This window comes from Melanaphis sacchari, unplaced genomic scaffold, assembly GCF_002803265.2.
Source record: "Melanaphis sacchari strain LSU unplaced genomic scaffold, SCAv2.0 Contig73_pilon_pilon, whole genome shotgun sequence".
NCBI lineage: Eukaryota > Metazoa > Arthropoda > Insecta > Hemiptera > Aphididae > Melanaphis > Melanaphis sacchari.
In genome coordinates this window covers 3632329-3757752 of record NW_020271525.1, presented here as the reverse complement: position 1 = coordinate 3757752, position 125424 = coordinate 3632329, and the positions used below count along the sequence as shown (strand labels likewise).

Here is a 125424-nt window from a genome sequence, read left to right as displayed (position 1 = left end):
AAACAATCGACATACCTAATTATTTAACGTTATTTATTAACTTGATAGTATTCGGTGATATTCTAAGGTAAAAACGCATAACTTATTGCTTTTATATATTTTGAATAAAACAAAATATTTAATAATCAAACTTATAATAGCCTTCAAGTTTTTTGTATCATTAAATAAAATAAAAGTAAACAAGTGGATATATTTCTGCTGTACAGTAGATGTAGTGTAGATTGATTCTCAAATTTGCATCAAATGTTGAAATGTTTATACTAAAATTTAAAATTTTATATACATAATTTATAAGCATAAGATATGTTCGATTTTTTTTATTAATTATTATCAATAAAAGTTTTTTCTTTCAGTCAAATAGCTTACAAATGTAATACTAAATCTCATATAAGATTTTTACAGTTGTTTTAAAATATTAAAATTACATAAACTCAATATTTTATAAACGTTTGAAGTTAAAATTTTGATAAAATTATATATTTAAACAAATGGTGTTAGTTATTTTGTTGTATTTAAAAAAACATTACTTGTAGTGATGGTATTGGTGATAAAGGTACTTAACATTTTTACCTACATTATCAACTTTGGAAGTGCCTTCACTTGTTGTTTCTTCCATCAAGTGAATCAAACCTACTTTATATAAAACATCAATTATTAAACTGACTGAAAAATTTTTATGTACTTACAGTTTGTATAATATGCTAAATTAAAAAAAATAAATATATTAGGTATAAATTTTATCGCAGGTACGCAATAATCTTTTCGAAATATGTAGATTAGTTTTAAATTATTAATTATATATGTACGTCATGAACCTATATCACACTGTTTTCGGTAAGGTCGTATTGTTTTAAAAGTTCGTAATAATATTTTGGTATGGTACAAATATCTATTTCTGTGATTAGTTAATAAATATTAATAATATAATAAATATTATAATATCCTTCAAAAGTTAAATCAGTCTGCCGTAGTTACAAGTAATAAAATAAATTACTTTAATAGCTATATAAAAAATATAATACTTGTATATATGAAATATACCTAAATACTGATTTAAGCTGGCAGGCAATCTCCACTCAGAAACGTTTTTTGTATTTGTGCAATCTTGTTATATTGTTGGATTGCAATTTAAGAAATCCATTGCAGTGACCTACTTGACGCCCACTATACAGTCGAGTTGAATCTATTTTCTAACATTTTTATAACCTACTTTTTTAATAAATATAAAGGCTCAGTTCTTTTAGATATTTCTTTAATCAATGTCAGAGTAATCTGATATGGTGCATATCGTACCTTTTATCTTACTTGATATTTTTTTCTTAGACTAACTTACTTTTGAAGACAGTTTGGTAAGTGATTACGCCAACACAATAAAGATATTATTTCAATTCACAAAAATCCAGTTACAATTTCAATTAACTTACAATCCTATTTTAATTCAATTGCCGACTGGTACCTTCTGTGTATGGAAAGTTAATAAAATGAATTACTTTAAATTATTCCATGTACTATACTTTCACACGAAAAAACTGTTACTGTCTGACCCTTTCTTGGGAGTTAAATATAGGCAATTTTCTAAGTGCGTGTAGTATAAAAGCAGTGTTAAAGAAAATTTATTAGAGCTTTCTCGTACGCACAGTGCACATGCATGCTGCACGTTACATTAATAACGCTATGCGCAGTGTACACCGTAAATATTAATTAATTTAATATTTTTTTTTAAAAAGTAAAAATATCAAGTTTTTTCCAACTGTATTAACCAACTTAGTTACATTATACAACTTTTGAGAGCATTAAAATTCATCATAAAGTGTAAGTGAAATCGATTTTTTACATTTTTAAATTTATTTTTTAGTACAAAATTATAAAAAATAATAATTTTGAAAGGTTTATGATTTAAATTTAAAAAGTGAAAAAGTAATTTTCAAATAAATCTTATGATGAATTCAAATATGTTTTCAGAAGTTTTATCCAATTACTAGAATCGTATGTACAATAGGTATATGATTAAAATGCTCGTTTATGAATACTCAAATCCCTTATTTTCAATTTAAATTTCACAAACTTCTATAAATTTTCATAATATTAACAAGTCATTCATCAAATTTATTTTGATATAAGAACTACAACTTTTGAGTTCGGGCGTGGTGTGGTGAAATAATCTTATCTTAATGCAATTCAAGTATTTTAAATATTTCAATCCACAAACAAAATTATTAATTTTTTCACTTTTACTGTTAACTTTGAAAACATTACTCTCCAGTTAATTTTCTAACTTTTAATCTTAGTTTTGAAAACGTTACTTTTACGTAACAAATAATAGGACCTAATTTTATATTATATTATATAATATTATAATGCACCTTAGTTGCAAAAAAAAAAAAGCAATTATAATAATAATTGATAAATTCAATCTATATTTATTAGTTATTGCATACATGAATTAGTAAAAATCTTTGTGGAATAAAATTCATATGTTACACCGATTAATAAACACATTACATATGTATACAAGGACGCAAAAGACTCGGCGTTTATACTACTCTCCTATGTATATCTATAAATACTGGTAGATTTAAATGGAAGTCACATCAATAAATTTCTTTTAAATCTTGGTGTCGGGTGTCTTAAGTTTTTTTTTTAACCCTTATAAGTGTTTATAGAGTGGTTAATTTATAAATATCGTTTTGGTTCACAAAAATCAAAAAATTTAAGATAGTAGTTTGAACCACGTTTAATAATATATCAAGTGCTGTTTTATTCGAATTAGTTCACAAAGCGTGGTACATTGTTACTGGTTTTTCCGTTAACTGAGATACCTACACTAAAATCGTAATACATCAATATAGCTCCGTATTTTTGTTTGTCTATTTTTTCCCAAGAGATTTTAAATGGTCACGGATTCACCTCTTCTTAAATTACGTTAAATATAAACTCTACACAGATTTTCAATACACATATTCGAGTTGTATTGACCTAATATAAAATACAAGTCTAAAATTTGGTATGTAAATTTAAAGTAAACAACAAGAATTGTTTTTTTGTTCTCAATGATCTATCATTGAATTCAAATTTAACACATACCTATATTATATAGTGAATGGATTACTCTTCAATGTAGAGGTACGTATATACTCATATAATACAGTTAAGTAAGTTACTCATAATTTTCCAGCTCTATTTTTAATTTAAATTTTTTATACAATTTACTATTATATGTATTAATTAAACGTATGTGGGTTAAATAATAAAATTCTATTACAATTTTTGTAATCCAAAATAAATTATTTTATTAATTTTATATATTATACATTTATGTTGTACAATCTACTTAATTTATCATCATTTCTTGCTAGTATTTTTTTTAAATTAAAAATAAAACTAATTATCAATTCAAAAACAATAAAAATATTGTCGCCATGAAAATGGTTAACTATTATTCTATTATTTAAATATATTTATTAATTTTTGTTTCACAATTATTTCAGCTTTTTTTTTTTAACAAATATATTTATTGAAAATAAATCATTGTAGTCAATAAAAATGATAGATAAGTAATAACGTACGTTGTATACATAAGTATAAAGTATTAACGTGGTATTATCAATTAAGTAAAATACTGGTCCACTGACGAAGGTATTTACTTTAATACCTGATATTCCAATTATGTCTGGAGTCTCGACCACATTGCGCGTCTGCCTGGGTGGTTTCAATCTAACTAAAAAGCTAAATCAACCACGGTGTGACAAATAATCATTTTGCTAATCGTTAAAAATACTTTACAATTCAAACATAGCAATTGTTATGTCTGAATCTGAGATTCAATGGTTCCAACCGAGTCAAAATGACTGACATAACTTGACGCGGCAACTAATAACGATGTTGCTCGATGAAAAAATATCACACTTCAATGTCGAATACCACTGGTAAGACATTTGGAGCTGAGATAAAAAAACCAGGTAGTCTGGTTTGTTTTAATTATACCAAATTTTCCGAACAAACATCAAATTACAAGCAGTATCGACATTAATGGTCACACTTCGAACACTATTACAGTTTCTGATCATACAACGATGATATGATGCGTAGAATCAAGTTCAAGACACTGTTTACCTCGACGGTTTAATTAGTGGAATCACAAGACCTGAAAACTGTAGCTAACTATGTTGTTTAATAATGACTCTACATTTACGAAAAATAAATTGACACCGAATTTTATAGTTCGGAGATATTCTGTTATAGCTGGTAATCATCAACGCTGATCAGTATCGAACTAAGCAATTTGTTAAGCGCATATTTCGTGCGTATAGTCCAAGCGTGTTTTGTTGTGTACATAGTCGTAAAGTTTATCATGAACACCACGCATAAAATTGACAAAAATAATATGATAATAGGTATAACAATTTCAAATTATCATTGAAAATAATGGTATGTAGTAAAATAAGTTATATATTTTATACATATAATATAATATATATGTTGGCTAATATAGATTATATTGGCTATCACAAATAAATGTTTTTGTTAAGTAATTTCATCGGAGTTTTATTTCATTTAAAATTAATGAATTCCAAAACAATATTGTAAATTTAATTTATGATGTATGAATATTGTGACTTCTTATGTATTACCAGGTTTTTTTGTTACTAAAATTAATTTTTACCTGATGTATAAAAAAACTTCTTGAAACTTTGTATTGAATTATCAAGTTTTTTGACTAAGAAACAAAAATTGATCGAGTATAAACTAAAATAAAACAGGGTACTCGCTCTGCCGTTTAGTAAATGTTGAGTATACCTTGTCATTGATAATGGATGGATTCAATTTTAATTTGTTAAATTCTACATAGAGACTATCTGTCAACTTTAAAATTCATAATAATACGTTTATTATGATGTGAGTAATTGATTTTTCGATTAGTTAGGACCTATAGTTACCTAAAACGATAAATACGTTTATATTAGTTGATTCTTGCTAAAAAAAATCTTATTACTATAATATTGTTCTTAATAATACTGTATATTTATTAATTATATAATTAAAAAATGTGAAAATTTTTTTTTAAATATTATTTGATGATAAATACGCACTATTTTTAGTCTATACATACTTTTTATACATTCCAACATCAATTTAAATTAACACAAAAAAATCAAAATATATAGAAAAACTAAACAATGAATTAATTACATTTTCAAAATATATTTTTAATTATTTTGTGTTTTTTTGATCAATCCATTTTTTATAATAATAACAATTATTTTTTATCTAGTAGTTATTCGATTTTAATGCTTATGAAATACAATCTAATCTTAGTATTTTAGAACCTAAATTCCTTGAAAAAATGTTATAGATATAGTCAATTTGTTTTTTATAATATGTTTTTCATAAAAGTTTACCAAAATCTAATAGCTGAAATTGTTGTGGTGGAAAATGGAAATATATATTAATATGTTATTATATATTTATATATTGTATTTTATAACTGGCGCTAAATATACTTTACGGTAAACGAAAAGGTCGATTTTGGTGGAAAATTGGAACATCTGTGTACATTTACACATCTCAGGTATTTATACTCCTTTATTTGAATAAATAATCAATAATTAAATTTGTATATTAAATTAATGAGGAATTGCATGTAGTACTTGTTCATGTGTTACCAAAGTTAATTACTATTTACTTAATTTCTTAAAATAAATGCTATGACTCTATTATCAAGTTCGGACCCAATTTGTTTTAAGCGTTTTATGCTGGGTTACATAATCAACCACATACAATTTTACATTATATAAATTGATAGTAAAATATAACAAATGGTTTAATAGACACGATTTAGCAGCCCATGTTTGATTCATTAAATTTTAGTTAGACTATTGAATTAATTTATTTTTAATATAACTCGGTATTAGTGTTTGTAAATCATGATTAATAATATTTTAAAAGATGATTATTGTTAAAATATCAATCAAAATTTCAATCGCTACCATAAAAATGTTTTTTAACACTTATTTACTATTTTTCTCACGTTTACTAAAACTTGTACAGAAAAAATCATATAATCACGAATAAATAAAATGTTTTGAAACAAAGGCTAGACCAAATTTCTTATAGTTAGTTGGTGCAAAATGAAAATTTTATTTTATTAAGTAATAATATATACCGTGGAAAAAAGTTCTAAGTCTCATTGAATAATATTTTAGCTAGCTCCCACTGAAGTTCATTTATAAATAATGTATACATCTCATCCCTTCCGAAAAATCTTAGACATAGAAAAGATAAGACGGTGTGAACATGTATAGTGACCTCTTTTAGAATTTTTAGGCCATATTAGATTTACTTATTGTAAAAGATATAGATTTTTTGTTTATTTGAACTAACAACTCGAGTAAAAATAAAGTTTAGTAAAAAAGTTGGAAACAAATGAAATTTACTTCTATGCGAATTTTGATTTTCTTTTTTAGTAGTGTGCTTCTTTTGTTTATGTTTGTACCTATTTGATTTTTTTTAAAAATATTATTTGAAAGAAGTACTATAATTTATAAACTTGTATTTGTTAAAAAGTCATGGTTTTCAGATAATAATTTGCAGTAATGATTTGTTTCAGATTTTGGACTTTTGTCTATATACATTTTTTCGTTTCATGAATTCGTTTTTCGGTGCTATCAAAATATATCATTCGATTTGCAATTAAAAACTAGGGTTAAGCATTGCTTACGAGTAGAATCATATCTGGGCTGAAATTTCTGTTATGTACATGGAATATATCAAAAAAATGTTGTATTACTATTTTATTATGATTAAAATTTTTGTTAATTAATGACAAATCTAAATAGATAATTTAATTTGATTTAATGTGTATAAAATAATAGCAAAATTTTAAGTATTGAATTAAAAAAATTTTTTCTGCGGTATTTTTAAGTATAGTTTAAACTTAAAATTAACTTGTATCATAAAATATAGTTTCAAAAAAAAATTTTATTTTTATCTTCTCTATTTATTTTTTTGAGAAAATCCAGTACCTGTAATTTCCTAGAGATTTGTTGGAACGTTTCAGTTTATAGTAAGGAATGTTCACTGAAACTCCAGGGAGTCTCAATTTTAGAAAAAAAACCATGAAAAAATAAAAAATGAAATAAAAGAGGTTTTATAAAAAAATAAATGAAGTTTTTTTAAAACCTATTGTTAAAAATTTCCGAAAAAATTCAAAAAATTTTTAATTTAGAAAGAAGCTGGTATTTTATAAAAATTGTTGTCCACGAATCACATGATCAAAAATATAATATTATATATAATATAGGATCAAACTACTGCTAGGCTAGGAAATTATAGATATCGACCTCATTTGAGAATACGGAACGATTAGAATCCTGGCTTTAGTAAAATTTTACTGATATAGGTAAACTAACATTAGTCATATGATTTTGAATATCACAGAGGTCACTTTGTCTTTCTAGAGATCCTCAAAATACTATATCCTAGTTATTCGATGAGTTGTAGACTTCAAGTGATTAAATATCAATTAAAAAAATTATATTGTGTATGATGAATAATCGTCACTTATTGGAAGTTTAAACGATTTATAGAATTTCTGTAAATTATAAATAATAACTTAAAATAATAAATTAAAATATTTTTTTCTATGGTATGTAAATCAAGTTTTTTACCTGTACAAAATTTATAAAATAAAGATATCCAAAAATATTTTAAGCTACAGTGAGATGTATATTAGTGACATATCAACTATATTATACTTAAAACTTGTATATATCTTTATAATAATAAATATTATACATTTAAATTTGTTATTTAATTTTTCTTTAAAAATATTGTATTAAATTACTATTTATTATTATTTCGTATATTTTATGGAAGTTGAGTTTTTCCTTTGATAGTTCGAGACATAATGATTTTATGCAATTTGTTTTGTTTCTGTAGCTATTATATTATTGTTAACCCTAAGGAACTGTGGTTCATAATAACAACTAGAAATTGTATTCAAGTAAATGTAAATATTTAAAACAACAACAACTTCCTTATAAGTTCTTTTACATACATTATACATTTATACATCTTCAAATTAATGTTTCTTTTGGTAAATTTTAAAGATATAATCACAGAGAGTGGCTTTATAAATAAACCCATAGAAATATACAGAGAAATTCTATTATGACGTTTGTTAAAAGGAACTACACATAAAACTAATTTAAACATAAAATTAAAAAAAAAAAAAAATGTTCTTAAAAAAAATTGCACTTACAGTTTTTATAATATAATTTAAAATTTAAAATATCAGAAGTCGGTGTTTCTATAATAGTCATAAGACCATATATGGTTTAATGGAGTAAGGCCGTATTATTGGGTGATAATAATGATTAGATAAAATATAAATAACTTTATATAATATTATTACAATATACATGAATTATATGAATGGTTTTAAAAATAAAAATAAATTAAATTGTATGTATAATTTAGGAATATTATGGGTATGAATAGATATTGTTTGACATTTTATTTCTGAAATCTCATTCATACTGTAATATAATATATATATAGGTACATAGTACCTACCTACCTATAGAAAAAAATCCTATCTACCATGGTTATATTAGAAAATGTAGTTAAAGTTGTCTACGCTACATTTTTTATGTAACACTTTTTTACTTTATAAAATTGTATTTACTTTTAATTTAAATATGAATAAGTAAATAAATTTTATTTTGGTCGACATTCTGTCGAGTTATGTAATTCGATTCAAAATGTTGGATGTTCATAGAATTGTTAGACAATTTCCCAAAGGTTTCTTGTTGTTTTTATTGTTTTCTTGTCTATATATATTCTTTATATAATACTATATGTATGTATATAAATGTATTACTGTATTAGATAGGTGTGCGTTGAAGATATTTGAGTGAAACGATTCGAGTATAAAAAAAACTAATAGTTTGTGAACGAGCAAAAATATTCGTATATGCAGAATGTGTTTTGAAATGAAATGTTATCTATGTTAAAAGTTTAAAAAAAATGAAATAAAACCTTAGAACATTTATTTTTATGGTGGATACAATGACCGCAACGCCAAAACAGAAAATGTTCTTTGACATCTTACTAAGGAATACAAAAATGTTTACCTATATAATGCCAGAGTACTTATGAACAAATACAGTATAACTATGTTATCTTTTCATTAACTGTATGAATTAGGAATGAATTGTCAATTAACATTCGTATGTATTTAAGATTTTAATTAAGAATATATGTGCCACTATGTTGCTATTATCAATTAATATATAACGATGGTTTTGTAAATTGTATAAATTAATTATGAATGTAAGCATATAGAACTCGAAAAAAATATCATATACAAACATTTTCAACTATAGGTATTATCATGTATACAGTTTAAAGTATTAATCTAAAATAATACAAGTTAAATTTTATTTTATATAAAATTAGATGAATACAATTTTAAAATGCTTAAACTATAATCTATAATATATTATAATATTTGTTTAATACTTATATCATTACCTATACCTTAGACATTTAACATAACGCAATAATGCATACATTTTTTTTTATCTGAAACTGATATTAACAAGTTCAAATACCTATTGCACGATTTAGGTAGTGCTGGTCGCAAGGAGCTAACAGTCTAAAAATGTTTTTGAATTTAAAGTAACGTTAGGTAATCGATACGTTATTGATTTTATTATGATTAATTTTATTAATTTTTATTTATATTTAAATTATGTTGTTCTTATATTTTTATTATATTATAAAATGCTTACTCTATAGAATGTTATTTTTAACTATTTTTTTTTTTTTTTATTAATTAACATTATAAAATCTTAAAAATGTAATTTAAATTTATTTTGTTTACAGCATGTAATGTTTTTCAATAAACCTTCCAATAGGTAATTACTAATTTGTTTAAAAAACCCCTTAATCCTTAAGATATATATTATGAATGTGTATAGTTAAATTATTTAATTACAAATTATTATATTAATTCATAAAATCATTATTTATAGTACTATATAAGTAGGTAATGTATACAAATTGCGAACTTAAAATGTAATTAATTTAATTGATGTTTATGTTATATGTTTTTGTTAATTTTTCTTCGACAATGCAATCGATAATATTAATATGCGTGTTTTTAGCATCACAACATTATATAGGATTTTCAAAATCATATTATACATAGTGTGTGATTATCAAATAACATACGCATTAAAGAAACAGCAAAATATTGATCATTAATTATTAAAGTATAATGTTATACTTGAATTTAAAATATCTTGTTGCGATTTATATTATAATGTTGATCTCTCGGTTTAGTAATCACATACATAAAATTTAGATATCTTATTTATATATTGGAGATTGCCGTTTAATATTAAATATCAACAGTAATGGGGTTTTAGTGGTTTTTTTCGTGTTCGAATGAACATATGTGCATTAACGAAAATAAAAATATTATACACTTTAAAGAAACGCATATCGTTGAAAAATAGAAAATAAAATTATATAAAATAAACTAATAGTTATTTAAAAACATTCTATTTGGACGAGTATTTTTTATACAGTTCCATAAGTGATATAATAAGTTGAAGAATGCGATATTATGTCCTGCACTTCTGTAGTAGTGATATGTAGTCCATCTGTGGTCGGAATTCGACCATGACTTTGATAAATAAATAAATCTGGGTAGACTTGCAACAAATTGAACCCATCGTAATTAGCTGGTCCCTCTGGCACCCACCAACCCCTTAACCATCGTATCACCACTCCGTCGCGACCGAAAACGGTAGATCTAGTGGGGATTGCGTAAGCGTGTCGTAATTACTGTATAGAGAACGGTAAATGACATGTCGACGTCCTCAGGTAGTATAAAATACTATGCTTGTAGCGTGTAGTTGTATTCGAAGCTTGGTAAGCATCAAAAAACCACTCAATTATCGAATGTTTGATCTCGTAAAATTAATTTCTAAAAGCATTTATAATTGTTCAATACAACGTTTCCAATTGATGCATAATACCGTGGTCTTCCCACCTTACCGCGCCCGTACATGATTACTGTATAATACTACGAGTCGGGTAATGGAAATCTCGAGTGTTTTTGTCAATACACTGCATACCCAATAATAACATAAAACATTTTTTCTCTAGTTTTTACTGTAATATAATACAGATAATGGAGTATGTTATATCCAAAAAAAGAAAAAAAAACCTATATTCTTAAATGATATACTGCCAATCGACATGACATAAACTAAATGAACTTCGTTTTGTTCCTTGTTAAGCGGGCGTGCGGCGATTGCTTCGCCTGCCCTGACCGAACACCACCGATACCAATTACCAGCGATACCGTCGTGTACCGAATACGTGTGCATCGCGTGGCTATATACGTGACACTACATGCCGTGACATGTCAAAGTCTTGTTCTTTGCTTTTTCGGGGCTCGGCCAGAGCTTGGTACACATATTGGTAATCGAAAAAGGCGAACGTACGTGACTTGATCGAAAGACGACGATGGACTACAACGAGGGGCGCTTCGGTGCAGAGGGTCGGGCGATTAGACGTCGTGGACATAGTGCGGAAAAAAAATTGCTAGGAAATACGTTAATAAATGTACGTACACAGTGTGTGTGTGTGACAGAGATAGACCGAGTAAGTGAGAGTGAGACAGATAGCAAAGCTTCGTGTATATACATATACGTAAGTCACGCGGGGCTTTAATGATATCGATCGAACGGCGTTCGTCGCGGGGTGGGTTGACTGGTGGGGTCGCTCCCCCCGCGCACCTGTTGCCCGTTTGCTGACGGACGGTCGGCTCCGGTGGGAGGGAGCACGGCGGCGCGCCTCCCACTTCGTTTGACCTCTGTGTGTGTGTGCAGCTTCTTCGGGGCGGTGCGCGTACACATACACACATACACTTATGCGCGCCCGAATACTACAACACCTAAACACACACGAACAAAGGCTATTTAATTGTGTGCCGCAGATAATTTATCAAGAAGAAAACGCATTGCCGAAAATCCGTCTGCACCCTTGCGGTTATAATTTCATTTCGCGTCGTGTAGGTTTTTATTTTTCCTCCGTCGTCGTTATTAATATTTATTATTATTATTATTGTTCGTGAGTCATAACCGGAGTAGTGGGGAATGATGACGAACTCTCACCGCGTTGGCGGGCCACCTTCCCTGTACACATACGAGTATATTATAATATATTTTATGGGTACCTGGTACATGATACCTACATATGACATATTATAATACCTGTCGCGTAAACCACCAACGTCGCGTTGCAACATCATTACGCCAATGATTAATGTCACGTTTTTGTTGAAGGATTATATAATACGAGTCTGCCGCCGCTCCGTCGACGTGTATTCACTCGTGTAAATATTACCGCATTATTATAATGTGTTAAACAAGATAATAGTGTTATAACTTATAAGTTATAATACGGAGACAAGTTTAAACGATCTCGCGCGATATATTGTGTAATTTAATTGTGGTCGTTTTTAGTGAGCCACAAGTGTTGAGCCCGACTGTACCGTACTTATCGGTCCTTATGGAATAATGGTATATTATATATGTAAGAAGATTATACGGACTATCACTATTGTACCTATACTCATATGGCTATATGGATATGTACATATAATACATGATATCTTGTCTTTATATCCGATGCAGTAGATAATCTGAAAATTTGTTACTACAAATATAGGCGTCACAAGTAAGAATAATTTAATAGATTATACGAATGTGTATGTGTACGTACACTGATTTTATGTATCCAGAATCTAAAAAGTTGCAGGATAGCTAAGAAAATACAAAATATAATAACTGCTTTATTATAAAAATAAAAATAATAACTGAATAGAATATAGAAATCAATAATCAGGCGTTAAGTAATCTTCTCGTTTCGCTAACTTAGGTAATGTAAAATTAGCAGATAGTAGATACCAAAGATACACTAGGCGATATTAAATTTAAATTCAATAATAAAGCGAAGTAGGTACTCAAAAACTGATTCTAAGCTCTGCTAAAAGCTTAGAACCATTCTGTTGTCTGAATTTTTTAACAATATTTTACGTATGTTGACAGTATTTTCATATGATTTAAAATTTAAAACTGATCTCGTATCATGTTAGACAGCCAGAATTTTTTATCGTTAAAGGTGTTATATGAAACTTTCATAATATTTAATATTTTGTATTACCTTAGATTCAAATTATCATGAATCATTTTATTTTATATTATTAATAAATTAATTTATTTTAATACATTTTTTTGTTGAACATGTGTTAAAGGTCATATTTATACTTGTAAAACTTCTGTTATGAAAATAAATATGTATTATTTAAATTACTAATAAATTGCAGAATGTATTGGTATTTTAAACATTTTATTGAAAAGAAGTTGTAAATAATAATTAAAAAAAATAATTATAATTTTCAATATATAATCCAATTAAGATTACACGGCGTTTTATATAGGCTATTTAGCTACATTACTTGTGAACAATCATTTTTTTGTCATTTCATAATAATTGTGGTTTTTTAAAATATATATATATATATATATATTATACAGATTGATGTTTTTTGTAGTAAGCACTCATTATCTTGAAATGTGTTTACACTTTTGAAAATACTATTTTTTAATCTTATTTTTAGTCATTTTAAATGAAGTTTTCCTGATACCCATAGTTGACATTGTACTTATTAACTTTTAAGACTAATAAAAATAACATTATCACATATATCTTACCTTTATAAACACACACACACACACACACATATGAATTCATGCAACTAAAATTACGTGGTATTGTTATTTTTTATGAATTAATTACGCATGCTAAACTCATAACGTTACTTTCATAATACATTAATCATACTTTTTTAGTAACTTAATACTTTATATAAACAGTTAAGAATTAATTCGCTAGGGAAATTATTTTATTCATAGCATGAGCTATGAATCATTAAAAAATAAATCATATACTCTTAATACTAAAATAGTAAAATGTACGTTCTTATTCTTGACACGTAAATACGTAATGAACGCCACATTGATGGGTTTGTTGAGTTTGTTGTTTTTTTTTTATAATCAAATGAAAATACATATTATTTATATATTTATACAATCGATTTAGTATAAGGTAATTTTTGCAGTATTTAATAGATTTTTTATAAAACTTAAATTTATTTTTAAAATTAAAAATTTTATATTTATTTAAACTATGAAGTTTTAAACTAAATTTTAAATATAGAAAAACATAAATTTTCAATTAAAATCTCTACATAGTCACATCGTATACAAGAAAATAACCAACAAAGTGTCTTTAATGGAAGGCTTCTTTAATCTGGCTTTTATTCAAGTCTTCAAGTCATAAATTCTTCCAACTATTTTATTTATTGCACTAACTAGTAAAATATTATAAATTATATTGTAATAATAATAATAAAAAAAAATATGTAGACACAAATGGTGACTCATAATTTTAATTTTATTTGATTATTTCTTCGATACAGTATGGTTATTAGTTATTACGTAATAAACAAAATAAGATTATTTAAGTTAGATTAAAATTATTAATTTTGATTAAATTATAAAATATTATTTTTAAAAAAAAATTAACTTACTGATTTGTGATTTAAAGAATATAAATATAAAGAGTATATATATAATTGGAAAATTATATTAAAGACATGGTCTAAAATATAAAATATTTTTATACAAAACTTACAAAATGTTTTTTTTTATTAATATGTTTTAAAAACACTATATAATTGTTTAGAAGTGTTTATAAGATGTATTCTAAAAAATTCGAATTAATTTTGACTTAAGAGCTGTTCAAGAAATATTAATTGAATTGGTAATAAAATATATTTTCTAATATTAAATGTAAATTTATTAATAAAATGTTTTCATATATTTTATGTATTGATATAACAAAAATAATATAATATAATAATAATATAATACATTTTGTTAATTTTAAATTTAGAAGAATTATTCTAAAAAGACTATTTTTAAGTTAATTTCTAAAATTACTTTGTTAGTAATTTATATTATTTTACTATATTTTTTTTTATGACTTATACATATTTATTAATTTTTAAAATAACAGATAGTTACTCCATTTTACAGGTTCTGATATCTATGTATAACAGATATATTATCTAAATTATATATATACAATTGAAATAAAAACTAAATAACTTAAATATTTTTTTTTACACAATTAAATTAATAAAATAAAAATAAAAATAAAAATAAACGTACAATGAGTATACATTTATCATTTAAAAATTTTTATATTATTTTTGGCGTATAATATATATATCTTCTTAATATATATAAATCTCATGTCACAATGTTTGTCCTCAATGGACTCCTAAACCACTTAACCGATTCTGATGAAATTTTTACACCGCGTGTAATTTGGTCCAACTTAAAAGACAGGATATAGGGTATGGACCTAACTCCTGTGAGTTAGAGATTTAGAGACAAAAACCGAGTTACACCGGTGGCACCCTCTAGTATATATATATATATATATTTATATTATTAAACATTACCAGACAATGAATATAATTTAGCAATTAATTTTTTGTAAAAAAATATAGAATAGATTAATCTTTGATTATAATATTAAAGGTTTTACTAGACTAACTATTGAATAAATATTAAATTTTTGACTGATGTTTTAAATTATATTTTAATTTTATTATAGGTAAGTACTTGTATATTATCTTAGATTGAAAAACATAAAAAATAAGTTTAAAAACTATTCTCAATTTAAAATTTACATTATAAACCTTTTATTTATAAAAGCACTTTTACATTTGTTCAAAATCAACTTGTTATAATTATTTAATTTAAATAATATTAAATAAAAAAAAGGGGAATAAATATACAACTTTAAATCAGAAAGTTTTTATAGACTTTTTGACAAAGTAATTTAAATGGTAGTTTTAGTTTATTTAGTGTAGTTAAATAATTTCAACTGAAAATATAATAATAAAACGAAAATACTAAATTAAAATATAAGTTTGATACTATGTATTATAAAATTCGATAAATTAATAAGAGACATTAAAAAAAAAGTACATATTGTAAAGATCTAAATTAAATCATGATTTTTTTGTTTTTTATAAAAAATATATTATAGACTTGCTCTTAATCTTTCTTATAAATGATTATTTATAACAGTAATTTTATTGTTAGGTATAAAGTTATCAAATATCATAAAAAAAAAATGGATATCAACATCAAAAACTTAAAGAGTACAGAAATCTAAAAAAATATTTAGAACAAAATAAGTAGTATTATTTTATTTAATCATATCTGGAAGTACATAACATGATAAGTTATAATACGAAGCTTGAACACCCTTTTACGTACAGATTTATTTATAAGAATGATTTTTAAAGTGTATTGGTGGCTTGAAATATATGTATATCTAATAATATGTTCACGTATGTATAACAACTTAAAAATAATAAATAAATAATGTTCAGGTTTTCCTGCGCAGATAACGACAATCCTAATGTAAATCTTTTCTACTGATAAAAAGAACGATTCACATTGTAAAGTCACATAGAAACTGACATATATTTGAGACACTGAAATGAAATACGTATTTTCTAATATACAACCAGAGACAAGGGATGGCCGAATAAGGATCTCTGCCGTTAAGGAGGATATAAGTTTCTTGGAAACGTAATGGGCTTTGATAAAGCCGTTAACCACTTTCAGATTTGATATAACCATTTACTATTTTTTACCAATGTATGCGCACTATTCATGTTAGCAACAACACCTTTAAATACCGGATTTTGCGAACGACAACTGGATCTTTCTTTTTAACAAGCTAAATCAATGTTGTATTTATTTGGAGCCGTGTGTTTAGAGTTTTTAATTTGTGTCACTTTAATATACTAAAGCATAGGTGGCCAACTTCGGCTTGCGAGCCACATGTGGTTCTTGTCATTGTCAGATGCGGCTCGCGTCTTATTTACAAAATCAAAATTTACTTAATATTATTATGAATTTTAATTTTTAGGTATTAGCTTATAAAATATTAACAAGTTATATAAACATAATTGTTCTTGGCATCATTGTTTTTATCTATGTGGTCCGCAAACCTATTCATGTTGGCCACCCCTGTACTAGAGCATAATATACATAAACACAGCTGCGAATCAGGTTTGTTGTATATTTATAATTAGGATTAAGATTTATATGTAATAAAAGAATGTAAAATACATATTTGGTTTATTAAAAATATGCAATTAATATAAAAAACCCCCCAAAAATATGAAATATACACACAAAAAAGTAAAAAATAATCATACATTTTAAAATTAATAAAATAATGTTTTTCACTATTCATATTATTCAAATATATTGCACAATAAAATTACATGGTTTTTAATTTTTCAAAACTGAACGAGCTTCTGTTATACTTTAATATGTTCTTATGTAGGTATTTCCGAACAGCATCAATATATACTGTCACATGATAAAAACGTCTAGAAACGAAAAATGTCATAAAAACATGCATTTTTTGCGTTTTTATAGTCGAAATATGTAGTAATATTAATTTTATTCAAAAAATATAAAAATGTGAATTTTTTTCAAAATATGAAAAAATATGCGAAATAAAAACACTGCTGTTTATTTCATAATGAGGTTATTCGAGAACATTACTGACAAACATGATAATCAGAAGTTGCAAAAAAACATTTTGTTGCATATAAATCCTAGTCCTAGCTAATTATTAAATATTTCACATTGATATTTTGATTTATATTCAAATTTTATTTTACAGTACATTTGATAAAATTTTTGAATACATGACCAAGAAAACCCTCTGAAGATCAGGAGAAGGGTGATGATGTAAATTTAACAATTTTTTCTGGTTGGTGGATAATTATATATTATTCAACACTTATAAGTTATAAGTTATAAGTGTAAGGAAAAATCTCCCAGACCTTTGATCCAATTATTCCAGTTTTAGCTATCTTTGGTTATTTCAACCTAATTTTTCTTATTCTTTTGTTTATACGTATATTTAATTAAATCATCGAGATTTTTACGATATTTTTTTTTCTATAAAGTAAATAGAAATTATTTGATTAGATTATTTAAAAAACAATTAACATTTTTACATGATATAATAAGTTTTGAGTACATATATTAATTATATTATCGTTAGAAATTTTATATTGTTTTTAACAGTAGTTTAAAATAAATTAAAGTTACTCTCTTAAATAGAGAATATAATGTTTGCTTTCTAGTAAAATAGGAAAATCTTATTTCAAGAATAAATTAGATGTCGACTATCTATAAATCTAATTTTAAGACATTTTTTGTTTTAGTTTAATTTTGATCATGATGGAAATTTTATGAAACACTTATCATAATCATATATATTGACTAAATTCATTTTTATATTTATTAAGTTCTAAGACATTGGTTAATTTAATACTGAATTGTTTTTATTCATAATAATGGCAAGTATTTAATAAAAGAATAAGTTGTTACTACGTTTAAGGGGCTTTTTTATAATAATTTATGAGTTATATTTTCGTTTCTTTCATCTTTTGTACCTCTTTTACACATTTCTTTGGTAATTTAATATTTGCTCATTTGTTTTTATTATTTTGTACTTCTATATTTTAGTATACTTGCGTTATATTTTTTCATTGGATTATAAAAAATTTGTTTTTGATGATTGTATTTAATCATCTGTATATTTTGTATAAATAAACATAATAAATTTGTGACAAATATTATTATTCTTAAATTTATTGTTAATATTTATTATAATAATAATTTTTATTTATAATATTTATTTATTTCATATTTAAAATTTTAATATAAAAAAAAAAAAAAAATAGTAGATTTAGTAATGTGTGCGCTTTTTATTCTTAACTATTAATAAAACATTTGTAAATAATATTTATAATTTCTTAAAAATGTTAGGTTAATTATGAATAACTAAGAATCATTAAGTAAAAACATTGTTTTTTAGATTTTTAGATATTTAAAAAGTATCTTTCATTTTAAATTTGTTAATTTATTTTAAGTTATAGAAACTGAATTAGTTAACTTATTATCTATGTATTCAATATTCATATTTATAATTTTTTTTATCAAAATTTAAATAATTATACGTGTTTAAAATATAGAATCGAATAAATGCAGAGCTTTACTTTTAAACTGTATAGATTCTACGTTGGAAAAATATACTAAAATTTACACAATTTTTCTTTTTTATTTCAAGTCTTTTATTTATTTATATACTCGTATGTATATTTTTTTTTTGTGAACATATATAGTATATGTAGTCAAATGGATTTACTGCTCAACTGATCTACAAAAATATCAATGCACGTAGTAAAAAAATAAAAAGTAATACACTTTTAAATATTGAATATATTTGAATTAATATTCATTAATTTTATTCGAGTAATCAAATTAATCGAAAAAAATATTAAAATAGTAGAATATTAGAGCAAATGGTGATTAAAGAAAATTAATTTAACTTAATTCTAAGGTGATTTCTAATTTAAATTAATAATATTGTGCACAAAAAGTAATTTTAAATTTAAATGTTAAAATAAATCTTATTTTTATCACATTTCTGTAATAGACATGATTAATTAATTCATTACATTTTTAATTAATAATGATAATTAATATTAAAAATATATTTACATTCATACGATGATCAATAATATTGTGTATGACAAATGGATTATTAATTTTGGACTTAGAAGTTTTTAATAACTGTTTTATTATTACCATTTTTTTTTTTTTTTTTTTTTTTAATATCAATTGTAATATCAGTAGCTCTTTTGTCGACTTTAAAATATAAAATACTTATTTACTACATTTTCATAAATTTATGTTAATATTTTAGTGCATTCATATTCACTTCGTTGAATAGTAATGAGTAATAACCTACTATTTGACATAGAGTTTACAAATTTAGCTTTGTTAAGCTTTAAAACATTTAAATAAAATAAAATTTAAATATTAATTATAAAAATAATATAAAAAATATAATCAAGCAGTACCATTCACAAATTCAATAATAATTTAGAAATTTTTATTAAAACTCATAACAGTGGTAAAGAAAGAAATTAATAACTAATAACTTGAATACAATAAATACAATTTGAGAACACCCATCTTATTTCTTTAATTTATCTGTTATAATATTAATTGTATTAATTATTATAATAATTTTAAAAGCAATAAAAATAATAAATTATCATTGGAATATTTTTAAAAATTACTCGCTAATTAAGAATTTAATTTTTAGATCACAAGTTTACCTTTTAAAAAATAAATCGATTTTTTTATTTTATTTTTCTGTATAAATGTATAATATATTTTTTTACATTGTTATTTCTTAGACAAAAAAATCTAAAAAAAATACTAAATAAATTTTCAAAATTACTAAAAAAGAGCATTATTTTTCAAAAGAGCGCATATTATTAAATGGTTCTAATATTAAATAAATAATTAAGTGTTTTGTTACGTTATTAAGTTAAACTTGTGCATGAGCTTCTAATGCTCAAGATTTATGTATTAGTGTACCTATCGAGATTTATCTTTTATTTTATTTATTGCGGTATAAAAATTGATTATGGATATTATGTTAAAATCTGTATATACTTATAACTAATACACAAAAACAACTACAAGTAATAGATTTTAGCAGTTAGTTAGTATATAAGCATTACATATAATTACATAAATTATATATATTCTAAAAAAAATACCTCAGAAAATAAAACCCATGGGCATACTGACCCTTCAACAGGAAATTTGCATAAAATATTTATAATCCTTACGCAAAGCTGAGAGTTGAATTAATCAGACTAGTTATTAGTTTTACCCAAGTTGAAATGAACCAGGTTCCAATAGATGTATGTATTATGAGCCTTGTAGGTTATATTATTTGAAAGACTAATTAATCTAATTAAGCTGATTGACGTAAATCACGAACGCATGCAAGTCATATTTTGTGCCAACAACTTATATGTAATGCATTGTATACAGTTTAGTTAGTAAAACCCAACAAAAGTAAAATGAGTAGTTTTCATTTATTAGATCTAGAATTCAAAAATAAGTAAATACAATTGATTTTCAAAATATTTTTAAAACATGTAATATATTTATGTTTATCTGTGTACATTTTTGGTTGATAGAACACTTTTTAACTTTAATATAGCCATATCGAATGGAAATTAAGGTAATTCACAAAAAGTAATTTCTAAAGTAAATTGTCAGGAAATAATGAATAACAATTGAAAAAACATAGAATTCATGATCAATCAATTTTGATAAAAATCTATTTAATCATTTGGTTAAATAATTTAGAAAAAAATTGTTTCATATGCAATAATGGTTTTGAATTTTGACCAGTTATTATATGTAAGGATTTAATCTTATCAGTTTATAATTTATATCAAACTAATTATAGGACATTTTGTTTTTATATTACTATTAATTTAATACTATCAATAATAACAATAAATGTTAATTTATAAAATATTTTAACTTTGGATTTTTTTTAGTTTTTAATTAGAATGGAAAGTATTAATTTTATTTAATTTTGTGATATATTTATATTATAAGCAAAGTTTTTTTATAATCATTTGAATTTCAAATGTTTACGAAATTTTATATTTAAACAAATATAAAAAATTTTCTTTAATAATCTTAGTTATTTGGTTGCTATTTAAAAAATTAAAAATTGTAGTGATTTAAAACGTAATTAATATAGATTATTTAAAAAATATATATATATTTATATATATATTAATTCATTTAATTTTTGAATGTAGTAGGTACTATGAAGAAATTTGGTTAGATGAATGTTAATTTTTATATGAAAACATTTTTAATATTTATTCTTTTTTTTTTAAAAATTTACAATTTGATTATACAAGTTATGGAGTTTTATAGTTTTAATACAACTTCATATTTAAATTAATAAAAATCAAAATGTTTATTGTCTGAGAATTTGAATACATGTTTTTGTGCTTTAATTTTGTAATTCATCGAATTAATGTTGAATTAATTTCAATAATATTTTCGAAATAATGCTATGTACGAAAAAAAACTTTTATATTATCTGTATTAAGGACTAAGGTTACTAATCAATTAACTGATCTCATTTTTCTAGAAAAAAAATATTATTGCACTTGCACTGTTTTTTTATTTAAGCCAAGAATTTTATAGAGTTTGGCATGAAGTATTTAATTTTAAAACCGAAAAAATTCCTTTTCCCCACTTTATTTATACAACTCAAATATTATTTAAAGAATCACCACTTTCAAATCAGTTTGGATCCTTAATATCAAAAACAAATTAACTTTCACTGGTGTTCCCTACAGTGGAATTTTTTCTTTACTTCTATTTAATACTTACTCATCAGTTTAATTTATTTAATAAAATACTGTTGTAGCTGATTTGACCGATGAAACAATCATTATATGAATAGACAAAAAAATCGTTTTTAGTTGCTGTGAACCTCTAAATTCATCTCACCTTAATATTTGAATGGTACACAAAATGGCACATTAAACCTGATCTAAATTAGTCAGTACACACATCATCAAATTATTCGCCGAACGTTACTCCTTTTACTTAAGTGTCTACCTACATAATAATATTCTTTTTGCAATATCTAACATAGTTAGATATTTAGGATTTAACACTTGGCTCTATATATTACGTACCTTATTTATAAAAATTAAATATTCAAAATGAAGGGTTTGAGTTTTTGTGCACAAGACATAACTTAACCCATTATTGATCTATGGTTTCCAATTTTGGGGTACTGAGAAAGTTTTTAATACTTAAAAAATCCAAAAGTTCTAATATACTGCACGAATATTCATCGTGGAATAAAAACGTATCTGTGCGATAGACCAAAACATGTTTACCGCAAGTATTTCGGCGTTGATTAAGTCGTAAAAACGAAAAAATTGGTCAATGATACTCAACTATAACAAGGTTGCGGTAAGGATCAGGTCCACAGCTTGCGTGACGAGATACGTTCTTATTCTGCAGCGAATATTTTATATTTTATATTTAAAATTTTAAAATTATCACACATTACAAATTACAAAAAGATCTTTCAATAAAACTCTTAAAAAAGAATCTGTGTGATTCTACAGAAGTTTTCACAATCGTTTTTATAATCTACTCATAATGTATTTTTTCTACTCAAACTATTCCTGAAACCCCAAATGCCGTTTAAAAAGAATCCATATCTTGTAAATATTTACATATATATATAATATATGTATATATAGGAAATAGATAACTAAACAGTTCCCAGAAAAAAAAAACTCTCAAATAATGTATATATATAAGTTGCCTTCGTTCATCACATAAATTATGCTAAAAGGTATAGATTGTAAATATCTTTGTGTAAAATATATATATAAAAAAAAAATATTTTTTCTCTGCCAAATTTTTTTCTTCTTCTTTTTTCTTTTTTACCTCTCAAGCTAAGAGTTACTATTGGGTGACTCTTAACTACATGATCTATGTTATTCGTCACTCTTTTCACCTACACTTATTGTGCTATTCTGTATTGATTGTACATTTTCCCTTAACGAAAAAATAAAATGGTAAATATTTTCTCTTCGTTTAAATATCCATGATATTTATAAACAGCAAATGTACATTCAAAATATTTTTTTTCCATAATAAGAATATGTTAGTTATTTTTCTAATTAATGATAAAATATTTGTAGCTGTTGAAAATGATAGCTCGGCTCAAATTATTATTTATTCGAAATAGATCAAAAAATCGATTGACTTTATATTGTTCTATTTCAAAAGGTCGCTTCACGGAAATAAAAATGCTATGAAACAATAAAATAAGTCATTTAAAAGAGGGAAAGAGTATTCATTTGTTAAAACCTAGGTTTTAAAATAGTTTTGGGAAGGCTGCCATGTCCGCATTATGCCCCAATATCGTCCTTTGGGGGAGGAGAGCATTCGTTTCCCCTGACTAATTTAAAAAAAATTTCGATGGGATAGTGTCTAGTTATTGCTGTTTAAACATTGTTACCATTATTTGGTGAAAAACATGTTTATTTTTAAAAAATTTCATCGAAAATTTTTATTATGTATTGGGAATGAAAAATTATAGTCATAACGATGAACTAGTATTATTACATATTATTTATTAATTGTCAATAGTTGGATTATTGAAATGTAATAATATATATATTTATTTGATCCAGTAAAAAAATATGACGCAGCTGGATGAATATTGCGTATCCCTGTGCAACACCCTCCCGTCGATTACAATAAACATTATGGCAGAATGTCACATAGAGATATGCAGAATTGCCGTTTTCTGTGTTCTCTTGCTAGCAGAGTATAGAATAAAGACGCCCGAGAAAGTGGATGTAAGTAGGTGTGTGTTATGTTAAATAAAAAGAACATTATATTATCATATGTTTGCAACAATAATATTAGTTATTTTAAGTATTACTTTTTAGTTATCATTTGTAACCATCATATAATTGTTTTTCTGTGCAATGAATATATTTAAAAAAAATAAAAATAATAAACATTCACTAATAGCTTAAAAATGTTTTTGTTATTTAATGGTAAGTTATTGATTAAAATTAAATACAAAACATCTGCTACTCTATATTTATAAATTGTGTTATGATATTTAAAAAAATATTTTGTTATAACTATTGGAGAAAAAATATCTAACTTATAAAATACGTAAAATGGCAAGACTCAACAAAAGTAATATTATAAAAATTTATGTACAAACGTGGTTGCGAGCGATTTTTTTTAAGTTACATATTTGAACCGGTCAAAAATATTGCCCTCTTCTAATGAAAATTGAAATTACGCCATTGAGGTCATTGTTATAGATGTATACATCATTTTTATCGATCATTAATAAAATTTAACTTCAATGACTGAACAATAGAATTGCATAATATTATGATGTTAAAGTAATACGATATTTTTGATATTAAATAATAACAATTTGAGTATATTAACATATTTATTATAAAATTTTTAATTCGTAAATGCATTATATTTCAATGATCCTAAATATTAACGTAACATATTATTGTAATCTTCATAAAAGTTAATAAAGGTATCTTAAACATATATTTTTTCAATATCATTGATTAAGTTTTCGAACTCAAATTTTATTCATTGTATATAATTGGAGATTATATAAATTTTCTTCTATTATACTCGTATAGCGAGTTGAAGTAATAAAATTAAATTTAGTTCATTTGTTGTATTTTCTCGACTATATCAAACAATAATTTTATCATTTTACATTTTAAGAATTTAATTTTTTTTTTTTTTTTTTTTATTTATAAATTATAAATAACAATTTTTTAGTCGTATTTACGAGTGATAATATAACTGTAATTGATTTTTTTCTAACACATACTGCTTTACAGAGGCGCCAAAAGTTGGTTTTGCCCATAAAATTTATCATAGACAAATAATAGTGGATGAGTGAGTGGGTATAATGTGAAAAAAATAGGGAACTGAGTTTTACTGGTTACATATTTTACTACATTATGTCATAAGTAAAATGTATTCATGTTGCTGCGGGCTAAGTACTAGGTATTCATTAGTCATTCATTACTCTATGCTATAAACTAATGTATAATACACATTAGTACACTACTGTATTTAATATTTATATTTTATTATAAAACATACAATGATTAAATTATAATATCATCAACTTTGCGTCAACGTTTGGTGATTATGGCCCATGTAAAATGAAAATTTATTTATATTTACACATCATGTAAGACTTGATTAAGAAGATAATATGTTTAGGTATCATTAAATATTTAAAATATTAAACCTTTAAATGGTATATAATATATGCAGTAGGGTCTCTGCTCTTTCAAATGTACTTGTTGTGTATAGTTGAGGAATTTCTGCACTATATTGTTTTAAAGAGGAATATTTTTGCTAATGATTGGGTGAGTGTGGGTGTATTGACTAAAAATAAAATTGTCATAGGTGTTTCATAATACATCAGCACCTCTACTGCATTATATTTATCTACTTACCTATTTAAAATATTATGTGTTATCATTATTATATTTATTACAAATCTTTAATAGTTCATTTTACCATCATAGTTATTAAGCTGAATATTATTAAACATGATATGATTGGTATAAATAATTAAAAATATATAATAGTTTTTTATTCCTATTTTTTAAAAACTAATTTATTTTATTAATTATTTTTGAATGAGAGATAACTGAAGATAAGTATTTTCTTCGGTTATTTATAATGATAATTATATTTACATTTAAAGAAATATTTTGTTAAAAAATAATAAATTATTTTCATGTAATAAATAAATATTCAGTATTGACTGCCAACCACCGTTGCTTTGACAGTCCAAGATTGTTAATATTATCTTATAACCGTAACTAATATACTGACAACAATAATTTATTATTTAAATGGTACTATTTCAGTGATATTGAGTATTCAAAAGTACCGATATTATAATGTGTCATATTAACGAAACAAGTGAAATATATAAATGTAATTTATTATCATATTTATCATCGACTTAACTTGGTGAAAATAAAAGAATATTTTTTACTTTACTTAATTGTTTTTCTTATTTCTTATATTTGGATGCTCAAATAGAAAATTACTAAAATTTATGAAATTAGGCTTATTATACATGTATTTTAAACTCTCCCAAAACAAGGATTCCTTTAATGTTGTATTAAATATTGTTACATCAAATATGTTTACAGGTATTCCTAAAGAGTTCAAACTAAGGCATATTTGCCTCTTTGGTCGTTAATAATTTAAGAATAAATTAAAAGCAAATGAAACCAAAGACAGTACTTTACCGATCTCTTACATTTCTAATAATTCGTCTCAATTTATTTCAGACTTAAATTTTAAAAGTAGTTTGCTATTTTTTTTTCTACATGTATACAATATCACCTTAATTCTTGCTCAAGAATTTGATTAGTCCACAGTTATAGTCCGTTTATTGGGTTTAATATTTTGTTCTAATTTTATTATTATTATTATTATTATTAATTAATTACATAATTTTAAACATTATAATTTTTTGTAACTACCTTATATTATGTAATATGACATTTTTTAAGCCTTTTTTTTATAATTTTCGATATAAATAGCATAGATACGTGTTGGTATTTCAATAAAAAAAATTAATAAAAAAAAAGTATATTAATATAAAAAATAAAAACAAAATCTGTTTAACAATTTAAATCACAGTGATTATTTTTAAAAATAATAAAAAACTTGTTAATGTTAATTTAAAGTTCAGTTATTAATTTGTACAAATAATATAAAATTAAATGGTTGTGAAATAATGAGCGTGTAAGATTAAATGTTTAGTAGTTATTAAAATATATTTTTAAATACTGTTTAATTTTAATTTAGGTTTACTTTAAGTCTACAAGTTGAAATTTTATGCCATGAATAAAGATATTAAATACAAATATATAATTAGGTTCATCAGCAGAACTAGAAAAAAATATTGATAGATCTCAAACAGTGCTTTGATTAATATTATAAACCATATGTTTTAGATATTTATTATTATTATTATTATTATTCTCATTTAAAGTGACATTTAAAAGCAGTGGTTATTGGAAATAATTTACAGATATTATTAGTTAATTAAAAACATAATAATACAACGCTAAAAAATGACGAAAATACCATGATAAAATTGACTAAATGATCGTGTAAGAGACTCAAATGTTTAACGATTTTGCCATTAAGATTTACAGTAATCATGATTTTGGTAGTTGTAGAGATAAAGTTGGTGTACTGATTGAGTGATTGAGTTAATTTATTACTCCGAAAACTTGTTTCAAGTATTTTAATTAAGTATTGGTATTGTATAAACTCTAAGCAGTAGTTATTATGATCTATAATAAAAAATAATAAACTTTTAATTTTAAGTGTAATCTACTCTTATTTATACTTAAGTAAAATGTGTTATCATAACTATTTTGAAATGTTACAAAATATCTAAATTTATATTATTATATATATTTATATATTATAATTTTTTTAGTTTATTGGTTTGTGAAGTGATATGATGTTCTAACAACTTTTATCCAAACAATCTATATTTATTTAAATGGAAATTGACTATCAACAGCTAAGTATACAAGGATATAAGAATAGTATTCACTATTCATTTAATATATACATATCAGATATTACAGAAAAACCTATTTATAATTACCCTTCAAAAAAGGGAAAAATATTTTCTAACCTTAAATAATACAAAAAAAAAAAAAAAACCTTAAAAAAGTAGACTTTATAAATTACGTTCATACCACTTACGATTTGTAGAAATTTCATTTCTTTCTTTTATGGGTTGTATGATAAAATTAGTGATTTGCGAAATTAACATTTCAGAGTAAGTACAGTAAAGAAAATGTATTTTGTTATAATTAGTTTTGAAATATTTTATCAGTTATATTATATAAAACTATCTACAGGTTATAGCGTAAACTTATCTAAGACTGGATATTATCTTCTTTCATCATAATTCTACTTTTAACTTTTTATGAAAAATTATTTAGCTAAAATTACAGTAGTTAATTAGGTTAATCTCCTTGAGACCAATAAGTAAATAATTGTAATATGAATAGTATAAATACTGTATATTTTATATATACAGAGTGATTTACCAAGTTCATCATGGCTCACCCCAAGTAGTTAAACCTTTCAGAATTATGATTTTCAAAAAAAAAAGAGAATAGCATTGCCACAAACTTTTCTCTTTACTTCACAAGTTTTTAACAATTAATTTAGAATTCCTAGATAATGTTTTTTAATATGTTTAGTACCACCTGCGTAGAATTTCTAATTTGTATAGTAGATTTACGAGACCTTTTTTAGTCAAAATAATGTATTATCCAATTTATTTTAAACCAATAGAAAATAAATTATTTGATAATAATGTACTTATACGTAAAAGTATGTTGTTTTTATTTTTATGTATATTATATTATTTATGTATGTATGTATACATATATGTGTATATATATATATATATATATATATATGTAACTATATATATACACATATATAGTTTATGAAAGAAAACTAATTTTTTTTTTTTTTTTAATTTAGTTTTAGAAAATATACAAGAAGCGTATGTGATAGTGATGGAAGTAATGTTCACTACCTAAATATATGAGAAAAAAGTCTTTAATTTGTTGCATTTAATACAGTAGATTTTCGTTTTGTTGAATTTCAAAGGGAACAGGAAAAATTTCGAGATATTAAGTTTTATTAAAAAAATTTAAAATTATAATATATGAATAATAAATAATACGAATGCTTAAAATAAATAATTTGAATACTTAAAGTACTGAAACAGTTGAAATTACTGAATTCATAACTGAATAAATTAATTTTTTTAATGTGTCATTAGTTTGCTTAATATTACTTTTATCTGCTATAACGTCTTCCAGATTAGATAATACAGGAAAAGCCTTATCTTGTATACCTGTAGTAGTTTCAACAAAATTTCTTAATGTTTTTAAAGTATGTTTAGCTTGTTGAATTGTAACTTCAAAAGTGACTTTCTCCTCATATTGTGGTTGGTCTTCATTCTCGTTGGGATTTTCAGTAGTTTCTGATAAAATTTCGTTATCTGTCAATGTTCCACATAGGTACATGTATATTGTCATTCATTTCAAAGCGTAGAAAACTAAAACTTTATGTAAAATTAGATATTTTATTTCCTTATTATTTAATAAGGTTTAATCAAATATTCATTGTTGATAATTCAACTTTAACTTTATAATAACGGCCAATATATTTTTATCTCAAATAAATAAATGTTGAAAATATTTTATGATAGGTAGTTATATCATTATTTTAGAACATAAAATTATTGAGATTTTAAAAAAAATAGATATAAGTAAAGATGAATATTGAAAATATTATCTATTATTTAACTTGAAATCTTCTATATAACTGAAAAATAAAACATTAAGCAAATATTACATTAAATTAAATAAATTAGTAAAAACAAAAATTAATTATATTTTCGGAAGTTTGTACTAATCTTATAGTATTCTTCGATATGATTTTAAAATTATTAAAATAACTGTTATTATAATTGTATGTTTTAAATTGGATTGTTTTAAATAATAAAATACCACAATATTTATTTTGGAATCGTGACAGATAGTCAAAATGTAACTTAAACACAGTATATACATCATATTATATTGTATTCGCATTGTAATTCAACTCATGATTTGACCTTTTTGTTAGAAATCTAATCCGATGACTAGTCCATGGGTGAAAAATGTCGGTCTCTGTTGTCATATTTGATGATGGGATTTTCATTATATCTACGAGGTAAATTGGTATATGGTTGTAAACCAACTCAACAATATAGGTATGTAATCCAAAGACTTTTTTTCCTTTTAAACAGTATCATTAAAGCGAAACGCAATTGTATATATTAAAAAAAAAGGGACAGATTTGTAATATCACAGTAGGAACAACACGTAAAGAAAAAATATTTTTAGACTTAAGTATACTTTTTCACAGAAACACACTTTAAGTTGATGTAAAGGTTTTTAGACCTTTTTTTTTTTTAAGTATTATGAATATATTACAAGAAAATCTAACTTGGTTTTTACGCCGCTTATATAAATAATACAACAATATATTTAAATTAATGTAAAACACAATTTAAAATAATAATATTTATTTTTTAAATACTAGAGAATTATTTTTAAAGGACAACTAACTCACCAACTATCGTAAATATAGATTTACTAGACTATAGATACGGTGTTATGTGATTAGAAATTTAAAAAAAACTGTTATTATTTAAACGATACTTAATATGTTCCTTTAAATTTAATTTAAAAACATTTCTTATATACGGAAATAAAAAGGTTATAATTAGTTTATTGTGGTAAAGATTAAATTTTAGTAGGAAATTGTTGGTGACACTTCTTTAGTAAGTATAATATCTGCGATTAATTAAAATATGTACTACAAAAATCAAACATTTAAAATATTAATTTTCAAGTTCAATACAATATTGATTCAAGATTTGAAAATTTATAATTTTTATTAATTTAAAACATACATTTAGTGAACTATGTAATTTTACAAATGCTTTAATTTAAACATTATATGTAGATAAAAAAGATTCTTTTTTAATGAAACTATATTATCTGATTAGATTATCAACTAAGCAAAAGGTCTTTAATCTATTTTCTAAGAAATATTAGGGTTTTAGTAAAATTAGTTTTACTAATAATATAAGAATGTTTTAAAGTTATTTTATATAGTTCATTATTAAACATAAAAATATTAATTGTAAAATTATAAGTATCACGTATTTTAATTCATTTTAGTATTAAAGTTAAAATTTTTTATTATATCATTAATTAATTCCAACACAAAAATCATGTATAAAAATTGGGTTAAATGAGTCAGTATTTTTAATTTAGCTCTTAATTTCTTACTATATAAACCTTTTACATAAAACACATAATATATAAATGTATAAATCTTAAAGCAAATTAATTTTTAGTATTTTTAAAAACTCCATTCAAATATTATAATGATGATTTAACTTATACGTAAGTATAAACTAATAAAGAGTATATTCTCAAGGAAATTTTTATTTTTTTAAAAATTAAAAAAAACACAGTTACTTATTTTTAAACTATTTTTACTGTGAAACTCTTAGTTTTTATTTAATTCAATTAAAAATCAGAGAGAATTTTTTAATTAAATTTCTATTTTTTATTTTCATTAATTTTATGACATTAGTGAGTTTAGTTGTTTATATAGATCAATATTGTTTTATTAAATTGTTTATTTCAAATATATATTTATTTTTTTTTTTTGAAGTTTACAGTTTATTATCTCGAATATAAAGCAAAATTATCACTGAATTGCGAAGTAAAACTGAAATGTATGGCGAAAATTTTATACTTAAACAACTATACGAATATGCTTGTTTGATTATCATTTAGAAATAATAATGACAGGATCTTAATATTTTAGAAAATGTTTAATAGAGTATCATGTCTGATGACATATAAATACATAAATATGAAATGTTTGGTTAAATAACCATCATTGTTTATTTCGTTTTTCTAATATTGAAATATTAAAAAAAAAAAAAAATACAAGTACTGTAATTTATATAAAAAAATAGTCAAAAATTGGAATTATTAAAAATTGATAATCACTATTATTTTCAGCTTAATTTTATAATCAATAAATTTTAAATCATAATAAGTCTTAATTATTTTTTATCACTTAAAATAATGAGAGCTATACTGTATGGGTTTTATTAAATAATACATATTTTTAATTTTAATTTATTAGTATCTTAAAATATATTTGTTAATACCATTTAATGTTTTGAATATTAAAACACGATATTTTAATTTAACTTAACTCGAGTAACCTTGTAACGTAGTAAAAACACTGTGTATAAAAACTTTTTATTGAATTTTTAAAAGCCATGTGATTATGTGATTGCTATTTGTCCGTTTAAAATACACGAAAAATGATATTATCATTTTTTTTTTTTTTTTGGTCTTTGCAGGTAGGTACTGGTTTAATTACTTATAATATTATGTAAATGTATATATATATATGACATATAATATTTCTATATATAAAATGAAAAACTGAATAGTCTGGACTCTTCATAAATTGGTATAAAAATACTGTAAAAAAAAAATAAAAAAATATGCAATAAATATAAATAATAATTAATATTGATTAAAAATACAAATACAGAATTTATATTTTTATATTAGAAAATAATAAATTTAAAAATATATAAGCATAAAAACTTATAAAAAAAATGAATAGTCTATGTAAAAAATTAAAAAAAATTATACATTAATATTTTTAATAATTTCAATTTGGCTTAGGAATATTAATTGATACTTACAGTTTACGACATGATCATTATGGTAAAATGCTTTTAAAAATGTTGTGTTTCTTTAATTTTGAAAGAAATAGTAAATTATCTGTACGTATACTACAAATATAACTGAATTTCTGATAAATAAAATGTTTTAAATATTTATTATATACGTTTATGATTATTTAGAGTATAATTATTTAACTTAAGCTGATACTATTGTTATTAATTTATATTTCAAAAATAAATAATCGAATACGATATTTTATTAAAACAAAGAATGAATAAAAAAAAAACTACTTTCAATAATAACGTGCTGTCAAAATTATTATTTTTTTTTCATTAAATTTATATTAAACGGTTTTCCTTATGCAAATAATATAACAAAATATATGAATTACCATATAAAAAATACAATATATTTGTTAAAACATATCAAATTGGTTTTAATATGAACTGTATAGTAAAGATACTTGATTAAAAATTAAAACACTATTAATATAAAAAGTAATGATTCTTATATGATTCAAATTTTAGCTACATTATTAGTGATTGATTAATTATTAAAATCCTATTTTGAAATAGTCTACTGTTTTCTAATGATGTATAGTGTTATTAAAATGTATTATTATATTCTATTTAAGTATTTTAACACACGTCATATATTATTTAAAATATAAATAAAATATTTTAATTGAGTATATTGTTAGTAATTATAGGTATATATCTGAATGATTTAAGAATTAAGTATACTCTTAAACTAATGTAGTTTTTATTTTTAAGCTAATTATAACTTTAGTTTGCTAAACCATTTGTTATTATTACTGAAAGACTTTTAAATAATCGTTATCAGTCCATTAGAACTCAAATAAATATATTATCTTATAATTTCTTTAGTGTGTATACAATATTTGGCGCATCAATACACCACTTAAGTATAAAATTCTAGTCTTAGTAGTTCATTTATGCGTGAAATAATTACATAGCAAAAAAAATGTATTTTTTATATGGAACGTGGAACGTATTAATAAATATTTATTAAGTGTTTCATACGTTTTTTTTTTTTTTTTCTGATTAGTACCTAATAGAATAATAGTTATTATAGTTTCTTTGATTTGATTTAAAAATATTCATTAATTAAATATAGAATTTTATTAATAATATTTATTTATTTTATCCATATGAAATTATTATTTAAAATTAATCTAAAAAATAAATTTAATACATTTTTCGCAAAATAAATTAAATATTTAACAGCTTAAGATTTTTAAAATAAAATCTTGTCACACTTAAGTATGCTTAAAATTTTTTTTCTTATAAATAAATTATAAAAATTATATTAGACGATTTTATAACTTAAAAATAAATTTTTTTTAAAACATTTGACATTAAAATTCCACTCTAAAACGTTTTTAATGAGAAAGAACCACTCAAACTACAGTACTAATTAAAATACTATAAATAAACAAAATTTAGAAAATAATATTTTTATATAGTCATGATAATATTGTATATTAGATATTATTTTATTTTTAAATGTAATATATTCTAACAGAATTAGATCGAAACAAAAAACTTATCGAACTCTACCATTTTAAATGCATGTTCAAAAAATACAATGGTCAATAAATAAGTTTATGCTTCAGAAATGTAATTATTTTACTATAAAAAACGAATGCATATTCATATAAAAAAATAATGAACATATTCAATTGTTCACAGTTTAAAAACAAATATTTTAAACTACCTTTAATTTAAAAACTGCAATAATATTTGTACACAAGCTACTCAATCCTTACATACATGGTATAATGTAGTATGCATTTATAATGAAATAAATACATTTTTATGAATTGTGAGTAACCATTATAAAATAATGAATGTATTTATGTTTACATAAAAATAGGTACGTATACAATTTAATATTTATATAGTATTTTATTGACTTTTTTGATTTTTTTTTCTAAACACGCGATTTTATTTATTTCATGTTTAGATAAGTTACATTTTATAGTACAATACTATAATAATACACACTTGAGTGGTAGTTATAGAAGTAATAACGGTAGTGAGTGGTGAAGCCTGGCGCCTCCAACAGTTGGTCGCTTTTATGTTGCTGTTGTTATTATTTTAACACCGTCTTTCAATATTTAAATCGTTTTAAAAATATTATGAACAACATGAATATTATATAATGAAATTGCGTTATGCGCGCCAACTATAACAATAAACGTATGGGGGCTAGTGTAAACAGTAGGACTAGATAAAACAAATTTGATACAATATATCTACTTGTATACACGTTTGGTTTATACATTGTACGTGAATAGTTCGGAACTTGACGGTAAAAACAAAAACTTTATCATATAGATTTGGATCTATACCATGTTTTTAATGGTACTTCTTCACAATTTATGCTCCAGTACAGACATGTAGTTTACATTTATATATATTGTAGTATGCAATATCGGGTGTACATAATCCGCATATACATTCGTTTATACAGAAAATAATTTAACTTGGTGACGTGTGGGATGGCATGATTTATAATAAATAAAACCTCAGGGAACCAATGATAATATCAAATATGTCGTGGCGAGCGTGAAAATAAATTTATTTTAGTTTTTGTTTCATAGCAAAACGCGTAGGTTAACCGACATGGTAGCGGCGTTTCTTCATTACATTATGGTGGGCGGTGGACAGGGAAAATGTCCGATAATCCGCGTACTACTCGCAAACTCTTACCCTCTTCTCCATCGTCTACCTCAATCACTCCGGCCCTCCTACCACCATGCCACCACCATCCGACCACTTTCATGGGTCTGGCTGTGCCGCTGTTGACGCCAAAACCCCTCCAGCGTGGAGCTGCTCGGGCTATATAGTTGTGCAACAACTATAACGGCGCTGCCTACCTGTTACCGTATGGACTACAACACACTAAAAACTATGACGGGCGGTAACGGCAGTGGTGGCTAGATATATAGAACTTTACAGGAATAGAGAAAAGAGAAATTGGTGAATGAGTAGAGGAGAAAAAGGACGATGGAAAGAGTAGGACGAGAAGGAGTAGAAGCAGGACGTGTAGAAGCAGGACGAGGAGGAACAGGAACAGGAGGCGGTGACGACTAAATATACGTCGACTGTTTGCGGTGCCCGGCGCCGGCGCCCTATCATTGCTTGGGTGTTGGCCGTCGCCGTCACGGGAAACTCGCGACCGACACGACGCTCACACGCAAGCATACACACTCAGTGTCACACCGTCCGAGCCAACAGACGATATCATGGCGAGGCAGCAGCAATTCATCTTGATCGCCGCGATGATCTTGTGCTGCTGTGGTGGCAGCTTTATCGTTTCCGCACTCGATCTCAACAAACTGTATGGGCACATACACGCGAAAAGGAACATAGGTACGTAACAATTTTCTTCTTTTTACTATAATATTAAAATAATAAACGCTCGTCATGGCTGATATGACAAATATATTTGTGGGTATACGTCCCTGGGGGGTTTGTCACACGTCTGTATAATATGCATAATAATTACCTATTATTCTGTTTTCCATTTATCTCCGACCACTTCAGTCAGATAAGCTTTCATCGACTTATGAATATCACATAATTACATACAATATAAAATTATCGTAATAATTTAATCCAAGAACTGGCCATAGAACTCATCATTCTGCTATATATAATACTGTAATAATATTGTAAACACGAAAAATCAAAAGTTATGCAAAAATGTGTTTAAATGATTATACATTATGGTTATTTAATTCACCAATAAAATATAGTTTATGATACTTAAATCTGAATTTAAAATAGAGTACAAAATTATACTATTTACGATACTGCACAAAACTTTACAATATACTATAAATATTTAGATTTTTAATTTTAAAGTTTAGTTATAATATCGTATGTTTTAATTTTAAAATATTAGATTTATTATAAAATTGGTAATCTAAATGCACAAAAATATTTTTTAAACACTTCACGTTACTGTAATTAAGTTTAAAAAGTTTTGAACACGAGGAATTCCAAATAAATTTCAAATAGCTTCTTTTTTTTATCTATAGTTAAATTAAAAAATCTAGTGAACCTTGATTTTATTTAACTGTTCATTTTTTTTTTTTTTATAAAATAGGTTATATAAGTATGTAGAAAAAAAAGAAAAAGTATAATTGTAAGGAAAAATTGAGTGTTGTATTGTTTGGTTTCTGTATGGGATATTGGAAAATCATGAATATAATGTGTAGTTAGCTCAAGACATCACCATTAATAAATAATTTTTTTTATTGCTATTTTTAAATTAATATGAAAAAACTATATTATAATATCATTAGATCAGTCAAATTTTTTGTTTAAATATAAATAATAATTCATTTAAAACAAAATTATTTTTATTGTTATTATTTAATTTAGAAATGTATACGTAAATTAATGTAATAGTATTATTTCTAAAATTATTTTGTATAAATATAAATCTATTATTTTTTAGTATCATATATTTTATAATACGCATTAATTTTGAGTTAATATAATTTTATTTAATTTGTTGTGAGTAGTAGTTTTACTGATAATCAGTATCAATAGTTACGAAGTTTTAATTGTTTTAATTATTTTCAACTTAATTATAAAAAATGTATGCATGTTAATTTTTCAGTTAATAAGACTCTTGATAAAAACATGATTTAAAACTCTTGGATATTATATAACTGTTAAGGAAGTCACTTTTACACTCAATTTTAACAATGATACCATTGACGGGGTGTTGAATATGCAATTTCACTACACCGGTGTGTAGGATTACAAACAACAATGATTCTAATCGTCTTACTCATATTCGTGTACGTCATAAACATTCTGTTGACAGATACGATGAATAATAAACTAATGGTTAGTTTTTAATTTAAAGACAAGTACCAACCATGAATAATAAACAACACAATATACTGATATACTTAATATTTCGCACAAAAATTAATGTGTTTACTTAGGTATTGAATAGTCCTTAAGGTCTGGTGTGTGAATATAATAAAAAACATATAAAACTTCCCATGATATTGCATGGAAAACTTATAGAAATACTACATTTAATATTATAACCACTCACTTTAACAAATACCAATAAAAATTAATATATAATTCCAATTATATTAAATTTGTATATAGGTACGCTTCATTTTACTTTTATTTAAGTAGGTAAATTCAATCAATAACAATATATAGGTTTATTCTGAGACTATCGAATATAAGTTTCATTATGTATGAATTCATTATTAAGATACTTGTTTTGAATTATAACTAAGAAATAAAAAATAATTATAATATAATATTTTTACAAAACTTTTTAGATTAGATAAATTTATCTTAACTAACCTAACATTATTTTACAAAGTATCACAATATTCTATTAAATCTTATAACTTCATTTAAAATGTCACAAATCTACGTTTTTATTTATTTTAATATTTATACAAGTTTCTTAGTTAATTCTAAAAAAAATATGCTGTATAAATTACATTTAAAAATAGGTGTGGTTAACATACTTGTTACATGACCCGTAGGAATTCACACGCAATCGATTAATTCATTTTTATATTCTATCATACATCAGTATTTTTTTTTAATTCAGCTTAACCAAAATATTTTTTTAACAAAACCAATAATAATTTAAAAATAATTTATAAATACAGTTATTTACTTAAAATTTTTATGGTGAATATATAAATAAAATAAACTTAATATAGCATTTAGTAAAAGTCATTAATTGACCAAAACACGTAATCACGTCTAAATAAATTTGTTGGTATTCTTTTTTAATAAGAACTTAATTTATATACCCTAACTTAAGTTGTGTAAACTAATGTTTTCTAACCTATTTAGCGCAACCCAGTTTTGTTTGATGGATCACGCACATATTATAACTTTAAATTATATAATTACATCAGAAATAATAATAGTGTAACAATAAGACTAGAATTTATTTTTACGATTCTCTTGGAAAAAGAAGGGTCTAATACTAATTAATTTGAATTATTTAATGATAATGATCATGTTAATGATTGCATTATTTATAAAATACAATTAAAAGAAAATTTTCTTTGGGTGTAATACAATTTATTCTTTATAGAATAATTTTTCCATAGTTTTTATTACTCATTTTTTCTTAATAATGTAAAATAATATACAATTAAAAGTATGTTCAAATAACCTTACGGTTGTGTCTTGTGTAATGATCTATTAAAAAATATTACATTTATTTTAATTTAAACTTATAAGTAAATCTTTGTTTGGAGTAAAACGATGTTTTGCCTTATTCATTATTCTGCAAGTACCACTTAGTTTCAGTCAGTAAGTGTTCTCGACAATACATCACAATAACAATTTGCACACAATTTTGGTACAAACTATAAAAATAAATAATACTTTCAAGTAGGTATATTATATGTATACTGCGTACATCATTTATTGAATAGTAAAATACAACGTCTCATTAAATACTTGTATTATTAATTTATAATAGAATTAATTCAAATATACTAAAATAAAACAAATAAAAATAATTTTACTTCATATTAATTGATAGTATATAGTTTAACATTTTCGAAATTATTTTTAACATCTTTTAATTAATTTTAATTTAAAGTTCAAGGTCTTATGATTGTCCAAAAACAACTAGACTAGGTATATGTGGAATTAGGTTAAAGATCAAAATCGAAATGTTTAAACACGTCCAAATGGAAAATATTGGAAAGATAAACATAATTATTTATATATTTTGGTTAGTACAGTTTAGACACTTAAAAGTTAATTTTAGTAGAGTTATTAACCTTCAAAAACCAACAAATTTAAAAAGTTTGGAAACTGATAAACTAAATTAACCTTAATTTACAATTTAAGCTAATGAAACATGTGACAAAAAGTTTTTCATTATAATTTTATACAGGAAACATAAGTTTTTCTATCAATAAACTTGTTAAATTTATAATATAGTATTAACCATAGCTTAAAATTATTAAAAATAATAATTATGTCACTTTCAGTAAATAAACTTTATATATTAATTATGTAAAAAAAAATAACTTATTTTGTTTATATTATCTACTATAATATTTAACTTTAATATTATAATTTAGTCAAAACATAGACTTGTAAATAAACATATTACAAATTAACTGAATTTTAAATGTATATTTATTGTAATTTATTATATTGATACAAATGAAATTATTTACCGTAAAAAAAGTATACATCCTTAGCTAAAAATATTAAACGATCCTATAAAATATGTATTATTGTAGAAAAAAACAAAATAAAAATTACTTGATAACTAATATATTAAATATTATTACTTACTAGACTAACCTTTATAATTCATTAACATTTAATTTTTTTTTTTTTTTTTTACAACTTGAAATTAAACTTTTTATTTTAGTATACATTTCATAACTAGTGAAAATGATCTTTTATGAATAATAATTATTTATTACTTACAAATAGTATTCATAAAAAACCTTTAGGTGTTCCCGTGAGATCTGAAGGATTTTATGCTCTTTGTTTGATTTTAACAAAAACATTTTTTCTTTCATCGTAAAAAATATTTCTCAGCACTATTTTTACTTGAAAATTAAAAATTATTATGATTATTTTATCCCAAAAATTATAATTATGAAATACTATTAAGTGTTTTTTTGCATAATAGATTCTTTTATAATGTGTCTTATATAAGAATAATTAATAAATTTATGCTTTTCAAGTTATTTATATAAATATTTAAAAATAATAAAAAGAATTTTAAACATACATGTAAAGGGAATGACATAACGTGAATTATAATAAAAGATAAAAATGTTCATTTTTGTTTTTGAATTTTGAATTTAAACTACATATTTAATATAAAGTTCGATTTATTTACAGGTATTCAATTATATAGCTAATAAAATATTCTTTACTCAAATATTTAAAGTAGATAATAATAATATTATTTAAAAAAATTAAATGGAATTTGTATCAGCTTATCCAGTGCTTTAAATAGATTAATAATATTAAACAAAATCCATTTTTTTTAAATATAACACTATTACTCGTAATTGAATACTAAAAAATTATACAAATCAGAATTTGAACAAATGTGTTATAGAAGGATTAAAATGGGAGTTAGCGCATACTTACTAGATCGTATATGATATATATATATATATATTTATATATATATATATATGCTATATTGACGTTGTGTTTTTAATTTATTTATCCATTTTTATTAAGCTTGTAGTTGTTAACTCAAACCTAGTAATTGTATTATACACGAGTGCTGATTTCAATAATAATTACAACATTGAATCTCTGGTAAAAAAAAAAAATGTTCATGTATAATTAAAATACATTTTCTACGCCAATTTTATACTGTCCAACAAAATATTTAATTAGCACATATTGCAATATATAATTTGTATATGAATTTTGCTTATGGTATAGCCGGTAGGTATACACTATATGCAGGCACAAAGATGATTTTTGAATGGCATAAACAACCGTGTTCTGTTCTACTCACAGATAGCAACAGTAACAAATGTTTATGATGATTTAATAGTTATTTATTTATTTTCTCTCTCTCTTTCTCTTTCTGCTTTTCTTACTCTCACACACGTACATATGAACATGTTAACACACATACACATGCAAATAATGTATACGCACTGGCAATATTACAGTCTTATCTGTCGTCATGATAATATAGTCAAATTATCATAATGTTTAGTTGTCTCTTATACACGTAACATGTGGTGCGAATAAAAGCTACTTTATATATATATAATATTATACGCTCCGGTGGTGGTTGCATTGTTCGCTAGTATATTTTGCGTATGGTCGGCAGCGAAGTAAAGACACTACACCAACTACTGTTGTATTATACCATAATAATATCATAAATAAACATAAAATGGAAAAAGGTTTTTCGGGTGAATACGTTAAACAGTGATATTGGCTATAGCTACTTGCATTGAAAACTATTGCTGCGGGATACAAAAACACATGGATGAAAATCAAGAAGCGCTTGTATGCGTCAAATGCGAGTGTCCCCGGAATTTTGAACATACCATAATTGTGTAGATAAATAAATATGTTTTGTTTAAGTAAAACAAATAAAACATATTTTCATTATTATTTTTGTGTATACTCACTGTATGTTTACTATACCGGTTCGCGTCAATATACGTATAGACACCCGAAAAGTATATTATCATCATGATGACAACTGGGAATTCATATTCCTCTGATGATTTCACGTTTTAGATTAAAAGAAAATATGACATATACGTGCGTCATAGCATGTACGCGCACAGGATCTTAGTATTACAAATATACTTTTTATTTATTATTTTTTTATTAATATTGTTATTATTACCAACTGTTTGATAGAAATTTGACACCGATATCAAAAAACAACCATCTATGACATCCACGAAACCTTTTTCAACGAAAACAAACTTAAATTGGATTTAATAAAATAAAAACAAAATTCAAATAGTTCAAATGTGTATCTCATTTCTATGATTATTATTTACTTCGACGATGGAAAATAAAAAAAATTAAAAACCCATTTGTTTGCTCCTTCATCATATTATAATTGAATTTATAAACCAAAATATTAATTCTTACCGAAAAAATAGTAATTTAGAGTTCAAACTAATTTTACTTCAATTACATTTCATGCAATGCAGTCGTTTTTGTTAAAGATTTTAATAAATGTGTTTGGTATTTTTAATTATTATTTATGAAGGTTATTATTTATTTGATCATACTGAACGATTTTTTTTAAAATTGCAGAATAATAACAATATTATACTTCAGATCATAAAATATGATATGAGAATTAAAATTGTTACTTAAGATTTATTTTTAATTTCAAATTAACAAAAGTTCGTATTGCTCAACTATTTTAATATATGATATATGGTAGTATAATATCAAAAATATTAATTTTTGTTTTTATTTTAAAATAATTTTTGTTTCTTTAAACTTCCTAAAAATATAATTTCTATTAAATATTATCTTAAATAAATAAATATTTTAACTATATTTTGGGTAGTTTATAATAAATTTACTATAATAATTGGCACGTCACTATTGTCAGCTCAAAAATTACAGAAACAGAATACGTATTTATTATATTATAACAAAATATGGTGACGTATAATATATTGATTTCAATAACAAAACAGTTTTTTTTTACAGCACTATTAGATAGGGTGGAAAAGGTCATAAATGAAAAGTACTTCTAATACTTAATATGATATACAACTATTCTGATGGACTGAATATTATTTAATTAACATAACTCACAATATAATAATGTTTGTCAAATTCAATTCACTTAATTATTTATTTTCTTTTTCTTTTTTATTTAATTTCTTTAATAATAAAAAAAAATAATATTTAACAATTTAAGTGAAATGAATTTATAAAATAACTTTGTAGTAAAATGTGTTTACATATTGACATGAGCACATACACATTATTATGGTAAAAGTTTAGTTATAAACTGTGTCTGAGCTTTAAATTGTAATTTTCATTTGAATGTAAGTTTTAGCAGGTATATAACTCTTATATGGTGTTTGTCAAAAATTAGAATAATACATGTATTTACAATAATATAGTTTTAAAGTTATTTTTAATTTTTGTTAATTTAATATTAAAATACATTATTTAATTAACAAAGTAATAAAATGACATAAATATCTGATCATTGAATATAATTTAAGATTCTTTTACATGTAGTATTAATGCGTTATTAATAAATGTTAAATAAATTCATAAATAAATATATGTTATTTTATATTTAAATTTTACATATTTAAAATATATTTAAAAATAATTTTGTACAAATAATAATTGATATTAAATACCTAACAAGTGTTAAAATATTTACATCAAATGTTCAATTATACTTTAAATAACACTCGATATGAATAAACCCATTTTAATAATAAAAATGTTGATATGTTTAAACTTTTACTAAAAATAATATTTAAGTAAGTACTGTTAATGATTATGCTAACTATTGTAAAGGTATCGCAATTTTGTATATTTAAACGTTTGAACAAAAAACAATTATCAAACTATTTTTTACACTTATATTTTAATTTTAATTTAAATGGCCAGTCGAAAAGCTTTTATCAAAACCACTACTCGTATAAGCTTAAATAATAAAATATTTTGTTGAAATAAGTTTTAGTACTACTATAAAGAAATAAAATGTATTTATATTAACATTGAACCTTTAATTATTATGTTTTTAATAATACTATATTACATAAATGTAAAATTATGCACTATGTAGGTACTTAAACTTTTGATGAAATAAATTCAACATGGTTATACAATCTAAACATAAAATTAAAAAAATTACTTATTTTTTTTATACACGATAGACGATACGTATAATATAAATACAACATACTAAAAATTAAAAATCTAATTTAATTACATGAATTTATTTTTTAAAACATAAGTATATTTTTTTTTTATTTAATGAACGATTTTATTTGTATTGCTATATAGATAATATTTTTAATAATATTTATGTATTTACATTTAATATTACTGAGTATTTGTTAACAAGATTAAATACAACAATACCAAAGGACTTAAATCTTTATTATACTAGGAAGATGGGAGATTTTGGCTCCATACTTTATATTATACCTTATAAAGCTACGGTATTAAAGTATTGGTATACAAGTAATAAATATGTATGTATATTGTTTATTTAATAAATTTATAGGTATAACCGTAAACTAGATCTATAAATAACATGATTTACAAAAATTTAATAATGAACTAATATTTTCTTTGTTTTAATTATACAATAATATAGTGATATACACCATGTATATATATTATATATGATACTAAATTATTAGAAAAATATAATGTCTTATTTGATCATAAATAATACGTGTTATTATCTTTAGTAACGGAAAATAAATTATTATTTTTAAAATATTTCTGTGATCCTGATTCAAAAATTCAACTACCTTTAAGTTAAGTTATTGAAATTTTTGAAATTGTATTTTTTTATTAAATATAATATTTTATCAAATTATGAACAAACTGTTTATTTGACATTTTAACAATCATTGATTAAAAGATTATTAAATATATAACCAATAATAACTAAAATAATTAAAATATTAAAATTCAAATAAATAATTTAGTAAATTATAATTATCTAAAAATATTATTTACATTTTTATAATTAATACAGAGGATTTAAATCATTTACTTAGTTTACAGTTTTTAAATAGTCAAAAGTTCAGTATTACGCATATTAATTTAATAGTTTTACAACCATAATATAAAAATTCATAAAAAATTTTAATAGTTATTCTTATTTGCACAGAAACGTGATTTAGGTTATAAAATACCGATAATTTATAGTCTATGCTGTTGAAAACTGATCAAAATATTTTGACATGGTTACGAGAACAAATATATAAAAACTGTCAACAGAAATTTAATTTATCATAATTTAGCTTGCTTTAAGAGTTTAAAATGTATTTTATTAAATCTCCTAAACTTTAAACTACACAATAATCAATTTTAATGTAAATACAGAGCTACTATTTTAATATGACCGGATGTACCATAGTGGATATTATACACGAAAATACTAAATTTCTATTGTATAATAATTTATTAATTTGTCGATTAAATTAATTAGGTGTACCTACCTCTCCATAAAATGGTTTGTAAAAGCAGTCTAGAATCTCAACAACTATTAATTATTCATAACAAGCATTGAGGAATGTGGCAAACCAGTATTACCCAAGTTCATAATAGAATCTATACCCCCTCTGTTTCAATGTTTGCACTGTATTCGTTTATTTTTGGCTATAGGTCAGCGACACTCGAGTTTAATTTTGTAGTTATGGTGACTAATTAATACAAAAGCCACCACCAACACCTTCGTTGAATACCTCGTTTCTAGTTAATACCCGTTATTAAATTACAACATAATATCATACTTTTAAAACGGTAGACGTTATTATTGCAAAATTAAAATTACGAATATGATACTAAATAATATGTGCACCCAACCCTACACCTTCCACCTTCCAATTGGAATGCCAATTATCATAACTGCTTTGTATAAGATCTGTGTTAAAACAATTAGTTTAAAGGGCGTTTTATTTTTTCCAAAGCAGACAGTTCTCTAGTATTTTCTAAAATATCAAATTAATAATTTATACAAAATAGGATGTATCACATCATTCACATCGAGTTGTGGTTTGTAGTTAATATTTAATATGATAGCGGTATTGGTCACGCTTAAATATTTATAACTCCAACAGTATGATTATAAAATACTAAAAGATATTCTTGTCTCTAACAAGGTGAAAAAATATGTATTTTTATAAATTATTAAGTCTAGTCGGGATAAATTCTAAATAACGTGTCACTTCAAAAGTTTTATTGAGTATTGCTTTATTCCATATGGTTTCGAACGAAAAACTTTTTAATTAGGTATTCAAGAATTTTACGCTAAAAATTGGTGTGCGAAAACCTCTATATATGAAACCTCATAACGGACCAACAAACTATACATCATAATAATAAATGATTAAGTACAATAATGGAATTTACAAAATAATGTTGTTATACCAATAACAGGTAACAATTTTAAATAACCTTACGCAATCATTGTGGTATTCATTGGTTTAAAATATGGTGTGAGCTATTAACGGGTTCAAGCAAAATGTTAATTTTGATTTGACATATTGTTAGACAAGGTAATATTAGGACAATGCTGCACATAGGAGTAACTTGTACACATCATTATATTGTAGTTTAAAAATAAGAAATCGAACCTTAGGTAAGCAATCAATAAAACCAATGACAGCAAGTGACGGATGTGAGTTTTTAAATTTAAAATTGTCTCTAAGATAAACTGCAACTATTTTTGTATAGTGGTCGGTGGCGATATCCGAAGTATAAGCGAATATATTTTACATATTATAATATTATGTCTAATACACAATAAGTAGCAAAAAATTAGTACCACATATAAATAGGTATATAACCAATATCAAAAAAATATATTTTTGTGAGCCAAATATATTAAGTGAAAAAATTTCAACCTTTATAAAAATACGAGTATCTACTTAGAAAATAAATTAAATTGTTTTTCATGAAATTTACATTAATTTCTATGTGTAATGCGTTTCATATGAACATCATTTTTTCAAGAGACAATATGCAGGTAGACTTTAGAAAGAAGAAAAAAATTATCATTTTAAACTTTGATGAATAAAGATAATTAATTCATAATATACACATAAAAACTAATTGATAGAAATCACTTAATAAGAATATAATTTTTACTAAGTACATAAGACATAGGTACTATACTTATTATTTCAAACAGTTAAAAAATAAATTCAAAATTATTGGTTACATAATATCATACAAAGTTTTATTAATAACAAACGTTCAAATTCATTTTAGGAGAACCATGCCACCCATATGAACCATTCAAATGTCCTGGAAACGGCGCTTGTATTTCTATTCAATATTTATGTGACGGAGCACCCGATTGTCCAGATGGTTATGATGAAGATGCCAGACTCTGCACTGCGGGTATAATTGCTGTATATTTATCTAATGTATATTTTAAAATCTAAATTCTAGTATTCAAATTTTATTTTGAAGCACAATAAAAAAATTTGGTCATTGATCCTCTATTTACATTTTCTTTTATCGTTTAATATATTAAATTATTTTTAAGTACATATGTAATAATTGTTGAAACATAAATAATACCTGATTATTATTATTATATACTAACGTATTTCAAAAAATAATAAACAATAACTACAAAGTTTCTTAATCTTTTAATGAATAGAAATTTACTTAATTATATAATCTCCTGTAACATGCTTGATAATTACTGCAAGTATTAATATGACAAAATAGTTTATGATACAAAAATACACTTAAATTCCATTTTAAACTTGTTTTAATATAAACTTTAATACACTAATTACACATTAACTTGCAATTGGTTTTATTTTTTGATTAATTTAAGCATAATTAACTTTCTATTTTAATGAAGTCAATAAAGACTATGAAATACGTGCATGTATATAATGGTCAATATCAACTAATTTACTGAAACGTCCACTAATTAATTTGAATTACCCAACTGTAATTATGTATGCTTAATTTACTACTTTATATTGTTATTTGTTACCTTAATAAATAATTCTAAATTCCATTTTGAATAAACTTAATTTTAAATTCAGAAATCTGGACTATATAAGAAAAACTATTTTTCTTATAAATCACAATTATCGAAAGATTTTCTCTATAACTATAAAGTTCAAAAAGTTTATTAGATTATAAATTATAAATTATACTTAAATATATTTCATTTAAGTGTGCATGACTTAGCAAGTATTAACATAAATTAGTTAATATTATGGGAAATTAATGCATAGGTATTTAAGAGAACTTAGTATCTATAGAAATATTACTGATAAAGCGATAAAATTTAATAGGCATAATTTTTTTAAAAATAATAAATTAATAATGTGAAACCTCCAAGTTCCAAAAATGATTAACAATGTCTTAAAAATCATACTGTTAAATTACATACTTTTAGAATTACTTTTAAAGTTATTTAATACTTATTTAACTATATTCATTTCCGTCGAATCCCAAACGTCTCCCATCTATTGTTTGCTTATTTCCAAATGGCTCTCGTCGAAAAAAGTGTACAAACAGGTATAATTGTATGATTGCAAACGTTAAATAATTTTTAGACATATGCACGCCTATCTGATCGAAAGAAAAAAACAAGTGGTCGTTAAAAAAATCATTTACTAGTTTTCATCAAATAAAATAGCACGCATAGACTATATAAAAAAATTTTGCCCAACAAATTTACCCGATATATGATTTTTTTAATATTTTTATTTATACAAACATTTTTTACATAATTTATATTTTTTAAAGTTAAAAATTTAAAATTTCATATTATACTATAAGCTTTTTTTATAATTTTAATAATTTACTTAACGTACACCAAGACATTTTTAACCATACCTCTTTTGAGACAGTCCTAAGTCTGTATAAAGTGGGAAGAAATTCGTGTTTTAAAAAACCTGAGCAATTTAGGAATTTATCTGATCGTTAGATCTTTTTAGACGAGAGCCGTTTGGAAATTGACTTTTTGTAAAACGGGAGCTGATTAGAGAAACGAGGCCAAATGGGCTATGATCTTCATTTCATGACAAAATATAAATTTACATAATTCAGTGCTTGTTTTTATATAATTAACGATTACATTTTGCAACTCTACCTAATATTCTTAGTCATATAGTATGTAATCATTGGTACAAAGCAGTTTCTTGATAGAATTCATAATTTAGATTAAATATTTTTTAAGTCTCAATAATTATAATTATGTAATAATTGATAACGATATAAATCAAAAAACATTAATACATTATAGTCAATTTGTATAACTAAAAAATAAAATAAATAAACTATAAATTTACAGTTCACAAAATTTTAATATTTTTTATCATATTTGATAAAAAAAAATCATTATTGTTCAACATTAGGATTTTTACATAGTCAAATTTAAAAATTAGAATTATTTAAACATAATATAAAGTAATACAATTTTTAGTTGATTACTTAAATATGATAATTTATATTACTTGGATATCATGATGATATGATTTTATATAATTTTCAGCTAAGCGACCACCGGTTGAAGAAACGGCAAGTTTTTTACAGTCACTTTTAGCTAGTCATGGACCAAACTACTTGGAAAAATTATTTGGCAGTAAAGCAAGGGATGCATTGGAGCCATTAGGAGGCGTCGAAAAAGTTGCAATCACTCTTTCTGGTATGTAAAAAGATAGATTACAATCTTAAGTCAAATCAGTTCAATAAAATATCGATTAAGTCGAATTAAATTTTTAAATTATGAATAAATAAAAATATATATTATATTTATGATTAACTAGTGCTGGGAAATATTTTTAAAACTTATAGTAACTATGCTTATTCTTATACTTAATATTATATATATTTAGAAATATTATCTTAGAAATTCGAGTGGCATTGTTTTATTCTTTGATATTTTTGTAACACTGATGATCAATATGTTTCCTTTTTGTAATTTCGTATTTATATTTTTTATTAAAATCTTAATGATGATTATCACTAATCGAATTATTATTTATATTAATTATAAAACTATTTTATTTACAATCTTAGTACTCAACTGATTTAATACAAATAATTTTAAATATAATTAAAATAATTTGGTGCCTAATTTAAACCCGTATATCAAAATAATTGCCAACACTAATACATACAGTTTATGCGTAACGAATCTAAATTAATATAAATAAACTTTATTATCAATACTCTAAAATTCTGAAATTATTTATAACATCAAAAACATTGGTAATTAACAAATAGAAATAGATACTTGATACCAAGCAATACGATTTTTGCTTTACTCATATTAACGTATCTACGTAATCCAGTGCCATATTTACTATTGGTTACGGATTAGTGTATTACTATATATTTTAATACAATAAGAAACCATTACAAGTTTAATATAAGCTAATAACAAAAAAAATTGTTAGATGTTTATTTATTCATTTTTGAACTAAAAATTGTAAAAAAAGATATTTGCGCTGTCTGTCTGCAATCGATCCATGTATTCCAATCTTAATAGGTCACAACTCCCAATACAGTTTTTTACATTTTCATGAAATATTTATGAGGAATTATTTTTATAAAATAATCTATTTTGCCTGCGATTAATCTGCCATAAGTCGAGATTCAATCAATAATTCTTTTACTAACTGAAAAAGTTTATGCAAATAATAAAATATATTGAACAATTCTTCACTTCGCTACATTGAATAATGTATAAAATACAAGTTTATGAAGGTAGATATGATCGACTGTTATATAAAAATTAAAATGAATTTTCGGATCATGGTTTTTAAAGAATAAAATAATTCAACAAATATCCTTCACATCTATCAATGATATCATTGAGCACATAAATTAGGTAGGTACTTTATATAAGGTATATAATATATAATAGAGAACTTTATTCCAGTTCAACTCGTGATTTGAACTTCTTAGTGGTTAATGATTTACTCACTATTATAAGGAAATAGAACCAATATTTTTTTTTAATTATTCATTTTGAATGTTTTTTATAGACTAAGTTTTGTTTATAACTGTTTTTAGTATGAAATTCCATCCCCGTTTTTACACGATTTCAATAGTATAAATATGTAGGTGCCCATCATACCAATACTTAGATATTATCACTTATCAATCTATGGTAATTTTTGAACAGTTATATTAAATAAGAATTTAAGAATATAACATTTACGTAAGTACACTAGTAATCAAACCAATAAATAGTATTATAGTCTGACATTTTTAGCAAACATTTTTTCTATCTAGTATTATTGAATGTCGTGTTTTAGTTCTTGAATTTTTTTTTATAATACTTTATATTTTTAGAAAAATTGAAGAATAAGTAAGTCCTTTCGTACGAAGTTCACCAAACAGTTAACTGTAAAACATAATATTTTAATTTATTGTAATGCCACATTAATTAAAATTTCAAAACAAAATGCAATTTTACGGACCAAATATTATCAGCTTCCAACTTTCATCCTAAATCGATTAAAATTTAAAAAAGAATCAAATATATTTGATAATTTTTTTTTATTTTCTGATAGTTTATAAATTCTGAATTATAATAAAAAAAACCTGTTTTCAGAATAGGTATATACAAATACACATTAGATAGCTGTAGAAAGTATATATATTATAATTTATAACATATCACCATTAAAAAACAATTAAATATCAAAATTTTTAATTATTAGACATTCACGTGTAAGGATTTCTGGTCAGGCGAAACGCAAATATTTTTTTAGTCTCACTAAACGCTAGTAGTCAAACTAGCTCTACATATAATAAATAATTTTATGCAAAAAATAATACATAGTTTTGCAGTGTATTGTATAAACTTTGTTACAATACTAAAATTATATATATTTTTTTTTTTTTTTACTTTTATCTATTACAAACATTTTTAAAATACAATTATTGCATGCACCATGTAGGTACTATATTAGAGATATACATTAGAGATAACCAAATGTGGTCTGTCTATAACAGACTTAATTTTATACTTGAATTTGAAATATATCTACCAATTAAATCACTATTAAATAAAATATTCAAAACTTTAAATGATAGCAATTAACAGAATAGATTAAACTATTACAATGAATTATAATAACTTAAACTATTTTATGGTATAATTGCTATAAAATTAAATTATTAGCCCCATAATTCCAATATAGTTTAAATTATCTTCTTGTAGACTAAAAATAAACAATAAATTCAATAAATATTTTGAAATATTCGTATACTGTTCAAAATTGCAAGACATAGATACCACCTATATCTAGAGCTGTCACCTTTATTGGTGGATAGATGTCAGATATAATTATTAATTACTTATGTTTATTATTTACTTAAAAAATCATGTTTGACATTTTTTGTTGAACATTTCAATCGTTTTTTTTTTCAAAAAAAGCAAAAAATTCTTTACAGTTTACTTTATAATATAAAGTTGTAAATTTTGTAAATTTCTTACAATTTTTTTTTTTTTTTTTTGACGGAAAGTAAATTTTCTACTATTAAAAATGTTGACATGTCTGATAATTTTTATTGAACAATTGAATACGGTATTTAGTGCTGATCCAGACAAATATTAACAATCAATTTAAAAGTGTATCATATAAAAAGCTTGTTAACCTAGGAAATTACCTAAGTCGTTTTCATTGTCTATAATTTTTAATTAATGAAGAAGTCAAAGTTGTGTTTTTAAAGTTAATGGACTAAAATAGAAAAAAATAAATAGAATTACTGAAATAATAAAAATAAAAATTTTAAAATAAATTTATTAAAATATTTAGAATAAGTTGGCTAAAGATTCAAGAATTTACATGTTTATAAAATTAACTTATTACGACTTATTTTTCATAAAATTATAATTACTATAAATTATAATTAATAACTACCTATGACTTTGAATATTTTTATGGCACGTTCTATCTATAAATATATTATAACTTATTTTAACAATATTTATTACTATTATTATTTAAAGTGTTAGTTTAGAAAAATGTAATGTGGTGTAAATCTTTTGATTGCCAATTATACTCGTAAGTGATATAAAATCTATATGAGTAAATTCATTCTAAATCATATAATTTTTTTTTTCGGTATAAGCAATGAGTTATTTGTAAATTTTCTGTGTTTTCAATCGTTTGGACAAAATTATGCAAAGTTCTTTTGCCAGCTGATTTTACCTTTATAACTGGGGAATTCGCGGGTGATACTCCAGATTATACTATACATGATAGGTTATTCTGATAGAGTTTAGATTAGATATTACATGATAGAACTATAAATACTATTTTGGAATAATAATATAACTAGCATAAATAATATATAATAAATTGAATAATTTTTTTTTCAAATCAAAATAAAAATATTAACTAAACAAAACAGTGGTATTTCATTTATACATAAATGTATAATGTGTATTTTATGTTTATAGAATCACAAACAATCGAAGACTTTGGCGCTGCTCTCCATCTAATGAGATCTGACTTAGAGCATTTACGTTCAGTGTTTATCGCCGTCGAGAATGGTGATATTGGCATGTTAAAAAGCCTGGGCATCAAAGACTCCGAACTAGGCGATGTGAAGTTTTTCCTCGAAAAGCTAGTCAACACCGGTTTTCTAGATTAATTTACTAATAAAATATCGGATTTGTATACAATTATAATATCCTCTGTAATTTTCTATTCCTATTTATATAATTACCTTTATAGGTACGAATATCCATCCAAAATTTAAAAAAAAAACCATTTATTATTTCGTCCACTCCCATCGTCACGAATTCCATTCCCAAACATAATTACCACAATTATTTTCAGTCAATTAAAACGAACTATAATACTTTACTATTTTAATCGTATACATTCGGTTTTGATTCACAATACATATCAAACATAAAGCTAACACAAAACATATCATATAATGTATAACTTTAAACATATCTTTTTAATATCAGACGTTTATTATTATTATTATTATTATTATTATTATTATTACTATTAATATTATCTAGTTATACAAAATGTATTACATTAAAAATATATCATTATAAATATGTGTTGAATATATCATTTGTCTTAACAACGCGTGCCCGATGAGCCATTATACATGTTTATTACGTTTGGTTTTTTTTTTTTTTAATAACGCAATTTTATACCCGGATTTGCTTGTTTATTATTGTACAACTTTTTTCATAATAATTATTATTAAATTTTAATCTCAACTTCTAAATAACGTTTTACGGCCAGACTCCAAATTTTAATTACGGATAAAAATATATTCATAATATCTGTCCAACGTAAATACGTGATGTATTGGTAATAACCGACATGCCAAGTATTTTACAGCGCCTAAAGCGCCTGTACTTTTAAATTGTTTATATCATAGGTATCAGTGTTTTCTTTAAAACTTAATTATTATAAAATTTTTAATATTTATTCTTACATTGTTTAAGGTACATCGCAGTAGTAATAATTACATTTTTATATTCCCGTTTCATAACTTATAATAACTGGTATATAATTCACAGGGTGTTTCAGCTATATAATGTAATAAAAGTGTACATTTTACGTGGACGTTAAAAAAAATAATATTTATGTGTTTGGTGCGAAATTCGCTGAATATCACAAAGAAGAAAGAAAAACTGCAAATATTATTTTGAATTATAGACAAGAACTTAGTATATTTTATGGACAGTATATAAATATTATTTTATTTTCTCTAAACATATGAATGTTTTTGACATAAGATTAGATTTATACTAGTAAAATATTTGCGATAAAAAAAAAAATTGGCTTCCATATTTACAAACGAATACAACCTCTGAAACACGCTGTAAACGATTCCAATGTACTACCATGTTCTATATATAGGTACTTTTATCGTCTACTAGCACTACTTTTTGAATGTAATTTCTTTTTATAATGCTCATTTGGCACATCATTTTCAGTAGAACACCAAAAAAAAAAAAAAAAAAAATCATAGTGTTATAAATTATTTATAATCATGATGAACTTTGATACATTCACCATCTAAATGTAATAATTATAGGATAATTTATTGAGTGAAGTAAAAAGTGTATATTTTCATGTATAAAACAACGATAACGACCTTAAACTGACACGACACACATATCATTTGAATATAATATATTTTTTACTAACTCAATAAAAATCATAATTATTTATTTTTCTTCTTCTTTTTTTCTATACGATTTATACTATTTATTCTATAAAATATTATAACTTTTGTTTATATCCGATACAAAACGGTATTTATAAAATAAATTACCGCATAAGGAATCTATTATATTATTATATAATCCATTAAAATTTAAATTATTATGTACATTGTGTTATTATTTTTTAATTAATATTACTGTTATAAATTTCCAAGTTATATTTTTTTATTTTTCAGATAATGTACGTTTTGTTTATATGATATGCATAGGGTAATATAAGTTATTTTTCAAAAGGAAATATAACATAGAATCATAAATGTACGAATTACCTATTTACATAGAAGTTGAGTAGGTGTATATTTATGTTCATAGACTATTCTTGTTAAAGCAATAATTAAAACTCGTACTATAACATTACCATACAATGGAAATAAAACACAGGTAATAAATATTACAAGTAGGTGGTATGTTAATTTTAATTAGGCTTCATACCGAGGTAATTTAATAAAAATGACAAAATTAAATTAAATTTACCATTATTTTTTTAATTTGAACAGAGTTATGAATGTATATAATATAGGTATATATTATATTGTAGGTTTTATTTTGTTTTATTTGTTTAGTGTCATCTTGATAGGAACATCAAAAAAGCTTTGACGGTGATTTGTAATAACTTTGAATTGATTTAGTATTTCTTTTGAGAGGTCAAAAGTGAAAAATTCTATTTACTTTTCAAAATAATTGAGAAAAATTTAAAATAAATTCCAATTTTTGACATAAATTTTGTTTTAATTAATAAACGACTAATTTATAACTGTTCACATAACATATAATGATGCTATATAAATGCTCCTAAGTTACTCTAATATCTACATATTATTATTGTATATTTAATAAATAAAATATTTGTAAGTAGAAGTTAAGACTACACAACTTAGTTTTGAATACAACTTCCTAGGAAAATATCATACAAAAAATGTTTTTAAAATGTCTCCAACCAAAATTGAGCACTTCTGCCTCTATTAGTCGATTCTATTTTTTCCCCAGAAAACATTAAAGTACACATAATAACTCCACACGAAAGTCAATGAGCTAAAGTAATTTTTTTATTTATATTCCATCATGAACATAGTCTATTGAATGTTTAAATTTATACAGAGCCCAACTAGAGGGGAGGGGCTGTAACCTCGGACCCCTGTTGATAATTAGGCTGCATCCGAATTGGTTCCCATACCTGAAAATTGACATCCGAATTGGTTCCCGACATTCCATGGAACACACATCCGAATTGGTTCCCGATATTCCACGGAACACACATCCGAATTGGTTCCCGATATTCTAGGTAGACAAGAAACTTTTTTTTTCGATCATGTTTTAAAAATCATATCAACAAAATTGCTTTTTTGATTTTTTGAATTTTTGAATTTTGCTTTAATATGAACTTATATAGCAAGTTCAACAGTTGTTTCTATTCCGCAAATCCGAACATTTTTCAATTTATTGATGTGTTGAAAGAAGTTCAAATTGAAACGTATGTTAAATTGCGAAGTACAAACAAATTACAGAATTTGAAGTCCAAAAATAAGGAAACATTTATAAAAATAGAAATGGACAAATACAAAAGTAATGAAATTACTAAATTAGAATTTATAAACAATGTTTGTTGCAAATTTTTACCTTAGTAATACATTAATATATACCTAATTATTATACTTAAAAAAAAAAAAAAAATTGACGAGTTGAAAAACTGTATTATTATTATTATATTATGTATTATTTTTCATTTTTTTTAATGACATTCGTGACAAAAGCCACAATTTTTTAACCATTTCCTGGGAACCAATTCGGAACAACCCGGGAACCAATTCGGATATACCCTTCGTAACAACCCGGGAACCAATTCGGATACACCGGATAATTAAATATTACAGTGGTACTGTGAAATTTTATGATATTATTTCTTTTATTAGACATTTACAAAACAAATTAGTCAATTTCGTATTATAATTTAAGATTACTATTTAATAAATAAAATAAGATATTAAAACAAATGTACTTAATCATTTGTTTAACCCACCTTGTCACCTAATCATCAACGTATTAGTCGAGTTTAAACTTTAAACACATGTGTGATCACACTAGCTATGTAACAGTTGTAAGCCGCACATTATCTAGAAATATTAGGAAACAAGAAAATCATTATGAGGCCAATGAAAAATAAAATGATAAAATTTAAAACTTCTTTTATAGTAGTTATGTGGAGTGAAATTTTATTGCAGTTTTACAGTGTTAGTAAATACCTTCAAAAACCGGAAATAGATTTGTTTATATCTGTACATTTATTAATACAATTAAAACTGATGTTAGTTCATTAAGAGAGAAGCTTATATATTTTGAAAACAAAGTATAGGAATTATCAGAAAATATTTGGCCCTGTGGAAAAAAAAAGTACTAAAGAAAAAAATTCCCGGATTGATCAATTGAAGGAAATTTAAACTGCGAGATAAGAAAGTTAGAGGTTAATACTTTTTACGTTATTATTAATCGTTTAGTTACTGAACTTGATAAAATATTAAACACATATTATAATGTACTCATAAGTAATATTTTTGGTCTAATGACAAAATTCAGTTCAGAATTATTATCAGAGATTTTTGCTGACATATTCATTAACACATTTAAAGATGATATCAATATGATTTATATAAAACAAAAAATTGTGTAATATTCTAGTTATTCTATGTAGTTAAATTTACCAATGATTTCTCCTCAAAATATTTTCTTGTATTTACATGAAAATAAAAGAAGATTTTTTAAATGTGTGTAATATACTGTATATTTCTTTACAGATTTATTTAACTTTGCTAATTTTGAATTGTAAAATAGAAAGAACAAATTCAAAATTAGAACTAATTTAAAACGCCTACAAAACGTCTCTTCAACAAGAAAAATTAAACTAACTTGTTCGTCTATTCTCTGAAAGGAAAATAATAAACACACTTGATTTTTCAGATCTAATTCAGAAGCTTAGTAATCAAAAATCTCGAGGAAAAACTATTGGCTTAAATTCCATTTTTATAGAATGTAATTGTTTTTATTATATAATATATATTGACAATATTTAAAATGCATTACCATTTAATGTACGATGTAAATGATGTATACAAATAAACATTAATTAATATTTTTCATTTGTACTAATATTATTATAACTATCCATTAGATAGTTAATAATTATATTTAAATATTATTCAAGTATAAAATATTAATTAATGTTCTGTAAATAAAAATTGTATTCACTGATGCAATATGTTATTTGAATGTTCACTGTCTTTTTTAACCTTTATAACTACGCGCGCTATTGTATTCTGTACACCAATATTTTTATCTTATTCTATTTTGGTTTATATTTGTTTTCAGTTATTTTCCTAATCTAACCTTTCTTTATGCAATATATATTAGATATTTAGATATTAGTCCATTTCAATCGTCATTCGATGTTTTTAGCAGCATAAACAAACTCCGTATTAATTTTTTTTTTTTTGTATCGATGAATGAAATAAGCAAAAAATAAAGTGCAATAATGCAATGTTATTCATTTCAGAAGTTAACATGTAAGGAGCACGTAAAAACTGTTGTCAGATAAAATGTGAGATAAATAATAAGTCAGGATAGTGAAGATAAGATTAAATTTAATGTAGTAACAATTTAGCTGACAGTAAGATATTTTTACTTTTATCAATTATAATATATAGCAATAACAACATTTTTTTTCTTTCATATACTATTATAATTAAATTTAAAACAATATTAAGTAAAATATAAAATAAAATCAAATATACATACAATACGACATTGATTTCTATGTAAATCAAATTGGTGTATAAAATATACCGTGCATGTAATTATTGAAAAAAAATTGAACAAATATTAAAGACCCTTAAAATTATATCGATGCATCCGAAAAGCATGCCAAAAAAATAAACATAAATTGGAATATCCAAACTGCATGCTAACTCTTAAAGGGGTCTGTCCGATTTACATGCCGTGTACCCACAAGTTTACTTTTTATTTATCATACACAACTTAAACTTTATTTTTTATTTTTTTATTTTTTTATTTTTTTTTTAAACATGAATAGAAACTAATTATTTTCAAAATTGAAATATTACCTGAATAAACATTTTACCAAATTGGAAAAGATAACACTGTAAATATTAAACAAAACGATTATAGTATAAGGTAATCAATAGTGAACGTATATTTTACATTTTTACATGGCATTTCAAATAAATAATAATATTATGAAATTTGATAGAGCTTTTTTTAATAAAATTATCTACTACCTACGTATTATAATCTACGAATATATCCATAAAAAATATAAATGACAATTGTTATTTAGCTAACTTCTACAATTTTACTTTAGCTATAGTTCTCGTAAACCATACATAGTTATTAATGTTATTATCTAAAAGATAAAACCATGAACTAACTATTGCCTATTACGAGGATTTTACTTTATAGAACCGTAATTATTTTTAGCCACAAAATGTTATATTAATGTATCGAAGAAAAAGTAAGACCGTTAATAAAACAAAGCTTGACTTTATTAAATGCTTACTATAACAATCATATTATTCAAACCTTTATAACATAAATCATGAAAATTCTATAATATTGAAATTGCTATATCCTATACCTTATGTATTATATATCGGTAATATTAAATCTGGGATAGCATTCGAAATACATTATAAACATACTATTTCATTATTTTGTCTTACCAAGTTAAGGTAATCATTAGGTAATGATTGATTACTAGGGTTTTATTTATTTTGACTGTTTAATTGTGTAACAATCGTTTTTATCAGTTTTTATAATATAGTGATAGAATCACTAATAATAATGTTAAAAAGTTTATAAATTTATACTTGTGCTTTGTTTTCATTTTTCTTTATAAGCTTACAAAATAATTAACAATACAAATATACACTATACATAATGCACACAAGTATGTTTACTATAACATTATAATATTGGTATAAATTATATGTTGAGATTATGATTAATGTTGATTGATTAATATTTTACATCTAAGCTATTTAATAAAATTATACATTTAAAAAAATAATTTAATTCATGAAATTGATTTTTTTTTATTTTAGTCAACAAGATGCATATATTTATGTATTTAGTATTGTAGTTTTTATACTGTTATCTTTATTTATATGGTTTGTTATCTGAGATTTTAAATAATAAATAACACTACATTAGTAATAGTTATTTTAAACATGAAATATATTTTTTTTAATTTTTATTTGTATTAATTTTATTTTAGTTTACAGTTATAAAAAGAGAGCTTCTAAGAGTATTTATGTGTAATTTACTTACAATAAAATGTGTTTAAATTACCATCAAAAAGTAATTTTGGTTCAGTAATTTGTCTATATTTTCCATTTAATTTTACACAAAAATGAATTCTTTCAAAATGTTGATATTTAAAATTGTTTGTTTATAAAAATGTCTTATTGTGCGACAATGTTTCAAAAATATTCAGTATTATGCTTTTAACAAATTCAAAACAAACATTTTATGCAGATCGTCATGAAAACAATTTAGTCTATTACGTCTGTTGTCTGATCTTTTGTTATTTTCCAGGAAAACCCTTCATAACTCATAATTATTAAGCAAGATTTTTTTAAATTGTTTGATAATACAATAATTACACAGAAATATCTAAATCTAAAAATTCCGAAAATAAAATTAACAAAATTGAAATGGGATTTTTTTATACTTGGATATTAGTAGATCTGCATTTTTTATCGGTCGACGATATCATTAGTTTTTTTCAGGAGATTAAATTTAGTTGTAATCATTGCCGCTAAACTAACCTACTTAACTCACGATTAAATGTAGTATATTATTTTATCATTGTTATCTACAACCGTGCCCAGTCTCTACCATAAAATACCTAAGTTAATTTGTGGGCCCTACCTAGACACCTAGTCTTAATCAACAAAATGTATTATTCACTCACTAAGAATAAATGGGTTTGTGAATTAGTGGTGAGGATAGTCATCAAATATTTTTTTCCCACTATTTCACACAATTTAGCTTAAGTACAAGGCGCTATCTATACTCTATTCCAATTGAGAATGGAAGTCGATGATAATTACTATAAAAATATAATATAAATATAATACATGGTAATTGCTATAATTCATGGATGGCGTTGATTGTAGTGTACCGATCTCGGAAATCTTTTCGTTTTTATCGATAATACCGACGTTATTACATTAGTTACGAACTTGGATTAAAAAGGTTTCTTAGTTGGTGATTGTCATTTGCCAGTCCGTTCCTCAATAATTCCTTCTAATCCTGCTTAATTTACGATCCGTAGTATTATCTCATTACGATAGTGTCAAAGATTTAATATTAGGTACCTACCTATAATATTTAAGTTTAATTTTATTCTTAATACCTTCTTGTCCTTCTTACATAATTTAGGTAAACATATGAATAAGCTATTTAATATACTATAGATAAAATCAATTTTACAAAATAATGTAACGATAAAATAAGCGATTTATGCATTTTATTTAATAAAGAAAAGTATAGATTTCCATGATTATATAATATATTATTATGTAATAATAACGATTTTGAAATACTTATATATAACATATTGATATTGATGAAAATTATATTTCTTGTCGAGTAATTAAGTTGTAAGTAATAAATGATAATGAATTACATAACAGTAGAAATTATGGACGAAGAATGGATGGACCTTGGATTTTTTTAGACTCAAAAATGGTTATAGGTTATAATAGTCAATATTATTATGCATTTCAAAGAGACAAAAATACATAACTTACAATTATTCAACGAGAGTATAAACTGGCTCTGTTATTTATTCAGATGAGTGGGTGGTTTATAGATGTTTGAATAGTTATGATTTATGAATATGCTCGTCAAATAGTTAACCATTAATAAAATTACATTGATTCTTTGATAAAGGCTTAGACTCGAAGCATAAAAAGACCATGAATGAATGCCTAGACAAAAGTTATAAAAACAATGAGAGGTATACCTCAATACCTTTTAATTGTTTCAAATGAATCTCGACCATTATTGTTGCAAATATGTTAGAAGAAAAGAACCTGACTTATTTGTTACATATTTGAAAAATATTAAAACAGTTGATTATAAAAAGGAGGCCCATATGAGTTGTTTTGTTCTTATACATTTGCAACAGGGAAAATTTTCATCCAGTACAACCAATTTTTTTTCACTTAAATATTAGAGTGAAATTTCGTATCATCATAGGCATTGTTAGGGGAGGTTGGAGGGCTTAACCCGCTCCAGCTCGGAAGATATCCACTCCCAAAACAAAATTGACTATTCTACGCCTATGCAGCTATTATTAAAATTAAAGGAAAGAACATTATCGGTATTCTCTTATCAGTCATCGGGGTTTTCTCTCCGGAAGCTAGGCTTGTAATAAAGACAAGGCTTCTTATAATATCTACTTACACTAAAACTAAACAAAAAATATTGAAATCGACCACACTGTATTCAGTGATTTTTATCATGCAATCAAACAATTTTTAAATAATTTAAAATTACAGAATGAAACTTCAATACAATTATAGACTATAGTTTATAATATAAAATATGAAATCTATATTAAACTAATGTCTAAATATATTTAATTATATTTTCATCTTAATTCCATCATTAGTTTTGTTTTTAAATTTTGTTCTATATAATATAGGAATTAAATAAATACTTATCAGTTTGTTTCGCTCTTGTTCGATGGTCATATTTAAATTTAATAAATTATATTCTCTATATAATAATACATAGTTCATTCTGTTTTTTTTTTTATGATATTTTAATAAAAGAATTTATATTTCACTTTGTTTAAGTAAATTATACATAATTTGTTCTACTGAACGAAAATTTTCCATGTTATAATATGTTTCTAAGACGAAGACAACATATGCAGATGTAGCGTCCCCTTATATTTAAGGTTTTAATATTATTACATGCATGTAATATTTTTTAAATTTATTTAATTATTTTAATAAATAATTATAAAACATGGCGCATTATACTATGTGGTCTATACAATAGTATGTAGAATGTAGACAACATATTCAAGCAGCACTCTAAAAGTTACAGGATATAATTTTTTTTTCTATTATATTATATTTATATAATTTTTTATCTAAAATAGTTTTATTAGTAGGATTTTAATGGTAGATAGTGCAAAATGACAAAACTGAAATAGATAACATTTTATTGTAGTAAAATTATAATTTTTTGTTTAGACATTTACACTTTACAGTACCTAAACACATATTTTCATTTATCGAAATAAATAAGTCTTTATACTAAAGATATATTCACATTATTTGAACACATTCAGATATTATCACAAAACTTTAGCTGTATCGTTGATTTAAGAATAGACTTATAAATTATAATAATAGACAGCATTGCATGTGAAAAATGAAGAATAAGTCTCAACATGAGCTTTTTACTGAGCCCTCGCCCTGTTCACTGCAGCTCTCGATGATTTTTCAAATTATATAAATGATATCATAATCAAATTTCTTATATAAAAAAGAAACTTCCATACGAATAATATAATATAGGTATATTAAAGAATCTTGTGGATGCTTTAGTTCGCAAAAAATATAGGTACGTTCATCACACATCAACCTCTATACCTACATGACCCCATTGGGTAGAAATTCGATAAAAAATAAAGTGATCTTAGAATTCCACATTTTATCATTTTTAGCCAAATAATACAACAAAATATTTTATTACATGTTCGAATTTACCACTGTTAAAAATCATGTGGATTACTGCGCTTTAAAGATCATTCATCTCATTTGGTCATCCCTCCCTAGTCCCCACAACTTGGTACGACTCTGTGTACCAGTAACATCTGTATAGAATGAATACAGATAACATGGAAATGGTATAGCATGCGTTTTAAATTTAAATGCAAACCGTGCTCTGTCAGACGGTCCGGCGCCGTAACAAGGCCACCGCAGTCGCGCGCGCCAGTCCCCATGCTAGGGCGCAGTGTCAACTCGAGAGCGTCATGGAAACAGCCGCGCCCGCATCGTATTTCTTCCATGAACTCTGTCTAAACGCACCCTCAATCGAACCGCAAACATGGCCGAAACTTTCATCAGGTCAAAATGTTCGCTCTTGAAATACCATAGACATACATCGGAAAAGAAATAGTCGTGTTTTTACCATCAGTTCTGGTTCGTTTCTCATCAAACGGTGCGCAGAGTGCACGCGCTATGCCCACAGTCGCGTCTTGGAGTCGCCCGTTGAACTTGTCAATTGTCAGACGCCGCCGCCCCATCGTCATGCCTGTGTCAATCGCCCGCGTAAATTCCTGAAAACAGATATCGCGCGGGTGTCCCCACCATCGCCGATTCATCAAACGTTCGTTTAGCGTTCAACATTCCTTTTACCCAAGTAAGTAAGCATTTTTATAGATAAGAAGACAAAAGAAGGAATCGGAGATTAAAAAATGGAAGAACTTATTTTTGCCACTGTATCGCCTGTATCCCATTTTTGAGATGATGATAAGGCTGCCTTAATCTTTATTTTTTTCTCGGATGTCGATTTCGTGCTATCTTGTAGTGCTCTTGTGGTGGGGAAGGGGATGTCCCAAACGTTGCACGTTGTGGGATCTCATCAATACATTTGTATATATATACTTTTCTGTGCACGTCTCGGCACGTCGTCGTTGACTTGCCCTCGTATCACACAACAACAACGCCCATCGCAGACAGAGGCAAAATAAAAATTACAAAACACTATATTATAGTACCTCGGAATTATATAGTAATTTTCGTTGTCAATATTAATACTATCGTCTTTGTACGCCATGCTCTCTCGGGCTAACCGTGATAAAACTGTTTCGATTGATAATACGTAACGTCACGATTTCTCGAGCTTCTAAAATCGATCGCTACCGTGCTCTATTCGAATAGAACATTAGAACGCCGATTCCGATGAAACCTAGTGTGATCGTTCAATGTTTTTTGGCCATTAACGTCGAATCTGCGTTATTTGCGCTATTGTTCGGTCTGATATCGCTAATTAAAGTTAATCGATTATAGAAATTCATATTGACAGTGTCGTGCCGTATCTATAACCATCTAACAATAGTGTTCGACGTCATGCTCGTTTTTCATTTCAGAATAGCGAAGATTCGATGAAATGGCCTTCAGTGTATAGTTCATATATAACGTAACAGTGAATTAAAAATATCGACAAAATGTGGAACATGATGTGTGACGTTATGCCGACCATCACTGAAGACAATATTGGTGGTCAGCGACATCAGTTTTCTGGCGAAGACGTTCACATAAATGAGTTTATGGACACTGTGGTTGAGGAACGTAACAAATTACTGGATACATTGAGCAAAAGTCAAATTAGGCTCGATGAGACTGAAAAACAATTGACCGAAGTAGAAAGTGAAAGAAATGCTCTACAAAGACAAATTGATGCCACATTTCCAAAGGTAAAATTCAATTTTAGTTAATTTAGTAAACTATTTAATTATTTGCTTTTAAATTTTAACATGGATAGATAAATAAATATATAAATAAATTACTGAATTTATCAATATAATAGTTTGTGGCATCCAGTAAATTTAATAAAATTTTTATTCTTCTATCTATGTTTATAATAAATTACTAAAATGTTACAATTTAATACGCAAGAAATTATTATTGAAATTGTCAAATCATGGTTTTAGAGGAATTTAAGAAACTATTGAAGTATATAATCATAAATTTCCTAAAAATAATTTTTAATGACCTAATTTTCAACAGATAATGTTAGCACATTATGTATGATAAAATGAGTTATGAGTACATTAGGGTATTTTTTCATTAATATACTTCTAAATCTTCTATTGTACTCTAAGTATAATTGATGAAATACTCCTTTATCAAAATATAATATAATATTATGTTTACTTAAATTACTTATGTTGATAAACACTCTATGTCTAAACTCTAATTTTTTTTTTTTTTAAACGGTTTAGCTGATAAATATGTAATCATGACATCCTACATTCCTACTAGTATAAAACAACCACCACAACAATTAGTGTAGATTTACCATAATATGACAGTTATTTATTATTAGTTGAATTCAAATTCCTAATGAACATAAGGTTTAGTCTGTAAGATTACTTTTTAATGCATCTGTTTAATTATTCTCACTAAATTAAATTTACTAAAATCCACAAATCCATTAAATAATTGTACAGCATTAGTATAAATTCAATAACTTAAATAATTTAACTTAATAATTATAAATCAAATTATTTTAAGTTCAATTAATTATAAAATTGATGAATATATTTCAGATACATTCAAAAAATATAAAATATTAGACTAGCATAAAAGTGGTATAACTTTTGTATTATAATATTGACTCTTTGAGCTGCCTCCTCATAATTCCGTTTTTTATGTTAGCAATCAAGATAAAAATTACTTTCGTCCTTGGCTTACCAAATTTCCCATGTCTTAATACTGTGTTATTTGGTTGATGTTAATATTAGATATTATTACATGTAAATATATTTTTTGATTAATATTATATGATTTTGTGAAATTTTTCATCTATGATTACTATCTTGTTAGTGGTTTGTGTTATGTAATATCTCACCATTTACCAATGGCATCAGTATTCTGTAGTTTAGTATTCTGTTTGAGGTATGGGTTAAATCAATCCTTTTTATGTAATGAATTTTATGTCTTATACATCCCTTTCATTTTTAAAGTAACACCTATAGAATAAATTATCTTTCACATTTAAGTATAGCTAAGTCTGTAACAAATAAAAAAAACTATAATAATACATAATTTAACAGTCTATTAGCTCAACCATAATATTGAAAATAACTTGTATTCTGTTAGATACTTTCATTACTTTAATAAGCAAATTATTTCACATATTATTAAATTATAAGGTGAGGAAGATAAATACAAGGATAAAATAAATAAGTCCTGATATTGTAGGTATACCTACTATTGTAATTATGATTAACATCTGTTAATCTAATTTTCTAATTTGCTCTAAGAACAACTCATTTCATAAAACATATATCATAAAGTAATCTAAATATATTTTACTTACTTAATAATTTACTTTGAATAGTTGTTTTTGATAAATTTATTTCTATTATATATATTAGTAGTAATTGGGATGCTGTTAATTTTTTTTTTTAGTGTAATACACTATTATTAATGCTATTGTTTAAGTGTGACGTGTTACTTTTTCCCTACTGTGACTAATACATCTTTAAATTAATTTGTATTAAAATTGAGAATAGTAAGAATTAGTGTATAATTTGAAATTTATTTAAATATCTTGAAACAATGTTTAAATTACCATAAACTATTTAATTTTTGAGTTATTATCTTAAGTACTTGTTTATTGTTTAAATCACTTTAGATTCTAAGCAGAGTAATACTATTTTTATTATGACCAGTATTTTTCAACTTATTGAATCATTTATGTATTACATTTACAATTTATAAACACTACATTTATAATTAAAAAACTACACATAAATCATATTTCTGAAAAATTATTAATCAAACTTTTGTTAAGTTTTCAAGAAAATAGTGAAAAACATTTTAACAAATGTTGAATACTCAAAAATTGTTTTAATTATGTGATTATTATAGCATTTAAATATGAAATAATATTTCACTATCTTGCTTTAAAGTGAGCAAAGTAAAACAAGTGTTCCATACCATTTATCTTTATCCTGTTTCAACTGTTATCTAGGTGCTTACTTATTTTAATATAATATATTTTAATCTGTCATTAATCTAAAATTTTAAGTAATTGGTATTATAGATGTTATAAGATAAAGGACTCACTATATGTATTACTGTCATAGACCCTATAGAGTATATTAAGGTCTATGATTACTGTGTACAAAAATATAACCTTGAAATAAGTGAACTTACCTTGAATAAGTAAAATGTTCTAAGTTTTAAGATATACGATAGTTTTAAATTTGTTTCATATTACATGACTAAAATGCACAACATTTAACTTGTATTGTTTTACTGATTTTGTAGTGCATACTTCCTCATTTTAGATTCTGAGCCAAACAATGAATGTATTGATTTTACAATGATGTACTTTCATTTTGTGTCTGTATACATAATACATTAATACATAGTCGAAAAATTTAACTCAAGAGTGGTTTTGTATAACAAATAGAATCTAGTTTGTACTTTAGAAAGATCAAAATAATAAATTATCAATATTTTTATGTAATTGGAAAGCCCAACAAAAATTTAAGAAAAAACAAAACTCCCGTGTTTGATATTTGACTTTGTTTTTTTTTTTTTTATTGTAATTCCATCAATCTACAATAACACTTAAAGGTAGTAAAATTAATTACTTTGATAGAATTTTCGAGAAATCTGCCTTCCTGATAATATTTCAACATTGTGATATTATTTTTTTTTTTCAATGTATTTTTATAGTCTTTAAAATGATTTATTCTTTTTTAAATATAAATTAATATTAAATCAAATACGCAAATATTTGTATATTTAATATTCTAGTCAAGTACGTTTTACATTTCTCATCATAGTCTATCATAATAATATTTCTCTGCATTAATTCTAAAATTAAAATATTTAAAGAAATACCTATATTTAAAAATTTCTCATTATTTTATTGAAGTTTAATCAGATTATAACACAACACACGTGGTACATTATTATTTTAGCGTCTTGAAAAGTAGTGCATCATCCATTGCCCTTTTTCCACTCTATTGTAGAACGCACCCTTATTGGATCGATAGGCCTGGTAGTTGACCTGGTGCCCTACTTCTGGCTTATTCAACACTTCTTTAACTTCATTTTTAGGATTTTTCACGTTGTATTTTTTAATGAATGGGGTTATGTTATTATTAATATTTATTCTCAAACTTGAAACTCAGGTATTATCAATTATATTTTATAAGTATTCATTAAACCAAATAATATTAAATGTTTATTACATTTATAAATCTACAAGTTACAACTATATTTTTAATAAATGATTCTTTTAAAAATGAAAATTAATTTCGTAAAAAATAATCGCTAATACGTGTAATAAATAATAGAATTAGTATACTAAATGTTTAATAGTTAATATTTCTACTTTATAAACTAAATATCTTTAATCCATTTGTTTTTTAGGTGAATAATAATTGATAGAAAATTTCAAAAATTCGCCCGCTCTTTAATTACTCGTTGAAAACGGTAAAACTTAACACTTTTTTATCATAATATAAGCCATGTTTGCTGTACAATGTATTTACACTCAACTGTTTCGGGTATCAACAAAACTATGAATTTACTATTTGTATAGATATATGATATTGTGTTTTATACGTATTTGTAGGTATTATGTATAAAATATATATCACACGTTTTGGAACAGTAAAATTTCTTCGGTGTAGTTCGATTTATATTGATATAATTGTTTTCACTATTAACGCGTTGACCGCCAAGAAATTTTTTTGAAATTTATTGTATGAAAAGATTTTGAAAAAAAAAATTCTCAAAATGACTTGATATTTATACATATTAGATATTAGATACTGTACTGTTAATTATTTAAAATAAATCCAAAATCAAATTTTATGGCCATATAGAGACATTTACTAAATAATTATTTTTATTATTCTAATCTTGAGACCCAGATTTTAGTGACAAGCCACTAGGTCGAATAATACAGTTTAAAAAAGAAATTTGCTTCAGGGCCGCATTTTCACGTATTCATATAGTATTATTTATGAAATATATGTTGTTTTAATAGCTCTTTATTGATAAACGATAAAAAATAAATATTTCTCTAGGGGAACTTTGATTCTTAATCCGGCTCTAGGTATAAGCATAGGGAATAATTAATGGTATTACTTTAACTGGAAATTTTACGAAAGGTTCATACTAGGACTTCGAGTTATGAGATCAAAGCTAGTAAGCGTAGACAGCGGCTACTTGTCATACTTAACTGGTTAAGTCTACATGAAGGGTAGATATGCACTTGTTAGATTACTTATCTACCCTAACGATAGGTATTCCTCTCTCTCTCTCTCTCTCTGGTGTATTATTTTTACCCCCAGGCTATTTTGCGTCTGAATCTCCCCAACGAGAAGTACTAAGGATCTCAAATTTTAATTGCTTATATTATTTTTACTAGAAATGTTACAATAGTTCATTCTTAACTTGATAAAATATAATAATTTAAAAAAAAAACTAGAGCGTTGCATGCATACAACGATAAAACACTAATGATTTCTGTATCATTGTTCTATCTGAAAAACATATTTTGAAAGAAAAAAAAATCAAAAAATACCCGTGGCAACAAAATAAAATTTGTTTCAGTTTTTCTAACAGTTATCAAAATAATTATCCACAAATCAAAAATATTTATGATTTTGAAGTATTTAGATAAATAAACGTATACTTAATTAAAGTAATGTTTTTTCTCCAACGAATTGGGTTGTTTGGCTATATTGAAAAAATTATATTAATTTTGTAAATTTTAACTTCTCCTTATGTTTATATTATTAATATTTCTATACATTATAAATTTTTCAAAATATTTAGACTTATCTTAAGTTATTTATACTACATCACCACAAGCCTATTTATATAATTTTATAGTACGTTTCCACACCAGTATTATTTCAGTATTATACGACGAATTACGATATAATAGGTGTTATAATATTAATAACACTGGTGCGCCATTTGAAATAGGCGCACCAGTGACCATTGTATTCGCTCACAATTATTTTTCGGATATTATGATCAGATACACTTAAAATCCAGTTACTGTAAATCGAGCTTCCTGATATTTTTTGTAATTTTATTTAATTATTCGTCGAACCTCTGGAGCCATTTTCTTACTTGCGTTTTACTATTATTTATAATAATTGTAATATTGGACCATCAATTATCTCTCAATCATTGTGATATTTTTTGCAGTATATTATATACTTACACCTAAGTTTTTCTCGTTGTTTAAATGTTGATTTTATAATATATATTATAACTCACTTATAAATGATTTAATCAAAACTTTCTAATTATATCAAACGTATACTATACATTTTATACATTTATTATGTACAATGTACCATCAAATACTCATTTAAGTCTCATGTTTAATAACTATTTATTATGTACTCTGAAGTTGGAGCTACACTCAAATTAACTTTCAATTTTATACTTTTTGATTTTTATTTATATATAATATAAATAAATATATTATTTATATAATACATTAAAATATCATATAAAAAACACTACTTCAGATTACTGTATGTATGGTAAGATTCATCCAAACTCAGTTATACTCTAACACTAATGGTGACTATTAAATAGATGATTAAAGTTAGGTATCTATTTTAGGCGTAATCTCGGTCTAAAAGTACTTCAGACAAAAGTTTGTAATATGTACGCCAGATATTGTTCTATAATCAACTTAGAGAAACCTCTTACAATAATTTTAATATTATATTATATTAGTGTATTTTTATGTATAGTACACATTATGTCGTTAAATTAAGTAATTTAGTAATCATCATCATTTATTTAACTTTTTAGTTATTTATATACATTTTTATGTAAAATTTTACTTATGTATTGGTTATTAATAATAAAAAATAAAAAAATTAATGCATTTAAACCAATCATTTATTGTTTCTAGCAATCAAAAAATCAATTTATTTACAATTTTAGTTTTTAAAAATTAGTTAATCAAGTACATACATCATTCTAAAAGTAGTTTTAAATTAAGCAATTACTAACAAAATTAGGTATCTGTACTCCATTTTCGTTAAGAAGAACCAAGACGGTTGACTTAGCCCCCCCCCCCCCCACTCAAAAAAAAAACAACTCGAAAGCCCTCAAAATTATTGAACAATTTTCAAAGTATTAAATAGATACCTGTTTTGCAATAATGCAAAGAAAGATTTAAGCCTCCTACCTAAAATTCAATCAAATATGCGCCTATGGGTTTGAGTTCACTACACACCAGGCAATTAATGGTAGAGATACAGCCGAATTCCTTAACGTAAATGTAAAATAGTATATATAGATTTTATTGTAAAGTTTGTTTATAGCTTATAAAAAAATAATTATACTCATTATAAAAATATATTTTTATATCAATTAATATTTTTTTTTGCCAATAACATTAAAAATTATAAGCTATATAAATCTATTTTGGTAATGTCATTTTTAATTCTAAAATTTGTTTGAAATAGTGTAAACCCATTAGCCATTTGTGGATGCTTATTTTTTTATATGTTTATATTTCATCATTTCGTGTACATATACTTATCCAATTGTCACGAATAATTTCAAAAAAAATACGTGTTATTAATTTGGTTAGGCATAATTTATCAAAATGTATCAAAGTTAATACTTTACTAATATACGCCAATTCATTATCTCTATTCTTTTGCATGCATTATTATCGATACTTAACCTTTCGCTGAATAAAGTCAGTAGGTTCAGAGTTAAAATTATAGTAAGTTGACTAATTATTATCAATGTTTTGATAATGCATTTTTAATTTTAAAATGTTTAAATCAACTTACTTTTAAATCGATATAAAATGATTTAAGTACCTATTACTTATTTTGAATACTCATGCTTACTTTTGATCGTTTATTAATTTGTTGGTAAATAAAAACTTTTTATAAATCAATGACATTAATCGTTAAAAAAAATTATGTATTAAATAATTAAGTCTAAGAAAAAATGATTTAAATTTTTTTTTTTTATTATATATATATATATTATTATTAATTATGCATTTATGATTATCACTTATATAATTATTTAGTAAAAATTATTGTTCGTAAAAACTAATAAGTAATTTTATCTATTTGTAAACAAAATCTAAAAATCTAAATTTTGTGTTTTCGGTAAATGGGTTGACATTTGAGATGTAGTGATAAAAACATCCTTATATGTATTTCTAAATCAAATCCAATTAATTCACGAGTAGTCTGGATAGTAGCTTACTCAAAGTCAATATGTAATACCTACTTTCAAATCCGGAAAAAATTACATTCAGCACATTTCTTGTATAAAGTACTAAACACTTTTTTGTAAGTAAGTACTATTCTTTGGAGTATATATTAAATAGCGATGACAAATACGTTTTTTTTTTTTTTACTTTTATGGCATAAATGTAAAAAAATGTAGGTTTTAAAGAAAACACGTAGGTACATGGCAATACCGTAAATTTACATAAAATTGTATAAATAATATTAGTTAGTTTATTATATTCCCTTACATTTTTCTCGTAATTTTTTCCTAAACTTGTTTACCTTTCATAAAATAAATTACGAATGCCTATAATTTAAACCTAAATAAAATAAATATCGATTTTATTAAAAAAAAAGGATATTTATGAAATACTCTATGAAAATCACTTTACTGAAGTATGTAAATATTAAAATTTTAATAAAAAAAAAAGATCATTACTCATTGGTATATAACCTAAGTCTTATCATTTCAAGTACCACAAAGATTAGACTACTATTAATGAATGGTAATATTTAGATTTGACTTAGTCTTCTATGAATTTTAGATGAATTATTCGATTTTAATTATTACTTTTAGATAACATCAAGGTTATATTTATTATTCTTATTATATTATATTATTTTCTTTATATTTTTGTATGATTTATTATTACATTATTTAAATAGTATTGTTTAGTATTTAAAAATAACACACGTAATGAGTTCCTTTGTAATATTTGTATTAGTATTTTTATTCATAGGCATTTTTTAGCGTTATTCACTACGACAATCTAAAAATAATTTATCTTTGTCCCTTACTCCCTTGGGAAAAATAAAATATTTAGTATAGTAAACAATTACTATAAAAAATAATCATAGGCTAATCGTAATAAATTTCTAAATTCACAATAATACATTAATACATATTATCTGTACAGTGTATAATAATATTCTCCATTATACATTGTATTGTTGCACTTTTTCGTGTAGATACAAAATTCGTTATCTCAAAAGCAAAAAGAAGATAAATGGGTAGGTACACTGACATACTGTTACAGCAAAAATATGTAATTTAGTTTCAATTTTTTATATCTTTTTCTCTTCTATTAGTTATAATTGTTTAATAGTTAATCAATTATTAATTACTAAGGCTAGGGAGTTATAGGAACTAAAACAGACAAAATATACATTTTTAATTTTCTATTTTTTAACTTACCATCATAGAGTTCAAATTTCTAGCTCAGTCTGCTATATATCTAAAATATATAGAACAAAATGTAACTCTTACAACTTATGAGCCCAACTAATTACCAATATTTGACTAATTTATTATAAATGGAATTTACCTAATTGCAATTTAAAACAAATTATTATTTATTTTGTTGTATGAAAATGAATCCAATTTTAAATGTTTTAATTTTTTTTATTAAAATGTGTTTTCAAAGAAATTTAATAGGGTGTCATACTTACATGTGTTGTCTCCATCTTCTCCATCTTAGTAATGCATAACACAATAATATTTAGGTTTAGCGTTTTTTGTTATTTATTTTTACCTTAAATATTAGAATTTATTGATCTATTATTGAACTTTAAGACAAGAATATTATCTTGATATTTGTGATATTGATTTTTTACAATACTTTAACTTTTAAGCATATGATGTTCTCTTAATTTTTAATTTATTTATATTTTGCATTTGAATATTGATAAAATATTAAATTTCCATTTATTTAAAACCTACAAATTGGTTTAAAAGATTTTGTTATATTTTAAGTAAAATAAAATTAAGATTCAATTAATATGAATCTTAAGATTCATACATTGTAGATTTTACTGTTTTTATTTTTACTTTTTGCTTTTTTTCATTTTTCTCTTGAATTTCTTGAAATCAGAAAATGTTGTTTCTCTATAAAATGAGTTACATTGAATGTTTGAGTAATAAACCCTTTGGATATTCAAATTTTATCTAAAAAAGCAGATGTAATATGTGCTGCTCTGTGATTATTAGGGGAGTGTTCATAATAAAATATAAGCTTTTTCTACTAATGTCAATATGTTAGCTTTAAATAAATATCCTTTTCCTTTTTTTTTTACTTTCTATTTCAATAGGGTATTTCAAAGGAGTATATATTTTTTCTCTTAGTATGAATTGCATAGCCCTTAAGTTAAGTATGAATTCTGTATGTCATGGCATTTCTATTTCATTCTGTATTTTTTGCATAATTTATTGTGTAATATTTAATTATTTTTTTTTGTATTATTTTGTATAAAAATTAACTATGAACAATATAAACATACTATATCGTTCAAAATTCTCTGATACACTTTCATCATTATTAAATGATGCTGCAACTATAGTTCATGAAACTTGTGATAATTCACAATATAAATTAAACCGTATAGCAAATATTAATAACAATGTCAACACGTGTTCTTGTATGTTACACCTAGTTTTGCTTCAGGTAAACACATTTCATTGTTTTTTTTTTTTTTTAAATTCTGTTTAATATATTTATTTATAATATTAAGCCATAGATTTAGATAAGTAATTATTAATTTATAATGTAGTTGTATCTTGTATACTTAAATGTGACGTATTATATATATTATATACTTACTCAATAATAGTTATTTTGATATTACTTAATGGTATAATAATTTATTTTTATTAAAATACTTATATTATACATTTATTATAAAGTTTAAAATACCATCATAATAATTATATTGCAGTACTGTTTTAAAATTAAAAATATAAAATTATAGGTAAATAATTCATATTAAATTACGGTTGAGACTTTGAGAATAAGATTGTAATATATAATTTACTTACTTAGTAACAGTTGATATTCTCTTTTATCATTTAGGAAATTGCTGCATTAAGAAAAGAATTAAGTCAAACACGTGACCAATTAGCTGCAAGAGATGAAGAAATTGCCGAATTAAAAGCTGAGAGAAGCAATACAAGAGTATGTATTTAATAATTATTATCATTTATAATGCTGTACATATTTTAACTATTTTAATTTTAGTTGCTGTTAGAACATTTGGAAAGTTTAGTATCTAGACATGAAAGGTCAATACGATCAACTGTCATTAAGAGGCAGACAAATCAAAATCCACAAGCCTATTCAGGCGTTTCCAGTGAGGTAGAAGTTCTGAAAGCACTTAAAAGTCTTTTTGAACATCATAAAGCTCTTGATGAAAAAGTAAGTTAAAAAAAAATTGTATTACACAATGTGTTATTGATTACTAAAATCTACTTAAATTGTATTTTGAGTTTATTTGTTAATATTATTTTATTTTTATTAACAGGTAAGAGATAGATTAAGGTATGCTCTAGAAGCCAATGCTAAACTTGAAGAAAAACTAGAAAGCACTATGCAAGAGGTATTATTAATTAGATTATCAACTTTAATTAAACTAATATTTTCAACAAATTTTATAATCATATTTATAGCTTGATGTATTAAAATCTGGTGGTAAAACGGAAGATGATTCCATTATCCAAGAAAATGGAGGTTCTGATAATGTAGATGGTTCATGCTCTCAACCACAAACTATAAAAGTAATTTTCGTTTCATTATTAATTGACATTTATCTAGTGGTTGCCAAATTATTATTTTACATTTATTTTTAAAATATAAAATTGTAGATTATAGATGTGCACTTTTTTATGAGAATAATTTTTGTTTACAATCACATGACTATAATAAGTTAATAGATGTATTTTTAAATTAGTCAATTTTAGATGAAATACAGTATAATATAATATTTAGAAAGGGTAGTACTAATTTAATTTTAACATTTCATTTATATAAGGTATGAAATGTTAATTCTTTGTATATGAGTAAACTTAAAAGGCATGGATATTGTTTTTATTAGATTCAAAAGTAATTATTATTGTTTTTAAAAATAAATATCTTTATGTGTGTTAGTTAAATATTTATTTGTACTGAATACTATACTTTAACTTAATAGTTAAAATTAAGATCTTTGAATTTAAAATTGTATCAAATAAATCAAAAAAAGAATGTAGTTTTTGACACTTTCTCGTTTTTTAAAATATTTTAGAAATTTATGAAACGTTTGTAATTTTTTTTTTAATTTATTCTAATTTATTTTCCCAATATTTTTTATTTTTTGATCTATTTTAAAATATTTAATTTTTTAGTTTATGATTAATTTTGTTTATTAATGAGTATTATGATTTATTAACTATTGATGTATAATCATCATATTGTGAACCTCAATTTAAAATATGATTAAAATTTTAATCAGCTACAAAATAGAGCAATGTATTATTGTTGATCTATGCCTACAATCGCATGATATATGTTTTAAAATAATCATACATTTTTAGATTCTGAGCAGATTAAGAATTTTTTTATAATGATTTAATTTTTTTTTTTTTGTAATCACATTCTAGTATAACAAATTAGATCCAATCTTCAACATTGAAGAAGGTTTCTGATAGATAATTTTATTTAATTAGTACTTTTGAGGAATATTAATAAGAAATTCTCATTACTTAATTTAATTATAATAAAAGACATACTATAAATATAATTATTTACACAACATCAGTTTTGGGCAATATTGATTTTATATTTTTGTAGTTATTATGAAAAGAATAATACATCATAAAGACTTGATATTTTTACCAAATAATCTATATAATTTTCCATATACTTTGTCTTGTTTTAAACTATTTATAGACATGACATTTTTTATTTTTCAATTTATGTTATAACATAATTGTTTCTTCATTAAAAACATTGAGTACAAAATTCCTTTACTCAAGTTGTTCTTGTAACAGTTCCAACTCAAAATGTGTTCTCAATACCTTAACAAATACTTACAAATCCAGTAGTGTAGATAACATATCCACTTAGTATTGGTATAATTGTTGATCTGTAATACAATTTACAATTTAACTGTTATGAGCTCATTAAATATAAGTATTTTCCTTAGTATCTGAAAAATAAATTTCATAACTATGGTGTTAGAATTTAAACACTTATTATAAATGTTTTAAATTACAAGCCCATATCAATCTACCACATCCTGATAAATTATGTTATAATACTTGAGTAGCACAATTTTAGAACTGGTAAGTTGATCATTAATAGTTTGGTTTGATTAATAGCAATCATAATATCTTTTATTTATTAAGCAATATTTATTTTTTCATTTAACTTTCTTTTCTTTGTGTATACATATATCATATAGTTATTTGCTATTAATTAATACAGTTTATTGTTTATCTTTAAAATTACTATTTGATAGTAATAGTAAAAACTATCCATTATAGTAATCTACTCATTGAAGTAAAATCTAAAATACAGCAGAATGAGTTGTCTGGTTTTTTTTTTATTTATTTGTAAGTGATTATATAAATATGTCCTACCACAAAATATAGTACGTATCAAAATACTTTAATGTTTAATTTTATTCTAGTTGGTTTTTACTTTAGCATTTTTTTTTTTTTTTTTTTTTTTATATATATATTAATATATTATGACTTGATAAATATATTAATTAGATATATATTTAAAAACATTTTGTGGTAAATTAGTTAATTGATTTTAATAAGATGCTAGCATGAGTATTTTTAAGCATTTTGTGTAAAGTGATTGATTTGCATGTCAGAATAGAACACTGAATGGTCACATTGATGAAACTTCTAAATATGCACAAGATGAAAAGCTAGTCAACACACATGTGGACAATTGTGTTAATAATAGTATTGATCAAGAGGTTTGTCAATATAAAAAAATTACATTGCTTAATGTACAAATTTGAATAAATGAACTTAAAAAAAAATATATATAATGTTTAACTTAGAATTCTGAGTACGGAACATGGAAAATGAATGAATTGTCCAGTCGGGTTTCTGAATTAGAGGATTCACTTTCAAAAACACAGCGAGAACTTCATAAGTCCCAAGAAAATAGTAATAATTTACATCATGAACTAAGAGAAAATATTTCTATCAAAGAAGAACAGGTATATTGAAATTATTTTCCATGTAGTAGTATTTAATGTTAATTATACATTTTACATTCTATAGGAAGAACGGATAAGTTCTTTGGAAAAAAAATACATGAATTTACAACGTGAATCTACCTCATTACATGATTTAAATGATAAATTAGAGCAAGAACTTAGGCATAAAGAAGCTCAGTTAAAAGTATGTGTATTGTTCCTATTAATATTTATAATTTTCAATTTTGCAATTACATTTTTTCAGTTACAAGAAGAAAAGACACGTGCCACTCATGAGAAGTTAGAATTATGTGAACAAAAATTGGCACAATTTGCAACTCTACCTGAAATAGAACAAGAACTAAAACAGCGAATGGAAGCCCTTACCCAGGTAAGGGCTCAGGTACGAGATTCGTTCAACAGATCAAATTTTTTCTCAATTTTATTCTTTTTGTTTTTCTCACCCAACCTGTTGTCGAACTCGTATTATTTATTAGCTTAGACCTAGTCATAGTATGGTACTTTTAATATTCAATTTTTTTATAGTCTTGAACCCCTTTTTACTTCTATTTATGCTTTAAGCACGATTTCCTGCTATTTTTACAACTAAATATATTCTTTACTTCATGCGTATTTTGAAGTATTAACTGAGTGTACATATGCGGGATAGTTTATCGCCGTGTTTTATTATTTTTCTACCTACTATAATAATGAAAAACACTTTAGATTTATTATGCTAATATTTCAAAATTATTTTAATAGAGAACCCATATTTGTATTTAAAACTTCAAGTTAAAATATTATTTAAAAGTAAAATTATACTACTTGTACATTTGTTACCAAACTACAGGCATGTATACAAAATACAATTTTGGTGGGGGGGGGGGGGGGTACAAAATATAGTAATACAAATTGTACTGCAACATAATAAAACAATTTTTTCTTCATTACTCATTATTTTTTAATATGACAATAATTTTGCTAAGTATCCAAGTTTTATGTATGTCATTTGTTCAGAAGTAAGTTTATAAGAACAATTATAATAATAATAAATAAAACTTTAAATGTTATGAACAGAACTGACATTTATTTTATTAGTACCTATGCACATTAAATTACCTAAGTGTATTATACTATTAAGTACCTAGATAGAAGAAAAAAAATCAAACAATTTATTTATAATACATTAAAAAATTACAAATTAAACTATAAAATCCCATTTTCATGATAACTTAGCAAATCTATCGATAATTTCTACCGCATTTAAATCAAAATTTCAGTATATGTTTAGTAGTGTCAATCCAGTAAGTCTAATTTCTCTTATATTGTTTCATAAGTATGTTTTAAATCTTCGTAGAGTTGAGAATGACCGTTTGCAGTAACAGTTGTAACAGATAATGTGGTCAAAATGTACCGTACAGTATTGATTTAATAATACGTAAATTAGCAATTTAATACAAATTTTTGGTCATCGATTGAGATATAAGAAAAGATTATTGACAAAATGTGAGTTTTCTAGGTATATAAAGGCCTTATATCGCAATGTTCAGTTCTCACACATGCGTAATTCTCAGTAATCAGTTATCACTTCATTTGATTATAATACTAGATTATAAACTTGTATTTCATACCTGACTAATATAAACAAAAGAAAACTAACCAATAGCTAGTAATAAAAATATTTTATAATAATAGGTATATAATTTGACTTAATTTTCAAATAAATTATTTCGGGGGGACCTCCCCCCCTGTATATGTGCCTGCCAAACTATATTGTTGCTATGTTATTCCAACATATAATTATATCTAAGTAATAACTTATAATTAATCCTAATTTAAAAATCGATTCATCCAATTCCAGAATAATGTTAATACAATATTTTGGATTTTTTAAACAAAATGCAAAAATTCAATTCAATCTAAAATTTAATCGCTAAAAATGGTTTTAATGTATCAAAGCTTTTGATTGTAGTTTTCTATTTATCGTCATTGAATAATCAATTGAAATTATTCAATTAGATATCTTTAAACCATATACATTTTACTTTATTTATACAAACATTTATTACATTTATTACATTTATTCTTCTATACTCTTTTTGCCAAAAGATAATGATTTCACACTAACCAAAACACATCATACTCCATCACAACAATTCGCTTGGTAAACAGAGTATACTCTATCGCATTATTTCTGTTATTCACAGATTCATTTAAAATAAATTTGAAATATAAGAAAAAGTAAAAAGGATTTAAAATCTTATATACCTACTTTTAACATCTTAAAAATTATGTACACAAAGTTTTGATATCAAATATATCTATAGAGTATAGATTAAATAATTAATATAAATTAACTTTTAAGTATGGTTAAAACTTAAAAATGGAAGAATTAATTCAGTTGTCATAAAATTCTAAATTTTTAAAATTTAAAACTTAATAAATGGTTTACATTTTAATTATTTCTAGATAATATTGGTTTGAAAAAAATATAATTAATTGAATGTATGAATATTTATTCATTTTTATTGTCATGCTCACTCTATATGTTACTTATCACATATTGAAATAAATTAATAAAATTAATGTAAAATTATTTTAGGCTCAAGAAAGACATGGTACAGCTGAAGATCGTATCCAAAGGTTAGAATCACAGGTAGAAGAGAAAAATGCTGAAGTTATGAGAGTCAATCAAAGACTAAAAATGAATGAAGAACATAATACAAGACTTTCAGCTACCGTTGACAAATTATTATCAGGTTATTATATACATTATTATTATTATTATTATTTCTTTAATTTTATATTTTTGTAAATGTTTTAGAATCTAATGAACGACTTCAAGTACATTTGAAGGAGCGCATGCATGCTTTAGAAGAGAAAAACATGCTGACACAAGAACTAGAAAAATGTCGTAAACTAGTCGAAGAAATTCAAACAGAAAAGGTTTATTTGTTAATTATAATATTAACATAAATTTAAATTAAAAATGTTATAAATCAATTTTAGACTGAATTATTAAAAGAACTTGGAAAAGCACGTGTGGAAATTGATAACATTAAAAGGCAAATGCTGCAACAAGAGATTGCTTTTAATATTCAACAGACTGATGCATTAACGAGGTTAGTAGATAATTACATTTGCTTTGTTTAATATATGTATATACATATAACAAATACAATTTTTAGGAGTTTGTCTCCTGGTGGTCCCGATCAAGGGAGTTTTGTTCAAAGTTCTAGTCAACATTCAAACTTTGATACTCATTCATTATCACGTAGATCAATGAAATCCAGAATGTCTCCGATGGAATCAAACCATGCAAAGGTACTTAAGTATATCATATTTTTTTAAAATAATTTTCCAAAAAATGTCTAATTTTAAAATAATCATATTTATATATTCAATATAGTGAAACCTATAAGTATTAAACATACTTGTTCACTGACATTTTGTTAACTATTTGTAGATACCCACTATTAAAGGTATCCCATAGAGGTGGTTTATATTACATTCTACAATTGAGAGAGATTTAATTTAATTTAATTTAATTTAATTTTGTATTTCGATAGAGTATTAAGAGTTTTCAATATAATCTACCAATATAGATATTTTATAATATGTAACTTTTTTAGGAATGGGAAAAATTACAACAAGCACATGTCTTAGCCAATGTACAGCAAGCATTTGATGCTTCTAGTGATGTAGATATGGATGGTGGTGATGATGATCTTGATGATGAGCCAGGCATGTACTGTGATACAGGAGAACCACTGTCTCCCTCGGCAGCAGATGCTCAGACATTAGCTCTAATGTTGCAAGAACAACTAGATGCAATTAATACAGAGATCAGACTAATTCAAGCTGAAAAGCAAAATACAGAAGCCCGAGCAGAAGAGCTTGAATCTAGAGTTGGTAGCATGGAACATGTTAATCTATTATCTAGAAATCGTAACTATGATCGGCAGTCACCTCCTGCTAGTGGCCGGTCTACTCCTCAGAGAGAGTATTTACATAAATATCATTCTGTAAGTAAAATAATTTTGTGTAGTATAAATAAAACACAAATAATCAATTCATGCATTTTTATATTACTTCAATTCTAAATGATGTAGAAATATTAATATTGGTTTATTTTACTATAATATTTTCTGTTAATTTTTGAGTAGAGTAATCCAAAACTTTTTTACTTAATGAGTTTATTCAAATTACTAATTTTTTATTGTTTAGTATACTTAAGTATAATAATTCTTAAATGGTTTTTCAAAAATATTAAGTAGGTGTAGTATGAGATCTTGTATTAATTATACTTGGACATTTTTACAAATTATAAAATGTTGATGTTGATTAAATTTTAAAATCATCATAACTCTATTATTATAGACCTATCATTCTTAGTATACAAAATTTAATAACTTAAAAACTACTCATTAAAATTTAAATTCAATTTAGTAAAAAGTATTTAAAAAATCGAGAGTATCTACACTACATACAAATACATTGGTACATGTATATGTCTTGTTTCTACTTAATATAATTGACATAAGAATGTCAATGTTAATTTGGTATTAGATACAAGGAGACGAGGATTATAAACTGTAGGTAACTTTTTTAACCCGTGTAAAAAATAAACAAGTTTCAAAGACAGGAATTATTTATTTTTCAAAGACAGCAATTATTTATAGAGTATACATTTTTCTAAATTTTTAATTTTTAAACTATAAAATCGTCATTTACAATACTTTTAGTGATAGATAATAAAGGACGGTGTTTACTGAAATATGAAATGTACTCACGAGTTTCAAGCTTCTCGATGTGTCGATAAAATAGTTAATAAAAAAATAAATAGTTGAAAATAGTTATTTTTATCGTCAATACATTTATTATACAACAAGCTATACCTAATGTTACTAATAAATCACAAGCCACTGCGATTCCGATAACATTCGTATAATCGCTAATTTCCAGAAACCAGTCCCTGCCAGTCGACGCACACGTGAATGCACCAATGACGTCATGGTAACATTCTCGGTGTTGGAAAAATTAACAGAATGACCCCCAGTCATAAGATATGCACATGTCAAAAAAAAAATTATCTGGTTAACAATTAACAAAAAAAAAAATAATTGGTATCATTATAAGACATTTCTTAAATCTGGAGTGTTCAACCTTTTATAAAGATTGGGCCACATCCTTTTTAATAATAATACATACATTATTTTATTTTTATTTGTTAATAAATGACAGGGTCAATGTTGTGGACATATCTCTAATAATACAATATTTTATAAAAAATCGGCTCGAGTTGATCGACTGATCATTTGTATGATTAATGTGTGCCTATATTATTTCTGTCAAACACAATCAAGATAAAACACTATTAAAGTTTATTTTATATTTAATAGTTTTATATTCTTAAAATAAATTTTTTCTCATAATGATATATTATAAACAATTAATGGTTTTTAAATTGAAGCGAGGGCCATGTAAATATCTATCACTAGCTGCATGAAAGATGCAAGTTGGACACCCTTACCTTAAATGGTACAAAAATATCTAAAGATTTTTTAATATGAACCTCAAATATATTAAAAGTTCCAAAATTCAGCATTTGACTTAAAACCCAGTTTTAAACTTGACCTTAGTTCTATATTATATGTACTGTGAGGCTTTTAAAAATCTTGATTTTGTTGAATCCCCATGTTGGAAATTTAAAGCAGTTTAAAAGAGTTGAGCCAAAGTTTTTGTGTTTTACTAGTTATTTATTTAAAATTCCCTCCGTCTACATGATTATGTCCCGGTTATTAATATAGTTGACCCAGTTTCTTTGGTTAAGCATAGGTGTACTGTGTATACTAAGTATTAAGTTATTTTATCAGGTTTTTAATGAAAAAATTGGATTATCTGCCCTTTTATTGTTGATATATTTTAACTTTAAAGATACAACTTTATTTTATTGGTCTACTATTCATTTATGTTCCAAATGCTATCACTAATATAATATTTGTCCCCCTAAAACTGGTGATGGCAAATGCCAATGCAGATTCTACTTTTAATTTTTTTTTTTTATGTATTTTGATTAATTATAATTTAGTTATACAATATATATTATTAACTTAAATTATTTTTCATACTTCATGTTCAAAAGTTTTAGCCTGCGTATATTAATAAAACAACAATATATGTTACATTAATGTTTAGCTTCAGCTTAATGAGGAAGATGATATGGGTATTTCATCGACACAAGATAATAATGGAGCTGCAAGTCCATTAACAGCACGTTCAATGAGATTAGAACGAGTGGCTCAAGCTTTAGCTCACAGTCAAGAAGAACTCCGCAGGTTAGTATAACAATTTGTGAATAGTTAAAAAATAATAATAAATGATATACTAAATTTATAATTTGTTTGTTAAAGACGTGCTGGCATCAATACTGTTCCATCAACATTAAATATGATAAACTATAACTCTTCATCATTAAGGTATGTATTGCAGTAATTTAAATTTACTTATTTGATTAGACATTAAAAATATGGTTTAAATCTGTGTAGTACTAGGCACATTATTTCATATGTATCATATATTGTACATACATTTACAACCCATACTTTATTATTTTATAAGAATTATATATTTTATTTAATGTACAGACACGCAAGCCAAATATAAACACAGTATTTATATTTTGAGGTTAAACCTTTTTATCATAATTTTAATAAATCATTCACGTTAAATCAATTAATGTAATCTTCATTTAATGAATTGATAAATCATTTCCTTGTATATACAATAAAATCATTAAATGTTGGCTGTATATGCCCTCCTTAGTGCTTTTTAGTTATTTGTAGTAGCTGTTGGTTTGGGTTTGTAATATAGGGGTGCCAGTGGGTTTTCTACGCCTCCATCACCGTTGTCCTCTCGTCACAGCAGTCAAGATTCTTTGCATCATGGTCCAACATTGATGGGTCAAACTGGCACTAGTCTATCGAGTATATCAAGTGCATTCAGTGTCTCTCAAATGCAATCACACCATCATACATTACCATCATCTGCATCTGTAGCAGCGCAAAAAAAAAAAGGAATAAAGTCATCTCTTGGCCGATTCTTTAGCAAAAAAGAAAAGGTATATTGTATCTACTTATTGTAATCATATTTATATTTATGAATATATATTTATAGCAGGGAAAAGGTAAAGATGGAATGAGTGGTATGTTAAGTCACATGTCTTCTTCTGATATGTCACTGGCTAGTTCCTATGCTGGAGATGATACGTCCAGTTTATGTAGTGCAAGTTTAGGACAGAAAGGTGATTTTGACAGAAGAAAAAAGAAAAAGTAAGGATTGTTAAATTTACCATCTATTTAATAGTTTATCACTTATTTAATACTTCTATTTTGTAGGCATGAATTACTCGAAGAAGCAATGAAAGCTGGAACTCCATTTGCTTTATGGAATGGACCAACTATTGTGGCTTGGTTAGAATTATGGGTTGGAATGCCAGCATGGTATGTGGCAGCTTGTAGAGCCAATGTTAAGTCTGGAGCTATAATGAGTGCTTTATCGGATACTGAAATACAACGAGAGATTGGAATAAGCAATCCATTACACCGTCTAAAGCTTAGGTTAGCCATTCAGGAGATGGTATCTTTGACAAGCCCATCAGCTCCAGCAAAATCTCTTCGTTCGACTTTAGCTTTCGGTGATATGAATCATGAATGGGTTGGAAACTATTGGTTACCATCATTGGGATTACCACAATATCGATCTACATTTATGGAATGTCTTGTAGATGCTAGAATGCTTGATCATCTGACAAAACGTGATTTTAGATCACAGTTAAAAATGCTGGATGGTTTCCATCGGTAAGCTTAGATAATATTTTTATTAGTATAATGTATTTTTAATTAATCTTACACTGTTATTTAGAACAAGCTTACAATTTGGTATAACATGTTTAAAACGAGTTAATTTTGATCGAAGTCAACTAGAAGATAGACGTCGCATTGCTGAACATGAAACCGTAGATATTTTAGTGTGGTCTAATGAAAGAGTAATTAAATGGATTACTAGTATTGGTTTAAAGGTTTGTATATTGATATTAATTAAAAAACTTAAATATAATGATCGACCATATGTGTATTTGAAATTCAAAATTTAGGAATATGCTAACAATTTAATTGAATCCGGTGTACATGGTGCTATAATTGCGCTTGACAAGAATTTTGATTCTAACACACTTGCCATGGCACTTCAAATACCTCCACAAAACGCACAAGTACGTTGACAATTTAATGGATTAATAATAATTATTATTATTTTTATAAAAAAGTTATGTCACTATTTTATTTTTATTTAAAATGATATATTAATAGGCTCGCCAAGTATTAGACACAGAGTTCAATAAACTATTGACCATATCAACAGAACGGAGATTAGACAGTAGTTGTAGTGATCTTGGAGCCTCCTGATATTACCCATCCGCCTCTCAAGATTAAAATGAGAGGTGCCGACGGTATTGACTGTTTTAACTGTGCCGCATCAGCACTTCTTCAAGTTGTTAAAGCGGCATAGATAGTTATTGCATTTTTAAAAAGCAACATTTTGTTTTTTTTTTTTTTATCCTTTTAGTATTCTAAGTGGCGTTTTTAAGTTCAAAAATAATTTTGAAACAATTGTTTTTTTCTGATTGTTGTTAAGTTAAAAAAAAAAGATTGTTAATGACTCATGGGAAAAATTACCATTTAACTTATTCATTAATTTTTGACCTTTGTTCAAATATTTTTTCTTTAATACGTTTTTTTTTAACGTCTGTTATATGTATAAATTTATTTATAAATTTAAAAAAAATATATATATATCTGAATTAGTTGTCTGTAATAGTTCCCCTAGATGAGAAGGATATAATAATGACCGAATGTGCACAATTTCCATGAGATTACATACCAAAGTATTATTTTAAAAAGTACCATGTGTATACTATTAGTGTTAAGAAATGTTTACATAACCATGTTGTACTAATTAGTGAAATAAATATGTAAAAAATTGTTCTAACAAAACCTTTACATGTAATTGCAATGCACAATGTAAATGTATTTATCTCTTCCTTCGCTGTTTTTATTCAGTTTGTTTTAAAACTGAAATACCTAAAAAATTGTATAAGTTAACAGTTTAAATGTTTTTTTTTTATACATATTATTTTTCTTTTCTTTTTTGTTAGTGGCCAGTGTTGTTCATGTATTTTAAATTATTATCCTATTCTGTTGTAGTAAGTAATATTTTAAATATATAATATTATTGTATATATATTTATTATATATATGTACCTACTATTTATAAAAAATATACATAATATAAATTATAATGGTATACACTGTATGAACTGTTTATAATAAAAAATAAGTTTTTTCAGTATATAATAATTTATTTCTATAGATTCATCAGTTTGTTATTGTATATTGGTACTAAAATTTAGGTTAAATTGTCTTAACTTAATAAAAGTTATTGAATTTTTAACCTAGTATTGTTTATAATTCAACAAATCAGCGTGTTTTCATTGATTATAAAAAACTGACAAATTATTTCCAATTTTTACTATGAGTTGTATTTTATTTTTTAAATGATTTCCATTAGATTCTTAAGTGCTGTTTGTGGTTGTTGAAATTTGGTATGTGCTCAGCATATTTAAATTAACTGAAATAATTATTGTTCAAACATTTATGTTATTTTTAACCAAAATATATATTTCTTTTTTTAATGAAACTGGTATTTCATAGAAGTAACATGAAATGATGTATTATGTTCTATAAACAAACATATACACTAATGAAATAAAGTTGATATTCTAATTAATGTGATAGATATACAATATATAGTTATAAAAATTTTGATTATCTGATAGGTACTAGATTTATTAAGATGGGCTAACTACTTTAACTGAAGACAAAAATAGATAATAAAAAATGTACAATAGGAAAAATTGGTAAACATTTTATTGTTTGGTTGCTGAGTTTTCCAATTTTCATAGGGTATCCAAAATTCTATAATTAATTAACTTTAAAGTAAAATAAAAAAATATAAATATAATAGTTAACTAAATTTAGATAATTACTGATATATGTAAGTTTTAAACTATATCACCTACCATGTAGCCAAGGTCGGTCTAAACAGTATAATTAAAACAAATTTAATATTTATTTGTTATATATATTTCATGGGGGTCTTGAGCACTGCAGCACCTAATAGTTGCTGTGAGTTACCAACTATAATGACTTATAAGCAAGTGTGGTGTCTTTTTAATACAATTAGAAACGAATGTAGAAATAAAATTTATTATTATGAAAACAAATTACACACAATAATAAATGTATTTTCTTTAAAAAATTATAATATATTGTATGAATAAATTATGTAGGTCATTAATATATTTTAAAAAAATTGTAAGATAATTTTTTTTTAAACATGACAAAATAAATCATTCTTATTTACATTAATTTTAAGAATTGTGTAAATCACATAATATATGCTTAACCCTTAAATTTAAAAAACAAAGTGCATGTACTTAATTGTGGTGTTTACGAAAATATAATTTAATTTAAAAACACCTATGGTAATAGGAAATTAAGTACGATGATGTAGAAAGAAAAAATAAAAATAAAATATTTCATGAATCTTAAACAACACAGATTTTTATTAATAATGTAAACCTATCTACATTCATAAGAAAAAATGTGTATTTTAATAATAAGACAATAATAAAACCATAATTTTGTAAAAATATGATTAGATTTGTTTGTTTTATTCTTGCATACCAATAATTAATTAAAATCAATTCAAAAAAATACAATAATTAAAATATAACAATTATTTTTTTCTTCTTTTTTTTCTAACTAAATTAAAAATGAGTGATTTGTGATGTAATGTAAACTAAGCCTCATATTTATAAAAAAAAAATGTGATGATATAGATAAAAAATTGCCATCAATATAAAAAGATACACAAATTATCTATAAAACATATTAATAAGAAATTTATTTTGAATACAGTTTGTTTTGTACCTATATTAAGAATAATATTGAGGAACTTGCATGTGATAGTCAATGACTGGTGTATTAACTTTTAATTTATTATCTGTAATTATCAATTTTTTCCTCATTCTTTTTAGGTAATCAGAATCAGTACTAACTTGAGAGATATTTATTCATCTCCTCATCCACCAATCATCAGATCCTGGTAATTTATCACCTTGATTACCCTGTCCTTTCAAATTTCCAATCACTCCCATTACTGCTTTGTTTACTGCAGCTGCTACCATGTCTGAATTTATATTCTTATCATTTGCATAACTATTATTGACTGATTGATGCCCACTTCCTCGACTATATAGCCGGTCATAATATTCCTGATCATAATCCCAAATGTTATCTTGGCACCAGGCTTGTGGCTGGTTGGGTGATCGGTCTCTTCTCCTATCCTTAACTCTGTCTCTACTATCATAATCATTCCATTTGGGAGCCATTTCCTTTTTTGGTATAGCTTCTGTACATACTACGCTGCAATCTCCAACTTTATGATCTTTACCAATAACTTTTTGAGCTGATAAAGGATCAGTAAACGTCACAAATGCAAAACCTCTATGTGGCCTGGGTAAAAATAAATCTGATATTTCTCCAAATTTGATAAAATAATTTTTTAATGCTTCTTCGTCCACTTCTTCAGACACTTGACCAATAAATACCTTTCGCGGAACTTTATTTACATGTTTATCTTTACTATTTGGTATACGTACATCACACCACCGACCTTCAATGTTGTGTCGTTCAAGCATAACACGGACTTGAGACTTCTTGTGCTTAAACCTGACAAATCCATACCCTTTTGATTTACCATTAAGATCAGTCTTAATTTGAGTATATTCTACTTGACCAAATTTGGTGAAATATTTTTTCAAATCCTCTTCAGTTACCTTCCACGGTAAACCCAGTACAACCAAATCCATATCAGAAACACTGTTATCATCTTCAGCTTTATTATAATCATCAATTTCACTGTGCTTACGTTTTTCTGTAGGTGTATTACGAAAATTACACAAATACATACGATCTAACCAGCCATCTTCAGGAGGGTACAATTTGCCTTCATTGAGACGTACTATGCGTAACCTATTATTAACACGATACTTCAAACCAATAATCCCAGGATATTGTGCTTCTAAAGTAGATAATAGAAGACTGTTGTCGTCTTCTGTTGGCATATCAATGGGATCACTGTTTTCACTTGCTGATACTTGGACATACATGTCTAAGTCAAAAAACAAATAAAATAATTAAAATTTGACGCTTAAAAGTATACAAAATTAATTTTTCAAATAAAATACAATTATATCTATAGTGAATACAGAGAATTTTTTTTTAAATAAGACATATCTCAAAAATATTTAATATAAAACAGAGATATTCTGGTTTCTAATAACTCAACTAAATTTACCAAATCAATAACGAAAAATAGTCCAAATGGTAGTTGTTAATTAGATATTATGTAAGTATTAAGCTAAAAACTTTGATCAAAATATCAAAATGTGTCTTATTAAATAACTGAAAAATTCTCTTTGATAATTTTTATAGTTTTTAAATTATTTAAATATTTTTAATCACTTACCAAAATATGTGTAAATATACTATGATTGTTACAGATCTAAAGCGTAAAAATAATACAGTTAACAAGCAAACAGTGTAATAGTGTATAGTCTGTCAACCAAAATAATAATCTATGGTCAATAAATATTCGTGAAATAGGTATAAAAAAAATATATAAAATGTATGCACAATTATTGAAATATCGAAGATCGATTGTCGGTCGATTTATCTCGTTATTCGTTTGTAGTTGAATCAACGAAATTATAAATTGAAAAACAACAATTATTACAGGTAATGTTATTATTAATAATAGAAAACTAACGAAATACGGAAAGCTTTAGCGGCAGACGTTTTCGTAGGTACGATTTAAAGTTAATTATTATGGTTTTACGTTATCACGAAAGCCGACAGCCATATGCATTACGGCGGCGGCGGTAACAAAATAAGATAACGGTGATATTTTTCGCGTCGTCTAAGCGGCCACATTGACCGTTCCTATTTTCCAGCGGATCGTTTGCATAGATGCATAGAAAAAATATACATTAGCCGTTAGATTTTGTTAATCGACGACGCTAGATGAGTTTAGAATTCAAAATATCAGATTGTATCATAATATTGAATAGTATTGATGACTGACCAGTGATCATAACAGTGCCGCAACTATCGTGGCTAGTGCAGGTGCCAAGAGACGTTCCAGTGTCGGAGTCATTACTCATTGTCGTACCTGTGGGACTACCGATTTAATTTGAAATTAAAATACTATTACGATTTTACCGTGGTATTTAAGTAGCTAGTACTTACTAGAACCAGACTGAACAACGTGAAATTAGCTTACACCTATGCTCATAAAAATAAGTAGGCATTCAAGTACGGCGTTTTGTATAGGCTTTTTGGGTACAAGGCTGTCCGTTTTTCCCGTACCTTAACCATCATAGATATCAAGTGTTAACCTAGGACCTAGGTACCCTAATGGTTTTTAACTTGCCTCTGAATATTTATTAACAGTAGGGATTCCAGATTTATTTATTTTTTAAATATGGGACATTTTAAATTATACATATACCTGTAATTTATATTGGTGTTAATTTTGGGAAGGGGTGAGGAGACTTATGTTAGCAATTAAAATATCACAAAATTAAATATGCGATGTTTGTCATACAAATTTTTTGTAAACATTTGGTAGCTAAAATTAAATATTTTGGCCTTGATGTAACATTTAATTTTCCTCACAGTTACTAAATATATCATAAAACAAAGTTAAACCCAATCATAATCAAATAATATTTATTAATTATCATTTAATTTAAATAAAATGGTTTAGGTAAAAACCTGAATGATGTAAAAAAATTTAATTTTTAAAATAAGGTACATACGAGACAGACTATCCAAAATACGGGACATATAGAATGCCTAATTAACAGTTAATCCAATTTTTAGGCTAATGATTACAGTTGTGATTTGGCGATTAGACACTTGCATTTCAATGACACAAATTAATCACCAAGCAACATATCTATCATTATGATAATACTTATGATATGATTAGAAAAGATAGAATACATTTTATTTTTTTAAAACATAGAGATACCGACTATCTATCCATTTTTAAATTCAAGCAATGCGATTAACCATTATACTAAGACATGAGGCATAAAACATAATGTATGTAATTACATAACATAGTATTAATCGTCTTTATTTATTTATACAAAAAAGACTTGTGGTTAGGTAAAAAGGTAACCTACATAAAACATAAAATAATATTAAAATTTAATAATATAACAACAATATAAACTACATATTTCTGAATAGATATTATATATATTTTACAATTTTGCTATAGGTGTTAATTAGCAGAACTGCAAACTAATATTTTCAAATTTCCTCTTACTAATATTTACTAAAAAATATCAATTACAAAAATAAATAAATATTAAAATATTTTAATAAATTTATGAGATCCTTTTAGGTATAACTACCTATATTGTTTCAATTAAAAAAATAAGAATTATTCACAATAATGTAATATGAAAGATTCCAGTTTAAATAGAGTTGATACATATCATAATGCTTAATTTTATAATCATAAAATACAATAGAAAATATAAACCATTTTTAAAAATATCAAAATTATATGTATTATATTTAATTTTCTAAATTATTTTTGCTGCTTTGATTTTTTTTTGAACACATGTAGGAAAATTTGAAATATATTTTCTTGCACAAGTAGAGCAGAAAAACTTTGAATAAAATATACTGCATTCAGGTTTTATACAAACATCTTTGTCACACATAGAACATACCGATCCTAAGATTAAGAATTGCCTTTTACTGCGTGGAGAAAATGGATCTCTTGCTAAATAATAATCCACTTTTGTTCCCACGTTACGATTAAATGATACATGGTCATTGAAACAATCATATCGTTCTGTCAGATTACAGTTTTTGCAAATAAAAATTGGCCTCTCTTCAACCACTGCTTCTGTTCTAAAATTAAAAAATAAATGTATAATACATTTAGTTTATGAAAAAATTCAAAGTAAAAATATTTTTGTAAAGTTGTAGTAAAAAATATGATTTATATATATTTACAAAAATGTTAACTGATGACAATATTAAACATTAAATAAAAAAGAAAAATTATTGTCTCACTGGATCACTAATAATTTATACTAAAAGTTAAAGTATTCAAATTATAAATTAATAATATAGAAATATGTTAGTAGTGCTACAAATTTTTACTACTTTCTTTCTACATATTTTCATATTTTAACTATAGTAATCTATTACTATTTATAATTAAATGATAAATAATAAACTTGACAATAAAATATTGTATACGTTACACAAATTGATTCAATGTATTAACATTTAAAAATCAATTAAGCAGTAAATAGTATTTTTTAATAGATAATCTTTATACCTACTCAGTATTAACTATTTTTGTTTCTTCAGCTTTATTATCTGGAGTTTCAGTTTCATCAGAATCTTCATCACTTTTACTTCTTTTAATGTTTAGTTTTGTTTCTAGACTTACATTTAAAGGATGCTCTTGTTTAACAGACATTTTGAATTTCTATAAACATAATTAATTATCTTATTCTATATCAACAACAGTAATTTATATTAAAAAACACAGGATTTTTCTTTAAAAATGTAATTACTTATATTTACAAAGAAAAATGTTAGGTATGCTAGAGTTGTTAATAACAGAAAACTTGACAATTGCAGAATTATAATCTATATATGCACAGAATGTATAATTCAAACACTACTATTATAAAAGACTTTATAGCAACATTAATCAATCCTTAACACGATTAAAAATTGGAACTACAGTTCATGAATCACGGGTAAAGAAAAAATTGTGATAACAAAGCGTAGATATATAAACTTACAAAGTATTGTTTTGTGCCTAGTGAGTACTGAATAGTGATTCAACAAGAATTTCCATAGCACTGGTATTCAGTAATCTGTATTTCTATTTTCTGTGGTTAATGTAACATTGTCATAAAAATATAGAATATATTATAAAAACATTGAGTCTTTAGAGTTAATGACGACAGAATTTTAAATCAGCTCTACTGCTGTTTATGCAGAAAATAGAAGTGCAAATTACAATCTGTATTCTGTTCCTAGATTATACTTAAAAACTGCGTTAATGCGTTTATATAGTCGTTTAGAGTTTCGACCATTGAATATTATCATACTATCATAATAGTCATAATCACGGACTATCTTAGTCCGTGGTCATAATACCTATTGTTATTATTATAAATTTCAATATCAAATTCCAATGCTTTAATCACAGAATAGATAAGGTCTATAATCTTATCAATAATCGTAAACCATAATGTAATAATAAGTAGTTATAAATACAAAATACTTAAATACTTAAATATTAATTAATTAATACCGTACGCCGGTAAGATTCCAGAAACTCGGATACGCGATTGCTTTATATGAATTAATTTTTATGATTTTCAGAGTTCACCAACTACTGACTACTGAGTAGTAAGTAGTATTGAGTACTAACTATACTAGAATACTACCCTATTTGCGAAAATGATAAAATGAAAAGCGTAAAGCTGTAGATCAATCACCACCTTTTGACTACAAATTTGGAAAATGATTTCGAAAAATGGTATCGTTAGTGTTTATGGTTTTTTACTGGGCTTGTCAGTCTTATTTGTGTGGTTCTTACTCCAAAATAGCGTCTTGCTAGATACCTATGTGGACCGTACTGTTGTTAACCCATTTCATTTATTTATCGTGTATGCAGCTATTTCTAATGTCCTGGTACGTCTCATCAACAGAGGTATCACCTATAAAGTGAGTGTTGCAGTCACTGTATAGATTTCTGTGTTTTCAGCAATATGTAATTAAAAATATACCTATTCTAACATGTCTTCAAATCTTTCAGGTATGTGCCCAGGCTTTGTTCTTGGGTTTGGCCATGGCTGCGGGATTGTTGATCTCAATCCTAGCACCAGCTTCATGGAAGCCTTTTGGATGGTAATAAATGTCAATTAAAAAATTCAAATGTTACCATTAACCCGTTATGTTCACAGCAAACGCAATTGTATTTATAATGATACATTGTACTCAATTTTAAAATGTTTGCATGCATTTCAAACAACACATTTGAAATAGTAAAGGAATTTACCAAGACATAATTGATTATTATTTAACACTGAGACAAAAACTATAAAATAATGAAATAGAACTGTGAGACACATTAGAAAGGATTACATTAATTTAAAATGTTATTTCTTACTCATCATAAAATTAATTAGACATTCAACTTGATGTTAGTTGTGTATATAATTATTAAAATGCAGAACACATTTTGGAAGTTAATTTTGTGTAACTTGTATTAAACAAATAATTAAGAGAAAACCTTATTCCTATGTATTTTACCTGCTGTATAAATGTTTAATCTATCAAATTTACTTTCAGTATGATCAATCTTAAGTTGTTAGCTTTAATAATAAAATAAAGTAACTTATTAATATATTTTTTATTATTATTGAAAAAGCTTAATTTACAATTTATAAAAAATATGGCATAATAAATAAATAGTATACAAATATAATATGAAGTTGACTTGAATAACTTAGAGAGAGAATTGTTTAGCTACAGTACTTTTATTTTTATTTTTTTATATATATACATATATAAGAGTATTCTTGGACATTTTTTTAGGTCTTCTCAGTGGATTGTTAGGATTGGTGATTGATGACATGTGATAGATTTATTGGGTTTTGGTTTGAGTAGATTTTGGAATGAAATCTCCTCTAATGATGGATTGCTACTTTGTTAACTATTGGAATTTGCAGGTTGATCGTTATGTTATACTCTGTTCCAAATAAGATGACTTATGTGCAAACTACTGAATTATATTTGGTTTGCATCCAAGTAGATCGTTTGCCACTGCTCGCATTGCAAAACCAGTCGTTGCGTCGTGTTGTTTAACAGATGTTTTTGTGTGCAACTCGTTTGCCATGCCCACCTTTCGCGAACGCAATTCATCTTATTTGGAACAGAGTATAGAACATTGTTGGTTATACTCCGATGATTTATCTAAGATATAAGGATTGAGATGTTGGATTGGTCTTATGTTTGAGGGTTTAGTCTATATAACATATATCAAATTTTTCTTTATTAAAATCTAAATTGTTTGGTATAAATATAATAAGCTATGTATAGTTTTTATCTACCATATTATTTGATTTATACAAATATTTTTAACTATCATTATGAGCCAACAATTTTATAATAAAAACTCTCATTATCTATATAATCATTACAAAAACTTGTTAAAATTTAAGTTCTATCATTTTTTTTTTAATTGTCTTATATTTAATAAATAAATCAAAATATTTTATGCTTCTTTTTAATCAAATTTGTTTAATTTCTTTTACATACAGGTACATATGTGTGATGGCCATATTTCATTACTCCGAGTTCCTCAGCATAGCCGTATGTAATCCTAAAACTCTAACGTCTTCATCGTTTATGTTGAATCACAGTATCGCATATGGTATAGCTGCCACAACCAGTTGGCTGGAATATATACTGTGGCATTACTTCTTAAGTGGTAATAAAGCCTTAAGACATTAGAATGTCTTCATAATTTTTGTTATTAATAAGTTTAAAAGTAAGAAGATTTTCTTTTTTTAGTTATCCATATAGCAATAATAGTTTTAAAATTATTGGAAATAAAAAAAATTTATGATTCAGGCTAAAATTTAGCTAATTTAGATATAGATACTATAAGTCTAAACAAATAATAATATTATGTTTTTATTTTCTTAGATATGAAAACAATTCATGAAATTAGTTACTTTGGACTTGTTATGTGCGCTTTTGGTGAAACGTTGAGAAAATGTGCCATATGGACTGCTAGAGATAACTTCACGCATTTAGTGCAACAAGAAAAAGCACAGACACATACACTGGTCACTCATGGTGTGTACTCGTGGTTCAGACATCCTAGTTATGTTGGATGGTTTTACTGGTCCATTGGCACACAGGTAATGTATACAAAAACAATCGTCAATGTTAAAACATGTAGACTAAATAGTTTTATTATACTTTTTAGATCGTCATGATCAATCCTGTTTGCGTGGTAGCGTATGCTTTGGCCAGCTGGAAATTCTTCAAGGATAGAATTTACTACGAAGAAATCACGCTTTTGAATTTCTTTGGAGAAGACTACATTTCATATCAAGAAAAAGTCGGAATTGGCTTACCATTCATCAAGGGATTTGTAGTGATGCGTGACAATGAATAAGAAACAAATGTTAACTGTTATGCAATTCCTATTAAGTGATTGAAAATAAACATCACAAAAACATATTAGACAACCATGTAAAGTTGTTTCAATTTTGTTTCACTTTCACGCATAATAAATTAACCAAGTGCATACAAATATGTATATAATATATTTAAAGTATAAAAATATAAAGTAGTACAAAAGTTTATTGTAAAATTACTTTTGTATAAAATAAGCGATTAAAAATAGCATTTATACTTATATATGTATATATATTTTTCATAACATGTGTTTTGATAATAATAATAATAAAGGTTTAATCTTATTTTATAATTTGATTTTCATTCATATAAAATAAGAGTCAAGTAGAAACAGGAACTTATACAGGTAATAATGAAAAAAAAAAAAAAAATATTAAGAGATTTAAAAATATTGGTCAGGAAATAAATGAAGTCTTACAATATACATATTTGGCAAGTTTTTTATATCCCAAGTTAAATAAAAACATTTAGTTAGTAAATAATAAATAATTCATTTCCCGGAACAAAAAAAAAGTAAAATAAAAAACGTTATTCAAAATATATTTTAAATATTGCGTTGGGATAAGTAGTTTGGCACGTTGTATACTGCTGATCTTACACTAAGATACTACTATTATTTATAGTTGCCATCATATTATCGATAATACCACTGGCCGCTTTGACTATATCCCAATTGGTATTTTCCAAAGCGTTCAAGCACACACTGTGCTTGATATTGACATAGCCCCCGGCCTCCAGAGCTGCTTCCAATTTGGCCAATTTTATCGCGTGGTGTACATCCCAACCAGTAGCTCTTAACTTGTCCAAACATTGTTCGCCGGACACCTGCGATAAGAAAAATAAATATCGCGGAAATCAACAATATGATATCGTTCATTATGTTAAAGCACAAAATTAATACATACTTTGGTCCCAAGAACTTTGATCATTATTCTGACTTCATCGCAGTCCAGGCCCCGGCTATGTTCCGGTCGACTCTCAACATCAGCACCTTTGTCAAACGTTTTTTTCTGTTCACAGTTCTCCTCATCGTCACAGCCAGGTTCATACATTACCGGGAAAGTGTGCATTTGCCGTTCGGCGACCGGTGATTCAACGGCGCCCAAGTGGTCCAGAGCGTCTAATTCTAAGGCGATTCTCTCGTCAAAACTCACTTCAGGAGTACTAAAAAATACAAATTAAAAAAAAAAAACGCGAAAATCAATACAGTTATATCAAACTATTTTCATCTCAGACGTTCTTGTCTGGTTTCCGTGGCTATCATTAAACTAGGTACTTACTTCATTAATTATAGATTTTAGTACTGAGATATCAATTAACCTGATCTAACTTATCGCTAAATTATACTTCCATAACAACTATTAAATACCTACATACACGAGACATCGAGACAACACACACACACACACATACACACATACGCATCTTAAAACAGTTAAGACAAGAAAACATCATGTTGCTTACGTTCTTTTAAAATCTGGATTTCACATTTAATGAGATGAAGACGACGATAGTGACATTAGTAATTTTAGCTATTATCCTAACCTAATCATTTTAATAAATTTAACAGTACTCCAACTAAAACTTCTTTAAATTCAATATCTCAGTTTATTTGTTTAAATCTTATTGCATATAGCCAATTATTCATCCATTTCATCTTCATGTTTTCAAACACTTTTGGAAATAATATTAATCAAATAACTCCAACTTTCTTGTTCAATTCAGTGGTTTGGTATTGAATTTAGAATCCTAATAAGACATAAACCTAAATATTTAGTAGGTAGCAAGTTTCTTGCGCCAAACCTGTTAATAAATTTTCAAGTGACAATTATCAACTAAATACCACAATAAATCTAGATTTCATAACAATATCCACTTACATATATTTTTAATGAAAATATTATTAATTCAAAAACAGAAATTAAAAACCTATTAACAAAAAATGAATAACAACGTAACAGACAAATATACGACATGTAATGTGATTTTACTTCCGGCTGCGAATCGAACAAGGTCTAAAACTTGTGGTAGTAGACAACATTTATACAAATTAACCGTTTGCATAGACACGGAAATCACCGCATCTTTAATGCTGACAATTCATGTTTATAGAAATCACACCAAAAGTGATGAATTGCGTTAAGTTAATTACGAAAAATGGTGGTTCAGACTTAAAATAATTCGATATTTATCAATGGAATTATTATTTTTAATCATATAGAATTTTTTTTTAAATGCACAGATGAAAAATCGGTGAGGAACCTTAGAAGTCTATTGGGTAAGAACTAGCTAAAATTATATTAAGTTTATATAGCAAAAATACATTTTATTGAGTGATAAATATCTAGTTGTTTATAAATTTGATAAAGACTTTGTAAAACATTTAACTAAAAATGAAAAAAATATTTAAAAAAAACTATCACAAAATAATAATTACAATTAAAATAAAACTGAAAAAATTAAAAACTATTATTAATCTAGAAGACGTTACACCACATTGCTAAGTGTAGCCGCAAGTTGAACGAGGTCTCTAGAGATGAATTTTGTAGTATTTAAAATATATACATACGAATTCACATTGATGAATAATAGTATGAACAATATCTTTTTATCAGTTCTAAATGGAAATGAAAACCCAATTAGGTTAGGTAAAAACTTAGCAGTATTCCACAATTATAATTTAAATGTATTCCTACAAATTTTGAAAGTTATAAGAAATATAGTAGATTTAAGTTTTATAACCATTCGACGTTAAATTTTAATAATAAACATAAATTAAACTCAAATGTAAAACAAATTATTATCACTCAAAATTTTGTTCCCTTCATACTTCATTAAAAAACTACCTAATGACATAGGAGCTTGATGAGTTACACAAAATGAGCAAAATAAACAAGAACGATCAAAAATGAGTTATTTTTCTTTTGACAAAAATGAGCAAGTTAAATACGTTTTATAAGATTAAAATAATCTAAATATTAAAAGACAAGAAACAATTTTAAGACTATACTAAATTTGAAAAATTTAATTGCAATCTTTTTAACGATTACGAAATAATAAATAATAAAATAAATTGCGAGTTTACGAGTAAATTTCGATAAAAGTGTAAACACTTACATCTGATCTTGGAAATGATTTCTTTCTACAACATCATTTTTGTTTTCCAAATCTGAAACCATCGTCGTGCAAGCTCCTAGACATGTCGAACCACCACTGCTGGAGTTTGGCATGACCAATGGATACTTCCTCTGGTGTCTTGGTTTCAACGCCGTCATTTGCTGTACGGCTCTCGGATCTTTAGGTGGTAACGGTATGATGTTACAGTCTATAAATTAAAATGAATAACGTATGAGGTAGAAGAATAATCTGAAATATAAAAATATCATCAAGACTCACTTGAATCATTTTCGATATCTTCTGATGGTACGGTGTTGCCAGACTGCAAAGTTCTGTATAATACAATTATATATTACAATATATTTCCGCTAATAAATAGTAATAATTAATAATAAACATAAACAGTCCAATTTCAGTTAATAGCAATAAACATTTCCAAGGCGTAGAGAAGCGACAACTCTTATAACCCGTTGGGATAAAGAAAAAACTCCCTTGAACCAAATTATTTAGTGCCTATAAAATCAAGCACAAATAATCTATCCAGATATGTAAAACGCGTACCCAAAAACTATTTTCCCTACTTCTAGATATCTAAAACTATAGTTTATAATATTCTCCTCCTTAACCTCACTCGAAATCTTCATTCATGTACTTGTATCGAATATATTTAAATGTTTTTTGAGTTATAGTAGATAAGATTTTGTAAAAAAAAAAACAAATTGGAGCCAGATTGATCTCGTTCAACGACCGAATTCTCCATGTCTCTACGTAGATTTATGGAGCTAATATTATTATATAACTATGAAAAATTGATTATATTTACCCATTGTCATTCTTGTTTAGCCTGAATTTCGGTTTAGCCACTGGAGTTATGGATTTTTTTAGTATTTTCAACGAGTTTGTAACGCCACCGTCTATTGCGGTAGTAGGTTTTTCGATAAGACCATTATATGCTTGTTTAGCTTCTTCGGTTAAACATCCCTATGCAAGCATGAGTGTAGGAAACCAGGAAGATGATAGAAGGATAAATAGGAAGCAAAAAAATAAACAAATAAATAAAAACAAAAAAATAAAACTAAAAACTGAAAAACGGCGTTAAAAAAAATATATAATTTACAAAAAAAACTATTTTACTAACTAAAATATATTTAATGTGTATAAAACTATAAAATAATTCTGAGCATTAAATAAATAACTATAATAATAGTTATTGATAAACAAGCCAACAGCAAAATTACAGTTTCTAATTATAAAAAGTTTCATTTTATAAAGCTACTAAATAATATTATATATTTATAAACATTGTTAAAATTACAAATCACATGTTATCTTTATAAATTAGGTTGAGATTTGTACTACTAATAATTTTAAAAGTTACGATTACAAAGAATATATTTTGTTTTAACCTTTTAGTGCTAGTTTTTTTTTACATGCGTGCATGTGCATATGAATAAAATTGAGCATTTATTTTTCATGCATCAGTAAAATTAAACAAAATATTTTAATATGCATTATTTCTCAATTCGATATTTCATCAGAGCAGTAAATAAATTATATCACCTACAAATTAGTAATAATTACGCCTTAAAGTATATTGTGTTAACAGTTAATGTCAGTTTAATACGTCCAAAACAAACTTTTAATAGAAAATTATTAAAATCACCAAATCTGTTTTGTATTTTCACGTTGTTTTATTTTTAATGTTTAATAATTGTTTTACAAGCAATTACTTAATTTTTATTGTATCTTTCTTAATGTAAAAAAAAAATTTAGATCATAAACTAAAAATGTATTAGTTTCGATTAAAATTTATAATATAAAAGACACAATATTATCTATGACTTTTAAATAAAAGTAACAAGCTAGAAATTTTGTTCTAAAACATTTAAATTTCACTTTACAAGTAGGTATAGCATTTCTGGTAAAATACATAACATTATAACTGCACCATCTGTGTATAATATCGTCAGTATCTATAAGCATCATATTATTATACAAACAAAGTGTGTGTTTGAGCCCATGTGTGTATATTTCGTTAAACAATTTCAGAATTATTTTCCAGAAAAAGGCGCAGCAACAAATGCTACATAGCAGAGAAATAACTATGATCATTATTAACAGGTCTAACGATATATGTATCAAAATATTATGATTTACAGCTGGTTTAGTATTAAACTATATACAGCGAATGCAGTTTTAAACACATGAAAACCTATTATTTTGTTTACTACATAACTATCAAAAATATAAAAACACAAAAAGTAAAGGTAAAAATTTGTTGTTTTTATTTTAATTTTTGTGAAATATTGGATGTATGTCGTGTATATAATATACACACTAGTATTTAATTAAAGAAAAATAAATTGAAATAATAAGGGAAAAATTTTTTTAACAGAAAAATCATAATTTATTAGTGTTATTACTTATTGAAGTAAAACAATAATATCAAGATAATATCACTAAAAATCAACTACTTGCACTGAAACTATACTACTATTTGTTATTAGGTACTATTAATATACAACATCTACTATTAACTAACTTACTACAAAATATTATAAACAATTACAAATACTACTACTCAGAGTTCAGCAGTCTCGTCATCGATCAAACAGACATTTACAGGAACTTTGTTTAAGACATCATTGGAAATATATAATATGCTACTCTCGGAATCCGACAAACTTCGTCTCAGTTTATCACATTTTTTGCTATTGGGGAGCGTATTTGCTCGAAACGTCTCGGCGTTATTTGTTTTATTTCTTAGTTTAGGTGAACTGGGGCATGAATACTGTTCGCCAACTAACGTTTCTGTAGAATCGACATTGGATCGTTCAATAGTCTTCAATGAATTACAAGAAATGTAATCAAGTGAACCTATACTGGGAGAGGCCTTGGTTAATAACTCTCTAGACCGCGCAAAATAGAATTCTGTGGACGCCTTATCCCACAAAGGCAAACGAAATGGTGCGGTGTCCAATAAAGATTCGGCGCTGATAAATGACGAAAATGAATGCAAACTACTACAAGACTACAAGCGATGAATATAAACGTATCGGAAGGAATAAAACGGGGGAAATATATTTTATTTATATATTAGTATTGTAACCGCAGTTAGGAGCACATATACAAATAGTTCCTATTAATTTCTTACCTGAATGTCCGGAATGGAAGCAGCTTCGTCAGTGAACGTCTTTGCTTCGTGTTTTTGAGTTTTCGTAAGAGATCCAATTGGAGGTGGAAATTTGAACATAAATTTACGTTTATTTGGCGATGACGGAGATTCAGGTATCTGGTGATTTGGTTGTTCTATATCAGATCCCATAGAGCGACTGGCCATTTCATTAGCCATTGCAATAGCAGAATCAAGACTCTTTTCGTCAGAAGCAGATATTGGTTTGACCTTAAGTAATATTTGTATATTATAGCATATTACAAAACTTTGATTATTCTTTTAGTAAAGAGTGAATATATCTTAAAATTTTAGTCTTTAAATTATTTTATCTTGCATTTTACCGTAGCTTGTTTCTTTTTTGACTTTGAATTTACAGCAGCAGCAATAGTAGCGGCAATTTCTCGTAATTCATTTCTGTGATTTGTATCCAAAGGATCAAGTGGAGACCTTGGTGGAGATACAGCATAGTTACTAACTCCATTAGTACTTATAGTTCTAAACATAGTTTCCATTTCTTCAACAAGACTTGGCCCGAAGTCAAAAGTTTTCTAAAATAATAACTACTGATGAAAAATTTGAACTTTTTTTGTACAAATAATTAATTATTTAAATCTTAGGAAACTGAAATCGTTAATATTACACATCATAACATACTTTTATCTTTTATAACAAAATAAATAATATTCATAGAGTTAAACTTAACATTTTTTTCAAAATACTTACTTCAAACCTAGGACTTTCAGCAACAGTATCTTCATCACTAATTTCATGGTATTCATGGTCAGTTAAAATTTTTGACAACTTATTTTTATCTAACCAGGTTGTTAAGTCCACTACTAATTATAATAAAAATAATAATTATTATATTGCAATTACTACAATCATAAGTGAATACCATTTTTTTTGCTTTCTGGTTTATCACCATAAAGTAAAGGAGCACGATCCGAACAAGCCTTAATTGAAGTTGGTGAATCACTAACACTAGCACAGTCTTCTTGTGGTTTATATGGAGCAACAACTTGATGTGGTAAATGATTATACTAAATAAGATATGAAATAATACATGAATAATTTTAAATTACAAAAAGAAATATTATTTTTATAGTATTAACTATTAATTACTTTTGGCGCATTTGTACTCATGAATTCAATATCTCCAAAATATGCACCATCTAGACCTACATGTCCCATATGTTTAACATCACCTTGAGGACAAGATATCATATCGATCCTTAGACGACTTCGTCGGGATGTATACTTTGAGTCTGTAATATAATTTAAATGCATATGAATAAATAGTAAATACCTATGTAAACTTATAATTTATTAGTTACCATTTCTAGTGAATTCAGAGTTTCTGTTAGATGGTAAATTTGAACCTAAATAAGCCACAGTATTAGAAGGATTGAAAAAACCAGTTTTTCCATTGCACAATACACCTTTCCATAAGGTGGGAACACCAGGCCTACATAATAAAAAAATCATATTATTGATAAATCATTTTTATTGATTATTTATTTAAATTTATAATATATTTACGATTTATCGAGTACTGTTATAACTTCTCCAATAGTGTATTGCAGCATATCTCTTTTTTTATCTTCAAAATTAATAACAGTTTGCACTTGCTCAGGTTTACACTAATGTTATAAACATTACATAAATATTACTGGTGATCAAAAATAACGTCTAGCACCAACCACTAATAGTACTTACATCAAGTAAAATTAATACCAAATCAGAAAATTTAGGTCTTTTAGCAGTATCATGTTGCCAACATTTGGTCATAACATTGAAATATTCTTTTGGGCAGCAATCAGGCTGCTCTAATCTCTGAATTATAAAAATGTATAATATCACAAATTAAAAATATCAAGTTTTTAAAGCTAAAACTACCTGAAAATTGGGTTCATCAATAGCCTCAAGTATCTGTTGTCCTGTGAGTGCTGCCCAAGGCTGAAAACCATAACTGAACATTTCCCATAAAGTAACACCATATGCCCATACATCAGAAGATGAAGTAAAACGTAAATAACTTATACACTCAGGTGCACACCTACATCAAACATAAGCATAAAATGTGCTTAAGAACTAATTCAAATACTGTACATTGGTCATAAACAATTCAAAATATTTTTACCAGGCAATTGGTAATTTTAAATTCACATTAAAATTTGTTTGATAATAGTCTTTACCAGCACCAAGTGCCCGTGATAATCCAAAATCTGATATTTTCACCTTGTTCTTTGTAAACACTAATATGTTTCTAGCAGCTAAATCTCTAAAAAAGTAAAAAAAAAATAATATTTGATTGAAAAATCCAACGTTAGAATAAAATACCTGTGTATTAATCTTTTGGTTTCCAAATAATGCATTCCATTACATATTTGTACAGCAAAATCACATAATGACATTACTGGAAAACTTGCACGGAGTGACGGTTCTTTTAAACATTCCAAAAGAGATCTTAAAGGTGCTAACTCTGTTACCTAAAAATTAAATCACATAGTTTTAATAATAATTAGATACTTAATTCTTAAACAGTTTATAAAAACAAAAGTCAGTCATTACTAGCATTAAGGCATCAGTATCCAAAACTACTCCGTACAATCGTACAATATGTTCATTATCAATGCTGTGCATAATGGCTGCTTCTTTTAAAAACTCTACAGGATTATTTTGCATACGTTCTCGGCTCAGACATTTTATGGCAACTTGAATCTAATAAAAAAAATGTTCATAATGAATAACTATGAAAAAAAAAAATATCATTTATTTAAAACTAACCCTGTCTCCTTCATTAGTCCAAACACCTTGCTGGACTACACCAAATTCACCTACACCTAACTCCTTGTTAATAGTTATGGAATCAGCTGGAATAATATGTTTGTTGGGAACACGAGCTGGTGCACGTTTTTCATAAATAGGCTTCAGTGTATCTTGCGAACCAGAACTATCACTCCACTGTTCTTTATTATCTTTTGAAGAAATTAACTAAAAATTTGATATACATATTAATATGTATAATATAATGACAAAACAAAATTATAGTAAATGTTTACTTTTTTAAACTTTGAAAAATAATTTTGTGGATAATGCTTTTGGAAATACTTTTTCAAGCGTCTGATCTCTGGCTTTGTCATGCCTATCTGATACAGGTCATTCTCGGTAACAAACTTCACTTGAGGAACATTTGTTACCTAAAAACAAATGACTATTAATAAAAATGTTCAACTAGTACTACAATTAAGTAGTAGTTTGTCAAAACTTGCCTTCAAATCGTTCTTGATCTCTGAATAGTACTGATGAAGTTCTGCTTCCAGCAGGAACTCATATAGATCAATGACTTTTGACATTGTACCTGCCACTATTGAATCCAAAACACCTAAATCAAGTTAATTAAACACTTATTTTAGAAAATTATACTAAGTACACATAAGTAACAAGTATTTTTGTAGCAATTAAACATGGATGGCTATTTTTATTTTATATCAATAGTTTCCTAGAGGCATCAAGTAACAAAAATAAGGCAGGTATTTTAATTGAAAATATTAAAAATTTTTAAGGTCCTGAATGAAGGGGTTAATAAATTAGTAAATGTAATACATACATATTATAAAAAATAATATATACCTATCATATATAGTCTACAATATTAAGTATTCAATAGATGATGGTATTTAACATACTTTTAATTCCAACGTTTGAAGCAACTTTTTTTTTACATTTGCATCACCTTATATTTTAGCTAAGCCTTCTATTTAATTTTCTATACTCCTAAGTACCTACCCAAATGTGAATTTCTGAAGAAATCGTACAATATGGTGCAAAGAAGACGTCAATAAACTGATAATCAGCTGGAAGGGTAGGTGTTACGACGATCTATTCATTGTACGGCAGAGTCTGGATCCGATGAGATATTCGTAATATTATTGAAAAATTATCCGGTAATTATGTCTCTAGAATAATCATTTTTCATTGAAAACTTAACGTCAGTCAGTCATTTTCCGATTGCTGCAGACTTCTCCAGTCTTAAACTTATTAATAAACTCTTAAAATTGTGTAAAAAAAAATATTATAAATACCCAAATTGAACAATGCACAATTAACTAATGTATATATTTTATAAAAACATCTAACAACTACACGCTCCTATCGACTACGACTGAAGTAACCAGTAGTGCACACTATTGCACTAGCCACTAATGACTACAGACTACTGGACTCTAAATACTAAAGCAATCGGCAGTCAGCAGTAAGATTCAATGTTTTGTGTTTACTACTTGAATTAGTACCATCGAGGCACGGCGCTCGGAGTCGGCGCATTCGACAATCATTTCTACTACAATAATAATAATAATAATAATAACAATAATAATTGTAAGAAAAAAAAACAAAAACTTATCAGAAGTAATACCAACACAACTGCGCTTCAATTCTGATGACATTAGCTGATAATATAATAAAATAAAATAGACGTACGTCGTTCATTTCAAGTCCCTTAAAATATAAGGGGCTTTAGTTAGGCAATTCTAACGTAAGTCTCTAGGTGAAAAAATAAATTAACAAAGTTTTGAATTTAATTCACAAAGCATGTCGACAATTTATTTGTTGATTCATTCATTTTAGTGATTGGGAAATTATTCGTTAGCTATTAAACTGTGGATATAAGATGAAACATAACTTGCTGTAAGTAACCTTAAACCTACTCGTAGAACGGTAGTATTTAGCATAATAGTTAATAACGACTAAAAAGTTCCTAGAAATTGAGAAATATGTATAATCTATTTATAATATATAATTGAGATCTATAAAAGAAGAAACTGACATACCAACTTATAGTTTAATTTGCTAGGTTAAATTCTGAAATTTTGCACGAAGCATTAAAAGTTACAAGTTCACAGAAAACGTTTTTGAAAATTCAACAAAATTGAATATAAATGTCGAGGTTAATTTGAAAAATAAATTAATATATATATTATATGTGTTACGGGCGGTGTTAACAATTTTGGCATAAGTATATTAGTATATAAAATAATCTTAAATTCTTAAATTCCATACGTTTGCGTTACCTCTTTATGTATATTAGTAATATTATCATAGAATGCGCAATAATATTATCAAATAATAATTAGTTTGAACTTTAAACCCTATCCATAAGTGTTTACCAGGCATAGTAAACATTAGAGACGCGTTGAAGTGACTCCAATTGATATTTAATCAGTCATCAGATAACAAAAGCTGAGTGATCCTGAGAAATATAACGTTTGCTGTTATTTCAATTAAGGATGAAAAGTTCTACATACTATGGGTATTGAATATATTACTTTGCAAAACTATAACCAGTTTGATGATTGTCCTTTACCGTTAAAATATAGTTTTAAATTAGATGTTAAACGGTTCCAAATTGTTGAGAAAAATTACAAAATGTATTTTTGTATAATGTAAAGAAAAGTCTCTTAATAATAACTCAAGTATACCAAGGTTTTGTGCAATTTAAATTACTATAGAAGCGTAAAAATAAATGTTTCTTTATTTATATTTTCTTTACTTGAATAGGTAATATTGTACTAAGTTTTATTATTAGTTATTACAATAAGTATTAAGTAAAATATATTTAATAAAATACAATTAATGATATTGTCAAGTAATTGTGATGTTTCTATCAGACTTATAACATTTCATTACACAACCATAGATTTCGACTATGATAAATTATTATTTCGTTAAAATCATTAATCAATATGATTAAATGATATTGAATAAACTGTATTACGTATGCTGTAAATGTGCTTCATCGAGTGAGGGATCAACGATCGTATCAAGTCACAACCCTAAAATCCCTCATTTCTTTGGTAATAATTTTATAATTGTTATAAATTTTGATGTAATAAAATATAATTTAATATATATTGAAATGCATACATATATTACATATTATACATAAATGTATATGATGTGATGTATAATTTTACCGTATGAAAACGCATTATGCTTATAATTAGATATTAAAAATGTTATTAAAAAATGTACTTAAATTACAGAAAATATCTGCACTATAAATATATAAGTTAAAATGGACTTATATTTTATAATCGGTAACAAAATGATCAGACAATTAAAAATTTAAAAATTTAATTATTTCTTTACATAATAAATGTATTAATTTATTAGTATATTATACGTACTATTATTATTTTCTACATGTTGATATAGTTTTCATTATTATGTCTGTACACAAAAAAAATCACTGTTAATATTATCTTTATGCAATTAAAATGCGTTGAAATTTATTTTCAAGAATTCATAATATTATATTAATTATCTATATACGTGTTTTACGCTATTAAATGTATTCTAATAAGTATTTGATGAGATTTTAAATTATTATTATTCATTAATTCATTATAAATTTATACCACAAGCCTCATACTATAAAATCATAATAAATGACATTTTTTTATCTGTGAACTATGTGTATTATCTTTTTAAAATAAATAAATACCTAATAGCATTGATAATAGAATATAATTTATTTTATAAACTATAATCGATGTTAATAGTAATAATAATTATCAAATTAAGTTACATTCTTCAAGCAAAAAATAAATGATATGAATACTACGCTATTGCCTATTGATGATGAATTGGTTATTATAATAAACTAAAGACCATTTTTTCTAAATATTTATTTCTAATGAATTATTAAATTATAAAAATCATTTATTTTTTATATGATAAAATTTATTGGTAATTATGTCTTAGTCATTTAAATTATGATATAGTTCAATTACTTTAATTTGATAATATTGAATACTTATTATATTTTATTAAATTATATAAATTAAATATTATTTGTAAAAGATATATAAAATATTGAAATTAAAAATAATACATTCAAAAATAAAATATTGCTTGAATTATTAAATAATAAAAAAAACGAAATAGGATTAGTAGGAGTAGGATGACAAGTACAATAAAGATTTAAAACCAAATATTTTAAGGTAAAAACTACTCCTAACTTCTTTTTTTTTAGTTTTTTTTCTGTAAATTTCGATAAAAAATTATTCACTGGGTTACAATTCTTAAAAATGTAATTTAAAATCTCTTATGAGTTATTCTTATATCAATATACCTGTACAATGATAAGTAGTTTATTCTGAAACCATAAAAACTAAAAAATATGTATACATAATTATTTTTTATAGATATTTAACATCAAATTTGAACAAAATTACTTTTTTAAATGATAATTAACAATGTTAATTATTTTATTATAATAACATTATTCTTTTTTTTTCATTCTTTCTACGTATATTATTTTATGATAAATTTTATTATACACAATAAAATTTTTAATTTATTATAAGCTGTTAGGTATCTATTTATTATATAAATCTATTTTAACTGTTTTACAGTATTTACAGAATTTTTAATTTTGATCTCTTAAAAGTACAAATTTTATCTAATTTTCTAATCAAAACCACCCTCAAAGTTAAAAATAAAATCATTTTTTCGACTAATTATCAAGCAAATATACACAAAAAAACAATATACATCTAAAAATACTCAAAATTAGTTCACTCGAATTTTGTTAACACAAAATCGTCGTAACCTTGATTATCGTTGTTTTTGACCAATATTTCTATTGATTATAGAATGTATTTTTAAAAGCATCATACATAAATATAAATATTTAAATATTAACCCTCCTCCAGTAAAATATTCTTAAAATGTTCTTATATCTCTTACTTTCCACCTCTTTAAATTCTTATTTAAATTTTAAACTTTATAATAATTCGAGTTTAATAATTATTGAAGTATTCCTTAAAAACTCAAAGTTATAATTTTATTGATATCAGTCATGTATTGATTTTTCTCATATTTATCCTACCTATATAAAACTAATAACTATTATCAGAAACAAATTCAATTTTATTATTATATTTTAGTAGCAGTAACAAGTAATGTGCATTATTCATTCGAATTATCTAATGAAGAGAAACAAAACCTTATTGAACATTCCCACGTCTGCGCAAAAATATAGATAGATTATTGTGAATTTAGACAAAACCCGACATTAGGTAAGTGATGAACTTTTTTGTTATACATGCTGCAATCAATAACATAATTCATCAAATTCTAAAAATTAAACAAATCTTTATATAAATGTCGTCATTGGGTAGCTTCTTTTTTTCCCGCGTCTCACGTCAAAAATAAATATAATTATATAGCCGCATGCATACTTATTGTAAATTAAATATTACAGATGGTTTATTTTAAAATAAAGTTAAAAAATATATTAACGGATTAGACCATATTTAGACTCTTTGCTGTCAATACCAATTATTTCTTCCACCCTTCTCTATTATACACATGGTACAAGTCCTCGTAGCAATCTGATCTCAATTTCTCTGTCTTTTTTTACTTTAACAAACCATCATTGTGCTCGGTATTTTTCTATTTATGTTCATCATTGTTCACAATCGACACAACTCACAAGTACTTAATTATGCTATTGTTGGCTCTCTAAACACAACTTGCCACTCCAAACTTGCGTCTTTTATAAATTGAACTATATATTTCTTTTTCCATATAATTATTTCAATTGTTCATTTAAACTTTTCTCCCAAATTTGAGTGTCAGGGTTAAGGATGGTTAGATTAGTAAAATAAAATGTATTAATAATAAATTAATAATAATTAATGATTTAAAATTAATTAGTAAATAATATTATTTTAAACAAGTATTATAATAAAAATATTTACTTGATAACTTTTATTTTAAATAAAAACATATATTTTAATTAGACTGCGCAACGGAGAAATGCTCTACAAAAGGGTTCATTTAGTGAGGAGGAGGTGTCGGATTAGAAGGAGGTTTCAGAAGCGAAGTTTTTTCTTTTAGTGAGTGACATTGGATTGGTGCAATGGAGCGATCTCGTAACATTTTTGAGTATTGAGTGTTGATTAAATCACAATAGTTGCTATTCAAAACCATTTGCCACTAAATTCACGAATACGATTTACCATATATTATTATAGTTCTTCATTAATTTATACCACCTTTAACCGTATAATTAACAAATTTAACTACAATAGCCATGATAATTTCGGAAGTATCGGTAATCTGGTACATTTTTATCAAATGTAGCTAGAACTATATACATTTTTAGATTATCGCTTTAATAATTCAATGTAATTAAATATTCCGATGATATAGGGTATAGTTGGAATTTTAACAAAAATTATTAACTTATCGTTGATAATAATTTTATCTACTCACAAAATTCAATAAAAGTACAACGAAAATAAATTAATTTTAATTTTTACCCAAATTCTTTTTAAATATCTATTTTTCTGATAATCTAGCAGTATTTACTATGGTTCTGTGAATGTTAAATTATCAAGACTATGGTGTACTTTTTGAATGTTATTGGTGTTAAATAGGTACAAAATTAGGTATAAATGCAACGATATATTAAAAATAAGGTATCTATTTATGTATAGTTATCTACTGTAATTATTGTTAGTACTTAGAATAGAGTAATATTACTCTATTGTATTTACTGTTATAGTTACCTTTACCAATTAAATGGTATCAGATAAATTATAAATTATGATTACATAATGCCTATATCAAATTGTATGTAGTTTGTAGTAAACATATAGACTATAGGTTTTATATGGAAAATGTTTTCTTTTGTTTATGTAAATAGGTGTGGTTGTGACAATCGCATGTATATTTGAAATATATGTTATTTGTCACACATTCTTTAAAAAAAATTCAGATAAACTTTATCTTAGTTAACTTCTTTTTTGCGTACCTATATTTGATTAAAATATACCTACTTATTATAATATTATTGTGTACAGTGACATAGCCAGGGGAGTTTTGGGTGTTGTATTCCCCACCCCAGTGATTTTTATTTAATTATTTTAATATTTTTAATTATTCAGTGAATTAGCGATAAAAACAAGAAAACTATAGTTAATGTTATTAAGTTCAAGTATTTTTACATTATAAACAAAATGATTCCAATTAAAATGCATAGTTTGAATGACATTTTTTCTTTTTTTTTTTTGATTTTTATGTTGTGGTCCGTTACAATCTTGAGTTTTTTATCCCTGGTATATACCATATACATAAACCTTAAACCTCTTCATTCAAAAATTCTGGCTACGCCACTGATTTTGTACAATCTTTACTTAAATATATATATATATACATATCAACTAGACTAAAATTTATGACTTATCTACTATACAGTGTATATGATGCTATAACATATTTCTGTTGAAGAAACCTATAGACACATAAGATATTATACTACTACAGACATCCGTCGAGTAAGACAATATTATATACTCAGTATAGGATACCTAATCAATTTTTTAAACATAAACCATATATTAGCAGAATTCGACTAAAAATTTTAAAAATAAACAAATTTCTAAAGCTGTTTATTCTGCATAAGCAGACGGTGAAAAATTAAATTTATTGATCAATGTTATTACGGTTTAAAAAAAGTATTAGTACCTACCTATTTAAAATTAAGTTAAATATATGAGTGTAGTCAGTATATAGAACATAGATTTCCTTGTATAGTCGGTTTTATAAGTTTCGTTGATAAATTTTAATTAAAAAAAAAAAAAAAAAACACTACGCACTGGTATAATAATTAGCATGTAGAGCATGCTAGTATAATTCAACACTACCTATCTAACACTAAATAAAATGACGCAACAAAATGTTTTACATGCGAAATTTCCCTCTCCACAGCCTACTCAACGATGACCAAATCTGTCATTCCAGGCAATTTTAATATAGTATTATGCATACACCTACTACACCTACCTACCTACAACATACGTGTCGTACTCTCGTAATGATGTGTATATATAATATGTAAATATAGTTGCAATATCGCATAAATTGTTGTAAACTTTGTTTGATTTGAACTACTAATTTACTTAATAAATTTCTATTTGAATGCACGAACTATCACTATAAAAAAAAAAAATACCTATGGTATTATACTCGTACGATGGAATTTGAGCATAATGCACCATACAACAATTTTGTATTTAATATTTTAAATTTTAATACATACGTTTCAGACAGAATACATAAGATTTTTGATCCACCTATTTATATTTCTTTTCGTAAAGCCATTATAATATACGGTGTTATAATATCTATGTTGATAAAATAATGCGATGATTTGAATTAAGATTAATTAACATTTTGTTTAGACTTTGATGTATGATGTGATGGAATAATATCGTCAGTTATTAAGTTGTATAATGGTTATACGTAAATATTCTGCACCACCTATAATAATTGCTAATAATTTTTCTATGTTCCAAAAAACTTATAAATCAACTAATTTAGATTCTGAACGAAATAATTAATGTATAATTGATTTTATAATTAAATGTGTTTTTCTATCTTTCATTACCTTTTTGGGCAGTAAAATTATATAATTTTCAACTTTTAGGATAATTTTTAGTAACAAATTAGGTCTAGTAACTAGTTGGTTCTTTGGAGATTTAAAAGTAAAACAGGTCTATCAGTATATAATACTAAGTACATTTCATCAGTTGTGGGTGAATTCTAAGCTTCGGTTCGTTGATATTTTTGCTTTAGGTGAGTTACGGTCTGATCTTTACCTATGTACCTGGCAGTTGCGATGGTGGCTACATATAGCGGTAGATGATAGTCGATAAACGAAATTTTCGATAGGTGAGGGTATATCTTCATATAGGTAAATCGATCGTTTTATCGTTTAATTTGCCGTACGACTTGCATTGATTACGATAATTGGATAATTTTGAACAAATTTAAAATTGTTAATGCGTATTTATACTATTTAGTCCGAAATCACATAAGTTTAAGTTTGTAAGTTCGTAGCCCGTAGATATCAGTTTCAAGTTTGTATCAGTTTAACTGTTTAATACATGATACATATTTTAATATAGTTAGTAGTTCATCCTAGAGTTTGTAAATAGTAAAAAGTCGACTTATTAAAAGCCACTTATTACCTATTTACGAAAGCTATAAATTCCGTGTATACTATTAATGTAACACCTACATTATTGTGTGGTCGTAATTCATGTTAGTATGTCACTCTCATAGACTCGGGTCGCGACTCGTATTTATTTATTTAAGGATTAGGCCGCGATTCACCAGTACCAATATCATCATCATAATATGATCATATGCATGTTAATTGATATAGCTATTAAAGTCACTTATTTTACTTTTAGTATTACAGAAATTACAGTAGTTTGATTTAATTTTTCAAGAACATTGCATTTATTATGTTTATTGATTTTTGAACCAATATCACCTATCGTATAACCGTTTTATGTGTATGGTGTGCTAATATGCAGCAGACTCTTAAAGTAGGTAGGTAGTACCCATATATTATTATTATCGAATAATATCGGTTTTCTATATTAAATTATTAAAATTAATAGACTTTTTTAAACTTAATGTGCAGCTTTTAATATACATATAAAAAAATATTAGTTTCAAACACTACACATCGTTTTTGTGAGAGAAGTCGTGGAGGGTTAACATTTAAGTTAAGACTTAAAATACTATCCAAAAGAAAAAATAAATAATGTTATAAATTCACAAGTACAACATTGAACAATTGATTTCTCAATACACTACAACAATTAACTCGAAGCTATTTTTAATATCTGTATAATACTTATTTTTACACATTTATACCCTAAACCAGAGGTTGAATAGGTATTTATTAAATTGTGTAGTCGCCCAGATAATTTAAAGAAAAAATTTTTCGAGATGCAAAAAATATTTAAATATTAATAATGATTAATGAATATATTAATTTTTGTGTTAAAAATATAATTTAAGTTTATAACGAGAGAAATAACATTTCTTGTCTTGAACTAGTATTTTATTTTAATTTGATAGTCGTGTACTCGTGTCTCTTGGAGACTGATATATAGTGTTTTCAAGGTGGAAATCAATTAATCTTGAACAACTTAATTTTTTAAAAATATAATTTTAAAGTACGTAGTTTTACATGTTATTATTTATTATTAATACCATTAATAATATGATTAAGTATATTTATAATATAATCAATGAGATTACGTTTAAAGAGCTAAGCATAGACATTAGACGCATGGTAGCTAATTTTATAGTTCGTATACTTATCCAAAAATCTTCAATAGACGCCAAGGGGGGTGTTCAACCCCCCCAGAAATTTTAACGAATTTATTAAAAAATTAATGCTTAATATTTACATTTATTTGAAATTAATGTTAATCTTATTTTTCATGTGCGTTATTAAAGATATTGACCTCCCCACCCGAAAATTTTCTTAGACACGCTCCTGAATAAATGTATTTTTATTGTGTAAATTTAATAATTTGTTTAAACACGACAGACGTGATATAATGATGATTTTAATACGAACTGGATATTATTATTAAATGTTACAAGTAGGAACAATGTCCAGTGTTGTTATCGTCATTATTATCTACTGATTATTATTATAAGCAGCGATAAAAGATGGACGCAATCGTAATCTCTAAATACATCATAAGACATAATAGATAAAATACTTATTATGTGAAGAAAATCAAAATAAAAAAAAATATTTTAGACGGTCCAGTTATTTTCCTTTCTCTGGCCGCCTATTATCGATCCTTGTGGCTTTGTCCTAAACTGTATATAGACTCTAAGTTGAAACTACAAAATGCACACAGTAAATTATTCTAATTTTTTTAATTCGCATTAAAAATATACTTACATAATTTATTTAAAATTTATTTAAGTAATTTCAACAGATTTCTTAAAATTAATATGTAGGCAATTTGATTTAGGAATTGGCCCGTGAAAAATCGCACACCACACGCGTGTAAGCTATTATTGTGATAAATGTACAATATAAAACTATAAATAATTAATAAGCAATATTTAAAAAATTAAATCTACATCCTTCGAAAATGTCATTATAGTTGTAAAATTCATATTATACGTACCTATAACGTTTGTACCACTACAAATAATGTTTTTTTAGTAATAATTAAAATCTTTGTTCATTGTTAAGGTATTTAGGTTCCAAATGTTCCAATACGCTTGTATGAATTAATTATGAAAACACTATATTACATTTTCAAACCTTAGTTATAATTGTCACAATTTTCTACAAACTTGAATCTCCAAAATGCCCATATATGTATTTTTTTCTTAATTTAACTTCTATAACTGGGGATATTAATTGTGGAAGTTGTATGTTTGTTAATACGGGACTATAGGCTTTTAGAACACGAGTTTCTGTCAATATTTTTTATACATTTTGATAGATATCTATAGAATAAAACTAAAAAATTTCAATTGCCTATAAAGAAGTTCAAAAAGAATCACAGTATCTTGATAATTATAGAATTTAAAAAAAAAATAATATAATATAATATAAATATTTGTTGAAAGTTTCAAGTATATACAGATAATTTATTAAGTTTTATAACATATATTAACACATACAACAATGAACAAACTTATAGTGTTAATTAAATTTTTTTTTTGTTACTGGGTATTTTTCATTTACGTAATTACAATATAGGTACATTGTGGTTACAATATTTATTATGTTTTTAATTTGGGTAGTTTGTAGATTATTGTTTGCCTAGAACGTAAGATGGTGTAAAAATACAAATATTTTAACCAGATTGTACATTATTTTTATGATTATAAAATAATATTATGTTATTTTCAAAAGTTTTTAAGACATTTGAATTGGGTCTCTAGGTATTATACTACAGTTATCACTTTAACAAGTCTTGATTCTGAACTGTTGAGTATGTATTTATTTTACTTATAAATTATATTTGTTCTATAGAATCATTAATACGGAGGATATAAAAAATAAGAACTTAATATTTATTGGTTTAGGGTGTGATAGTTGTTAAATCCTGAAGATCTTTATATGGGTCATAAGATTATGAATCAAAATATTAATATTATACAATATTATATATTTATCTTTTAATAATTCTTCAATGTTTAATTTAAAAAATATATCAATTAAAATTAATTTCAAGTTAAAAAAGTAGGAGAAAAGAGGATTATTGATAAACAAATCCAATCCAAAATTAGAACCACATATTATTTTATTGTGAGAAAAAAAAATATAATTTATTTCAATGGAATAAATCTAGAGCTGTGGGTGGCACCAATACCGGGTCGTCCGTGTTTAACTGGTTTGTATGTTACACTGAATTCACCCAAATAATGACCAATCATTTCAGGCTAAAAAATAAAGTATATAAAATCAAATACTACAGCTAAAAAAATTATGTACTTGTTTTAATGATACAAGTTGAGTATTGTGTAACAGTTTACTAACCTTAATTTCAATTTGATTGAAAACTTTTCCATTGTAGACACCAATAATACTGCCAACCATTTCAGGAACAATGATCATGTTACGGAGATGGGTTTTCACAGCTTCAGGTTTTTCCATTGGTGGAGCCTCTTTCTTTGCTCGACGCAATTTTTTCACCAATGCTGACTCTTTACGCTTAAGACCACCACGAGAAAAACGCCTGCGAGCACGTGAGTGCAACAGCTCGATCAACTGTTCTCTAATGAACATAATACAAAAGTTAAAATATGTTAAAAATGATAATAAATAATAATTTACCCCTGGATGTCCAAAAGCTGGTCCAAGTCGACGCCACGGTATGTGAATTTACGGAAAGGCCTTTTAGCCTTGTGCTCAACTTCTGTCTGAAACATAACAAATTAAGTTGTCGTTAAAACACTTTGTTCAATTATATATTATAACGTAGATCCAAGATAAAACAGGAACAAAACAATTTTGTCGGCGTTCTTGATGATGATTAGTCATGCATTGATTATTATTTTGTTTAATATTCACATAGTAATAGAAATTCACAAAGTACCATACCAAGGGGAGACGATTGCCCTTTTCAGAACAACCACTGGTAAAATGTTAAGACTTAACCAAAGTAACATAGTGGGAGAAGTATTCTATGATCAGAAATCGTTTAAAACAGTAAAAATACAAAAATGCATTGCAGTAATTGAGATTATTTCTTAAGCGAGTCTGAATATTGTAGCTGGCAAATTAAATCAAATGTAAATTTACAAGGAAACGTTGTGTTTCAAGAGTCACAATTTATAGGTTAAAATTATTAAAAGTATGCATGGATTTTCACGAACGTTAGGACCATCGTTTCGTATAGCTATCGAATCGAAATAGTAATAAAACAAACTTACGGTGTTTTCAGCCATTTTGATGTGGATTTAGGTCTGGAGTGATCCAAGAACAATTTTTAAGAAAAACGTGTCTTCTTTTCGAACGAAATCACAATCGTAGAAATAAAGAAAAGGTATATATTGTATTAATGTGGTAAATGGTAATGTAAAACAAGTTTGTGAGACGACTTTACAGTGTCACCAACAGCAACAACTGAACGATTGTATGAGCGATTTGTGTACTTATAATTGTGGTAACTACATAATGCGTCTTTGGAATTAAAATTTCTTACTTCATCTTCTTATCACTAAATTAGATGATTCATGATTGATAAAATTAAAGTCTGTCAATACCGTAGAGTAATAATAAGTAATAACTAATAAATAACAATAATAAAAATTAAAAATATTAATCAATATCTTACAATAAAAATTTGTGAAATTGATTATTGTTTTAAACTGTAGTATTAATACCGCTTTACCGCGGGAAAAATTTTCGACCGTCATTTATTCATTAGTTGAAGCCGATATTCAAAACTAAATATGTTTAAACCTCACATGTTGGAAGTAGAAAGCTGGAAAGGCGATTGGGGTTTGCCGTCTATCGATTATAAATGCCTCGAAGTTTTGGTACCTTAATAATATTTGTGTACAGAAGAAAAAACATTAAAATTATAGCTATGAAAAATTTTTTGTTTTTAGGCTTTTGCTAGGTTTACTAATGCGCCCATCATTATATACCATTCGAACAATCCGTTCAAGTCTACAACCGGTCATTTTCCCGTTGTGAGTTATAATAAACGATTATTAATGAATCGAGACAGTCTAATCGATTGTCTTGACAAACAGGTAAACTAATTTACAACATTCAAAACTCAACGAGTGCTCTTCTAATATTTTTTTTTATTTTTTGTTTGTGTTTCAAGAATCTCACACCAGATTTTGGCTTAACCAGTCTTCAATTAGCTGAGGAACACGCAGCTATTAGTATGATTGATGCTCAACTTGAACCAGCGTTATTGTTTGCTTGGTAATAAAATTTAAAAAAAAATTAATTTTTCTGTTAGACTATGTTTAATTATTTAATGTTATATTATTATTGTAAAGGTGGATGGATGAGAGTAACTGCCTTAATTTCACTAAGCCATGGTATAGAAATGCTATAAAATTTCCATTTAATTGGTATTATCCAAATGCATATGAAAGGGAAGCCAAGCACAAAATCTATACATTATACAATCATTTAGATTCTGACAATGATATAATGACAGAGGTAAATTATTTTAAATTCAGTTTTTAATAATATTTTATTATTAGTAACTTATGTTATGTATTAAGATTTATACAGAGGCTATTAAGTGTATGAATAGTTTGGAAAGTCGTTTGGGCAACAATTTCTATTTCTTCGGGTCACATCCTACATTATTAGATGCTGTTGCTTACAGCTATTTGGGGCCATTATTAAAAGCACCACTTACTGACAACAAATTACAAGCACATTTAAAAACTTGTAAACATTTGTGTATTTGGATAGACAGAATAACGAGAGAATATTTCAAAATAGATTGGCAAGCGCACAAATGCAATGAAAAAAAGAAACTAGAAGAATCTAAGCAGCAAATGAATGTTATACCTTGGTATAAGAAAGACGAGACAAAAAACATTTTAATTGGATTAGTTACACTTGTTACAATGGTTGTATATTCATTTAAAATTGGTCTCATTAGTGTGAGTTCTAATAATTATACTATAAAATTAACAGATTTTGTAATTTGAGTCTACATTTTGTAGGTAAGCGATACAAGTGATGAGGAAGATGAAGATTGATTAATCATAAACTTTTTTAATTAGTCATTTTTTAATATTATTTTTTATGTTCCTGTATTTTATTAGACATTAAATAAATGGATCAAATGACTTAGTTTTTAACACAATTAGATTAATGTTGAATCTATATTAAAATTATGTTTTATGTCAAGAAAACATTTATTTGATGATTACAAACTGATGTTGGACATCATAAATCCCAACAGGCTGGTTTTGTCTTTCATCATAATCAACCCATTCTTTTTCTTCTAAGTTAATGTCTTCAAATTTAGTGTTGGTTTCAATTCCAATACACTTAAACCCATTTCTAGGTGAAAAGTCAATAATTGATAAGCCACGACAATCAAATGCGACGATACTTTTAAATTTATTTGAATCATCTATTGTATACTTTGAAATACTATCTGGTAAAATATCTGAAAATAAAACTATGTTGTAGTTTATACAACAAATATTATATCAATTTTATATATCTAAAAAACTTACCTAATGAACTGTCTCTTGAACACATTTTGCATTTGGTGACAAAATTTGCTTGACCTCTACTTCCTTTCATTGGAACAGTTACCTAAAACTTTTTTCATTTAAATTATGAGCTAAAATAAATATAATTAGAGTTACTAACATCTTGAGATAAGTAAATCCATTTGTCAGATTCTTCGCCACAATTTGTACATCGAAACTGTAAAAAATTTTTCAAAGAATTAATAGTTTTGAGCCAGGTTTCATGAAAAATGGATTAATTTAATGATTAAATAAAATTGAATAGATCACTAAACCATGATAAAGGACAATTAGCCAATTAGCAGTTTATTATTGACTCATTAAATGTTTAATGACTGCTCATACAAACTGGCTTGTTTTTATAATATAAATTCAAATCAAAGTTAAAATATTTTAAACTAAGAGATGAATACCTAACATAATTTAAGAGATATTGATATAATTTTAAATTTAATTTCAATTGCATTTATCATACTTTTAAATACCATCGAAAATCTTCACCGTCGGGTGTAAGTTCAGTCACATTTTCTAAATTTGCTTTGATTTGTAATGCAATTTTCTAGAAATTAAAAAAAAACAAAAATTACCATATAAAATGCATAGATTTTCTAAATATTAAAGTTAATACTGAGCTATTATTATAATATAATGAATGATGTATTATGTCCTTCTACACATAATTTATTTTTTAATTATACATAATATATTAATATGTATACTATATTAAACTTATTTATAAATGTTATATCAAAATTAAAAATACAGATTCTGAGTAATAAAAAAAAACTTACTACCATAATGCTTTGAATAATAACCTATAGGGCAATACTTGATATAAATAATATATTAACAAAAAAATCAGTTAATTAGGTAATAATGTGTTAAATATTTCGTGGATGGTTAAACTATCATTATTCGTTAGATGTCTGCAACGACTTAATTATTAACTCTTATTAAAAATGATAATAAATATATAACTATATCTTAAGAATATTATCACGGAACGAGGAAATATTGAAGATGATTTTGGTACTGTACACACTACACATTTGTTGTCGAAATGTCGAACCGGCAAAACATAACATAACAATATTGAAATCTAATCTGATAATTAACTGGGACAGTGGATCAGGATCTTATATTATATTGTGCACAAAACGACAAAATATACATATCTTATAAGCTGATATTATTACATTGCTCATCACCAGAGCTAGCACCTTAAAAGGCACTGGCAAAAATCACCATTTGGTCTTCTTAAACTGCACAGTAGGTACAATAATTATTTAATTATTTTTAAACTTTGAGAACGCAGAAGGCAGAACAAAAGTCAAAACGTTAAATGAACAACGAATTTAAATGTATTGGTAATCAATTCATATAACTATGTGTGATAAAAAGATAGCAACACCATTCTTATCTGCTGTCTTTTCAACACGCTATCTCGGTTATGTTTACATTGGTCTTATGATCAGTATTCCCAGTTATCATATAGAGTTCAATG

At 25.0% G+C, this 125424-nt stretch overlaps 9 protein-coding genes across 15 annotated transcripts; 4 read left to right on the top strand and 5 right to left on the bottom strand.

The window, feature by feature from the left end:
• The first annotated feature begins 36229 nt into the window (after positions 1-36229).
• LOC112600916 (IDLSRF-like peptide) lies at positions 36230-54273 on the top strand. Its single transcript, XM_025348267.1, has 4 exons — positions 36230-36438; positions 47548-47679; positions 49805-49957; positions 53732-54273. The coding sequence occupies exons 1-4, from the start codon at positions 36312-36314 to the stop codon at positions 53923-53925; spliced, it is 606 nt and encodes a 201-aa protein (XP_025204052.1). The 5' UTR covers positions 36230-36311; the 3' UTR covers positions 53926-54273.
• An 11522-nt stretch (positions 54274-65795) lies between these two features.
• On the top strand, positions 65796-88048 carry LOC112601002 (liprin-alpha-1). Its single transcript, XM_025348398.1, has 22 exons — positions 65796-66044; positions 76463-76564; positions 76628-76804; positions 76911-76985; positions 77056-77163; positions 79248-79355; positions 79443-79604; positions 79669-79788; positions 79849-79986; positions 82186-82342; positions 82408-82529; positions 82593-82705; positions 82772-82907; positions 83216-83608; positions 85782-85921; positions 85997-86062; positions 86457-86703; positions 86760-86914; positions 86981-87442; positions 87507-87663; positions 87739-87855; positions 87953-88048. Exons 1-22 carry the CDS (start codon positions 65796-65798, stop codon positions 88046-88048), a joined length of 3600 nt encoding a protein of 1199 aa, XP_025204183.1.
• A 2547-nt stretch (positions 88049-90595) lies between these two features.
• Positions 90596-92598, bottom strand: LOC112600926 (TAR DNA-binding protein 43-like). Its single transcript, XM_025348279.1, has 3 exons — positions 92402-92598; positions 92235-92323; positions 90596-91877 (listed from the first exon to the last, which is right to left on the bottom strand). Exon 3 carries the CDS (start codon positions 91873-91875, stop codon positions 90778-90780), a length of 1098 nt encoding a protein of 365 aa, XP_025204064.1. The 5' UTR covers positions 91876-91877; positions 92235-92323; positions 92402-92598; the 3' UTR covers positions 90596-90777.
• A 1767-nt stretch (positions 92599-94365) lies between these two features.
• On the bottom strand, positions 94366-95934 carry LOC112600971 (cysteine-rich DPF motif domain-containing protein 1). Its single transcript, XM_025348342.1, has 3 exons — positions 95611-95934; positions 95140-95288; positions 94366-94699 (listed from the first exon to the last, which is right to left on the bottom strand). The coding sequence occupies exons 2-3, from the start codon at positions 95277-95279 to the stop codon at positions 94366-94368; spliced, it is 474 nt and encodes a 157-aa protein (XP_025204127.1). The 5' UTR covers positions 95280-95288; positions 95611-95934.
• Positions 95935-96069: 135 nt separating this feature from the next.
• Positions 96070-99084, top strand: LOC112600970 (protein-S-isoprenylcysteine O-methyltransferase). Of its 2 annotated transcripts, XM_025348340.1 has the most exons (6): positions 96083-96137; positions 96200-96544; positions 96636-96727; positions 98143-98312; positions 98531-98748; positions 98817-99084. In XM_025348340.1, the coding sequence occupies exons 2-6, from the start codon at positions 96341-96343 to the stop codon at positions 99006-99008; spliced, it is 876 nt and encodes a 291-aa protein (XP_025204125.1). In that variant the 5' UTR covers positions 96083-96137; positions 96200-96340; the 3' UTR covers positions 99009-99084. The 2 variants fall into 2 exon arrangements, with proteins under 2 accessions (XP_025204124.1, XP_025204125.1); XM_025348339.1 differs by having other exon boundaries at positions 96070-96544.
• A 426-nt stretch (positions 99085-99510) lies between these two features.
• LOC112600888 (activated Cdc42 kinase-like) lies at positions 99511-109652 on the bottom strand. Of its 4 annotated transcripts, none has more exons than XM_025348211.1 (21): positions 109113-109647; positions 108596-108708; positions 108386-108523; positions 108111-108317; positions 107895-108044; positions 107664-107812; positions 107464-107604; positions 107220-107379; positions 107040-107156; positions 106863-106963; positions 106658-106788; positions 106446-106588; positions 106219-106363; positions 106047-106159; positions 105665-105871; positions 105303-105551; positions 102972-103129; positions 102428-102480; positions 102149-102356; positions 99937-100195; positions 99511-99856 (listed from the first exon to the last, which is right to left on the bottom strand). In XM_025348211.1, the coding sequence occupies exons 2-21, from the start codon at positions 108677-108679 to the stop codon at positions 99626-99628; spliced, it is 3144 nt and encodes a 1047-aa protein (XP_025203996.1). In that variant the 5' UTR covers positions 108680-108708; positions 109113-109647; the 3' UTR covers positions 99511-99625. The 4 variants fall into 4 exon arrangements, with proteins under 4 accessions (XP_025203996.1, XP_025203999.1, XP_025203997.1 ...); XM_025348214.1 differs by having other exon boundaries at positions 106047-106156; XM_025348212.1 differs by lacking the exon at positions 109113-109647 and adding an exon at positions 109013-109074.
• Positions 109653-120459: 10807 nt separating this feature from the next.
• LOC112600930 (40S ribosomal protein S15) lies at positions 120460-121741 on the bottom strand. The gene is made up of 4 exons (XM_025348285.1): positions 121611-121741; positions 121012-121097; positions 120715-120952; positions 120460-120617 (listed from the first exon to the last, which is right to left on the bottom strand). Exons 1-4 carry the CDS (start codon positions 121623-121625, stop codon positions 120504-120506), a joined length of 453 nt encoding a protein of 150 aa, XP_025204070.1. The 5' UTR covers positions 121626-121741; the 3' UTR covers positions 120460-120503.
• Positions 121742-121958: 217 nt separating this feature from the next.
• On the top strand, positions 121959-123523 carry LOC112600927 (metaxin-1). Its single transcript, XM_025348280.1, has 6 exons — positions 121959-122219; positions 122292-122438; positions 122516-122619; positions 122697-122862; positions 122928-123317; positions 123381-123523. The coding sequence occupies exons 1-6, from the start codon at positions 122133-122135 to the stop codon at positions 123414-123416; spliced, it is 930 nt and encodes a 309-aa protein (XP_025204065.1). The 5' UTR covers positions 121959-122132; the 3' UTR covers positions 123417-123523.
• Positions 123454-125104, bottom strand: LOC112600929 (UPF0587 protein C1orf123 homolog). 3 transcript variants are annotated; one of them, XM_025348281.1, is made up of 5 exons: positions 124712-125104; positions 124396-124479; positions 124042-124098; positions 123903-123984; positions 123454-123832 (listed from the first exon to the last, which is right to left on the bottom strand). In XM_025348281.1, the coding sequence occupies exons 1-5, from the start codon at positions 124715-124717 to the stop codon at positions 123576-123578; spliced, it is 486 nt and encodes a 161-aa protein (XP_025204066.1). In that variant the 5' UTR covers positions 124718-125104; the 3' UTR covers positions 123454-123575. The 3 variants fall into 3 exon arrangements, with proteins under 3 accessions (XP_025204066.1, XP_025204067.1, XP_025204068.1); XM_025348282.1 differs by having other exon boundaries at positions 124715-125104; XM_025348283.1 differs by having other exon boundaries at positions 124406-124479; positions 124712-124729.
• Between the last annotated feature and the right edge of the window lie 320 nt (positions 125105-125424).

Excerpts from the sequence above, each read along its gene's own strand:
- LOC112600916 (XM_025348267.1), top strand. The coding sequence starts at position 36,312 with ATGGCGAGGCAGCAGCAATTCATCTTGATCGCCGCGATGATCTTGTGC. Across the intron at positions 47,680-49,804 it reads TGCCAGACTCTGCACTGCGG|CTAAGCGACCACCGGTTGAA; the intron begins GTATAATTGCTG and ends TATAATTTTCAG. Across the intron at positions 49,958-53,731 it reads AGTTGCAATCACTCTTTCTG|AATCACAAACAATCGAAGAC; the intron begins GTATGTAAAAAG and ends TTATGTTTATAG.
- LOC112600970 (XM_025348339.1), top strand. The coding sequence starts at position 96,341 with ATGATTTCGAAAAATGGTATCGTTAGTGTTTATGGTTTTTTACTGGGC. Across the intron at positions 98,313-98,530 it reads GTGGCATTACTTCTTAAGTG|ATATGAAAACAATTCATGAA; the intron begins GTAATAAAGCCT and ends TTATTTTCTTAG. Across the intron at positions 98,749-98,816 it reads ACTGGTCCATTGGCACACAG|ATCGTCATGATCAATCCTGT; the intron begins GTAATGTATACA and ends TATACTTTTTAG.
- LOC112600926 (XM_025348279.1), bottom strand. The coding sequence starts at position 91,875 with ATGTATGTCCAAGTATCAGCAAGTGAAAACAGTGATCCCATTGATATG.
- LOC112601002 (XM_025348398.1), top strand. The coding sequence starts at position 65,796 with ATGTGGAACATGATGTGTGACGTTATGCCGACCATCACTGAAGACAAT. Across the intron at positions 76,565-76,627 it reads CTGAGAGAAGCAATACAAGA|TTGCTGTTAGAACATTTGGA; the intron begins GTATGTATTTAA and ends TTTTAATTTTAG. Across the intron at positions 82,706-82,771 it reads CAGACTGATGCATTAACGAG|GAGTTTGTCTCCTGGTGGTC; the intron begins GTTAGTAGATAA and ends TACAATTTTTAG.
- LOC112600927 (XM_025348280.1), top strand. The coding sequence starts at position 122,133 with ATGTTTAAACCTCACATGTTGGAAGTAGAAAGCTGGAAAGGCGATTGG. Across the intron at positions 122,220-122,291 it reads ATAAATGCCTCGAAGTTTTG|GCTTTTGCTAGGTTTACTAA; the intron begins GTACCTTAATAA and ends TTTTGTTTTTAG. Across the intron at positions 122,439-122,515 it reads TCGATTGTCTTGACAAACAG|AATCTCACACCAGATTTTGG; the intron begins GTAAACTAATTT and ends TTGTGTTTCAAG.
- LOC112600971 (XM_025348342.1), bottom strand. The coding sequence starts at position 95,279 with ATGTCTGTTAAACAAGAGCATCCTTTAAATGTAAGTCTAGAAACAAAA. Across the intron at positions 94,700-95,139 it reads ACAAAAATAGTTAATACTGA|AACAGAAGCAGTGGTTGAAG; the intron begins GTAGGTATAAAG and ends TTTTAATTTTAG.
- LOC112600930 (XM_025348285.1), bottom strand. Across the intron at positions 120,953-121,011 it reads CAGCTTTTGGACATCCAGGG|AGAACAGTTGATCGAGCTGT; the intron begins GTAAATTATTAT and ends TATGTTCATTAG. Across the intron at positions 120,618-120,714 it reads TCAATCAAATTGAAATTAAG|CCTGAAATGATTGGTCATTA; the intron begins GTTAGTAAACTG and ends TTTATTTTTTAG.
- LOC112600888 (XM_025348211.1), bottom strand. The coding sequence starts at position 108,679 with ATGTCAAAAGTCATTGATCTATATGAGTTCCTGCTGGAAGCAGAACTT. Across the intron at positions 105,552-105,664 it reads CAAAAAAGAAACAAGCTACG|GTCAAACCAATATCTGCTTC; the intron begins GTAAAATGCAAG and ends ATATTACTTAAG. Across the intron at positions 100,196-102,148 it reads AATCATTTCCAAGATCAGAT|TACTCCTGAAGTGAGTTTTG; the intron begins GTAAGTGTTTAC and ends TGTATTTTTTAG.
- LOC112600929 (XM_025348281.1), bottom strand. Across the intron at positions 123,985-124,041 it reads GGATTTACTTATCTCAAGAT|GTAACTGTTCCAATGAAAGG; the intron begins GTTAGTAACTCT and ends AAAAAGTTTTAG. Across the intron at positions 123,833-123,902 it reads TTCAAGAGACAGTTCATTAG|ATATTTTACCAGATAGTATT; the intron begins GTAAGTTTTTTA and ends TTTTATTTTCAG.